Raw genomic sequence first — 144,179 nt, forward strand, 5'->3', positions numbered from 1 at the left:
ATGCTACATCTTCTTATGCTGCTAAGATCAGCAGATGCTCCCTTCTAAGATCTAGGGCATGTCACTTTTTGTAATCCCAAATGGAAGGAACATTGCAAAAAGTCATATGAAGATCTTTAGTGTATGGAGGTCTTTAGACCCATGTTTTATGCATGGGGAAGGAGAAGACAGGAGAATGGGAGTCATGCACCATCTCCCCTGGGAACCAGTGGTAAATCTGACAAACACTTAATGCAGTCAGGGAGAGATTGACTCTTAGGGGCAGTAATTGACAGGCAGGGGAAGCACTGGCAAATTTATCTGTGAAGAAGCCAGATAATGTGAATTGGCAAAAGCTCAAGATACACAAAGTTCTCATGGAATGCATGGTGGGGCTTGGTGGTCCTAACCACTATCCAATCCAAAGTAGTGGGCAGGGGAACCTCCACCAATAATGTAAGAACCTCTAGAGTTCTCTCTCTACTGCCAGGTCCCACAAGGGTTTTCCAAGGAAGAAAGCAACAACCCTTCCAGATCTTGTGGCTTTGCATGCTGCCTCACGCTGATGCCACCATTGACCTCAGTGCTGTGGGCACACCCCAGTGATAGGAAGAGCTCTGTCTGCATGTTGGTTCATGCAGGAGTCTCTCTTGCAAAGATAGATAGAGAGAGAGAGAGAGAGAGAGAGTGCTCATTGACGTTTTTATTTGTTTTCTCCTCTGCAAGCTGTTCATTTTCTGGTTGGTTTGCAACAATGCTTGAGTCCAAACCACTTGCCGCTGATAACAGCTGGTTAACCCTAATACACAATGTTAATATAACAGCAAGGCCAACCCACTGTGGGTGATATATCAATATCTTAAAAATCAGATCTGATCATTTTTTGAAGAATATTATTTTTCATCCAAAAATGCTAGGATCTTTTAATTGTTTCAAATTTTTTCATGAATTTTCTTACATGTTAATCATCAATATTTGGAATCAAATTTTAATTGAAAAAAGATTGACTTTTTCCAACCATAATTTTTCATCTTTGAAACGAGAAATTTTCAATAGAGATTTGTTTTTTTTTTAAATGCCAATACATGCTAAGGGGACAAAAAAATTAAAATTATTTTTAAAACAGGTATCAATAAATGGTGAATCAACAATGGAGAAAATCAATTGAAATATCAATTTTTAAAAATCCCAAATAAAATCTCAACCCCCAAAATAACTAAAAGCAATTTCAAAAAATTTGGAAGCATTTGTGATTTTTCTTTTTTCAATTTTCAAATCATTTCTACTTAAAATATTATCCTCAATCAATCTGTTTTTGTCAGATGAACTGAAGCAAGAAAAAGTTTATACTTAAGATGACCTGGAGATATGATGCTTGGAAGCAGACCAAAACCAGATTCTTTACCTCTGAAAGAGCTAGATTGAGGTGGGGGGTGTTTTTAGACTATGGTAGGCATGGAGCCATCTACAAAGCTCTTTTCTCAATTTCATTGGTGTTTGGGACCAAGGGTTTAGGTTCAGGCTAGTAGCCATCTTCTCAAACTTTTTCTATATAGTGTGTTGCCTCCTAATATAGAGAGGTTGTCCCAGGCACAGCTTTTCTCCCATTCACAATATCATGGCACACCTCCCTTCCTGTTAGTGATCAGAATACATCCTTGTGCCAGTGCAGCAATTGTTTACTTGGAAAAATATTAGGAAAGCACATTATATATTTTAATAGTGTTGTTTGAAATCCCAGCACCACCTCCAATGTCGATGAAAGAAAATTTGTCAAAAATGCTTTTTATCAAAAATCCAGAAGCTCCAAATTCTGCAAAAAATATTTTAGACCAATTTTTTAAAGATTTTCAACAAAAACCTAATTTTTTTGTCAAATGACATTTTCCACAGAAATGTCTTGTCTAACCAAGAAACAAATATTCCACACACACAAATATTATTTTAGACCAAAAAATGTTCAGCCAGATCTAATTTTAAGCTTTCTTATTGATATTGAAGAGGTAGAAACAGAGTTAGAATCATGTGACGGGCCAGATCTCAGTGGATCCCCAAGACATGCTTTCTTGTCTACAAGTGGGCCACAAAACCCTAAAATAGGCAGCGCTAATGGCTGGTGACTGAGCTGGTTTGGTGGTCTGGTTCAGTCTGGATCAGCACCCAAAAGTTTAGTTCCCTAACTAAGCAACCTTATTCAATCATGTTTGGGTTGCAAATCTCATGGGAGCTCTCCTTTGCTATTATCCTGATTGCTTCCAAATTGCACGTAGTCTGCCTAGGGTTACCAACTTTCTAATCACACAAAACCGAACACCCTTTCCTCACCCCTTCCCTGAGGCCCTGCCCCCAGTTACTCCATCCCCCACCCCCACCCCCTGTCACTCACTCTCCCCCACCCTCATTCACTTTCACTAGACTTGGTGAGGACTCTGGCTGAGGGTGCAGGCTCTGGGGTGGAGCTAGCCAGAGGGCTGGGAGGCAGGAGGTGCTGGAAAGCGGCTCTGCATTGCACTGAAGAAGGCACAGTGAGGGACTGTGAGGGTGTGCTGCAGCCCATGAAGGCTTTATGGTATCCCTCCCCCAGGGTTTAAATTCTCATAGAGTATTTCCCGGAGTCCCCATATCCTCCTCCAACATGCTATGAAAACTCCAGGGAGGTTGAAAATATTTACCAGAGCTCTGCTCTGGACAACTCTGGCTGAATGTAAGCCCTGCCCCCCTGACTTATTGCCTCTGCTGCCAGAATTCACAGTACAACCTTTAAATTGTGTCCCCACTTCACTATCAACAGTTATGCAATAACTTCTGTCCAGTCGTCATGACGCCAGAAGTCCAGGTAGGCCAAATATGAGTGAGTGGCACTGCGTCTTCATGAGCTGGGTCACAGCTCCACTCACATAAATTTGGTCCAGTCTGGGGCAGGCCAAGGCCAAACCTAAGCAGAGCTGTAACCACAGAGGTGCAACACCTGGAGTGGAGAGCCAAGCCCAGCTAGCTTCACAGCACAGGAGCCGCCTTCCCACGGGGGCAGGATCTGACCAAAACCACCCCAGGGCCTCCACCCCAGGGCCTCTATCCCAGACTTACTGGGTCATGACAGGCCATAAACATTTACAAATGGGTCCTGAGCCCAAAAAGGTTGAGACCCCCTGGCTTAGATGATGAAGAACCTTCTATCTTCCTGTATTTAGCATGACCTCAGACTCACTCACTACCCACCTCCTCTCTGTTCCCTGAGATCAGGTCTGTCTACCTAAGTTATATGAAAAGGTGAAACTTCCACACTGGCAGAGAAAGAGTTAACTGGAGCCAGGGAGTAATTAGTGCACTTGGTTGCACCTGGAGGTTGAGCCAGGGCCAATGTCGGAGCGGGGACTGAAGTAAGACTGAGCCCCAGCTGAGAGAAGTTGGGTGACCTTAAAAAAAAGAGAGAGAAAATGAAGGATTTCAGCATTGTAGAAGGGAGTCAGGAGGGAAAAGAGACCCTCAGGATCTTCTTCTGAGGAGGGTGCTCTGGCAAAGGACTATCAGAGACACAGGGATGGAGTGAGTTACTGCGATGAGCCATGACAAAGAAGGTGCCAGGAGTTGGGTGTCTGGAGGAAAGAGACTCAAGCATATAGAAAGCCTCAGAAGAGGCAGAGAAGGAGCTGGACCTTGAGGAAGAAAGCCCTGGGGAGTATTATTTGGTACAGGCAATGGGAAGAACTCTGAAGAGGTGGGGAAGGGGTGAAGATTCTGCAGAGCAGTGAGCCAGCATGGGGCTGGGGAAAAGGGCTTACAGACAGGCTGAGATAGGAATGAGTACAGGGATGCAGCAAGGCGCCTGAGGGAACAAAACTAAGCAGCTTACTACAGGGTCCCTGGACTGGAAACTGAAGTAGAGGAAGAACTGAGGTTCCCTGACTGGACACCAAGGAAGGTGGTGTGAAAGCCCCAGATATAAGGGATATAAGGACTCATGGGCCATAGACTTCATGTAAATTCATGGGATTATTGTTTTGTGAGACTCTGATACCCTGGAAGGAATGGAACTGAATGTGACCTCGTTGGAGGTTCGACTCACCAGGAGATTCTGACTATTGCAGGGCTGGAGTGACGTTGGCAGGGCCTGGACACTTGCCCAGCCACAAGGGCGTGTGCCAGCTGGTGAGTTACTTTTTAACAGTTCTTATACTGTACCCATCCTGTAGTATAGAAAATGAACTGCAATACCTGTTAACCTGCCAGTACTTTGGCAGGTCTCTATAAGAAGCAAATATTTTCACTCTCTCTGCTCAGGGTGTAACTTGCTCTCTGGTGGTGATGCTCTTTATGATTAACTGAAAAGCATTTTCTCATAGCAAACAAGAGACTTACGGTGGGTCTGGCCATGTTGTGAACACCAAACGTGTTATAAGCAAGCCGATCTGCCGTTTTCATTGCCACTGATGTTGAACAGCGGTAAATTGTGAGAGACATACAAAAGGGTTAGTCAGCTCTATAAATCCATGGTACGCCCACATCTTGAATACTGTGTACAGATGTGGTCTCCTCACCTCAAAAAAGATATTCTAGCACTAGAAAAGGTTCAGAAAAGGGCAACTAAAATGATTAGGGGTTTGGAGAGGGTCCCATACGAGAAAAGATTAAAGGGGCTAGACCTCTTCAGCTTGGAAAAGAGGAGACTAAGGGGGGATATGATAGAGGTATATAAAATCATGAGTGATGTAGAGAAAGTGGATAAGGAAAAGTTATTTACTTATTCCCATAATACAAGAACTAGGGGTCACCAAATGAAATTAATAGGTAGCAGGTTTAGAACAAATAAAAGGAAGTTCTTCTTTACACAGCGCGGTCAACTTGTGGAACTCCTTGCCCGAGGAGGTTGTGAAGGCTGGGATTATAACAATGTTTAAGAGGGAACTGGATAAATTCATGGTGGCTAAGTCCATAAATGGCTATTATCCAGGAAGGATAAAGAATGGTGTCCCTATCCTCTGTTCTTCAGAGGATGGAGATGGATGGCAGGAGAGAGATCACTTGATCATTGCCTGTTAGGTTCACTCCTCTGGGGCACCTGGCAGTGGCCACTGTCGGTAGATGGATACTAGGCTAGATGGACCTTTGGTCTGACCCGGTACGGCCGTTCTTATGTTCTTATGTTTATGTTCTCTCAGACTCTGCTATGGAGGTGACCCGCTGTCAGGATTACTGCACAGCTAATAAACTTTACCAGATGATATTGCCCTTCAGTCATGTGTTCTGTAGAATTCTGAGAACACTGCCAGAGCTGGCTCACTAGCCTGTTTGTATTAATTGAAATTACTTTAACAAAACAGTTGTTTGTTCCAATTTGTCTTCAGACTTCTCACTAGCCATACATCAACCACACTAACATGACAAATGGCACCTCAATTCCACACAGCTGTTTAAAAAAAAAAAAGTGCTGCTAATAGTGTTCCCATCCCACACCGTATATTTCTGTTTTCTCTACATCAGATGCAAATGTAGAAAACCAAGCTGGTTAGAACACTTGTTTTTTTTGTTGTGTATTTGGTTGTCATGGTTTTTGTTCCTATGGCAACTGAGTTAGATTATTAGGGGATAGCCCAGCCAGCTTCGGCCGGTTAGGGGAGCTCTGTGTGTGTGTAAATAAATGGTAGTTTTGTTAGCTGTCTGCTGTCTGGCCTCAAGTGATTTCTTCCTAAACCAGCTGTCCCCAAGGATATAACAAGTGGCGACGAGGGTGGGATTCTGGTGCTGCTCCAGTAATAGAAGGAAGTAGAAGTCAAGGTAAAGAACAAACAAACAGAAAAACTGCTTGTTTGCACTGACTGTGAAAGTGAAACTAAAAATCATGGCTACTCTGACTGGGCCACTGGAACCTTTTAATGAGAATATAGAGCAGTGGCATATGTATGCTGAGCGTTTTGAGCTTTTTGTTATTGCAAATGACACTACAGAAGCGAAGAAGGTGCCAATATTCTTAAGCATTGTAGGGGCTAAAACCTACTCCCTGCTACGCAGCTTACTACACCCTGTTAAGTCTGAGACTAAATCTTACAGTGACATCGTGGAAATCCTGGGGTCCCATTTTTCCCCAAAACCACTGGTAGTTGCTGAAAGATATTGGTTCCACAAAAGAGATCAAAAAGAAGATGAAACAGTTGTACAATTTGTAGCAATTTTAAAAAAGCTAGCAGAACACTGTGAATTTAAAGAGATGTTAAATGATGCCCTGCGTGACAGGTTAGTGTGTGACCTCTCCAGTGAAGCTATACAGAAGCGCCTACTGACAGAGGCTCAGCTTACATTACAGAAGGCTGTTGATATTGCTGTCTCCATTGAACTGGCTACAAGGGAGGCGCAATACATCGGTGCATCCCCTAGGGTGCAAAAAGTGTCACAAGAACCTACCCACAAAACTGTGCAAAGTCAAGAATGTTGCCACTGTGGTAAGCCAGGTCACCAAGCATCAGAATGCTGGGGTAAGGATCTGGTGTGTCGACACTGTGGCAAAAAGGGACACATTGAGTGTGCCTGTAAACAAAAGAAAAAGAGGCCTGTTGTCTGGCCGACAAAAAGAGGAATCTTGCATACCCTAGAGCAGACCAAGGATGATCAAGGTGACACCTCATCACAAGAGGAAGTGCCACTGCATGTTTTGTCTTTGGCGGTGGGCTCACATGAATACTGGGTAACCCCGTTGTTGGATGGCAAACCTATACGCATGGAACTGGACACCGGTGCAGCCGTCTCGCTGGTCTCCGAGACTGTGTATAAAGAAAAGCTACAGCATCTTCCGCTTAAGGTAACAAAAACTGTTCTGAAGACGTATACGGGAGAAGCTGTGCTCATGTTGGGCACTATTGACGTTAAGGTGGAGCTCAATGGACAGGCTGCTAAATTGCCACTGTTTGTGGTGAGAGGTAACTACCCAGCCTTAATGGATAGGTCTTGGCTTGGGAAGATTCAGCTGAACTGGGCAGAAGTGCACCGGATGACTGAAGAAGAAACCAATCTAACCCCTATACTAAGGAAACATGCTGCTGTTTTTGGAGAGAATCTGGGAAGTATGAAGGGAATCACTGTGACATTGAACATTAAACCTGACAGTCCACCAAAATATATGAAAGCCCGAACTGTGCCATATGCCATCAGGCCAAAAGTTGAAGCAGACCTGGAGTGCCTGGTCACCAATGGAGTCCTAATGCCAGTTACCCATAGCTCATGGGCCACTCCTATCGTTCCAATAGTGAAGCAAGATGGCTCTCTCCGGATTTGCGGTGATTTTAAAGTCACTGTCAACCCAATGTTGTGTGCAGCGCAATACCCACTTCCCCACATCGATGACCTCTTCGCAGGCCTGGCTGGGGGACAAAAGTTCAGTAAGATTGATCTGAGTCAAGCATATTTACAGATGCACGTCGATGAAAAGTCCCAAGAGCTGTTGACTATTGTGACTCATAAGGGGCTTTATTGACACTGTCACCTACCCTTCGGAATAACATCTGCTCCTGCCCTGTTCTAGAGGGCTATGGACCAGATCTTGTGTGGCTTGTCAGGAGTTCAGTGCTATCTGGATGATATCCTGGTCACTGGAAGGAATGAAGAGGATCACTTAAATAATTTAGAGGCTACCCTACAAAGACTGGAAGAGTATGGCCTACGACTTCGCAAAGACAAGTGTGAATTCTTCAAGCTCTCTGTTGAATATTTGGGACACATCATTGATTCTGCAGGTCTTCATAAGGCCCTTGCAAAAGTTAAAGCTATTGTGGAGGCTCCCCCACCTCGAAATGTAAGCTAGCTGCGCTCGTTTCTAGGACTACTGAACTATTATGGAAAGTTCATCTCACAGTTAGCCACACTGCTAAAACCACTTCATGAGCTCCTGGATCAGAACAAGGCCTGGAAGTGGACTGAAGCCTGTGATGTTGCATTTAACAAAGCTAAGGATGCATTGCTAAATTCTGAAGTTCTAATGCACTTTGATCCATCCTTACCCCTACAATTGGCCTGCGATGCCTCCCCTTATGGAGTGGGAGCAGTCGTGTCACACATTATGCCTTCGGGAGAAGAGAGACCAATTGCTTTTGCTTCATGCACACTAAGCAAAGCAGAAACTAACTACGCCCAAATTGAATGTGAGGCATTAGGAATTGTTTTTGGAATTCGGAAGTTTCATCAGTACCTGTCTGGGCGAAAGTTTACTCTTCCCATAGACCATCGACCTCTGACGTCAATTTTTGGACTCTACACAGGCATTCCCCCATTAGCTGCTAGTCGTATGCAACGCTGGATTGTTGCTTTCAGCACACACATAAAAAATCAAATATCAGAAATCCACTCTGCACGGCAATGCAGATGGCCTCTCAAGATTGCCTTTGCCAGTCAAACATCAAGACAGTGCCCAAAAGGAAATCTTCTACTTTGAACAGGTAGGGAATACACCCATCACTGCGTCTCAGATAAAGAAGGCAACTCGCGTTGACCCAATATTGTCCCAAGTTATGGACATGGTGATGCATGGAAAATCTCGACAAACCTCTCCGGTCTCACCCGACCTTGTTACCTACATGTCCAGGAGGACGGAGTTATCGGTCCAATCTGGTTGTTTGTTGTGGGGGAGACGTGTCATTATCCCACCACCACTGAGATCACAGATGTTAGAACAGTTACATTCCGGTCACTGTGGAATAGTGCGCATGAAGGAAATTGCACAAAGCTATTTTTGGTGGCCTGGCTTGGACAGCGCTATTGAAGAGAAGGCAAAAGCTTGTATGTCATGTCAGGGTGTGAGGAATGCACACCAGTGAGCACCTCTACACCCATGGGACTGGCCTGAAAACCCATGGCAACATATTCACATTGACTTCGCTGGCCCCCTTGAAGGAAGGTGGCAGTGGATGCCCATTCTAAATGGCCAGAAGGCTCTATAATGCAGTCCACTACTGCAGAGAATACTATCCAAAAACTACGGGGACTCTTTAGTCATTTCGGTCTGCCAGAACAATTTGTGAGTGACAACAGACTGCAGTTCGTCTCTCAGGAGTTTCAAAATTTTATGAAGGCAAATGGGATACACCACATCACGTCAGCACCATATTATCCATCCACCAGTGGATTAGCTGAAAGATTTGTGCAGACAATGAAACATGCTTTGAAATCAGCAAGGGGACAACACTCCATTCAAAAGCGTCTGGACACCTTCTTACTTTCCTACAGAAACACACCTCATGCTACGACCCAGGCATCCCTGGCCTTTCTAATGATGGGACGACAGCTGTGCTCTTGCTTTGATCTGCTGAAACCTTCTGAACCCCGACAAATTGTGCAACATCAGCAGCAATATCAAGTCATCAGATGGGCACCCAGAGCAAAAGACCAAACCTTTAGCCCGGGACAGCCAGTTTTGGCTCGGAATTATACTTCCAGAGCTAAATGGGTCCCTGCCACGATCATCACTCAAACAGGACCTGTTTCCTACACAGTCCGGACTGCAGAGAATCTTACCTGGCGGCGACATGTAGATCAGCTGTTGCCAAGTCATGCCAGTCCTCAGGACACATCTGCAGTTGAGTGGTCTGACTTCACCTCTTCTGGTGAGACACCGAATCACAAATCACCTGTTCCTAACTGTTCTCCTCCGTTACTGCTGGCGGCTGAGATACTCCTTTGCCCAGCATGAGCTGATAACACCCCCTCACCCGTTCGTGCTGCGGACCTTAAGCCCATGGTACTTTCGGGTGCAACAACACCAGAAGTTCACCGTAATCCGCCTAGAGACAGAAGGCCTCCTCATCTGCTGGATCTTTAGCTAGGGCGAACCCACGTTTATGGGGCAAAATAATCACCAGGGTTTAGCCAGGAATGGAGGCAGTCCACCCTCCTTCTCTAGTCTAGTGTGTGTTTTATTTAGGCAATGTTCTTATTAGGGGGGGAGGAATATGATGTGTATTTGATTGTCATGGTTTTTGTTCCTATGGCAACTGAGTTAGATTATTAGGGGATAGCCCAGCCAGCTTCGGCTGGTTAGGTGAGCTCTGTGTCTGTAAACAAATGGTAGTTTTGTTAGCTGTCTGCTGTCTGGCCTCAAGTGATTTCTTCCTAAACCGGCTGCTCCCAAGGATATAACATTTTTGCTGGGGAAAATTTTGACATTTTATTGAAAAACTGAAAATCAAATGAAAAATGTTGGCCAAAAACTGCTGCAAATGAAAATTTGTCAGCTTGGGGGTTTTCCATTGTCAGAAAAAGTTTTCAACTCTCCCTTGTAGAAAGTTCTATTTACCCTGGTTACATTCCGTTCTCATTTTCCCTGGTACAAATTGAGAGTAAAACCAATGACACCAATAGAATTGCTTTGGATTCAAGCCAGTATGAATGAAAGTAGGATTTGGTCCAAAATCTAGAAAATGTAGCTGCAGGTGGAGTATACCTTCCAAATAAGGACACACTAATCAGTGGGAAAGGAGGTGGTAAATATCCTGTGCTAGTTCCTAGGAAAATACTCCAACCAGTAATCTGTTAAATTTTCCTTTGGCCAAGTTATTAAAAAAAACATTATATACAGCCCAAAGGTACTCAGCTGGTTAGTAAAAAACTGGGTAACTCATGGAAAAACCACAGCATGAAATTATAACACTTGCTTGGACTCAGAAGAAATGTTAATCATTGCCTTACAATCTTGCACAGATGAGGTTGTTGGCTTCATACTATTTTTAATTTGTTTTATCCCTCAGTGTCTCCTGTTATCTGGAGTTCTACTGAAGGTACACGGGTACAAAGCACACAGTCAGTTTACCATAGCAAAATGAGGGTAGTGTAACCAGTTCTCTAGTTGATACTGTTCTCTAGCAGCCACATTTTCAGATAGGGGAAAACTTCGTGGGCACTAGGGGCAGGTTTTCAAAAGAGCTCAGCACCTAACAACTCCCACTCAAAACAATGAAGATTCCACTTACCTTCCCTCTCTTCTTCACCTCCACCCCCTGATTATCCACTGGGAACAATGGTAAGTGTTTGGTATTGTTGAAAATCTAGCCACTTCAGTGAGGTGCCTAAATGGGAACTGAACTCTTGTGAGATTTGGTCACAGAGCTTGCTGAATTATTTAGTTGCAAATTATTACCCTGTATGTATAGGGTGGTAGTATATATGGTATACCTATATATAGCTTAAAGGGCTGTTCCTAGTACAGTAGGTAAGAGGAGAGAAGTGAAGGATCCTGGAAAAAATGGGTGACTGTAGCCTGTACAAGAGTAGTTTACAAGAAGTGGAAGATCGGACAAATGACCAGGAATTTTGTGATTTAGTTGGGGATTGGTTCTGCTTTGAGCAGGGAGTTGGACTAGATGACCTCCTGAGGTCCCTTCAACCCTGATATTCTATGATTCTATGGCTGGAATCCTGTTTTCTAAGGCACTAGACAGAGCTGATAATTAAAAGAGGCCAAACTGACTGAGTCTAATTCCTATATGAGTACTTGATAGGGAGGGGAGTGGTTGGAGCTTTCCACCCCCATGTGCCCAGCCCAGATAAAGGCCAGCTACAGTTAGGTTCCATACAACTTCAGGGCTTCTCCAATATATTCTGCTTTCATTGGCCCCTATGGGTCCTGGGAACCAGAGAATAGCCATGGAGCAGTGCACCTTAGTCATGCCCCTGATGCTCTCTGTAAAGGGGCATACCAGTTCCATGCTATGACAGACAAGGGTAATGAGGGCCTGTGGGCCCAACTGGCCCTGTCCTACTACACCTTGAGTAGATGTCTGGTGTGGAGAGGAGGGTTAAAAGGAGAAGGCCCTTGGGACTGACCAAGAAGAACAGAGCTTTGCTTCTCTCTTGGTGAGGGAAGCCTGGCTTCACCCAAGAGTCTGAGACAGCTGTCTGCTTGGACAAGTCTCTGGGTAGATGGGACAAGAGGGCCCAAGTAGACCAACCAAAGGAGGGGCTGCATGTGGACAAGCCCAGAGTAGGAGTGTGGGGTCCTGCTGAAGACTCACTGGATGGCCCTGTTTTAAGTTCTTAGCATTCTTTTATTTTTGGACTTTAATACCCTGGAATTGATGGAACTTCAGCGTTCCTTAGTCAGAGGGCTAAAGCAGCACTGCACCAGACCCCTCAAAGGCAGCAACTGAAGACTGGAGACCCTGTGATGGGGTAAGCAGTGCCCTGTTGCCCCACAAGGGGGAAACCTGGAGGGGTGGATGCACTGATAGCATGGCGGAGGTAGAACTTTTCTGCTAGCTTAATGCTGGCAGGGAGGCTCCAGCATGGGGGATATTCTCAGGGGATGACTACTGCCCATTTTAAAGCCCTCCTACATTGCCAGAGCAGCATACAACAGCCTTGCTATTACTAAGAATCAGGCCCAGTATCTTTTAGATGAAGGAACTGAAGAGCTGGTGCAGTCACAGAACAGCACTGAAGGCTTTTTCTCTCTCTCGATCAAAGTTAATCTGGAAGCACAATGGTCAATAGAAAGCATTTGCAAAGATCTGGCACAAAAATGGTTCGTTTTGCAGGGGTATGTGTGTGTGTGCGTGCGTGCACGCGCATGAGTTGTAGAGGTAATTGAATACTTTCAAGCTGTTGGTTGTGTGACAGTTTACATTGCACAGTGTGCTGGTGGAGTGTTTCATTAAGTGATTTATAGTCAGATGCAAGGCCAACAGAAATAAACTGAGGGCACTGAAAATAATAGCATGCGTTGCAGATGTACAAAGCAGTACTTGAGTTTACACAGCAGCTGACTGGAGACTGGTGCTCCTAGAAACCAGAAAGCGACACTGTCTCATTGTACTCTGGTAATGCACATAGGACACGCTTACCTTTCACATAGCTTTCTGAATTATTCTTCCTCTGTTCATTATCAAAAATGTGTTTATGCACAGAGGTGCTAAGCCACACCTCTCTAATCCTCCTGCTCTATCTTGCACAGAGCAGTGCAAACAAACTAGTACTACACGTGAAACCAGTCATAATGGTGTCTGTAGCTGTGTAAGTGGTATGACTTTGATTTCAATATACTACAGCTTTAAATGTCTAAATATCTGCTGTCTGGGGGCCCCAGCGGCCCTTCTGGTGTACAATTCAGAAGCGGAGAAGGGGCAGACACAGTCCCTGCACTGTCTCATGGCCACTTCTGTTCCTGTTATGTGGTTTGCCGTAGTCACAGCCAGTCTCAAAGACTTTCTAATGTGGCTGCTCTTTGTGGCAAAGTGTAACAGCAAAATTCATTCTGTAAGCACAGAGTGGTTAGGGTGGGGAAGAAGGTCCCTAAAAAATTACTTCTGGAATGCCCAGTCCAAAAGGGACCCTGGTGGCTCTGGTCAGCACTACTGATTAGGCTGCTAAAAGTCCAGTTGGCGGTGCAGCAGGGCGAAGGAAGGCTTCCTGCCTGCCCTGGCTCTGCATGGCTCCTAATCGCAGGGGCGGCCACAGGGGCTCCACACGCTGCCCCTGCCCCAAGTGCTGGCTCTTCAGCTCCCATTGGTCAGGAACCACCGCCAATGAGAGCTGTGGGGATGGCGCCTGTGAGTGCAGGCAGCAGGGCCAGTGCAACTATTTAGGTGACCTAGGTGGTCGCCTAAGGCACTAGCATTTGGGGGGCGGCATTTTCTTTGGCAGCGACAGCATCGGCTGGATCTTCGGCCGCCCTGGTCGCCACTGGCATTTAGTCGCAGGGTGCTGGGGCAGGGAGGTGCAGGGAGGGCCGCCCACAGCAAGTAAGGGAGGGGCAGCACGCAGGGGAACTCCCCACCCCAGCTCACCCCTGCTCCACCTCCTCCCCGAGCAGGCCGTGGCTACTTCACTTCTCTCGCCTCCCAGGCTTGCAGCGCCAATCAGCTTAGGAGCCGCAAGCCTGGGAGGTGGGAGAAGTGAAGCAGCCACGGCGTGCTCGGCGCGGAGGCGGAGCAGGGGTGAGCTGGGGCAGGGGGGGTGCCTCAGGGCGGAGGGTGGGGGGTGGGGAGCTGCCACGGGAGGGGGGCGTCTCAGGGCAGGGACTCGGGGATGGGAGAGGGCGCAAGGTGGAAGTTTCGCCTAGGAGATGAAACATCCTTGCACCGGCCCTGGCAGGCAGTGCGCAGAACCCCCGGCCCCTCTGCCTAGGAGCTAAACATGCTGGTCTCTTCTGGGAGCTGCCTGAGGTAAGCGCCACCCGGCTGGAGCCCAAACCCCTCCCACACCCCAAACCCCTCCCCCAGGTCAGGACCCCCTCTTGCACCCTAATTCCCTCCCAGACCCCACACCCCTCACCCTCTCCTGCCCCCAACCTGCTGCCCCAGCCCTGAGCCCCAACTTGCACCCAAACTCCCTCCTAGAGCCTGCATTCATCCTACACCCCGGCCTTGCCCCCAAACCCCTCGCCCAGGGGCACGTGCAGGAGGCTGCCCGACCTGGCTGCTGCTGCTCCCTGTGCCCAGGGTAGGCAATGTCAGGAGGTACCTCTGGCCCTGGGAAGGAGCCAGGCTGCACTGGACCCCTCATTGCACTGTCTGTGGGCTGGGGTTCAGTGTCACCTCCTCCTCTCTGTCATATCCCAGCCACCCCTGCAAGTTCCCAGGGACCCCAGTGCACACTGCCTTTTTAACCCCTTCCTGCCTGTGCTGCAGCTGGGGCACAGGAGGTGTCTGGGATATGCTGGTGGCCAGCAGCAGCTGGAGGTGTTGGCTGCTTTTTGGGGCAGTGCAGGTGGGACGGGATGGGAGCTGCTTCCAGCCACAGAGAGGAGGAGGGGGAAGGGATGAGCTCCGCAAAGACATGGGCTGGGGCAGCTCGTGGGCAAGGCAAAGGGAAGGAGGGCAGTTCTGGTGTGAACCCTGGCAGAAATCTTGGTGGAAGGGGAGGGGATGTGTTTTCAAATGCCTCCCTGCACGTCACTTCTGTGGCTGGGCTGAAACTGAGCGGCACTGTTGTAGTGCTGGGAGCAGGGGGTGAGTCCAGCCAGCCCCACGAGACATGAGCCACTTGACCCTTTGAAACATTCTGGTAATCCAGTTTTGTCAAGTTTTTTGTTTCATGCAGGTTAGGCGATGCAGAAGCAACCTAGCTACAGGCAAACTGGAGAAACTCCTCTTCTGAGTCTGAGATCGGTCACCTAAGTGTTTTTAGTTATCAGTGTGTTGTGGTAATTATGTAAACCACAGTCTGATGCATGTAATCCACTTGTGTGCAGCATGGGAACAGGAATCTATAGGCTCTAACTAGCAGTGAGCAAATCCTCACAAACTCGGCAAGTTTGTTTACATCAGCCATCCAGAAGCTCAGCTGCTCTTCTAAAGCACAGCCCTTTCCACCTAGGAGTCAGGGTGGGAATGCTGCAGAGTCAGTCTGTTTCCTGAGGATCTCATCAGGATTTCCTTGTTCAAGCTGGAGAGGAAATACCATCTGAATATTTTATTTTGATTTACACAAGTGCTAGAGGTATCTATCCATTGTGCTGGATGCCTTTGATGTTTATACTCAGGATCTGCAGGGCTTCTGTTGCTGGTGTGACAAAGTTCCCCCTCTACCTTGGTGGGTCCTGGGCTTATTTGGCAGATTTGTTCACCTCAGTGATCTTCCCCAGTCAGGATCAACTCCTCCTGTGTCTGATCAGGAGTTGGGAGGTTTGAGGGGAACCTGAGCCCGCCCTCTACTCCGAGTTCCAGTTCAGGGTCCTGTGGATTGCAGCTGTCTATAGCACCTCCTGTAACAGCTGCATGACAGGTACAACTCCCTGGGCTAATTCCTCAAGGCCTCCTCCAAACACCTTCTTTATCCTCACCACAGGACCTTCTTCCTAGTGTGTGGTAACGCTTGTACTCCTTAGTCCTCCAGCAGCACACCCTCTCACTCTCAGCTCCTTGTGCCTCTTGCCCCCAGCTCCTCACACGCACTTCCTCTCCTCTGGCTCCTCCTCGCCTGACTGGAGTGAGCTCCTTTTTAAACCCAGGTGCCGTGATTAGCCTTCCTTGATTGGCTGCAGGTGATCTAATCAGCCTGTCTGCCTTAATTGGTTCTAGCAAGTTCCTGACTACTCTAGTGCAGCCCCTGCTCTGGTCACTCAGGGAACAGAAAACTACTCAGCCAGTGACCAGTATATTTGCTCTCTACCAGACTCCTGTACCCCACTGGCCTGGGTCTGTCACACTGGCCAGCCTGAAAGTACGTAGTGTGGGGACACGTGTGGATGGAAATAATGCCTAGCATTTTACAGATGGGGAAACTGAGGCATGGGAGGGAAAGTGACTTGCCCAAAGTCACCCAGCAGGACAGTGGTCGAGCCAAGATTAGAAGCTGGGTCTCCTGAGTCCCAGTCTCATGTTAAATCCACTTTGGGGAAGGACTTGGGCTGATTCATCTTCTGTCTGAACGGTTTCATCCATCGCTATTTCACTTCAGCCAAGGTTTTGAAAACAGGTACCTAATGCTGGACTCCTCTGTCCCTAGCTAGGCACTCTTCCTGCAGACACTTCAGTACTCCCTTGGGTGCTGTGTCTCAGGAGTTTCACTGAAGTTAATGAGTGCATAAGTCTTTGCAAGAGTGGTTCTTTAAACACCTAAATAATTGGCCTGAGTTTCAAAAATACTGAGTCCCCAGCAGTTCCCATTCATTTTAATAGGGCACTTTTTAGGGGGCAAAGCTTGTCCCCCCAAATACTCTCTCCACACAACAGGCTCTTTTGTACTAGTCAAGCAACACAGAGGAGCCAGAATGCTCCCGGGAAGAGTTGGGATTCTCAAGCCTTGTCTTCACTAGAAAGAAAGCTGAGTTCTCACCATTGGTTATTAACATGTGGATAACCAGTATGAGGGAAAATCAGATTTTATACCAAGAGCCTCTTGGTATAGGGGACAATTCGGGCAGAGAAGGGGAACTGAACACAGCTGGAGGCACTATCATTGGAGATCATAACCAGCTGGCTTAAATCAGGGCATCCTTGATTCTCCCCAACAATGTTGCTTCATACAGACGTAGTCCATTCATTACCTTATACATGGCATTTCTGGGTAGACCTTACCCAATCAATTCTATATTAAAATACAGCAAAATACTAAGCAAAATATCTGATTTACTAGCATCTACACATTAGGCCTAAAGCCATAATTAGCATTCTCTACTGATTTAACTCTATTTGATGATTCCAAATCTCAGGTGAACCTGAGTGTAATTTTTTTTAGCAGAACATGTAACTTGATCTTACACACATGTGCCATCTCCCATAACATCACAGTAAGCCTGGAACCCATTCATCGAATCCAGTGGAACTAAGTTACACACCTCCCTTCCTCTGGCTACACCCCTTACAGCAAGAATCCTGAGCTTGCCAATTTTGCTGTTCTTTATCATCAACTGGAACTGTGCAAAGGGGCCTTATTGGGGTTAAGGATTCTGGCTTATTATTTTTAACTTTTAAAATTGTTATTTATCACTTTTATTATTGTAGTGCCTTGAAGGCTCAGTCATGGACCAGGACCCTTTTGTGCTAGGAGCTGTACAAACACAGAACAAAACAAAGAGTCCCCAAAGGGGTCCCTAGGGAGGTGGTGGAATCTCCTTCCTTTGAGGTTTTTAAGGTCAGGCTTGACAAAGCCCTGGCTGGGATGATTTAGTTGTGGTTGGTCCTGCTTTGAGCAGGGGGTTGGACTAGATGTCCTCCTGAGGTCCCTTCCAACCCTGAGATTCTATGATTCTATACCTTTAATTCTGTATTTGTGACTTTTTGAAACTGAGCTGGGGAAAGATGTTAAGTCATAACTTTAGATTTAATCCTATCGTCTGAGTGAAAAAGTTCGCAGAAGCCATCTACTTGCATATAATTAAAAACAGATTCCTCTGGTACAAAACAGACAGGATCAACTTCAGTAGCCATGCCAGTCATTGTTTTATCATCACCTGTTGCACCAGCATAAGTAAAAATGAGCACAGAGTTTATCAATACAGTCTTCTCAAATGATTCAATCACTGAGAAGAAAAAAAAAGTCCAACCCTTCAATTTCCAGATAGCAAAATAGTCTAAAAATAAAACCTTAATTAAAAGTTTCTTTGAAAACAGCACAGAATGTTACAGAACTGAAGATCACCCGGCTTCTTAAATCATTGCAATAATTCACATGGTAGTTTGTTGTCACTTGTACAGATCATCAGAGTGGATGCAACCTCAAGACGTCATCCAGCCCATCCCTCCTCACTTAAGCAGGATTAAATACGGTCTGTCTACACCTAGACTGTCAATCTTTTCTGAAATACCTCCAATTATGGGGATTGCACAACATCCCTTCGTAACCTGGTGCAAGTAGATATATGGAGCTCTCTTTTCACAAGTTAATATGCAAATAATTTCCCCCAGGCATGATGAGCAGTGAACTCCATTACCTGTAGCTGAGAACAACTGCTTAAGAGACTAAGAGTGCTGGGGGACTTGTAGAGCATAGCAGCAGGTTCAATGCAGCCAGTTGGTGTGCAGCATGCTAGGGTGTAACTACACTGCAACTAAAGGCCTGTGGCTGGCCTGTGGCAGCAGACTCGGAGATGTTCAGGCTCAGACTGGAGGCCAGGCTCTGAAATCCTCCCCTCAGGCTCCAGCCCCAGCCCAAACATTTACACTGCAACTTTACAGCCCCATGCTAGGTTCTGAAGACAGGGATGTGGTATGTGTCTGAACCTATTTGCAGCCACTTTTATGCTTGCAGTCACAGATCTTGCAAGATTTGCCAAGTATGTCAAGTCAGTCATTTCTAGTTGCACGTTCTTTCAGTGGTCATTCACACATTCCTTCATGGAGAGGTTAACAATATACATAAACCTTACTTTTTTCTGATTTTCGCTCTGTGTTTATTAAACTAAAGGACTTTATAAAACAATCTTTAATATTAACCATAGTTCATTATAATATATATTAATCACGCAGTTGTGATTAAATTATATCATTTCTATCTGAATCTTGACATTTCTTTCTGGCTAGCTGATTTTAAGGCTCTTGATGCTGTATCCCAAATACGGCATTCTGTATCTCCTATGTCTTGTATTATAAGGACAAACCATTCTGCACTCTTTACATTGTCTTTCCTTTAGTGTTTGAGCTACGTTTACCTGCTATTCATATGATGTCCACTTGGTATTACAGTAATACCTAACTGGGAAGCCATAGTGCTAGATGCTTTACAAGAACTGAATAAAAGACTGTTCTTGTCCCAAAGAGATTACAGTTCAGTTTAGACTAGATATTTTCACCTGTCTTGGTCCATCTATAACTATCTAGATTTATTGTATATTTATGTCTAGCCAAGCTAGTTGGGAAGTTTTTGAAGACTATCATTTCCCTCCTCAGTCTTCTGATTGCCAGACAAAACAACACCCCTTTTTTATTTTTCAATCTTTCCTGACAGGTCATGTTTTCTAGAACTTTAATAATTTTTGTTGCTCTCTTCTGAACTTTCTCCAGTTTGTCCACATTTTCCCCAAAGTGAGGTTCACAGAACTGGACACAGGACTCCAGCTGAGGCATTATTACACTGAGTAGTATGAAACAAAACATTTCTTGTATCATGCCAATGCATCCCAGAATGTCTTGCTAATATAGATTCCTCCTCCTAAGACATCCCAGAATGATGTTTGCTTTTTTTGTAATATTATAACATTATTGACTCCTGTTTAGTTTATGATCTGCTTCTTCCTAGGCAGTCATTTCCCATTTTGTATTTGTGCAATTGATTATTCCTTCCCAAGTGTAGTACTTTGCATTTGTCCTTATTGAATTTCATCCTGTTTGTTTCAGACCAGTTCTCCAGTTTATCAAGATCATTTTGAATTCTAACCCTGTCCACCAAAGAGCTTGCAACCCCTCCCATCTTGGTGTCATCTGTACAGTTTAGAAGTGTACGCTCTATTCCACTATATAAATCATTTATGGAGATATTGAATGCAACTGGATCAAAGACTGATCCCTGCTGGGCCCCACTCAATATGCCCTTCCAGCTTGATTGTGAACCATAGATAACTACTTTCTAGGCTATAGTTCCCTAAGCTTATGAGAAAGACACGTTATATGGTATACAAAGCCTTACTAAAGTTGAGATTATCACATCTACTGTTTCCCCCCACTCCATAAAGCTTGTTACTCTGTCAAAGAAAGATATTAGGTTGGTTTGACAGGATTTTTTCTCAACAAATCCATGTCAATTGTTACTTATCATATTATTATCTTCTAGGTGCTTGCAAACTGATTGATTATTTACTGCATTATCTTTCTGGGTACTGAAATTAAACTGACTTGTCTATAATTCCCTGGGTTGTCCTTATTCCTCATTTTATAGATAGATACTATATTTTCCCTTTTCAAGTCCTCTGGGATCTCTCCCATGCTTCATGAGTTCTCAGAAATAATTGCTAATGGCTCTTCACTAATTCCTTAAGTATTCTCGGATGCATTTCATCAGTCCATGTTGACTTGAAGACATCCAACTTGTCTAAGTAATTCTTAACTTGTGCTTTCCCAATTTTAGTCCCAGATCCTGCCCCATTTACACCAATGTTCATTGTGCTAGTTGTCTGATCGCTACTAATCTTTTTTGGTCATTGCTGCATTTTCTGTTAGTCTTTTCCTTCTCATCGAGTAATGGTCTTACCCTGTCCTTGGTCTTTCTCTTGCTTCTGATATATTGTAAAATGTTTTTTAGTTGTGCTTTATGTCCCTAGGTAATAAAATCTTGTTTTGTGCCTTAGCCTTTCTAATGTTGTCCCTACATGGTTGTGTTGTTGTTGTTGTTTTTTAATATTCATTCTTCAAAATTTGTATAAATCTTTTTTGAGTTTCAGGTAGTTGAAGATCTCCTCATTAAGCCAGGTGGTTTCTTACCACATGGATGTAGAGAGGCTGAAGGTGGTTTAAAGGAAAGGTGTATGCAAAAAACCCTCAAACACTTCTTCAGGAGACATTACTTTTTTGTGAATGTTTTTTATGCATCTCAAAACAGGCAAATCCCATCTGAAACCCCCCCCCCACATTTTGCTGTGTTGCATCGAACTCTACTTTTAAGGCTCAATTCTCCACTACCATGCAGCGTGTGTAGGCATGTACACCCATGCAAGGGGAGTGTAAAAAGTTACCAATCAGAATATTATCGTTTGTATTCTATAGAGCCTAGAGGCCCCAACTGATACTGAGGTCCCAGTGTGCTAGGCACTGTACAAACATGTAAGAGACAGACCCTACTTCAGAAAGATTACGATCTAGATAGACAAGGGGAGGATTGGAAATAGGAACACAGAGAGGTGAAGTGACTTGCCCAAAGTCACAGAACAGGTCAGTGGCAGATCCATGAATAAAACCTAGGGTTCTACAGAGCCCTACCCACTAGACCACATTGCCTTCCTAAAACAGACTGATAATGACTGACACTTATTTGGACAAGTATCAGTAACTGCCTATGGGACCAGGCAATGAGGAATCAGGTCCTTATGTGTTTTTTTAGTTTTTTTCCAACTATGATGAACCAGGAGGTTGTATCCCTTGCTCTCTGTAGCAGATAGCACCACATTTATCCATACCTTTTTCCTCGCCAAGCAGGACTTCAGCAATGCACTCAAGACTATTTGTGATGACTACTTAGGGGTTTCTAGAGATGAATCCTGTGATCCTCCCACCTCCTGAGCATTGTATGCCAATATGAGCACACGCTACAGTTGCTCTGTGCTCTGCACTGGCTACCTGTTCATTTCTGAGCGTAACCAAGGTGTCAGTTATTAGCTCTACAAGTCAATAGTAGGCAAATAGAGTCGTCTGCCCCATTTCTGGGCTGAATTAGGGCAGCATTGTCCTCCACTCTCCATATCCATGTGCCCTAAAGCTATCTTAACCAGCCACAGAAGGATCCATGGCGTGCATATAATGACTATAAAGTCTCTTATGCTCTTCCTCCAGCTCCCTTGTTTCTGGTGCAGCAAGTGTAGCTGAAGGATAGGGGACATGGCTCGGAGAGCCCTATACCCTTATAATTCCCCTTTGCTGTATCAGCCCTTTGAGGCCACAGTCAGCTGGCTCAATTTACAGCCACATTCAGGCTGCTTTAATCTATGCCAGAGAATTGTCTAGGGCTTAGCCTACCTAGGACAGGAAGGGGGCAGAAATGCAATGTTTGCACACAACCTTCCTGAGCTGTACTGTTCGGTTCTTGCACATAGCTGAGGACTGTCCCCTCTTTCTGCCCTCCCCATCAGTATCAGCTGGGGAACCCATGCTGATGGTTCCTGTAACAGATCTTTCCAGTGGTATCAGGCGTTGGTTCTCACTTGCAGAACTTGATTTCCCTTTGTTCTGCTAGACCCTAACTTTGGCAGCCTCCAATGCATGAGGTGAGACAAAACTACGCAGTCAGGCTTGTGGCTGATGCCCATCAGCATGGATGGGTGTGGGCTTATTTCAGTTTAGCTTCCACCTACCTGTTCCTAATCCATTTAAACTAAACCAGAATCAACTTAGTTTCAATGGAAATAAAAATGTTCACGCAGCCTTTTGCACTGGCTTAACTGAATCAGTTTGAAATTACAACCTAAATTAAATCAGGTTAGCCATGCATGGAGACCAGCCCACACATAGAACTCCAAAACCCCTGTGCTAAGAGTCATCATCAGAGTTATTTCTTTCTCTCTCTGGAATGTCTCTGCCATGTTAGAACATGATCTGAAAGCATATCCTCTGACTCTATTTTACCAATTTCACTCTGTTCCTTTGCCATGTGTCTCAGTCCCTCATTTATTACTTAGGAAATCAGCAGCTGCTGGCCAGATGCCAAACTTGCTTATTATTAATTGTGGGCAAACTGCTCACTCAGAGATCTTATCTGTTCATTTTCTACTCCTTACAGCAATTGGCACTCTTGATTGGTGATAAGGAGAATAATTAGATACATGTGGAGCATGGATGGGAATCTACTTGGCAAATACCAGTACCACAGAAATCACAACTCCTCCTATAGCAGACGGACCCTGTGTACAGTATTTAGAGAGCTAGGTTGAGTCTTTGAACTACTCTTACACCTGGCTGGATTCTAAATTAGCTATAGGAACCCAGGGGGAAATAAATGCTAAGGAAAGGGTGACAATGAAACTAGGGTTTGAGGACAATGGGAATCAACAATGCTCTTTTTTTATCCTGACCAGCTCCTTCCCTCAAAGGTCTGAGCCCTTAAAGGGGAGCACAGTAATCTTAGTCTTTGCCGATTAGCCAAAATAACACTCGAGGACCCTACATTTGGGGCAAACAGGCACTAAAGCTGCATACCACAATGCCACAGCCGAAACATGTGTAAAAGTACAGTCCCACCACCTCACTGTGAAAGGGAAAATCCTGATAGTTTTAGTTCAATGAGTGTTATTCTGTCCAGATTATAAATGTGTGCGTGTGTGCATATTCATACTTGAAGACAGGCATGTGTGTGTTTCCAGACTCTGTCCACATTTCCGTCCACATAGATTTCCCAGGGTGGAGAGTATGTGTGATAATCCATCGTGCAAGCAACGACACTTGTCTTTTGGCACATAAAGGTCATAGAGAAGCCCTACCAGTCAGAACAATTGAAAACGAACAACAGATGGGGCTGTTCAAGGGAAGGAACATTCTTCAAACACAGAGTTCCTGTTAAAAGTTCAACAAGAGCCTTCAGAAATATTTATTTTATGAACGAAGATTAATAGCCTTCAATTTGCAGAAAAAAATGAGAAATTATCACATTGGGAGAGTGTTCCAGTCTTGTCTGCTATGATAAATGCCTAATAAATACAGATTTGGAATTAGACGTGGGCAGATATGGAAAGCCTCTAAAACACTGACCATGAATTTTTTAAAAAAGGATAGTGGTGTATATTTGAAGTGCGTTTCATCTCTATTCTTTCTCTCCATATCAAAGGAATATTGGATTGGTATTACCTCACAGACATTCCAAAGTTAGAGCTCTCTCCTGGAATGCTTGGTTCTGGGAATACTGTACCAAAATTCTGGTAAGTCTTCATTCACACTTTTAAATGAGTTTGCTCTGAAAGTGTGTATGCCCCTTTTGTACTGGTTCCCTGGCTATTTACTCACAAGAATGTTTACCCCGGTGACCAGTTCAAAGACAATAGTGCTAAATATTGAAGGAAAACTGAGTTCCAAATTTATATCCCTGAATATTCTATGAGGAAAGCTGATTCTAAGAGTCATACTGATCTTATCTGTAAGCAGAAATGTGATCTACCCTTCCTGTGTAAACAGCTCACATGTTAAACATCAAATATATGTCAGGACCAGGTCACAAACAATCTACAAAGCAAAACATATTTGTTGTTATTACAAAGCCAATAACTTTTAAAAACAAATAAAAGGATGGGATTTATATTGTGAATCATTTGGCCAGCTCTGCATGGGGATGATGAAGGCCAGTCTAGAAAGTGGGATTTAGGAACTCCTCAATAAAATCATTATTCTTCTGGTGCTACACTTGATATCAGGATCATGTCCCACTTCAGCCCCCGGGTGGACAAGCAAATGCCCAGGTTAATAAGTAAGTAGACATGCCCTCTGCCAAAATGAGCCAGCTACATATCGACAGGCTGCTATGCTCAACTACAGCCAGCATGTCACATGTTTTCTTGCAACTACTTGGAACCTGACAGTGAGAATTTCCCTCTTCCGTTCCCCCAGGCCCAGTTATTTTTGAGTCCTACTTTTGTATTTATTTTTCTTTTTTCATTGAATGCCACACTAACTAAAGGGAGAAAGAAACACAAGCTACTGACAATGTTCTCTGACTAGAATGTATCCTAGTCTACAGATTCCCTTCTCACTGGTTCAACCTCTGAACCACCTAAGGATAAAATTGTGCCAGGTCCACCCGGCAGGTACTCAGCAGGTTTTTATATGTGTGTGTGTGTTTAGCAGGCTATTCACTTCCATATAGCCAACTCAGGATGCATCTACTTCCGAGCCTCTTCCATGTAGCCCCCCTCCCTGACCCCACAGCATGGCTATAAATAGCAGTGTAGATGGTGAGGCCTGGCTTAGGCAAGACACACCTTATGTACCAGGTACATACCCTAGGGGACTCTCTACTTGCTCAAGCAGGGCCTCGCCTTCTTGGCTATTTTTAACCGTGTAGTGTCCCACTGACTCCTTGCTGCTGCAGCCCTTCCCCGCTGCCTCCCCTCTGCTAGACGTGTGTAGTTACATACCACAGGATGGACACGGTGGGCTTTTCACTGTGCCTGTAGCTTCATGTAAATGACATGCTGTACCCAGTGGTGTGTAATGGAGACGTAGCTTAATGGAAAGCCTTGAGGTCAGGCGGCCTTGTTTCAGGGAACAGGGCTGAGTGGGCTCACAAGCCAGAGGTGTGTGAATGTATGTATAATACATCACATCTTTCAGCCCAAAGGATCCCAAAGCAATTTATAAATCAACGGGCCTGACTTGGCTCTCAAATCCATTGTACAGCAATGGGGAATTGACACTCAGCACTCCTCGGTGGTACTCAGCGTCATGCACGATCACTTCCTATCTATGGCTCTCGAGTTTCGGGATAGAACAGCCTGCTTTTTTTCCCTACCACCGAGCTTGTAGCTGTTTGTAGATAAAGGACTTTACTCCCTAGCCCTGTCAGTGGAGACATAAAACTGCCCTAAAGGAGCAACAGAGTCCCCAGTTCTACAGGAGAACCCCAGAGATGTAAAGCCAGCTCTCCACCACTCAAATCTCTTCTTCTAGCACAGGACCATTCTGCAGGGGGTGGCTGGAGTAATCTGCACTTCAATATGTGTGGTTGGTTGAATAACCCGTAGCGGTCTGTTTCAGTTGCTGAAAGTTAGAGCAACCACTGAGATGCTCTAACTTGTGCCCACGGGACGGAGGCTGCGTCGAGCAGAGCTCTGATCTGAAGCTGCTGAGAATCTGGCAGTGATGGGGTATACCTGGCCCTTTGAGGCCCCTTCTGGAAGTCCCATGGTCACTTATACCACACCCTGCCCCAGAAAAGAGCAGTAAAGATGTGTCCTCCAGGGCTGCCTAGAAAGGCTACACACAAAAACCCAGTCAGTGCCCAGCAAGCTCAGATGAAAGGGGCTGCAGGGGCTGCATGGGTCAGTTCCTGGCTGGGACCAGAAGCTGGAGGAAGGCTTGGAAGATGGTGAAACTCTCCAGGTAAGGCCATCTGGGAGAGACCCTGCTCGAGCAGGGAACAGATGGAGTGAACCCAAGGGCTGGAACCCTACAGTAACTGGTGGAAGTGACAGAACTGAGTGGAATGCAGCCCAGGGAATACAGCAGCAACTATTAAGGAAAGCAGTACATGGATGCAGCTTACTGGGTCCCTGGTTGGGATTCAGAATAGAGGCTTGGCTGGGTACTCCCCCCACCCACTGAACCGGTGGGGAAGTAGCCTAAGTCCCAAAGAGGAGACAGGACTCTTTACTAAAAGCCTGAGGAAGGGCCTGGAATTTGAACAGGCCCAGAGATGGGGCTGAAGACCCTGGTGAGGGCTGGCCGTTTGTTGAACTTTGTTACCCTGGAAGGGGATCATCCAATCATCTGTTGACTGTGTGACTTAGCTGAAGGGCTCAGCCACTGAAGACCCACCTGGTGAGATCAACAACCTACAGGGGGTCCCAGGAGCAGGGAAAAGAGACTGCAACTTCAAACCAAGCCGACTCTGGAGAGGCGAGTGTCCTCCTTTTACTCAGGCCTTTGATAAGTTGCATGGACTTAACTCTGAAAGAAGGTCTTGAGTACGCTGAAAGTAAGCATTGCAGTGAAGCAGCCAGATACATGCTGTGTGAGTACACTGAGCAGTAACACCACTGTGCTTTTAAATACAACTCTGAATATGGCGATGCTAAAACTGACTGCACATCAGCATTTCATGCTCACTGCTATTATGGGGCAACAGATTTTCTGTCTGTGGCACCATCTCCCCTTCAGTTGCATGGTGGAAATTAATGCTTATTCACCCATCAGTATAGAACAGGTCCCCCACCATGATATCAGGGTCACTACATCACATGGGAGCAGACTTCCTTCAGGAGACAGGATGGGATCTGGCCAGGCAGTGTGGATACATGGTTTGCAAGGCCAATCCCCATGTCTTGTTACAAGTGTATTTATAGGGGGCTAAGGATGAATATTAGTGAGGAAGCAGAGCCTATTTTTAGTGAAATGCTTTTATTTACTATCACCTCCACTGAACCTAGAGTCAGTGTCTTGGAGAATTACCAAACGCTTGCTGTGACGTTACACTCCATATTCTTTATAGAACTATGCTCATGATATGGTGGATATGACCTAACTAGAGAGAGCAACGCATGGCACTTGCTCTCTCCATGTGTCTCTACGTAGGGTACCCAGGTGTCCGGTGTTCAACTGGAACACCGGCTTGAAAAGGAATCCTGGTGGCTCCAGTCAGCACCGCTGCGTAGGCCATTGACTGTCTGGTTGGTGGCAGCGTGCACCAGGGATGGCAGGCTCCCTGCTAGCCTCTGTGCTGTGCGGCTCCCAGGAAGCAGCCGGCATGTCCCTCCTCCTGCTGCAGTGCCTGGAGAAACAATTGGAAATCCAGTTTATTCTTGGCATTTCTTGTGCCCTCTTTAAGAAAAAGCCATATAGCAGATTGTTAGGGCCAAAGTCAGGGTTATATCTGATGAACCCATCCAAAAAGGCTACAGAGCAGGAGCAAAGCAGTGCAGTCCAGTGGGTTGGCTGGGACTCAGAAGACTTGAGTGCTGTAGACTTGAGCTTCTGTGTGACCGTAGACTGGTTCTCTCCCCTCCCTGATTTCCTTCCCACTCTGCCTTGTCTATTTAGATCACCAACATGTCAGGACAAAGACTGTCTTTGTATGTGTGTGTCCAGCAACAAACATAACGGAGCCCCAATTTCATTGAAGGCCTGTAGGTACTACCATAGCCCCAATCATAACCACAGTGCTCTGCCCCAGGCTCTCCAGCAGAGAAGCTGGGATTTGCCCCCGTACTTCCTGGCTACTGAAGACTTGTGCTTTGTTTTTTTCCAAGTTCAGGTTTTCCTTGAAACAGCATTTTAGAAGTGCCTGGACCCTTGCCTAATGCCAACAGAGGGGGAACAAAGAGACGGAGGGTGATTTGTATGTTGGATTCTTAGTCAGATGTGGTTGCTCTGTTTTTAGTTTATCTGTACTTTCACAACAGAGAAAGTGGGGTGGGAACAATTTCACACCAAAGGCCACTGGTTTGTTAAGCTGAAAGGTTTTTTTTCCATAATTTCATTCAAATATTAAAAGCTTTTGCCAGCCAATGTAACATCAATCAGCTCTGCCTGCCTGGTGCACTGCTGGGGTAGGCCAGTGCAGGCTTTAGCTGTCAGTTTCCCCCTCCAGGTTTCTTTGATTGTAATAGATGGGTTCAGATTACCAACACACTGGCACTCACATTCCTCGCTGGGAAGTCCCCCTTTCTGCATGACTCATGGATTCTCAAACACATGCTAAATGGACACGTGAAGAATACCCTCCCCACACACACACACACTCTGCAGTCTTCCTCTTAGTCATGAGCTAAGTGTGTTTCACTCTGGGACTCTGCCAAGTTACGACTTTCTGAGGGAAAAGAGTGGCTTGCAGGGGAATAGGGACATCGAAACACTGACTCACAGATTCGACCTCCCTTCCTGTCAAGCCCTGACAAAAACTCAGATGTTTAAAAGTGGAAAAGTAGTGCAGTTTCCCCATGGTCATAAGCTGCCAGATGCTATTCTTTAGAGGAAGGATGGCCTGCTGTGAAGATGCTGCTCTGAGACTCAGGAAATCTGTACTCAGTCTCCAGCTGTGACCTACACTACCTGTGTGACGTTGGAGCAAGTCACTGACGCTCAGTGCCTCAGTTTCCCCCCCTGTAAAATGGGAATAATAGTAGCTCCCTACTTCCTAGAGAGACTTTGATGACAAAATATTAATGTCTGAGCTGCCATCCTACTACAGGAATGGAAGCTATAGCTATATAGCTAGTGATCTTCTGATTCCTTTGGGGATTAAAACAAAGAAGTGGTCAAATGTAACTGAAGATGGACAAATCTTGGAAGCATCCAGTTATCCAAACTTGGCTGAACTGCTTTGGTCAAAAAATCCTACAAGAACAGGCTTTTTTACAGCATTTCCAGTACTTCCAGATGGATCAGGAATATTGCAGGAATAGCTTCTCTTGTGGTATTTTGGCTGACTGTCCTTTTCAGCTAATCATTGCTGTTGTTTGTTGTGCTATAATGTACTTGGTGCTTTGTTTCAACTGTCCCAAGAAGTTGAGAGAGAAATGAAGATGTAAATAAAGAACAAGAAGAAGTTTGGCTGACTAAAAACGGTTGCATTTGGGTTTGGGGGAGAACACTTGTGTTAGTTATTTTATACAAATAACAACCTTGTTCTCTAATACAGCAATCTTCATCAGTAGATCCCCACGCACTTTACAAAGGCAGTCCGTATAGTTATCCTCATTCGTCTCATTCTATCATGCAGCTCTAACTTAAACCATAGAACTGGGGGTAAAATCTGGAGAATAACTTACCCTGTAGCACTGTTGCTAACACACTGTATTGTCCCAGCCACACTAACTATAAAACAACATAACCCTGCTAATGTTTTGAGGTCTAGCTGAGCCCCCTCTTGCAGAAAAATCTAAATACAAATTTTTTTGTATCAAACCTGTGCCACTTCATACATTAAGTATGAGTTCAATCTTTCCACGTTGGTTTTATTATCCCACCTGTTGTGTTTTTTGTGTAGTGAAACAAGTCACTAAAAAATAATCGGCTCAGCTAGATTCCTTAATGCAATCAGTGGGGAAAATGGAAGTACTGTACTTTCAAGGTCTTTGGGGTCTCTTGGATCCCGAACACACACCAAAATTTAAATAGAACATGATAGGCAAACCACTGCCTCTCCTCTCTTCAAGTATTCTCAAATTATCATAAGAACAACCTCTTAGCATTGTTTTTTTCTGCATACCTGTTGTGGTTTTAGTGTAGCAAAAAAGTTATTCAAAAGGTACTGGGGTTAGCTAGACCCCAGATTAATTATGCAGGTATTCTAGCATCAGCTTGTTTTTATTTTGAGGCAGCAGTCATGATACAAATCTTTCAGCATTGTTTTTAACATATCAGAGGGGTAGCCGTGTTAGTCTGGATCTGTAAAAGCAGCAAAGAGTCCTGTGGCACCTTATAGACTAACAGACGTTTTGGAGCATGAGCTTTCGTGGGTGAATACCCACTTCGTCAGATGCATGTAGTGGAAATTTCCAGGGGCAGGTATATATATGCAGGCAAGCTAGAGATAATGAGGTAGTTCAATCAGGGAGGATGAGGCCCTGTTCTAGCAGTTGAGGTGTGAAAACCAAGGGAGGAGAAACTGGTTCTGTAATTGGCAAGCCATTCACAGTCTTTGTTTAATCCTGAGCTGATGGTGTCAAATTTGCAGATGAACTGAAGCTCAGCAGTTTCTCTTTGAAGTCTGGTCCTGAAGTTTTTTTGCTGCAGGATGGCCACCTTAAGGTCTGCTATAGTGTGACCAGGGAGGTTGAAGTGTTCTCCTACAGGTTTTTGTATATTGCCATTCCTAATATCTGATTTGTGTCCATTTATCCTTTTCCGTAGTGACTGTCCAGTTTGGCCGATGTACATAGCAGAGGGGCATTGCTGGCATATGATGGCGTATATTGCATTGGTGGATGTGCAGGTGAATGAACCGGTGATGGTGTGGCTGATCTGGTTAGGTCCTGTGATGGTGTCGCTGGTGTAGATATGTGGGCAGAATTGGCATCGAGGTTTGTTGCATGGATTGGTTCCTGAGCTAGAGTTCCTCTGGTGCGGTGTGCAGTTACTGGTGAGAATATGATTCAGGTTGGCAGGTTGCCTGTGGGCGAGGACTGGCCTGCCACCCAAGGCCTGTGAAAGTGTGGGATCATTGTCCAGGATGAGTTGTAGGTCCCTGATGATGCGTTGGAGGGGTTTTAGCTGGGGACTGTATGTGATGGCCAGTGGAGTCCTGTTGGTTTCTTTCTTGGGTTTGTCTTGCAGTAGGAGGCTTCTGGGTACACGTCTGGCTCTGTTGATCTGTTTCCTTATTTTCTCCTGCGGGTCTTGTAGTTTTGAGAATGCAACAAACCTCAATGCCAACTCTGCCCACATATCCTCTTGAGATATTGCCTCATGTATCATCACAACCATCCAGCGAATTGATTTCTTTGAAGATAGCACTTTCAATTAGATTTTTCTTCAAAGCCTACACTTGCTAGGAAGATTTTCTGGAGTCACAACAGTCAGATACATTTTTTGGCAAGCCCATACTTGACAGATACGGTTGCTGGGGCAAAGACCCATTGTTGCATGGCACATGTACACTGCATGTCTGAATGCATATATTATTTGGATTTTGTTGACTCACACATGGCATAATAAATCTGAGTAAGAGATGGATGTTTCTCAGGGACCTGAATACAGAAATGGTGAAACTTCTGGTGCAGGAAAGGAATATTGCAGCCTTTCCTCGGGCTTCTAGGGAACCAATGTCTAGTGCTCTGATTCAGAGCCTAAGAAAAGGAGAAGACGTGCACATTTTGTCCAGAGAACAAGACAAAAACACATCAAATGTGCCAAGGGTAAAAACTTTGTATGTTCAGAACTTGTCACCAAAGTAATAGGCCATTTACTACCACATTGCTGTGTTTCTTCCCTTGCTGGTGTTGCTGTAGCTATCTATTCATTGTTTAAGTAGGGGCAGTTAGACCTCGACACCTGTCTAATAGAAGCTTTTTAAAAATGTGTTTGATCATGGGGTCACTTAGACCCCAATGTAAGTACTGTGTAGTGTGCTTCTGAATCTAGGAAAGTTTTAACTTGTTCATAGTTTCATAGTTCACTGGTTACAATACAAGCAGTTGTAAATGCAGCCTATGTTTTTCCCAATCTAGTTTCAAATTAATATTTCAGTATTTTGAAAAGCTGAAAATGCCAACATATGAAAATGAAACACTTTGTTTCAAAGGAATGACAGTTATTATTTGGACATTTCCAGATCAAAAATGTGGGGAACAGTTCATTCTATGGAAAATTATCTTTCCATTTTTTGTTCTGTTTTGGGATGAAAACAAAGCGATGGGTTTTCCAGCAAAAGGGAAGTTCCATTTCCTAAACCTCTCTAGTCACTCTCTGCAAGACTCACAGATTGCGACCGCCAGTGCAAAGTGACAGCAAAGTGCATGTAAAATGCTGTACAAACACAGAACAGAGGAACTTACAGTCGAAGTATGATTGACACCTGTGTTGCAATGTTGTACCTCACTGCACAAGGTGAAGGGCAATGGAAAATCTGATACAGAGTTTTTCAGATTTTCTTTCCTTGCACATTCACACCAAAAACCTAATTCTCTGAGTTAAGCTTACTCCACTGTGGAGAAAAGTGATGCCACGTGATTTATGTGACCAATTACAACAAAGAACTGCAGCTCCTATTTCAGATTGTGAATGGAGTTTGTGAAAAATGTTGCTGAATAATAACAGATTAAGGACAATGGTGATCTGCTCATGCACATTCCACAAACAGAAAATGAAGTGAAATTCCTCTGATAAATTATTGATTTATTCAGTTCTACCAGTCATGCTGCACGAACAAACCTACAGTAATCTGGGAACTCTTTAACGCTGTGAATAGAAATGTAAAGCTGTAGAGGAAGCTGGCAGTATCAGCTCATTGTCAGAACAGCTGCACTCAATGGTCTCCAAGGGGATGGATTTCCTTTCTTAGCCATAGCTAGACCTAAGGCTCAAACCCAAAATTCAGAGTTATGAAGTGGGAAAGGGAAGACATAAAAAGGCTTTGGGAATTCCTCCTCTTTAGCCTCACAGGTAAGGAATCCAATGCTCGGAATGGATGTGCACTAAGAATTGAAAGCGTCTGTGCATACAATAGTGCACACGCTATTTGACTCTGAAAAGTAAGGAAAACCAATTATGATCTATAAGAAACCTAAAAGTAATGGGTAGCATTCTGTCCTGATTTACTCAGTGCAAATCTCATTTACCAAAATGGAACTGATTTGAATATAAATTACAGCAAAACATAGCCCTCTGAATCCATTGTATATTAAGTTTAATCCACTTTTTGTACATATCTATCTTCCTACATTTCAATATTCAATATTTCAGATCTTTGCTTTCAAGTGTAAGTTCTGTTCGGATGAAACATAGGCAGAGTTGTTCAAACCTTTCCCATCAAAACCTGCAGTTAGAGTTTTGTTGAGTTATTCATTGTGAAAAATATTCTTTGCAAATTTGGAGAGTTATCCTAGTCATGAATGCTTCATGAGCTGACCCTGGTTTCTGTAAGTCAGTGGTTCTCAACTCTTTCTATACAGTGACTCCATGTTACAATGCAAAAGGTTTGGGGATCTCTCTCCCATCAAGAAAGGGGGCAGATGGCTATTTCTTCCTGCTCCCCTGGCCTATTTATGATCTTCCTGGAGGGCTTGATCCCCAGGTTGAAAACAATAATTTGGTAATATCCCTTTAAATAGTTTGGGAGTCCTCTAGTGGACTCCCTGGTCATCTATTGCAGAAGCCACAGGAACCTAAGAGAGTGGCAGTATGTGTATATAGTCATAGAAGGCCTTGCAACATACAGTTAGTAAACATAATTATTCGGAACTCAGCTGTGTCCCTGCGTTTCCTCATTCTTAATGTTGTATAAAGAGCAAAGACACAACAAGAATCCCTATACTAATCTCGTTGTTATGCTCAAGTATTCACTGGAGAATTTTGATGAACGACTTTCAGCTTAGGAATAGTTTGTGAACCCTGCACTTTGCCTATTCGCTATTTTTTACTCCCGCTCTGCAGCTGGTTATTTTGTAGTGTTGTTTTCCTCCCTGACTGGATGACTTAACTTTTTTAATGAGAGGAAAGTGGATGCCAATGGCATGTAATGAATTGTGCTAAAATTTGAGAAGCTGCTGGGACTTTTGGATCTGTTCAGGAACACCCAATAATTGCCCAAACAACTGACCATAAAGGATAGCATGATGCCACAGTTAATAGCAAACCAAACTGGGGCCTTTATTATGAAAATAGTCACACATAGGTTACTTTCTATAATCAGCCAGCTCTGTCAGAAGCCATGTGAAACTTAGCTTGTTTGGGAACTGAGTATAAAAACCCAGTTCATATTTTGTGAGGAATTGTGAGCCCTTTCATCAGGAACCCAACTGAAAGATCTCCCTTGAGCCTGACACTCCCTGTTCAGCAAGAAACTCCTGTTGGTTTCACTGAGAGTTAGTTTGATCCCAGGCTACGGAGAGAAAGGAAGGAGGAAGAATTTTGTCTCTATATTTCCCGTTTCCTGCCAGTGGTGCCAATTCAAATATTTCTTGGGATCCTCGGTCTCCCTCAGCCTGGGAATCTCCCCTCTCCCTTACCCACACAGTACATGACCCGCTGCTGACAGGAGTCAAGCACTTAGCAGCCTCCCCTGCACTCTGCCATCCAGAACTCCCCTCACAGACCCGCCGTGTGCCAGATCACAACACTGTTCGGTTCAACTGCATGGAGGCATGGGCAGGTCAAATTTCAGTGGTGTTGCAACCATGCAGCCAGAGTAGTGCTTTGGAGAGCTCTGGAAGCAGCTATACTGATTTGGTACAGGACCACGGCTTAAAGGTGATCTAGCCATGGTCCCTGGCTCCATGGACTACGGAACTTTAAGTAAGTGCAAAAACCTGGAGTGCAGAGGATTCAACTCCAGCCCTGACTCGCCCTAATTGGTACACTGTTGACTGCTCTGACCAGAACCAGAAAGTGTAGAAGTTCATAAAGTGAAAGAGTGACAAAATAAGTGAACTAATGATGCTCCCAAGGGTGCTTTGAAATCTTCTAGCTCTCTCACTTGGATTCTCCATGTTACATGGCAAACTACGTACTCTTCAGTGGGGTCTGGTTGGTTCTGTGATTCCCAAAGTGCATCATACTTGGCCAATTCTTGGAAGTATCTGTTGATTACAAACTCTACATGCTAAAATATGCAAAGAGGAGATTTAAAATGAAAGGATAAGCAATTGAAGCTTACGAAAAAGAAAACACATTTGTTGGCAAAGACTAACTGGCTGCTGCATAGGAATGGAATGAAGCATTCTGGCTATCCCATTTTTGTGCTGTGTTTACTACACTGATATTCTCAAGATAGACACTCAGCATTATTAAAGAGCTCTGGCATGGTTTAGAGGGTGACCCCAATTTGAGTGATGTGTCTTCTTATTACCGTAGTGACACGCAAATTGGCTATGAATCTTCAATGAGTTGTTATCATATGGGTGGATCATGAAGGTGCCAGAAGATTTCTGCTTTCTACAATGATATTATATTATGATATTATAACAGTCCCAAGCCCCAATTTTGCAAACATTTATGCATGGTGCTTAACTTCAAGCACATTAGTAGTCCTGTTTCAGAGTGGCAAGCCATGTTAGTTTGTATCAGCAAAAACAACGAGGAGTCCTTGTGGCACCTTAGAGACTAACCATTTATTGGCCATAAGCTTTCATGGGCTAAAACCCACTTCATCAGAACCATGGAGTGAAAAATACAGCAAGAGCTATACATATTTTACAGCACATGAAAAGATGGGAGTTGCCTTACCAAGTGGGGGGTCAGTGGTAATGAGGCCAATTCAATTAAGGTGGAAGTGGACTTCAGTAGAAGTGATCACATGCTTAAAGCTAAGCACGGGTGTAAGTGTTGGTAGGATCAGGGCCTGAATCCTTAGTTATTAGAGCTGGTGATAAAATGTTTGGTTTCTTTTCCCAGAAACTTTTGTGGAATTTTTCAATGAAAAATCAATAACCAAAATATTTGGCAAAAACACAAAATATTTCCACTTGGAATGCTACAGTGGTGCCTCATGGGAACTGTAGTTCAGAGAGTCCAAGGCCAGAAGGGACCATTGTGAGTATCCAGTCTGACACTCTGTGTAACACGTGCATACAACTTTCCCAAAACAAGTCAAGTGTCTCCTACTCTCATTGTTCACTATAGGCCAGGCTATCTGTCAGACTACATCTTCCACAGTGCTCCTTAGTTTCCCTCTCTTGGTAAGGGGAGGCAATGCATCACGACAGGCCCATTGCCACAGTGCATCATGGGCACAAAGTCCAGCTGGGAACTCTGGCGCAAAGAGGAGAATGCAGACATGAGTCAGCCAAACCACAACTCCATGAGGCAGCAGCAGCATTTCAGAATAAAAATATTTCCATTTTCAGCCAAAAAATTGGAATGTTTTCCATTTTCAGGCATTCCATTTATGACAAATCAAAAAATTCAGCTGATTGCAGATACTTTTCTTGAAATAATTGTTTCGTCAAAACCCAATTTTCTGTCTTATTAGTCACTATTCTTAATGCTTTTTACGGGATTTGTTATACATAGTAAATATCTAATCATAATATTTCACAATACTAATAAATGAGCCCCACCTAATACAGAAAGGTGATGCCACTATCGAATTCAGTAATCTCAGGCAGCCATCTGCAATCGGTTGCATAATGCAATCATAATTACTATTATTCCGTCAACTACACTTATGCAACACCTAGAATAGTTACTGGGGAAGCAGCATCTGTGTCTAGGAGGAAGCTGGAAGTTTTGATTTGGTTTTGGATCCTGGAAAAGCTTCAGAGGCATTCCAGGACTAACACATGATTCTGCAGAAATGATCAGCAGCAAAATAACGATATTGAAACTCAATTTGTTATATTTAACTATTAGACCTAAAGTGCAAATGAGGCAGTTCACGCCTCTTAGAGCTATTGTTTCAGGCTGGCTGCAGATTCAAGAAGTCAATACTGCCTCAATTTACACTTGGTTGATATCTTTAAGGTTTTCTTCATAACCATGAGGATTATCACTCTAAAAAAAAAACCTTAGATTCTGCAACACAACTCTGTAGTAAAGTTGAGATCCCACCACCATGAAATTGTGGAATACCAGTGGCCCAGGGCATGCCAAAGACTGCAAATTATGAAGGAATGTGAACATTTTGGTTCAAATTTGTTGATGAGAAAAGGTGGTGGGAAGAGATAGTTTGAACCATTTAGGATGATATGAGGCTAATGACTCAGAGGTACAGAATTACAATAAGAGTAAAGAATGATATATACCATTAATAGGGCAATTTATATCTTCACAGCTCTGTGCAAAATTTAATTGCACTAATCATTTATAGCTAAATGATTTAAATCATTTTAATTATTTGAACCATTTAAATAATTTTTGAATTGTTTAATATATACATAACATCTATCTAATTAATCCTCAGAACATTCCTGTGGGATAGAAAGGTCATTAACCCCACTTCTCAGAAGAGAAAAATGAGAGACGCAAAATTTTCAGTTCTGGTCAGTGCTGGGATAACCGTGGTCCTATTGAAGTGTGGGGTCAGAGTTAGTCCCACGCTTATTGAAACCAGAGTGTCTTGAGATCAGAATTAGCTACACTCAATGCTTAGGCAAATCCCACACAGAGTGATTAAGGGATTTGCCAGCAACACAACGATTTCACGGACGACTCAGAATTAGAATTTAGGAGTTCCTAGTCTTGTGCGCCAATCATTAGACCACATTGCTTTTCATGAAAACTGTCCAGTGATAAGGCATTGAACTGATAGCCAATAAATAAATCCTGGATTTTTATGTTTCAAGCTAGTGGAGTCCAAAAAGTTTCAAAACAGACAAAACTTTTCTTTTTCACAATCAGTTATAAAGTGGAATCAGATTCTCCATTCCACAAGATTTCATAGTACTGCCCATCATGCTATGTGCTATAGGAAATGATAGCAGCCCATTGTTAACTCGAGGTTAGAGCATATCAGGTATGTTTCTGTGCACTAAAGCCCTTATTTGGCAAAGTGTAGTTAAGGGTGTGCCTGACCATTTTCACGTGATTAGTCCCAATGAAGAACAGCACAGGTAGGGGAATAATCAGGTCACTTGTACATTCCTTAGGTTTTGTAAGATGCTATGTGGAGCATTCCTGCAGGCTCTTGCCCAGCTGGTCTTTTAAGGGGAGTCCGGCTCAGTTGTACCCGTGATGCAGTAACTGTCTCCCTACTAGTTTTGACTGGGTGGCTTAATTGCAGTGATTGAACCCAGCTGGGCAAGGGTCAGGAAGGCCTACAAAGACCAAGAACTCAGTTGAGTGAGAGATAGGGAAGAAGTTTGGTTGAGATACCTGTTCTTGTGGTAGGGTCTGCTAGGAGTCAGATGGAAGGAAAAGCAGGGAAAGCGGCTCCTGAGGGGAGCCTTGAAACAGAGGCAAGACTCCAGGCAAGGCAGCCCTGAGCGTTGATGTTCAACTGAGGAATGGTGCACAGGGGAAACTTAAGATGGATGAAAGTTCAAGCCTGAAGAAGACAGAAGTCATTGAAGTTTGTTTTCACTGTGGATTTGTTGGAGAACTCCAGCAGGGAATCCTGTAAGCCCCTGCACTGAAAGAAGGGTGTACCTTGAGAGAAACATGGAGCCTGGGAAGACAGAGAAGTCATGAAGCCATGAGACAATGGGTGTAAGGACCACTACAGCCTAAGACCTGATGCAAGGTCATTGAACTATTTGTTGCTAGGACTTTGTTACTCAGAAGGTGTCTGGAGGACTATAAATGTTCTGAACAGAGGTCTGAGTCACAAGAAGAAGCAGACCATTGCAGGTACAAAGGATTGTTGGCAGGCATACTAGGAGAGGAGAGTCATCTATGCTACTCTGAGCCATGATGGGTGATGTTGGTATCAAGCAGAGTGCCCCAGGGATTGGTCCTGGGGCCAGTTTTGTTCAATATCTTCATTAATTATCTGGATGATGGGATGGATTGCACCCTCAGCAAGTTGGCAGATGACACTAAGATGCGGAGAGAGGTAGATATGCTGGAGGGTAGGGATAGGGTCAGAGTGACCTAGACAAATTGGAGGATTGGGCCAAAAGAATGAGGGTCAACAAGGATAAGTGCAGAGTTCTGCACTTAGGTAGGAAGAATCCCATGAACTGCTACAGACTAGTGACCAACTGACTAAGTGGCAGTGCTGCAGAAAAGGACCTAGGGATTACAGTGGACGAGAACCTGGATATGAGTCAGCAGTGTGCCCTTGTTGCCGAGAAGTCTAACAGCATATTGGGCTGCATTAACAGGAGCACTGCCAGCAGATCGAGGGAAGTGATTATTCCCCTCTATTCGGTACTGGTGAGGCCACATCTGAAGTATTGTGTCCAGTTTTGGGCCCCCCAATATAGAAAGGATGTTGACAAACTGGAGAGAGTCCAGCTGAGGAGAATGAAAATGATTAGGGGGCTGGGGCATATGACATGAAAAGAGGCTAAGGAAACTGGGGTTATTTAGTCTGCAGAACAGAAGAGTGTGGGGGAGATTCGTAGCAGCTTTCAACTACCTGAAGGGGGGTTCCAAAGAGGATGGAGCTTAGCGGTTCTCAGTGGTGGCAGATGACAGAACAAGGAGTAATGGTCTCAAGTTGCAATGGGGAAGGTCTAGACTGGATATCAGGAAACGCTATTTCATTAGAAGAGTGGTGAAGCACTGGAATGGGTTCCCTAGGGAGGTGGTGGAATCTCCTTCCTTAGAGGTTTTTAAGGCCTGGCTTGACAAAGCCATGGCTGGGATAATTTAGTTGGGGTTGGTCCTGCTTTGAGCAGGGGGTTGGACTAGATCACCTCCCGAGGTCTCTTCCAACCTTGATCTTCTATGATTCTATGCTGGCTGGGGAGTCTGTCTTCTACAGGGACAGTGTAAATTAATCTGGTTTACAATGCTGTATTTGTTCCAGTGTGTCTTTTATTGGGTTAGCTTGTGTAGAAATATGTTTAATTGGCATGTGCTGAGCCCTTTTGAAAGCTTGGCCTCAAATGTCAAAGTGCAAGTTCTTGGGAGCTGAGTTCTTCTGGAAACCTGGCGCTGACTGTGGATGCTGAGCACTTGAAAGTTTTGTATCGGGGTCTTTTAGGGGAAAACCAAAAACTGCTCCCATTCAACTGATGGGCCTTTCCCAGGAAAGTTACCCCAGCTACAAAAATCTTGCGGGGAGGCTGAGACCATTGTTTCCTCTTGGTCTGTCTGTACCGTATTGATCAGTTTTCTCTTGTCTTATACTTAGATTGTAAGTGGTGTGGGGCAGGGACCATCGTTTTGTTCTGTGTTTGTACATTATGTACCACAGTGCGGATTATGGTCATTATCTGGGGCTCCTAGACTTTACGATAATACTAAAAATTAATAATAATAATACTATCCAACTAATGAAACAGAATCAAGCCGTGTTGTCTATTTGTTATAATTATTTCACTGTTCCTACAGATAGCTTCCGTGTATGACAAACTACTTACTTATATGCACAGGTGCTGCTTTATTCTCAAAAATGTTCTTCTGTTCAGTTGAGCTAAGAATCCACAAGTTCAGATGCTTCTTCACAGCTTATCAGCCATTTTTAGGCTGTGTAGCTTTCCAGCTGCTCCATTTGCACCGTGTAACTATTGGTGGAAACAATAATATATGGCTGCAGATTTATGCAGAAACGCAGCTACAATATGTGGGTCTAAGTCATCTGACATTGTCTAGTGTAATTCCACTGACTTCAATAGAGTGACTCTCAATTTACACAGCTGTAATTCAGAGGAGAATCAAGCTCTGTCTCCTAGGTTATGAATATACACTGTAAATTGATATTTATTTTCTTAGAACAAATGCTCATGTGAATGGAATAGTGTGCAAGACAACTGTATGTAAAACAACACTAGGAAAGTTTTGGGCTAATAAGTAGTACAGTAATGCTTTTATATATCCTCTCTCTGTAAGGATGCTGTACATAATACAAGGATAAAGAGGGGCTGATCCAAGAGGAATCTTTTCATTGACTCCAAGGGGCTTTGACGCAGGCCTAGAAACAAAGAATAAAATGTCAGGACGGTTACTGACAAGTGACATGCAGAGAGAACAATCGCAATGCATTCCAAAAACAGGAACACAGGGGCTTGCTGTTGTTGGATTTGGGAGGAAACCCCACTAAAACATTATTTGGGCATGGTGAGCACTCAGTCACCTGAATTTTAAAGACAGCAGTCAATAGGATATGTAATTTCAAAAGCTAAACTTTCAGGGTCAAATTTTTCAAGAGTGCTCAGTTCCCATCTAGGTACCTCAATAAATTGTCAGATTTTTCCAATCAAGCTCCTGCTACGGCACCTCGGTCCAACTTTTCAGAGGTGCTGGGCACTCAGAAGCTCTGACTTTTTTCAGTGAGAGCTGCTGGGTGTTCAGCAATCTTGAGAATCAGATCCTGAAGTCTTACTCATTTACATATCACCCCCATCTCTTCCCGTGCAATAACCCTTTAATAAAGAGGGTATTTTTCAGCCATAAGTGTGTTCAGTGCAGTAACGCTGACACAGACAGATGTTTTTTATCATCTTCTCTCTGGCAAAGCCTTCCACATTAGGGATTTTATCTCATGCACTGTGAGCAGTGTCATGCACATCTTAAAATACCCCTGTGGATTGGTTTATGTGGGTATCACCAGCTGCCAACTCAAACAATGTATGACTGAAATGGAGAGGTCTTTTCATGCGATGATAAAGAATATCCTGTGGCAGCTCATTTGAATGTACTCCACCAAGATGTTTCCACTCTCCAAGTTAACTGGAAATGAAAAAGTCAGATTATCATACAGAGCAGGGATGGTTCCGACACAGGCTTTCTTTAAAAAAAAGCTTGGATGCGGGATCTCTGCCTGCTCAGTTTATTTTTACTTTGTCTGATTTTTCCAAATGGTGTGAAAGAGGAAGGGGAATTCTGCCCTCCTTCTTTCTTTCAGAATTTCTTTTCCTGGTAGTTTTCCTCTTTAAAGGGCCAGATTCTGATCTGCCCCAAGGTAAGTATGCAAGTAACCTCCTCCTCCATTCCCCTGTGCAGTAGGAGGTTCAGAATAGCAGTTTTGGGGGCAGATCCCTAGCTGCTGTCATGTTGAATTGATCTATTCTACTCCAAGAGCATCAACCAGCTCCAGCAGTGGTCGTGCTCCTTGATGTGTTCCAGGGCCACCCAGAGGATTCAGGGGGCCTGGGGTCTTCTGCGGTGGGTCCCAGAGTGGAAGGACCCCCTGCTGCCGAATTGCTGCTGAAGACCCGGAGCAGAAGAAGCTCCGGGGGCCCGGGCTCTGTGAGATTTTCTTGGGGCCCCCGGAGCGAGTGAAGGACCCTGCTCCAGGGCCCCCCAAAAACTCTCATGGGGTCCCCTGATGTGTTCTGTCCCAGGTCACTCCTCAAGACTCCATACCACTCCCTGCACAGAGCTGTGTGTAGATTACATGACTTGTCCCTAAATACTGTGATGTCTCTATTACAATATTGATTGGCTCTGGCACTGTATGAGTACAGCTGGGTGGCTTGGATTAGGGCTTAGTGGATCACTTTGCCAAAGAATAGGAATAAACTCAAATTTTCTCCCAAACGAAAAACAAACAAAAACATTTTTAGTTTTAATTTTAATGTATTTAATTGTTTGCTTCATCTTTCCTTGTCTCTTCACTTCTTCGCTCTGTTTGGAAGCAGACTTAGCAAAACTAGGGATGGGTTTGAACTGAACTCTAACTACAAAAGGTTTTCCTAAACCTAGCTGGGAGAAATTCAGTGGCTTTGATTTGCTGGGGGTTCTGTGACTATTTCCTTTGGTTTCAAGCCGCATGAGTCTGCATCCCCAGAATTACACGTTCTATAGTGAGAGATATTGGTTATACAAATAAAAAGTCTGAAGCTGAAGCTCAGTTGCCTCTCGGAGTTTCACTTAATTTTGCACAATGCCATGCAAACCACACTCCCTGCAAGAAGTAGATGCAAAACCATCATTCGTCTTGGGTTCCCTCCAAACTTATCCAAGGTTTGCCGAAAACATCCTCAAGGATTCATGAACCCCAGTGACCCTCTCAACAAACCTTTCTGAGTTACAAGTTTTTAACAAAACTCCAAACCAGGTGAATTTTTTTTAGTGTTTGGGGCTTTTCTGAGAACATGTTTTCATAGCTCTAAAAAGCTGAATGAGAAGCTGTTTTGACAGATTTTGTAACAGAGTATATGCAGAGGTGTCGTGCTGGAACTCCTGTGAGATTTGCAAACTAGTTTAAGAACCCCAGAGGACTGGATTAGATTCAGTTAGACATCTGAACTTTTGGATAATCATTCAGAATGAATTGCCAAACATTTGAGGCACATCCATCTCTAATCAGATTCAATCTATTTTTAATCGATTGAGTGATAGATTTGCTATTAATAATAATGAATCGCAACACTATACACTCTTCCTTATTCTGCTTTGAGAATAGCTACCAAGAAGGATGAATTATTAGAGATGGAAATTCAGCTAACTTTAACTTTCTGCCCTTGGTTTGCTTCTCTAACAATGCTGAACTTTAAAATATCTCAAATAAAACTAAGGGTGGGATTTTTTAAGGCATTTGATGTTGACCTAACATTGGCTCCCACCAAAAGCAACGAAATCCCAGATTACCTCAACAGACACAGTTAGGCCAATGCTGAGCACTTCTGAAAATCCCTCTCAAAGCCAACATTATTGTCATTTATTTGTATTGTTGTAGCACCTAGCAGTCCTCATCAGGGACCAGGACCCCACTGTGATACGCTCTGTACAAACACAGAACAAAAAGATGGTCCCTATGCCAAGGAGCTTAAGACAAGACATAGATACAGACCAACTGAGGAATACAAGGGAACAATAACCTAATACTGATCAGCTTGATAGACTGTGGTCTCAACGGCCTAACTCATGGGTAGGCAACCTATGGCAGGGGTGCCGAAGGCGGCATGCAAACTGATTTTCAGTGGCACTCACACTGCCTGAGTCCTGGCCACCGGTCCAGGGGGCTCTACATTTTAATTTAATTTTAAATGAAGCTTCTTAAACATTTTAAAAACCTTATTTACTTTACATACAACAATAGTTTAGTTATATATTATAGACTTATAGAAGACCTTCTAAAAATGTTAAAATGTATTACTGGCACTTGAAACCTTAAATTAGAGTGAATAAATGAAGACTCGGCACACCACTTCTGAAAGGTTGCCGACCCCTGGCCTAACTGTTCAGTTTTTTCTAGGCTTCATGGCAAAGGAGAGTTGTTCACGTGAAAGTGTACGTGACCCCTCATAAAACTGATGCTTCTGGGTATTTTCCATATTTTGGGAATGATCCACTAATTTTTTGCACAATAATTTCTTGGCTCCAAAACCTGGCCCTTTCTAAGAGGGATTGCTTGTTTACATTTACAGCTTTCTCTTTAATTATTCCTTACTTAATTATATCCTTGAAAGATTTGCAGATTTTTAGTTTTTTCCATCCTGCCAACCTGGACAAAATTATTAATTTATTTCCCCATGTCTAATGCGGGCTGATACTCACTGCTCAGTGGTGCCTCCTAATGACTCATCTGTGGAATTAGTCACCACTCACTGGTCATGATGCCCTATGCTGCAGTCGCTCTGTCCATTGCCTCAGATATTCACTGTGTGGCCCTTGCTCGCTGGTCAGGAACTGCAGAGCCTCTCCTTCATGGCTTAGCTCTCCATCCAAGCCACGATCGTCCTCCCCTTACAGGGTCTCAGAGTCTCTTTCCACAAAGTCGAAAGCAGTCTCCATAGCCACTCCTGCAGTGGCTGGCAGGGGAACCCAGCCCACCTTCTACTCCAGGTTCCACTCCAGTGGTTCAGGTCTATGCTCTCAGACTTGCTAGCACCTTCTCTGGACTGCTGCCTATACACTGCGTTTTTCAGGCTCCTATTTCCCCCTTGTATTGGGAACTGTGACTACAGCTTTAACTCACTCTCAGTTAGTATCATTGCCCCTTAGCTCATCAGCAGGGCAGCCTAATGCTAACTGGCCTCTCTTGCCACCTTAACCCTTTCAGTGCTGGTGTGGGGATGAACACCCATCACCTCCCCTATAAAAATAAGATTTGTCTTAGCCCACTTCCACACCCATTGGAAATGTGAAATATACATAAAGGAAAAATGAAGCAAAGAATTCTCATAAAATTAAAATATTCTATCAGAATTTTTTTAACGTGAATAGAGTATAAGTAGGTAGCTGGAGAACAAAGGAAGGTTTTAATAGACTCTAAAGAGTCTTTTGTAGGCTGCTTAACAAAGGTTGTTTGCAAGATTAATACTGTCTGATAAAGTACAGAATATAATAAAAAAATCAAAATATGAGGACTGCATACAGGGGTCACTGGAGGAAAAGTAGAATGTGGCGTCTCTTTAAGAATAACATAGGGGAATAGGAAGAAAATATAACAGGAGTTAAATCTCAACTCTCAGAAAAGACATAGCTTATCTGTTAAGGACTAAATCCCGAAAGGCGTTCCTAAGCAAACCCACCCCACAAAATCATGGAACTAACATGACATTTGTTGCCTTCACATATTTGTATGTGTGTGTGTGTAATAAACACAATCAGTGATTAGAGGACAACCCTGCACTTCGAAGAGTTAATAGGGACAAGATAGCCAGAAGAGATGGTGCTCCTGGAAAAAGGACTGCTGTTTTGTTGTACACACTATTTGGAAAAGGAAATGATTCTGAGCACCATTGTAAATGTTTATTAGCACCATCCTTAATGTTGGGTGTTGTCAGAACTGAAAGCAAAAGAACAATCACAGTCATGTGGATTATAGAAGGAGAGGCATGTGTAAGAGAGAAAGCAAGCAGATGAAACTAATTAAGAAACGATGTTCCATGGAGAAACACATGAAGCAGCAAACAGCTTTTAAAGGTTACATGCTGAATCAAAGCTAAAGCACCTGATCATACTTGATGCTATTTATCTGCTGTTGTACTGCAAAGATGGGAACATAATTCCTATTGTGTGATATGACATTGAGAGGATATTTTCTGAGAACTATCTACAATATGCAGCAGCAGTCAAAAAAGCGAACAGATTGTTAGGACCCATTAGGAAATGGACAGATACTAAGATGCTAAATATTATAATGCCACTATATAATTCCCTGGTATGCCCATAGCTTGAATACTGTGTGCAGTTCTGGTTGCCCCATCTCAGAAACAATATATTGGAATTGGAAAAGTACAGAGAAGGGCAAAAATGATTAAGGGTGTGGAACAGGAGAAGAGATTAAAAAGACTGGATCTTTCAGCTTGGAAAAGAGATGACTAAGGAGGGATATGAGAGACCTCTATAAAATCATGAATGGTGTGGAAAAAGTGAAAAAGTGTTATTTACTCCTTTCCATAACACAGGGACCAGCAATCATCCAATGAAATTAATAAGCAGCAGGTTTGAAATAAACAAAAGGAAGCATTTCTTCACACAATGCATAGTCATCCTGTGGAACTCCTTGCCAGGGGCTCTTGTGAAGGCCAAAACTATAAGAGGAGTGAAAAAAAACTAGGTAAGTTTGTGGAGGAAGGTCCAACTTTGGCTATCATCCAAGATAGCCAGGGATAAAACCCTGTGCTCTGGGTGTCCCTACCCTCTCGCTGTCAGAAGCTTGGCATGGACAACCAATCATTGCCTGTTCTTTTCATTTCCTTTGAAGTACCTGGCAATGGCTACTGTCAGAACACTGGATACTGGGATAGCTGGACCACTGGTGTGACCCAGTATGACCATTATTATGATAAAAGCAGATTAAACAAGCCATTGCAGAAAAAATATATATATATATATATTTTTTTTTTGCCTCTTGAAAATAGTTTGAGGTTGTTACCCACTCTGTGAATTATCATTGACTTCACTGTAATGTCCTGGGAATTTCTTCTCTGGACTCCTGGCCAGAACTTTGGAATCACAAAGAAGAGTTTGTTTCAAAAAAAAAAATTCATTCCAGGTTTTTGTACACTGGGCTTTGAAGCCAATTTTTTTCAAAGTGACTAGTGATTTGGGGTGCCTAACCTGAGATACCATAAGGGAATGTTATTTTCAAACAGATGAGGGCTCAGCACTTCCTGAAAATCAAGCCTCTTTATGATTAATTAAGATGGGAACCCAAAATCACTTCCAAAAACTTGGGCCTGGACCACAGCAGCCACTTTTGAAAAACTGGAGAATTTAGTGACTGCTATGGTACAGGCATGCTCCTATAAAGATAATAACTGTCAAAGTGCTGGAATAATATGATAATTTAAAGTAACATGAACCATGCTGGTATCATTGCTAGGTGGATACAGAGAGTCAGGTTTGGAAGAGGCCTCTGCTGTCAAGATTAAGATTGGTTGAAAACACATTTTCTTAAATAAAAACTACAGTGTGGTTTGTCATTATTTGTCATGTCAAATGATTTGTTCTCACATTTGTTGTTCCTTACTATTTCATCAACCTGGTCAAATTTCTTCCATTAAACCACTTTTTGATGGAACAGGACTTTTACAACACATCAACATTTGGAAACAAAAAAAAAAAAACCATCAAAACCCTGTGTTTTGGTGGGAGCAGGGGAGGCAGAGTGGTTGTTCAAAACAAAGCCCAAAAATCAAATTTTATTTTTGGGGGGTTTGTTTTTATGAAACATTACAAAAAAATTTGACAATATGAAATTTATTTCTTAACAAGATCTACCAATTAGAACATCACTGTGAATTTGTGAAAATGTTTGTGTCTCTTGAATGTTTCACAAATGAATATTCATCTAAAAGTTTATTCACCTGTCCTTTATAAGTTGCTTTAAATCATTTGTTATTCTTTAGTTTTAAAAGTTGCAGCGGTCATCCAATCAGACAGTAGACACCATATCACACAGCTTGGGTGGCAAATCACATTCCACACATAATAGGAGGTAATATGGTCCTGTGCTTTATGTACTGGCCTGGGAATTAGAAGCAGTGAGTGCTATTCTTGCCTCTATTATTGGACAACTTTGAGCAAGTCACATCACCTCTTTGCACCTCAGTTTCCCACAGTGGGAATAATGATGCTGAGCTCCCTTGTGAAGTGTTTTGAGAACTACAGGTGAAAACTGCTGTTTAAGAGCTATTCATATTATCACGAACAGTTCACAGACAACCCACAGGATGAAAACTGTTTCCCCAGACTAGCCAGTGAATAAGTAATAGACTAATAGAAAAGATCACTTTGTGCAGGAGTCATGAATAGAAATAGGAGCTAACTTCATAACAAATATTATTCACGAGTGATTCAATCATTGAAGAGAAGACTGTGGCCACTAAATCTATTGGGTGCTGGAAGCATCATGCAAGAGAAACTAGCTGTTGTATGGAGAATATTTGCCTTCTTACCAACCTGACATACTCTGTTGTTATTGCAGCCACTGCAGTATGGACTGAAGTGAGGTCTGGAAGATAGATTGGATATAGTGTGTAAAAGGAAAAAGACACCCACACTGACTGGCTTTATCTTGGTACTCCCTTCAGGAGATGAGTCGTTTGATGTGTGCTTTTTCTTGGTTTGGTGGGTTGAAAAAACCTTGGGCCAGAGCCTCAGCCATGTAAATTGGTTTCAGCTGATTCATAGCAGCTGAGGATGTGGCCCATTCTTTGGAAGCCACATAACTAAATACAGAATATAATTCTACCAAAAAATAATGGGCTTGCCTGGCTTTGACACACACAGTATATTGTCTGCATCTGATTCTAATGTTGTGCTGTCGCTATAATTTTACACACCTGAAGAACGCTGAAATACACTCAAGCATCCCTGTTTGGCAAACATCTCCTATCATCCTTTAAGGGTTAGCTTCAGCAGGCTGTTTTGAGTGGCAATCGCTGAAGAGAGACAATGGGCTGGAGAGTGTGAAAACACAAATATTTAGCTCTTTGACACTTCTGTGCACACACAGAGAAGCTGTCATTTGACTTTCATCAAACCGGTATAGATTTCAATGGGAGGGATATTGGGACTCTAAATATATAGTTCAGTAAAATCAACATTCTGTATCATAAAGAAGTAAAGCTAGAAAGGACCTTGAGAGATCATCTAGCCCAGCCCGCTGAGCTGAAGCAGAACCAAATAAACCTAGATCATCCTTGATAGGTATTTGTCCAACCTGTTATCAGAAACCTCCATTGATGGGTATTCCACAATCTCCCTTGGAAGCCTATGCCAGTTCTTTTATTGTTGGAAAGTTTTTCCTAATCTCTAACCTTGCTGAAGATTAAGCCTGTTACTACTTGTCCTCCATTCAATGGACATGGAGAATGGTTGGTCACTGTCCTCCTTATAACAGCCCTTAACATATTTGAAGGTTATCAGTCATCTTTTCTCAAGACTAGACATTCCCAGATTCTTTAATCTTTCCTCAGAGGAGAGCAACAAAAATGATAGAAGGTTTAGAGAACCAGATCTATGGAATCTGTCCAATTTTTCCACATCTTTCTTAAAGTGTGTCACCCAGAACTTGACACAGTACCCCAGGTGATGCCTCACCAGGGCCGAGTACAGCCGGATAATTACCTCCCATGTCTTACATATGACATTCCTTTGAATATACCCCAGAATATTAGTCATTTTCACATCTGCATCACATTGTTGACTCGTATTTAATTTCTGATCCACTAAACCCCCTGATCCTTTTCTGCAGAACTACCACCTAGCCAGTTATTCCCATTTTGTAGTTTGTGTGTTTGATTTTCCTTCTTAAATTCAGTGCTTTACATTTGTCTTTATTGAATTTCATATTGCCAGTTTCAGACCAACTCTCCAGTTGGTTACAGTAATTTTTAATTGTGATCCTGTCCTCCACAGTGCTTGTAACCCCTTACATCTTGGTGTCATTCGCAAGTTGTATAAAGTATAAGCGTACTGTTCACTCCATTATCCAGGGTGATATGTGATTTCATGATTTAAATCACTAGTCAGGAAGGCTCAGTTTAATCATGGATTTCTACATAAAAGTACATTCTTGTTGGTTGTTATAACCTTAATGCATATTCTTCACAACTCAGAGATAGATGTAGGTTTCATTTTTAGAAGGTACACACTATACATTTGTTAAGTGATTTATTCTGAAAAGTTTTCAGAGTAGTTTTACATCTATATTAGAAAATGAATGATTGTTTGGTTATTTCATTTACCAAAGGTAATTGAGGCAGATATTTGAGAAGTCATTGCGAGGTGAACTATCTCCAATTCAACAGATTGATCATTAATATTTGGAGGATTTTCTTGCCAGGATGTATTAGGAGGAGAACATCACCAGGGAGACATTTAAATTGTTTTATTTAACTAAAACAACAATGTTATGTATTCTGGATTTTTTTCTTCAACAGCAAACATATAATATTTTAACAAAACAAGCATATGAATTTTTGAATTTAGTTAAGTATCAGAGGGGTAGCAGTGTTAGTCTGGATCTGTAAAAAGTAACAATGAGTCCTGTGGCACCTTAAAGATTAACAGATGTATCGGAGCATGGGCTTTCGTCGGTGAATACCCACTTCGTCAGACGTCTAAAGGCTACACTCAGAAAGACCTCAAGACTTCTGGAATATGCTGCTCAAACAGTTTCACTTTTGTTTCTACTGCCCATCCCTCCCTTTTCACATTGCTCTCCAGACTTCTTCTCCTTGTCCAGATCTATTCCGCCCCCAGCAATCTTCTATTCATTGAACTTTTTGAAACTTTGCACTTTTAGAGAGAGGTAAGGGATCGACTCTGTACACAAATTTGCAGAGGGAAAATAGAGTTGAGGTTTGTTATTTCTCACCTCGTTATATTATTCTTTATTTTAAAACATTTTTGCTGTTAACAAGCATGTTATCTCTGGAGACACAAATCCACAGTTTGAGAACTGCAAAACTAAGCATCTCTGATAGTGCTTAGTCTACAAGATACCGAGTCCCATTGGGTAGATAGAAAGATTAACCTAAATAAATTATACAGAAGCCCCTGGAACCCCACAAGTTTGGGTCCCTAATCCATGAACTATTGGAACTCATTTACAAAACTTTTTTATGAATATATTGTCTCATACGATAGAATTAGACTTAGACTTTATAACCCCTATTCCATGATGAGATATCTTTGAGCTATAATGTATCTTAATTAAAATTATCTTCAGATAGTTTTTTTTCTCCAAAAGCATTTTATCAAAAAAATCTTATTTAAATAAAAAAAATCAAATGTTTTGATTTTTTTTAAATCATTGATTTTATCCACCCTGCATTATCCAAGTCATAAATGAAAATGTTGAATAGATTCTTCCTTTTTGAAATGGAAACATTTTGAATAGAGCGGGGCTTATTGTTAGTTCATTTTGCTACTTTTATGGGAGGTGGTTCTATAGAATCATAGGGTGAGAATGGACCACAAGGGTCATCTAGTCTAACCCCCTGCCAAGATGCAGGATTTGTTGTGTCTAAGCCATCCAAGACAGATGGCTCTGTCCAGTCTCCTTTTGAAAAGCTCCAGTGAAGGCACTTCCACAACCTCCCTAGGCCTCTTTTCCATGATGAACAGTGATATGGATGGTGATAAGGACATCTTGAAAGCAGTGCCAGACGTTAGAAGCACTGTGTAGACATTTAGCTGACATTGTCAGAAGTAGTATTGTTCTGTTAGCCCTTTCAACCTTAGTAGTCGTTTTACATCAGTGTTTTCAAGGGTCTGAGCAAGGAAAAGGGACATTTCTCTCTCTCAGTCTAAGGTACTGATCACCATAGTCTCCACCTGATTATTTTTAAATGAAGGCTGAGAGAGAACATCTGCATTTCTAGTTATCCCCAAACAGGGGGAACTAGAGGGGAAATTAGCAGGGTGTGGAGGACCCAGAGGAGATCTGTGTTCAGTGTGGGCCCAGCAGATCTATGCTGATTTATGCCAGCTGAAGATCTGGTATTTTCTACATTTTCTTTAAATGTAGTTCAGCCTGGTGAGAGACATCCAGCACAATACTGAGGTACTATTAAAATACCAGGCCTCTTATTTTTTCTTGTGATGTCAACAGAACTCTATTACATTATTGCCACAGGCTGATCTGGCACAAACAGCAACCGCATCTTACTAGCATGTGGCACCGCTGGGAAGAACATTATTGTATATTCTGCCCTTTGGGGCCCCATTCAGGCCAAAGGAACAAAGGCAGTGCTTGTTAGGAGGCATAAATAGCCTAAGTAGATGGTTCAGGCTGTCCCACATTTGCTATCTAAAGCACGTGCTCTTTGAGAAAGTATGCACTAGCTAACACACAGACAGCACAGAGCATCTGTCATGAGCTGTAGAGCAGTGCATCACTGGGAGGATTTGAAATAAAATTGGTGTAAATCTCAAACCATAAATTAACCTCTTACTGTATAGCTGGGGAGATCAGTGTTTTCTGCAAGCACCCACTTCTCCACCCCTGACATTGGTGTAAACCAGCAGCAACTCTCTTAAAGTCAGTGGAATTACACTAGTGTAGAGCTAGGGTAAGAGAAAGCCAGAACTTCCACTGCTCAGAGATCCCAAAGGCATGTATTGCAAGGATCTAGAGAGCCAGCTTCGCAGATAGTGTAGCTCCACTGAATGCAGTGGTAGGGTGTTGATTTAGAGACCAGTGGGGTTCTGGTCAAGAGAATTTAAAAAAAAAAAGTGAAACTTTTTTGAAAAAAATCAATTTAACTTTTCCCCTCCTTTTGCCACTGAAAGCAATACAATGATGGATGCCCCAGGTGTCTTTCCTCCACTTTTTCCTTTGCCCACTGTAGCTTTTCAGCACTTCCTCAGCTTTGGAAAAGTTGCAAAATGACAAAGTTCAGAGTGAAATCCAAGGCCTACTGGAGTCAATGGGAATTTTGTCATTGACTTCAGCGGGGTCAGGATTTCATCCACAGTGGTTTGTTTTTCCCTTTACCACTCTGGAACTTTTCCAACATTGCAGAAATTTAAAATATGTGCGGAGCAACAAAACTAAACTCTAGAATGAAAGAAAAATTCCCAGCGTCATTCACTTCTATTTCATTGTGGTAAAATGAGGGCTGGGGTGGAGAGAAGGCATGGAGTGAGAAACAAAAATAAAGTTTCCAGTTTTAAAAAACTTTGAAAGAAAAACTTCATCCAGATCTATTTATACTTGTTTTACACTGTGATTCACTACTGACTTCGGTGAAACTATTCCTGCCTTACACTGGCATAAGTGAGGTGTGAAACAAGCCCACTGTACATTCAATGGGTCTGATTCTCCTTTGCCTTCCATTTTGGGTTATCATTAGGGCTGGTTAGAAAAACTTTGATGCAACGGTTTTCTACAGGAAAACGCAGTTCCACTGAAATCAAAGGTTTCAGAGTAGCAGTTGTGTTAGTCTGTATCCTCAAAAAGAACAGGAGTACTTGTGGCACCTTAGAGACTAACACATTTATTTGAGCATAAGCTTTTGTGGGCTACAGCCCACTTCATTGGATGCATGCAGTGGAAAATACAGTAGGAAGATACATATATACTGTGATAGACCCAGGCCAGTTGGGAACAGCAGAGTAGTAGAAGGCAGATATACTGGCCACTGGATAAGCAGTTTTCTGTTCCCTGAGTGCCCAGAGCAGGGGCTGCTCCAGGCTGATGAGAACACCTGACTCCAATTAACCTGTTAAGAGTCAGGTGAGGCAGTTAAGCACCTGACTCTAATTAAGGCCCCTCTGATGCTATAAAAGGTCTCACTCCAGTCAGGCCAGAGGAGTGGAAGTGTGTGCAAGGCCATGGGGGCCAAGGAGCCAGAGGAGAGGAAGTGCATGCGAGGAACTGGGAGCAAGAGGCGCAAGGAGCTGAGAGTGAGAGAGTGTACTGCTGGAGGACTAAGGAGTACAAGCGTTATCAGACACTAGGAGGAAGGTCCTCTGGTGAGGACAAAGAAGGTGTTGGGAGGAGGCCATGGAAAAGTAGCCCAGGGAGTTGTAGCTGTCATGCAGCTGTTGCAAGAGGCACTATAGACAGCTGCAATCCACAGGGCCCTGGGCTGGAACCCAGAGTAGAGGGCGGGCCTGGGTTCCCCTCAAACCTCCCAACTCCTGATCAAACACAGGAGAAATTGACCTGGACTGTGGCTTCCTGCAATGCCCCTCATCCATGTACATTGGCCAAACTGGACAGACTTTACTTAAAAGAATAAATGGACACAAATCAGACATCAAGAATTATAACATTCAAAAACCAGTTGGAGAACACTTCAAGCTCCCTGGTCACTCGATAACGACTTAAAAGTCGCAATATTACAACAACAAAAAAACTTCAAAACCAGACTCCAACGAGAGACTACTGAATTGGAATTAATTTGCAAATTGTACGCCATCAAATTAGGCTTGAATAAAGACTGGAAGTGGATGGGCCATTATACAAAGTAAAACTATTTCCCCATGTTTATTTCCCTCCCCGCCTTAGTTCCTCACATCTTCTTGGCAATAAGTATAAGGTGGGTGCATAACTGGCTGGATAACCTTACTCAGAGAGTAGTTTTATTAATGGTTCCCAATCCTGCTGGAAAGGTATAACAAGTGGGGCTCCGCAGGGGTCTGTTTTGGGACCGGCTCTGTTAATATCTTCATCAATGACTTAGATATTGGCATAGAAAGTAAGCTTATTAAGTTTGCAGATGACACCAAACTGGGAGGAAATGCAACTGCTTTGTAGGACAGGGTCATAATTCAAAATGATCTGGACAAATTGGAGAAATGGTCTGAGGTAAACAGGATGAAGTTTAACAAAGACAAATGCAAAGTGCTCCACTTAGGAAGGAACTATCAGTTTCACACATACAGAATGGGAAGAGACTGTCTAGGAAGGAGTATGGCAGAAAGGGATCTAGCGGTTATAGTGGACCACAAGCTAAATATGAGTCAACAGGGTGATGCTGTTGCAAAAAAAGCAAATGTGATTCTGGGATGCATTAACAGGTGTGTTGTGAGCAAGACACGAGAAGTCATTCTTCCGCTCTACTCTGCGCTGGCTAGGCCTCAACTGGAGTATTGTGTCCAGTTCTGGGCATTGCATTTCAAGAAAGATGTGGAGAATCTGGAGAGGGTCCAGAGAAGAGCAACAAGAATGACTAAAGGTCTAGAGAACATGACTATGAAGGAAGGCTGAAAGAACTGGATTTGTTTAGTTTGGAAAAGAGAAGACCGAGAGGGGACATGATAGCAGTTTTCAGGTGTCTAAAAGGGTGTCACCAGGAGGAGAGAGAAAACTTGTTCACGATAGCCTCTAAGGATAGAACAAGAAGCAATGGGCTTAAACTGCAGCAAGGGAGGTTTAGGTTGGACATCAGGAAAAAGTTCCTAACTGTCAGGGTGGTTAAACACTGGAACAAATTGCCTAGGGAGGTTGTGGAATCTCCATCTCTGGAGATATTTAAGAGTAGGTTAGATAAATGTCTATCCGAGATGGTCTAGACAGTATTTGGTCCTGCCATGAGGACAGGGGACTGGACTCGATGACCTCTCAAGGTCCCTTCCAGTCCTAGAATCTATGAATCTATGAATTGCTGGAAATGGGCCATTTTCATTACCATTTCAAGCAGTTCTTTTCCTCTCCTGCTGATAATAGCTCACCTAAACTGATCACTCCCCTTATAATGTGTATGGTAACACCCATTGTTTTATGTTCTCTGCGTATATATATCTATATATCTATATATCTTCCTACTGTATCTTCCACTGCATGCATCCGATGAAGTGGGCTGTAGCCCAGGAAAGCTTATGCTCAAATGAATTTGTTAGTCTCTAAGGTGCCACAAGTACGCCTGTTCTTTGTACTGAAATCAAAGTGTTTTGTGAAATTGGCAGTTTTGCAGAAAAACTAAAAATAGTTCCCACTTTTGGAACAAAATGTTTCAATTTTTCATTTTGAAACTACTTTTTCATTTCATTTTTAAAAAAATGTATTGTATTATTATTTTTTTTAAGTCAAGATGTTCTGATTTGTCAAAACCAAATTTCAATTGATCCAAAATTAATTTGAGGGGGGGGGAGTTTCATTGCAAGTTGGAACAAAGCCAAACTTCAAATACTCAAAATATTTTGCAGAACAGAATTTCTATCATTTAGAGCTGTGCAACTGAACGTCTTACTTTGAGGCATTTTACTCCCATTTTGCACAAGTATATTTGACTGCACACGATATAAGGCTGCGACAAATCAGACCCACTGAATTTCTGTCCCTGCTCCAAAAGCTGTTTTACTTCAGTAAAATGTTGATACCTCTTCAAAAGTAATTCATAGTAACGGGAATAAATCCCCATCTTTGAATAAGCAAATATTTAAAAATATGGATCTAGTTCTTAGCCCCAGTATAAAACAAGGATTGCACCACTGAAGTCAATGAAATTTCACTAGTGTAAGATTGATGTATGTGGGGTCAGATTAAGAAATGATAATATACCAGCAATAACAGAATTTGATACTTGGATGCAGTAGATTCAATTCCTAATCATAAAGAAATCTGGGATCAGAACAACCACTCTCCTCCCTAGGCAGGGCCGGTGCAAGGAGGTTTCGTGCCTTAGGCGAAACTTCCACCATGTGCCCTCCCCCATCCCTGAGCCCCCGCCCTGAGGCGCCCCCCTCACGGCAACTCCCCCCCTCCACCCTGAGGCACCCCCCCCGGGGCAGCTCATCACCCCCCTCCGCCCTGAGGCGCCCCCCCGCGCCCCATCTCACCCCTGCTCTGCCTCCACTGCAAGCACGCCATCGCTGCTTCACTACTCCTGCCTCCCAGGCTTGCGGCTCCAATCAGCTTAGACACCACAAGCCTGGGAGGCAGGAGAAGTGAAGCAGCCACAGCATGCTCGGGGAGGAGGCGGGGCAGAGCTGAGCCGGGGCGGGGAGTTCCCTTGCATGCCGTCCCCCCTTACTTGCTGCAGGCGGCCCTCCTCGCGCTCCCCTGCCCCAGCTCCCTCTGCCTAAACGCCAGTGGCGACCGAGGCAGCCGAAGGTCCGGCCGCCACAGTCGTTGCCAAAGAAAATGCAGCCCCCCAAATCTTAGCACTGGTCGCCTAAATGGGTGCACTCTCCCTGTTCCTAGGAAGGCTTCTAGCAGAAATTATTCTAATTGGTCCCTCAGAAATCTGGATGATGGTTCAAGCCATTCAAAGCAAATAGCCCATCACCATTAGAAATGCAAATAAGTATAACAATGGTTCATCAATAATTTCCCAACATATTATGAAACAGTTTTTTGGGGGGATTTATTCAAACTGAGCCTCACTTTAATTACATATTAAAATGTGCAAGAATGATGCCAAACTTCTGATCTAATTTAATTTTCCAGAGTCTGGTTGGAGTATCTTGTTCCCCCAGTGATGAAAAGAAACTGAGTAAAAAGTAACCCTTTTCTTTTGCCGGTTGCCAATCAATGTTCTGAATGTCTCTCTTATTTTCAGAAATCACAAAAAAAAAAAAAGTGACAGAACACAGAAAGGCATTTGACACAAGCCAAGTGAAGAACTGAGAAATAACCAGAGTCAGTGTTAGTCAGCTACTGGGTTTATATGCTGCTTTCACGTGCTGCCTGTATCTGCCTTTGGAGGGTTTATTTTTTCCTTTGAAGGCTTTTTTCTCCCCTCCCTGCTACATCCTCTATAAGTGTGTGACTGGGGTCCCAGTAGGGACCAGCTGTGGTCACTCAATTAGGGTGAACCGCAAAGAATGGGGCAGAGAATCCCCATAAAACTGGTGGATATTCCAATACTTGGATTTACCAGGCCAGCATAAGACAGCTTCTTTGTTATCTTACTGGTTACTCAGAAGTCCAAACAGCACAGTTCCCTTAAAGTGATTCAGCCTCAGGCCTCTATCCAGGTATCTACATCAAACATGACGATTTCTGTAAATCTTATTTCATCATCTAAAAGAAAAAGGTTCTACCAATCCCAAAGGATTGGACACATGCCTCCCAGGTTACTGAATATTCCAGATCTTACCCAAATACACGCTACAGCCAGTTCTTATTAACTAAACTAAACGTTATTAAAAACAAAAGAGAGAGAGTATGGTTAAAGGATCAATATACATACAGATGTGAGTTCAATTCACTGAGGTGCAGATTCACAGCAGAGATGGTGAGCTTTGTACTTGCAAAGAGTTCTTTCAGAAATAGTTCATAAGTCATAGTCCAACGTCCAAATATCATATTCAGGGCATCCCAGCATAACTGGGACCTCAGTGTTGCAACTCAAACTTCCTCTGATGAAGCCTAAGCAGATATGAGATGAGAGAATCAGGACCCAAGGATCTTTTGTATAATTTCATGTCCTCTTTGACAAGTTGGGAATTCCTCCAGGAACAAAACATAATTAGAATGACTTTGAAGGAGGTACTTAGCTATAGAATTAACATAAAGCTATATGCTTGTTCCTCCACTATTCACAGATTATTTGCTATACATTTGAAAGAGAGATGAATACGGAGATAACCCGTGTTTACAATTCATTTAAATGCAAAAATGCTCTTTTGACCTCTGAATTATCAGACTACAGCACAGAAAGGGACAGTTGATTACATTGTCGATCCTACTCATACATATGCAAATACACAAAAATACAAACATTATCTCCTCACATGTCTTTTGAGGGTTATTTATTTTGCAGGATGTTTGACCCTTTCTGGTCATGCATCACAAAGGGTCTATCAGTATAGTTTCAATGTTTGTAAAATGTACAAGTAAAATCTAATGTACCAAATGACCACCAGACAATACGTAATGATCATTAAGAAAAATCAAAAATTTTAGAAGAAAATGGTAAGAAGAGGAAAAGGTCATCTGGCCCCATCTGCCTCCTCCATTCCTTTGGTTGACTATAATCCCAGCTTCCTGTTTTTCCACCATGACCTTCGGTCTCTTTCTTCTCAAGAAACAAATCTAGATGCCTCTTGAACTTATTTATACTCTAGGCTTTAATCACCTTCCTAAGTAATTCATTCCACATGTTTAACAACTTCTGGGTGAAGCAGATCTGCCCAAGTTTCCAATCAGCTCTTATTGTGGAGTCCAAATTTTTAGAGCTGGTTGAACTTTTCAGAATTTTGAGTTTATGATGAAAATTAGATTTTCAAGTAGGTTTTATAATTTTGGGGCCAGATTCTGACACCCTTACTCAGGATGAGATCGATGGAGCCATTGGTGGAGGAAGGTGGGCTGACTTGCTGAGAATATTACAGGGTAGGAGGAAACTGTGAAGCCTGGAAATATTCCAGTCAGGAGGGAAAGAGTCATGGGCCTCTACCCAAGACAGGTGATGTCTGAGGAGCATGGGCCCTAGAGTGGGTGCCCTTGGTGGGCCACAAAGGGAGAAAACAGGTGTAGTTGCCCTGAATTGTGACAATCGTCTCACATGGTTCTGAGCTGACCTCAGGGATCAAACCTGGCTGCACTCACAATTGTTCCTGTTCTTGAGTTGGGCTAAAACAAATTCAATACTGCATTTAGAAACAAATCAGAAAACCAATCATTTGCAAGAGAATAAGACAAATATTGGGGATCAGAGGCAGTCTGCAATAACTAGGCGAGATGCACATTTAAACATACATACTGTGCCACTACATACAGGTAATAGGATGGGCACTTGACTGCAGAAAGTGCTATTCTTCTCTGAAAACTGACTGTGTAAAACTGTTCTGTGTGTATTCAGATTTGTATGTTAAGTGACTCATAAGAACAGCCATACTAGGTCAAACCGAAGGTCCACCTAGCCCAGTATCCTGTCTTCTGACTTAGTTACTTTGTCCTCATCCACAACTATTTCACATTTGGGAACAATATATACCTTCAATTCAGTGGCACTGCTATGGGTACCCGCAACGTCCCACAGTGTGCCCACATTTTTATGGCTGACTTAGAACAACGCTTCCTTAGCTCTCGTCCCCTAAGACTCCTACTCTACTTGCGCTACATTGATGACATCGTCATCATCTGGATCAGTAGGAGAACACTTCAACCTCTCTGGTCACTCAGTAACAGACTTAAAGGTGGAAATTTTGCAACAGAAAAGCTTCAAACACAGACTCTGATGAGAAACTGCTGAACTTGATTTAATATGCAAACTAGGTACCATTTATTTAGGCTTGAATAGAGACTGGGAATGGCTGAGTCATTGAGCAGATTGACTCTATTTCCCCATGTTAAGTATCCTCACACCTCTTCTCAACTCTCTGAAATGGGTCATCTTGATTATCACTACAAAAGTTTTTTTTCTCCTGCTGACAATAGCTCATCTTAATTAATTAGCCTCTTAGAGTTGATATGGCTACGTCCACCTTTTCATGTTCTGTATGTATATACATCTCCCTACTATATGTTCCATTCTATGCATTTGAAGAATGGACGCAGGGCCAGCTCCAGGCACCAGCGGAGGAAACACGTGTCTGGAGAGGCACACGCTAAGCGGCGGCATTCCAGCCATTCTTTGGGCAGCTTTTTTTTTTCTGCTTTGGCAGTTTGAGTGGCAGTCCGAGCTTGGGCCAGCAAAAATGGTAGAGCTGGTCCTGAATGGACGGAATGCCACCCCTTGGTATGTGCCGCCCCAGGCATGTGCTTCCTCCACTGGTGCCTGGAGCAGGCCCTGGTTAGTCTCTAAGGGTCTGTCTATACTACCCACTGGATCGGTGGGTAGTTTGATGTATCAGGGATCGATTTATCGTATCTCATCTGGACGCAATAAATCAATCCCTGAATCGACGCGCGTACTTCACCTCGGCAGGAGGAGTAAGGGGAGTCGACAGGGGAGCCGCGGCAGTCAACTCGCTGCCATGAGGACAGCCAGGTAGGTTGAACTAAGAAACTTTGACTTCAGCTAGTTGTGTATGTTAGTTCGAACCCCTCTGCTAGTGTAGCCCAGGCCCAAGGTGACACAAGTACTCCTGTTCTTTTTGTGGATACAGACTAACACGGCTGCTATTCTGAAACCTGTCCTCTGACAGTGGCCAGTACCAGGTGCCCAGAGGGAATGAACAGAATAGGTGATCATCAAGTGAACCATCCCCTGTTGCCCATTCCCAGTTTCTGGCAAACAGAGGCTGGGGCACCCACTCTGCCCATCCTGGCTAATAGCCATTGATGGACCTTTCCTATCTATCTAGTTCTTTTTTTAACCCTATTATCGTCTTGGCCTTCACAACATCCATTGGCAAAGAGTTCCACAGGTTAATTGTGCGTAGTTTTCTTTCCTATTAGTCCGGCAGAGTCCACACAGCTCAGAGAGAGCTGACTTTTTATTCCAGCACATGCATTTTATCCAATCTCCTACACTTATGCACACCGAGCCATGTCAGTGACGTTGCACAAGTGTTGAAAAGGGCACAATTTGAGAACAATGAGGATACACAGGTGTAACTGAGAGGCAGGACATTTATTGCTGCAGACAATGTGCCATGTAAGATGTAAAATGCCTAGGGTTACTATTCGAACCTAAACTGTGCTTGAAGGAAGGAATCTTTCCGCTTGCCCAACTGAGCACATTTTCTACTGTGATCTCAGGGAGACAACAAACAGTGGATCTTTCCCGAGTAGCTCTGTTCTTTAAGGAGGTCACAAGCCTTGCTGATAGAGGGAAGCATTGGGCAGTTAGGCACAACCAGTGTAGGCTGCCCAGGCCCCTCTGCGGGCTGCTGCACAGGGGACAGCACAGGGTCGCGAACACGCAGCCCGCGGGGTCACTTTCTGCTGTCCGCAAGCTCCTCACCCCCCCGCAGCGTTTAGCTAGCGCGGCTCCGGCCTGACGCGCACCAGGGGCAGGGCAGGCTCCGAGCCAGGCTCCCTGCTGCCCAGCCCAGCCCCGCGCCGCGGACAGAACCCGCGGCAGGAGGGGTGCAGGGGGGGTGCGGCTGTTGCTTCAGGCACCGCCCCCAGCAGCTCCCATTGGCCGGGAACTGGGAGCCTGCCCTGCCCCTGGTGTGTGTCGTGCTGGAGCCCGCGCCCCGAACCCCTCCTGCACCTCAACCCCCTGCTCTGAGACCCTTGACACATCCCATACCCTTCCTGCACCCCAACCTACTTCCCTGAGCCCCCTGCCAGATCCCATACCCTTTCTGCACCCCGACCTGCTGCTGCACCCCTCCTGCACCTCAACCCACTGCCCTGAGCCCCCTACTGCATCCCTCCTGACCCCCTGCCCTGAGCCCCCTGCCACATCCCATACCCTTCCTGCACCCTGACCTGCTGCTGCACCCCTCCTGCACCTCTCCTGTACCTCAACCCACTGCTCTGAGCCCCCTACTGCACCCCGACCCCCTGCCCTGAGCCCCCTGCTGCACCCAGACCCCTGCCCTGATCCCCTTCCCTGAGCCCCCTGCTGCACCCCTCCTGCACCCTGACCCCCTACACTGAGCCCCCTGCTGCACCCCAACCCCCTGCCCTGAGCCCCTTCCCTGAGCCCCCTGCTGCACCCCTCCTGCACCCTGACCCCCTGCTGCACCCTGCACCCCTCCTTCACCCCAACCCACTGCCCTGAGCCACCTGCTGCACCCCTCCTGCACCCCGACCCCCTGCCCTGAGCCCCCTGCTGCACCCCTCCTGCACCCTGACTCCCTGCTGCACCCTGCATCCTTCCTTCACCCCAACCCACTGACCTGAGCCCCTTGCTGCACCCCAACCCCCTGCCCTGAACCCCTGCCCTGAGCCCCCTGCTGCACCCCTCCTGCACCCTGGCCCCCTGCTGCACCCTGCATCCCTCCTGCACCCCAACCCACTACCCTAAACCCCTGCTGCACCCCGACCCCATGCCCTGAGCCCCCTGCTGTGCCCCTCCTGCACCCCACCTCACTGCCCTGAACTCCCAGATGCACCCCTCCTGCACCCTAATCCCCTACCCTGAGCACTCTGCTGCACCCCGACCCCCTGCCCTGAGCCCCTTCCCTGAGCCCCCTGCTGCACCCCTCCTGCACCCCGACCCCCTGCTGCACCCTGCACCCGTCCTGCACCCCAACCCACTACCCTGAACCCCTGCCCTGAGCCCCCTGCTGCACCCCAACCCCCTGCCCTGAGCCCCTTGCTGCACCCTCACCCCTTGCCCTGAGCCCCTGCCCTGAGCCCCCTGCTGCACCTCGACCCCCTGCCCTGAGCCCCCTTGCTGCACCCTGAGCCCTTGCCCTGAACCCCTGCCCTGAGCCCCCTGCTGCACCCTGCACACGTTGACCCCCTGCCACACCCCTCACCCCTCCTGTACCCCACGCCCAACTCCCTGCTCTGAGCCCCTGTCACACCCCACACCCCTCCTGCACCCCCTGGGGGCAGGGAGGGGGCAGAGTTGGGGTGGGGATTTCAGGGAAGGGGTTGGAATGGGGGCAGGGAAGGGGTGGGGCCTCATGGAAGGGGTGGAGTGGGGGCGGGGCCGAGGGTGGCAGGGGGAGGTGTCAGTAGTATGGCCCTCGGGCCAATGCACTAGTCCTCATGGGGCCCTCATGGTGATTTGAGTTTGAGACCCTTGAGACAGAACCCCCACCTGGCTGTTTCTCTCTGTCCCCGGTTGAGGCTCTGTGTGCTTCCAGGAGAGTGGAGCAGAAACAGCCTGCTCAGTTTCCAGGCCACAGGGGCTGTAATTCTGGATGGCGCAAAGCCAAGGGCATTCACACCCACTGTGAACCCACCTACTTAGCACACTCAAACTGGCCCAAAGCTTGTAAATGCCACACAATGAAGAGCTGTCCAGGTGTTTGGCTTGTGGAGGTTGTGGGGCTTCTACTGGCATTGCCATTTCCCCCTCATCTACTCCCTGTTTTGGCTCTGTTTGGGGTTTAGGGAGAGCACTGAGTGACGACACCCTCTGGTGTAAATTGGCATAGCTCTATTGAAGTCGATGGAACCATTGCCGATTTGCACCAGCTGAGCCTACTTCGTTTAGCTTGAGACGGAGGAAGGATTTGGACTAAGACTGTTCTCTCAGCATGGCTGCAGCTGGTGCTGTAAATCTCCAGGTTAGAGACACCTCTTTGCATCAGGTATTTTCCATTCACTTATTCTGACAGTGAAATACAGGGAAGTAACAACTATTTTCTTAACATTTTAAGAGTTTCCCTACTTAGCTTAGCAACAGGACACATACACACACAGGGTGAATTGTCCACATCAGCCCCTTGACACCTCCTCCTGCAAATGACACTGTTTGCTTTGGGAAAAAAATTAACAGCAGGGAATGAAATTTGCTCTCGTTAATCTGTATAGTGATGAAAGCTCTCCTGCTGCATGCTTGTATTTTTGGAACCATTCAATCCTGCCACTAATCCTCTGTTAAAGAATGTTCATTGATTTAACCATCATAAGATGTAATTATATTGTCTGCAGGTATGTTTGTCGCAACCCACGCTGCCATACCTTCAAGGCCATTGAGTAACTACTCCACAACATGGAAGGATTTGCGTGAGCATTTAAAGCTGTATTGCTGCTGGTTTTCAGATGCCCTCTTGCTTTCTTCTCTTCATCACAAAGGAGACAGTTCAGCAAGAATGTCCCTTACAGAACTCAGACCACACATGCACTTTGAACCCCAGAAATTTGGATCTCAAAGGTTTGGATATTGGAATCCTGATCAGAATTTTGCAACCTAAAGCTGAAAAGAGCCGTCTCCCATTTGCACTTCCTATATGTTTAAAACTTTAAAATTCATCACGGCACTGTACCCAGCTTCTGGCTTCCTGTGCTCATGCATGAATGATGTAAAGATCTTCTCTGCCTACCCAGACAGGTAGATGTGCTTCTCTTGGCATCGTTTACTGGATTGAATCCTGAAGCTCTGGATGTTGGTAATGAAAACCTTTGCTTAAAAATGCCCTAGGTCCTGCTCCATAGTGGTTGACTTTGTTTGCATCAGCAGATAGTATGAATGCCTTTCTCTCCTAAGCTCTCCGCTCTCTTTCATACACACACATATAGAGCATCACTGTTAATTTCCAGAGAGAAACATCTAGATAAGGAGCAGATCCTTGCAGGGGTAGGAGGGCAAAAGTAATGCTTCCTCCCTCCCTGCCCCCCATGCACCTCTGGAATCTCTGGCTTTCTGGAATCCAATGGATTGCAGCTCCTTGCTGGTGGGGTGATGCTGGGGCTGTAGCTCCAACGTTCACACCCCAGGAGAATTCAGGAGGAGTTTGGGCTGAATCCTAGGGCTTCAACTACTGCGTGGCTTCTCCTCAACCCCTGCAGTGCACAGGCCACAAGCTGGCCCCACATCAGGCTCTGACTATAGACTACCATGTATTCACCCTTCCGTTAATAGCTGAGATCATCTATATACTGATTGAGTCAAAATATACCGGGGCGGGGGCGGGATTATGGCGTGAAGGGGTGACCGTTGTGGCCCCAGCAGTAAGAGTTTCCTTTCTTCCGATCCCAGCAGAGGAGGTGTGGTTCTTCCCAACACAGAGTTCCACACCATTCAGCAGCTTTAGCACCTCATTCTACAACCCTGACTAGCACTTACTCATGTGAATGGTGCCGCTGAAGTCCGTGGAGTTCCTGGTTTACACTTGTATAACAGAGTGAGGAATTTCACCCAGTAGGGCTGCCTGTGTATGCCATCCAAGCTCACAGCACATCTCACCTCCATCCACAAACAATCCTGTTGGTTTCTATGGGGTTATTCTGCAGCACAAGGCCCAACTCAGCATGAGTAAGGGTTATAGAATCAAGGCCTTAAGAAGCTAGCTGAGGAAAGCTGCAGCTGTGATCTGAAACTAATCCAATTTCATGTAAGGCCTCTTGTTCTTACAGTTGCTCCCTGAAAGGCAGTGGCAAAGCCTATTGACAGGACAACCTGGATACAAGGACAGCACTGCTCCTTGTATGATGTACCTGTTCTGTGGGCACATGAATGATTCCAGTCTTGAGGGCAGGTGACCCAGCAACTTTGATTAGCATTAAATTAGCATGAAATGTTGTTTTTTAAATGCAGCATTTGTTCAGTAAAAGCTGCAGCTCTTTCTGACAGCACGGATGGGCTAAGGAGATAGCGAATTGAAGAGGGAAGTGGATATCTTATCTAGGGAAGCATATGGCCTTTATCACCGTAGCACATAATCATTAATGGAGTCTCATCTTCACCACACCCTGGTGAGGTAGGAGAGTGCTCTTCTCCCTCCAATAGCACAGAGTAGATGATGTGACTTGCCCAGGGTCACCCAGTAAGTTTGGCCCTGATTCTCATAGATATTTAGGCACCTCTCTGACTCGTTAAGCATCAAGCCCATCACTTAGGAACCAGTGACATTTTGAGAACTGCTGCTCAGTTGTCTCCTAACCCCAAAGGTGCTGAGTTTTCTGCCACTTGGCAGTCATCATGCCACCTAAGCCCTGATGCGTGCACCTAAGCTGTGAGCAGCTCAGCGCCTTAGCTGAGGACAAAGCTCCAGAGGCCCCAAAGCAGGGTTCTCGAACTAGGCAGGAGAATGCCTAGCTGATCAGCAGGGCCCAATCCGGTAGGCGTACTCGGAGCACATTTAAGATCTGCCACCTGTCAGGCCCGCAGCAGGATGGCCAGAGGCAGCCTGTGACAGGAGCAGAGGCAGCAAAGCACCCAGACAAGGAGCACAGGGAAATGTTGGGCGAGAATGAGAGAGGTATCAAGTATGAGCAGGAGATAGAGAGATGATATTGGTCACTAGGGCATGTACTACATTAGTGGCTGACCTAGGTGAGGTACCTAAACGCTGAGGAGCCCCATGGACTGAGCTATCTATCTCTGGCCTCTCAGCCAGGCATAACAAGACAGTAGCTTAGGCCCCCCTCACTTTTTCTGTCCCCTCTCCCAGGTACTTCACTCCTGCCTCGATTTGGTGACTCCCTGCCCAGCTTACTGACTTCTGAGGATCCCTTTCTTAGATGCTTGACTCTCCCCATGCCTTGTATGTTGAGCCTGGGAGTCTGGTGCTGGCTGAGGATTGTGCTGGATGGGAGGCCACATAGAGATTAGGTATTGCAACAGGGAGAGGACAAATGCCTAAGAGATGGAAATTGACCCCAGGCCTCCTGAGGTCTATCCATGCACAATCCTGCCCACTAGACTATCCTTCTCGTCCTAAGCACTGCAATTCTGGATAGATTGTGTGAATGTTTTTAATCAGCACTTCATGCAGCACTGTCTTATTTTAAAGCACACTCACTGAGCCCAGCTGTGCCACCGACACAAATAATTTGAGCTCTTCAAATTGCTGTTTAAATTTGACATAATTTCCCTCCTCCTCCCCCCACCCCATATCTACTAATTTGCAAAATGGTTTAAAGTAAGGTAACGTTTTGTGGTAATGGGAACCAGATGAATTTATAACTGCTGTTTGTAAAAATAGCCGAGATGGCCCATGCGGTCAGGACGAATCTGTGCACATGAAAAATAAGAAATTGCAAAAAAATGAATGGAGTGGAGCCTGCAGATGTTATGGGCTGGGATTTGTCAAAATAACCTAGGGGGGTTAGGTGCAATTGACTAGGGGTTCAGCATCTAACTAGGGAGGAGCTCCCTGTAAGCATCTGCAAAACTACCTCATTATCCTCTTTCCAATCCCTCTACTCCTTTGCCATGATGCCTGCAGAAAACTTGACAGGTCCCTGGTGTACTAAGACCATTACCTAACATTGTGACCTATATTGTCTCATCATTTCTTGGTACTCCTGTTGGTGGCTGGACAGGGCTGTTGTCTCTTGTCAGCTCTCCGGGGCAGGACCATCCTTTTGTTCTGTTTGTACAGCTCCTAGCACAAGGGGATCCTAGCCCAGGGCTGAGGCTTCTCTGCACTTAGATAAAATACATAATAAATTAATAATAATGAGGGTGCTTTGAAAATTGTAGCCATATGGTCTTCTTCTAGTGCCACAATAATTAAACTGCCAAAAAAAGTAAACAGCAATGACATTTGCAAGTCCCAACAGCTTTCTGCAACTCAGTTTACAACATAATAGCAGTGGGGTAATTAAATGATGAAAAAGCTATTCTGGCCCATTGTTAAGAGTTGGTTCATTACTGAAGTGAGATTTTAGAGATCTTTGTCAGAGTTTAGATTATGAAAAAAATAAGTGCTCGGGTAATGATTGCATATAAGCAAAGTAGGGCATGCATCTTAATTGCTGTGATACTATTTCATTGCTATGCTGTTATCAGATCAGCAAATGAATGAATGAATTATAGGCTCACTGTAGCTGACCTCAGGTTTCTGTTAAAATGAACCTGCCTCACACAGCTGAGCATGTCCTTGGGACAGAGCCCTAGCTGTTGTACACTGGCATATCTCCACTGACTTCATGAGAGCAATATCAATTTACAACAGAAAACAAATGTTCTGCTTCAGCTGATTTTGTAGGATGATGAACAACCCGAGGGCCCAGTCTACAGAGGAGAATGAGAGGATGAGGCATACAAACAAAAACTCCCATGAAGTGCCATGGCAAAAGAGCCAAATCAAAAACATTTTTCACTATTCTAATTTTCTCTGAAAAATCTAAAATTGTCATGGGTAAAAAAGAAATCTTATCAGCTCTTGATCTGGCCTATTGGGACTTAAAAGGAAATAGGGCTTGCAGGAGCAGGTATACAGTTTATAACATTTTCTGAAATGCCTGAGGATGCAAGGTGTATTGTAAACCTTGATCATTATTAATTATTCAGATTATCAAGGTAGTGTATGAAAGAATAAATTAAATTAAAATCCTGTGATGTACAGGAGAGGTATAGTTTTCCTGAAGACCTACACTATGAGCAGTTATGCTCAATGATATTTTATACTAGCACAGAGTCTGTTTGTATGGATACCATGGAAAACATAGGGCTAGATTCTTGGCCCTCCCTAAAATCCCTTTGTACCATTCCAGCAGTGGAAAGAGGATTTAATACTGCCCTAAACGGGCCACTGTGGATTCCCCTGCCATGGAACATCTTGGTGGCCTAGCCAGCTTTATCCCACTCTTTCTTATGCCTGCAGGCTGTTCCGGGAAGGAGTGCACTGCATTCCGGGAATCCTGGGATTGTGAAACACTCCATGGGGAACTTCTCTCTGGCTATTCTATCTTGAGTTGAGGGTTGGCCCCCCAGCCAGCTCCAGAATCAGGGGCGTGAGCTGAATACAGCTGAGGATTGAGCCCATAATGCTGAAGAGGAATATTTAGGCAAAGCATATTCAAAACAAAGTCATTATCAAAGTTTCACTCTGGGTATTATGCAATAAAATGAGATCTGTATAACACACAGATAAAACTGAATACCAATAGGATTATAAACCCTTCGCCTTGAAGTACAGCATGTTGGCATGAAGTATGAATGCTATTACTGAAGAGTTATTTCATTGCATGACAATTGAAATAAATGCTGTAGAACCATTTACACATGTACCTTTGGATCTTATAGCCCCCTTACTTTGATGGGAAACAGGCAAAATATTTTTCATAACTTTGAAAATCTCTTTTTTATAAATCTCTTTAAAAATGGAAAGTACAATGTGTTTCCTCACTATAATCAATCTTTCTCTCACTCACACAACACACATTGGTTTGCTGTTGTAGGGTCACACGTGAATGCTAAAATCTTGTCACTTAGTTTTGTTCTGAAAAATAAATGAAATAATTACTCTGAGAACAGCTTAAAGTAAAAGAAATGCAAAACATTTTGTGTGGATTTATACAGGGGTTAATCGCAATGAGAGGATTCCTTAGATTCTGTGTTGTTTGAGGATCAAGACTGTCTTTTGGTTCCGTGTCCATCCAGTGCTTGCACAAGGGGTCATAGTCTGTGATAGGTCTCCTGAGCACTACTGAAATACAAATACATAATAATAACAATAATTAATAATGAGAAAATCTAGAGCATGATATAAGCCAGGGACTGAATACCAGATCTACTCATCTTCCAAGGGGGGTGGATGCAATATTTGACAACACCCCATGAAGTGTTATATTACAGCTAACATCAGTTTACATTTTTCTGTTGATTTTTTTTCTACGGAAATTTTCTTTTGTATAAGGGACATTTTTGTGAAAAAAAGTTTAATTTATGCTGAATTTTTGTGGGGAGGTCAGTTTTTCAACAAAACAAAACATTTTGAAGAAAAATGTTGGTGAAAACATACATTTTTGTTTTCAGCAAAATTTTTCACAGGGAAAAGAAATTTGCAAATTGGCTGCTGCTTTAAATTCATTCTTGAAACCACTATAATACCTTCAAGAATGATTTATTTCACCATGGAATCTTGCATTTGTTCACATAGGATCAACATTTTAAAATGACCTCAGCTTTATCTTCTAATTTTTGAGAATTAAGGTTGGGCACTCAGCTTTAGGTACCAACATTTTGAAACACTCAGAAAAGTATGATTTAAATAGAGAAAAAAATTATGCAAACAAATTGAACTGTTCAATATCTAACTACTTATTTAGAATACACAAATGCTATTTCCGTGCACAATTCAAAGAGTTGAGGGACAGCTCATCAAATCTTTGCAATCAATTTTTTTTCCCCTACAATGACCTTTTTTGAAAGTGAAAATATGAAAATATTTTTCAGTGAAAACAAAACCAAGACATTTTGGCGCTGGTCAGAAAGTTATCAGAAGTTCACAAACAACCACTTTCCTCCAGTTCCCACTTTGGAAAAGCAAAAGTTGAGTACATTCCTACAGAAGCTGAAACACTGTAAGGTTGAATGAACTTTCCGAGTTCAGCTTCTCATTCAGTGCCTGAGAGTTCACCCCTCAAGAATAGCAAGCAGAATACATTTCAAACCCTATCTGAAAAAGGTGCACATTCAAAATGTTAGGTAATGCCTTGTGCCTGAGAGAAAAATGGCTACTTATTCTCTGAAACATCTAGTTCAATTGGATAAAGGAGGAGGAGGAGAATATGCTAAACTGGATTTTTGTACTCATCTGAAATCAAGTTTGTGCACAATTAAACTAGAATTGGAAACAGGTAAATTATTTTCACCCAGTAATTTATTCAATACATTTAGTCTTTTTTTCTCTGTTCAAAATATGTGCAAATGCGTCAGTTTTAACAGATGTGTTAGTTATTCCAGACTGTTGGATGAATATTTTTGGACCATATTTCCAATTATGAGCCACCTGTGAGCTATTCAATTTCACACTGTCTTTCACTATTAGTCATTATTAATGCTGTGTGATTGGTCACATGGTATTACTGTTTCTGACCTTGACTGGATGAGTGAAACTTTTATAACAACAGGTGGAAGATCAAAGATATTCCAAGATGACATAGGGACCATATCCAGCATGAAACACACATTCTATGAACATTCATTTGGAACGAAAAATGACTATGAACAATTCCTTCTGTGAACTGTGGTGTACTGAACATTTCATTGGAATTGCAAGCTATCACTTAAAGAATGGGGGCGTTTCCTGGTTCTGCTCTGTGGTGAGATGTCTGAGAGCAACAGTCACCCTGGAAAGAACTAGTTTAAGGAAAGGTGTGTCTCACTGCTTTAGGGAGCAGACGGCTTTGTGTCTCTCTGTTTTAGGGTTCTTGCATGTAATCGTTCTGAATTTTAAGAAATACAATAGTGACACATTGCAGCATTAGAGCAAGAGTGTTTCTATCTTATCTAACTTCTCTCTGTATGCTGTGACCATAACATGGTTGTTTGTGAAAAATCCCCGGAAAAGTTCACAAATCAGGCTGGTCAAAAATTTTCTGTCAAAACTGCTTTTCAACAGTTTTATTGACTAAACTTTTTTTTTCACAAAAGATGTCTGCTTTCTGCAGACAATTTCAATTTTTTTGTTGAAGAACTGAGTGCCCCAAAGCCTAAATATTTCAATTTAGAAACACTATGGGGCCTCATGGGATTATAGTTCAATTTCTTCATGCCCCCATTCTCCTTTATTAGACAGGCACTACGAAACATCTCCCAGGAGGCAACCTGGCTAGGGATTCCCATGATGAACCTCTTGTTCTGTCAGCTGACTGGGATGGGTGTGGTCTAGCCTAGTGGCCAGGGGTGGCAGAGCCATAGTCAGTCATTGGGAGCCAAAGCCAAGGATAAAACCAGGAGGTAGAAACTGGATACCAGAGCCAAGGGTCGAGCTGGAATCCATAGTCAGGAGCCAGAGTGGAAGGTCAAACTGGAATGCGCAGGCCAGGAGGGATTTGAGGTAGGGGCAGGGCAGAGGCAAGGCTGGATGCCAGGCAGGAGCAGCAGGAAGAAGGTAGCACAGAAGTAGGCACAGTGGTAGGCATGAGCATCGATAAGCCAGCGAGCTGCTGCTGCTACTAGCATAAGAGCCAGCGTGCTGACCTCTGCAGCCAATCAGGATGTGTGGCTAATCAGGCTGTCTGCCTGCCACAGGCTAGATGAACTGAGGAAGCTGCCTGAAGACTAGTTCTGCTGCAGGCCTTGACTGCTGACACTCTTTCCAAGAGAAAAATGATTGTGGTGCACGATGAGAAAGATCCTCCGACCAGGGAGTCTGGCCTAGAGCAGAAAATAGAAGAGTGAGGCAACTGAACTACAGCTCCAAGGAGGAGCTGTGGCAGCATTTCCAAATCAAAATATTTTGATTTTCAGTCAAAATATTTCTGCTTTCGGCTGAAATATTTTGATATTCACATCTCTGCTGACAAATCACATTTTTGTGACATTCTCCTTCCCGCACCGATTTTTTGACCAGCTCTGCTCATAAATACCAAAGGAAATTAACAAGTTTTATTCAAATATATGTTCACAAATAGTTTTGCAGTGTCCATCAAGCTCTATTCAATATCAACTGTATGTGTTCTTCAAAAGAAACGTAAATGCAAAGACACTATCTGAAGCCCATTGAAGTCAATGGAAAGACTATCAACTTCAGTGAATTTTGGATAGGGCCTGTAGGCATCTGGAGTTGGAAAGAGTCATCCTCCCATTTGCCAGTTCTGACAAGACCCATTTAACTCAAACGCTCTTCATCCAAACGGACAGCAAATATCTGATCAGGAAAAAAAAAGTGTGTTTTCATTTAAATTGTATTGCTTAAGTCGTCTCTCTTGATTTACATCATGTTGGGTTGTGCCAAGTTGGTATTTGTATTAGTTCAGCTAGTGAGTGAAACCAGTTGAAAGCTCTGATAGAATTAGAAACAGACTGTGAATTAAAAATATTTGGGAATTTGCAAAGTCAGAGATGTCACTGACCGAACAACCTTTCTCTTTCTTTGTTCTTTCCAATTATTGTAACACTTATTTGATGACGACAATGACAGTGCAATGGCTTCTGCTGTGGCACGTCAGACTGTGGGACTGGATCACAGGGAGACAATGGAAGAACATTAACCAGTCTCCAGTGCATTATTAATTATTATTATTATTATTTGAATTATCATAATGCCTGAAGATATTAGCTTTGTGCTGGAGAAATATCCCAAAGCCTGTGAGAAATATATATCATGCAGCTACTTTTTTTTTTAGGACAGCATTTTGCAGACCAGAAGACCTCAAAAAGGTATTGAAGTTCAACCTGGATAAGAACCCAAAATTTGACATGATGATCCAAGTTTATTGGTGCCTCCTGGGTCTGAAAAACAAAGCTGGAATTCTCATGACTCTCATGAGAATGCAATTACTTCCAGCTTCTGTTTGAGCCAGAAATATTCTGAGAACAGTGTCTCTTGCAGCATATTAGCACTTTTTGCTTTTGATCCAAACATTCAGAGAACTTTTCCAAACCTCTAAACAGGTTTGATGGAAGTTTTGGGCAAAGATCCAGAGAGGCAGAAGGAGAATTTTCACTGATCCAGACTAGCTTGATCATCTTCAGAACTTTGTTTAGGAATTGGTGTCATTTAGAATGTTTAGCTAGGGCTTGGCAGGACAGTAACCCCAGCAGGATTGTAAACCCTGAATTTGTTGCATGACTGCCATAAAACAGGATATCATGCTATAACATGCTGGCAATGTTTTAAAATAAAAGTACAACTTGGGATCATGTTCATACTAGAATTCGGGGATAAATAAATCAAACCAATTATTTCCAGATCCATCTGTTCTTTCAGTGTTAGAGTCATAGGCAGATGTCTTTGGAAGTGGATGCAAAAATCTAGACTGAGATTTGTCATAGCCTGTGATGGTCGTCACTGGTGAAAACTGTCAGACAGAAAGAGGACTCCCTCAGTTTGTTACATCTACTTCAAATAAGGAAAAGACAAAGGGATTTTCAGAAAAAGCCCAGCTTGGGTCTAACTCTCCTCCACTGAAATCAATGGTATTTTACTTTTAACTACTATGGGAGCAGTGTTCAGCCAATGCTGCACACTTTGGACAATCCCACTGTGACTGGTTGGACCCCCCTTTTCGGGGTGCCTCCAGATATGCTGGGGTCCACTGAGCCCATCTGTCCCACCAGCCTGAGGTCCCCTTATTCTGTTCTGACGTGACAGCTCCAAGCCCCTTCCAAGCACACACGCACACAAGTAGGGACACGCCTAACAGTAGAATCACACAGAGTCTATGTGGGAGGACTCATCTAGGGGATTGCCCAGCACTCCTGTTCACACACTTTCCGGAATGTAAACTTAAAATGATATTGTCTTGTGTTGTATAAAGATCTACATAGCGTATACTCATGAAAATCGCCCCCTCCCTCAATGTGGAGGAAGATATGCCCAGCTCTTTGCCCTCCCTCCCCCCATTAGGAATTGCACAAACTGGGTTTTGGAATAAACAAAGAAAAATGGTTATTACCTACAAAGGATGAATGTTAAGTGATTATAAAGAATAGCAAACAGAAGAAAGCAGATTACTGAGCAAAATAAACAAACACGCAACCTAGGCTTAATTCACTAAAAAAACTGCTTACAAGTAGTAATTTTTTACCTTTAATATTGTTTTAGGCAGGTTGCAGAGTTTCTGCAATTTAGAGTTCCAGGTGTTTCTCTTCACAGGCTAGATTCCTGTCTCAGCATGGACTCAGCCCCCAAGCCCCAGCTTAGAATCATAGAATCATAGAAGATTAGGGTTGGAAGAGACCTCGGGGGGTCATCTAGTCCAACCCCCTGCTCAAAAGCTTTGCTAAAGTCAAGATATATCACATCCACCACTTTCCCAATATCCACAGAGCCTGTTATGTCATCATAGAAGGCAATCAATTTGATCAGACATGACTTGCCCTTGATGAATCCATATTGACTGTTCCTGATCACCTTCCTCTCCTCCAAGTGTTTCAAAATGGTTTCCTTGAGGACCTGCTCCATAATTTTGCTGGGGACTGAAGTAAGGCTGGCCGGTCTGTAGTTCCCTGGGTTCTCTTTCTTCCCTTTTAGCTTAGTTCCTTTGTTTCTTCAGGTGTTTTCAGCAGTCTTTCTTCTTGAGTGGGGAGGCAGTGGAGAAGAGCCTAGATTAATTTAGTCCCCAACCTTAAATAGGATTTACATAAGGTGGTAATCTTTTGTTTTCCTGTTTGATCCTCATCTCCCTTCTTTAGTGGAAAAGTACCAGCAGTTTCGTAGAATCATAGAATATCAGGGTTGGAAGAGACCTCAGGAGGTCATCTAGTCCAACCTCCTACTCGAAGCAGGACCAATCCCGAACTAAATCATCCCAGCCAGGGCTTTGTCAAGCCGGGCCTTAAAAACCTCTAAGGATGGAGATTCCACCACCTCCCCAGGTAACCCATTCCAGTGCTTCACCACTCTCCCAGTGAAAAAAGTTTTTCCTAATATCCAACCTAAACCTCCCCCACTGCAACTTGAGACCATTACTCCTTGTTCTGTCACCTGGTACCACTGAGAACATCCTAGATCCATCCTCTTTGGAACCCTCCTTCACGTAGTTGAAGGCTGCTATCAAATCCCCCCCTCACTCTTCTCTTTTGCAGACTAAATGATCCCAGTTCCCTCAGCCTCTCCTCATAAGTCATGTGCTCCAGCCCCCTAATCATTATTGTTGCCCTCCGCTGGACTCCCTCCAATTTCTCTAAATCTTTTCTGTAGTGTGGGGCCCAAAACTGGACACAATACTCCAGATGTGGCCTCACTAGTGCCGATTAGAGGGGAATGATCACGTCCCTCAATCTGCTGAGTATTTCGTACCAGGTGACATCATCACATGATCTTGCAGTGTTAAAGCAACCACGAGACAAGAGTTATTTGTAAAGTCCACAGGAAGGAACTCCAGGAAGATGGGAGATCAGCATCTACAAAGACCCATTATCTTTCCTAATGGCTCATCCAGGCTGGTTGCGTACTGTCTGGTGGGCATTCCCCAAGTAGAAACCCAGTTGCAATTGTTACATAGTCATTATTCCTAATGTCAGATACAGAAATGATACATGCATACAAATTGAATGATTACATTCAGTAAATCATAACCTTTCCAGTGGTACTTCACATGACCCATCTTGTATAAAAATATCTTAGTTATGCCATATTCATATCATAACAATATTTCTATGAAGAATATAGGGGCATAACATTACACCCACTCTAGCAGAACCACCTCAAACTGCACTTCTGTTCATGTGTAACTGGTCTCTCTACACCTTGTCGACAGTCTAGGGAAAAGTCACTGAATCAAAGAACTTGGGGCCAGGATCTGCCACCTTCCAGGATTAAAGGGATCACAAGGATCTACTTGCCACTACATGCATCCAACAAAGTGAGTATTCACCCACGAAAGCTCATGCTCCAAAACATCTCCAAAATATAAGGTGCCACAGGACTCTTTGCTGCTTTTATAGATCCAGACTAACACGGCTACCCCTCTGATACTTGACAAGGATCTCAGTTCTCCCTTACTCTCCTGCAGAAATCCCTCTACTCTGCTGCTCCTGGGGGAGGGGAATTTCAGTTTCCTTGGAGTCCCCCTTCCTGCTTCTCCTTTGGCTGGTGAAATATTGGGCAAGACAAACTGAAGTCATGCAGCAGGTTATGGCCCATCTGTGGATTTTCAAATCTTCCCACCAGTATGAGGCACAGCATGGGTACCTGATGGGAAAAGACAAATCACCAAAGCTGTGATTCCCCTCTCTTCCTGTTTTTTTCTATGATCTGTCCTCTCCTATCTTGTAGTAGGAGAGAGAGGGAAAGAAGCAGGGTCTTTGTGATCTCTAGCTCTGCCACACTTCACAGATCCTACCCTTGGCATCTGGGCCTGAGAATCTGGCCCTATTAAATAACCGACACACCTACATGCCGAGGGATTGGCTTATGTTCTGAGAGCTGTCTTCGAATCTGAGACGTGCAGATAACAGATGCTTGTTTTCTACTAATGTGTGTCTGTCTTATGTACATAAGGCTGTAAGCAATTTGGGACAGGGACTCTCTTTTACTTGATTTTGTGCAACGTCTAGAATTGTGGGGCCCCTATGTGCTACTGTAAAATGAATCATACAAACATAAGAACAGCCATCCTGCGTCAGACCTAAGGTCCATCTAGCTCAGTATCCTGTCTGCAGACAGTGGCAGTGCCAGGTGTCCCAGAGGGAATGAACGGAATAGGTGACCATCAAGTGATCCATCCTCTCACCAACACCCAGCTTCTGGCAAACAGAGGCTAGGGACACCATCCCTGCCCATCCTGGCTAATAGCCATTAATGGATCTATCCTCCATGAACTTCTCTAGTTCTTTTTTGAACCCTGTTATAGACTTGGCCTTCACAACATCCTCTGGCAGAAGGGAAGGGTCTGAGTAATGGAGAGAGAGAGAGCAGGTGTGAAGAAGAGAAGGATGGAGTGGAGTATCATGGTCAGGGCAGGTTTATCAGCAGATGGATTGTGGTGGTGAATCACTGCACACAGTGTAGTTAAATATAATATTGAAATGCCAGGAGTGCCACATGCAGTCCTTGGCAGTAAGTTCTGTCTGGAGAAGGAAAGATGTGACTTTCAGTTGTCATAAAAAGTGAAATCACTTCAGAGCAGATTCAGCCTCACTTCCTCATGCTGAATAGTGCCAGTGCTTGCACAGAGAGGAAGATACTATGGAGCAGGGCAGAATCTGACAACAAACAAGGCATTTTGTGATGAATTGGTGGAAAACAGACATTAAGTGGGATGCTCTGATAAGCAAGCGGAAGAGAGCTGCACCTTCTTTGCACAAGCACAAGAGCGGAGAGTGGTTTATTCGTCTTTGTTACAAAGCCCCAAACTTGTGGCAAACAGCCATGCTGCTTGCTAAGGAGAATTGGCAGCTCAGCTGAGTTTCCTGCTCAAGTTAGTTGGCTGCGTTTTTACACCTCCTGGGTTAAGAAAGCTTTAAAAAAAAGAAAAAGAAAAAAGGGAAGAACCCAGCAATCCTGAGTCATCAGGGCCTGCTAGTTATTTAGCAAATAGCATGAGTCTAATTACTGCACAGGCGTCAGCTGCTGTGAAGCAGCATGAGACAGCACGGCCTTCACGGAGCTCAGCGGGAAGAGCAGTGACGGCTCAATGGGGGAATACACTTATACATTGACCTCCCCCTACCCCATCACCTCATGCTGCAAATGAAGGGAAATGAAGCATCTCCACAGCCTGTGTTTTGAAATGAATGTGAGAACCAGCACTAGCAGAGCTGGCAGCATCAACTCCACTTCCCCCTCTTGCTCTAGCCATTTTGGGGTCTGTGTTTGGCTGCATTTCTGGCAGAGACTGAGTACAATGACAGGCCGAGGAAGTCCCCACTTATTTCAGCTTTGTGTAATAATAAAGAATGAGGCCAGTGCTTTATTTTCCCTCTTTACTTTCTCCTGAACCAATTGTTCCCCTCATCAGAGCAGACTCAGTCTTGTTCTGCAGTCTCCTTGTTCCAGTTCAGTTTCCTTCTGGGATTCCACCAAGCATAGAGAGGGTCCTGCATATCGCACGATGCTGCAGCGTAGCCACATCACTGGTCCTGGCACACTGCAATGCTTCAAAGGCACAGCACGGCAACACAAGCAAACCTTAAACCATGTCTGAAGAACATCTATACGGAACAAAAAACAAACCAAAACCAACAGCTTTTGGCAAAGGCAGCATTAGTTACAGCTGTTGCCTAGAGCCCAGTTTTCAAATAAACACTGGATGTGTTTTCCAAACTGACAATTTCAAGTGAGGCCTTGAGGGACAGCCATTAAACAAGCCTTCTGCACTCACTGGGTCCAACTGCTCTCTCCTTTCCCCATGAGCCTGGCAGCAGAAGCTAAGAAAGTGAACGCTGCCAGGGATTAAAGTAAAGAGGAATGAGGGAAAGGCAACTTGCCTTCTCTGCTAACAGCAGCAGGAAAGCACTCACTCCTCTACTGACTTGAGGTAGCAATAGTTCCCTGCTGCTCCTAAGAAGGCAGTGTTGCCTAGTGGATAGGGCCCAGGAAAGGACTCAGGAAACCTGCAATCAATTCTTGGCTTTACCACTAGTTTGCTAGGTGATGTTGAACAAGTTGCTTCCCTTCCCTATACCTCAGTTTCACTTTGAGATCTACTGATGACAAGCACTCTATAAGAGCTAGGTGGTCTTATTATTACTCCTTTCCTGCTCCAGTGAGATCTCTCTTCCTGTTTGAGCCAAAGCACATACACTTAGAAAATACTTGGTTAAGATGGAGTTATGGTGCTGCCACACAAAGTCCTTCTGCTTCCTATGGCCTTCAAGAACACTGGTACTTGAAGACGCCTCCCAAACATTAGACAACCAGGAAACATTCATACCACACCCACATACCCCTGAAAAGAATGTCAACATCATAAAAAATATTATACAAGATTACAAAACATAGGAATACATAGCGAAGTTGCTGTTTCACACACAAAACCACATCACCTTAACTCAGCCCTTGTAGGAACAGAGAACTCTACCACTTCCTTTTTGTCCATAGTTAGTGTGGCTGATGAGGAAATAGGAAACCTGGCTTCTATTCAGAGCTCTGTCTTACTCAGGGGTGGCTCCAGGCCAAGCACATGCTTGGGGCGGCACGATGCGGGGGGTGCTCTGCCAGTCGCCGGGACAGCGGCAGCCAGGGTGCCTTCGGTGGCATGCCTGCAGAGGGCCTGCTGGTCCCGAGGCTCCACCGAAGCTGCGGGACCAGCCAACCCTCCACAGGCAAGCCTGCGGGAGGTCCACCAGAGCCGCGGGACAGGCGAGCGGCAGAGTGCCCCCCACGGCATGACACCGTGCTTGGGGCAGCTAAATGTCTAGAGCCACCCTCTGTATCACTTTCAGCAAGACACTCCATCTCCCTCATTTTCCCCACCTGTAAAGTGGAGATGAATATTTATCACACAATGGGTTGTGAAGTTGGATTGTTTGGTGCTTGTAAATTGCTTTGAGGTTTGTATTAATACAGAATTAGGAAACCTGAAAAGAGGGAACAAAAAACCATGTTACTCTTGTGAACCAGCACATTATAACAAAAGAATATAAATTTAGAGATTCATAGATTTTTTTCTGGCCAGAAGGGACCAGTATGATCAGCAAGTCTGACTTCCTGTATACACAGATCAGAGAACCTCACCCAATAATTATTTAATATTTTCTACCAAATCATTGATATAGATATTGAACTGGATTGGGCCAACAACAGATCCCTGCAGGACACCATTAAAGACACCTCCATCAGATAACAATTCCCCATTTACAAGTGCTTTTTTTTGAGATCTATCAGTCAGTCAGGTTTTAATCCATTAAATATGCGCTAGATTGACTTTGCATAACAATATTTTTTCATGCGGGACAAAGTCAAATGCCTTACAGAAGTCTATGTATGTTATATTAACACAGTTCCCTGTGTGAACCAAACTTGTGATCTTACCAATACATGGCAGCAAGTTTGTTTGACAAGACCAATTTTCCATAAAACCATGTTGAATGTGACTATCTATCAGAGGCAGGCTAGTCCCTTAAGGGAAGTTGGGCTGAGACATGCCTGTGGTGGAGCAGCTGCCTCTGTAAAAGGGATGGGAGAAGAACTCGGCAGCTCTTATGAGAGGGGGTCCCTCTGGGATGGTGAGTCTGTTTCATATGGTAGAAACAGTGGGCATGATGATAGACCCTGGAGAAGAAGGGGAGAGTGAGACTAGTTGTGAGCTTTTGAGACTCTTTAGTGAGATGGAGCCAAGGTCGTCTTTAGCTGTGATATATTTGACTTCCCAAGCTGGGGGATGAAGGACAAGAAGCAGACCCAGGCTCTTCTGCAACTGCTAGGGGACCTACTGAGGCAGATGGATGCACAGCTGGCTTTGTAGGGGTGATTGGCAGCAGCAACAGCAGCATAGCAGCAATATTTGCTGGAGAGCCTACAGATGAAGGCCAGTGGCCCTGGAATAATGAGGGAATGAGGTATGTGGACTCTAGAAGGCTTAAGGCTTGGTTGCTGGTGTGTCATGTCTGTTGGGGAGCTGGACGTGTAAGTAGTAAAGGTACTCTGAGAATCGAGGCACAAACACAAGTGCAGAGGCCTTTGGTGATTTTCTGCCTAATGCCACAGTATGGGTGGGGTAACAAATTTTGTGGGTTAACAGGGCACTTGAAAAGGCAGTAGTGGCATGCAAAATGGAAGTGGTGATGATCAGTGGCACCGCTATGGGCACCCGCGTGGCCCCACAATATGCCAATATTTTTATGGCCGACCTGGAACAACGCTTCCTCAGCTCTCGTCCACTCACGCCCCTTCTCTACCTATGTTACATTGATGACATCTTCATCATCTGGACCCATTGGAAGGAGTCTCTGGAAAAATTCCACCATGATTTCAACAGCTTCTACCCCACCATCAACCTCAGCCTGGACCAATCTACACAGGAGGTCCACTTCCTAGACATCATGGTGCAAATAAGTGATGGTCACATTAATACCACCCTATACCAAAAACCTACCGACCGCTATGCCTACCTTCATGCCTCCAGCTTCCATCCTGGGCACATCACATGATCCATTGTCTACAGCCAAGCACTGAGGTACAACCGCATCTGCTCTAACCCCTCAGACAGAGATCAACACCTACAAAATCTCCACCAAGCATTCTCAAAACTACAATACCTGCATGAGGAAATAAGGAAACAGATCAACAGGGCCAGACATGTACCCAGAAGCCTCCTACTGCAAGACAAACCCAAGAAAGAAACCAACAGGACTCCACTGGCCATCACATACAGTCCTCAGCTAAAACCCCTCCTACGCATCATCAGGGATCCACAACCCATCCTGGACAATGATCCCACACTTTCACAGGCCTTGGGTGGCAGGCCAGTCCTTGCCCACAGACAACCTGCCAACCTGAAACATATTCTCACCAGTAGAAAAGAAGAAAAGATTCTTTTTCCAAACAGTGTCCAATTTTGCAATTATATGCTCTAACTGCACCAGAGAGAGTTTTGTTTGCTCTAACTTTAACCAGAAGGACAAGGTCGTGCGGTACCTCCAGAATGGGACAATACATGTATGGTACATTTAGTTTAAAAACAGACTTTTTATCTTAGTGGTAGAAAAAAGGCTGCTGCCTAACGTTGGTTGTTACAGTATAAGCTAGAGAGCCTAACCATGACTGGGTCACCCCATTGTGCTAGGTTCTATACAGCTACAACATGAGATGGTTTCTATACTGATGGGCTTGAAGTCTGAAACCATAATAAAAATGGAAGAGGAAATACAGGCATGGGGCAGGAAGTGGCTTGCACAAGGTCACAAAGGAAGTAGTTGTCAGAAATGGAGACAGAACCCAGGTCTCCTGATTTCTAGTCCACCAGATCACACTGAAAAAAATAGCCTGCCTTCGAAACATCCATGATGACTTTGAGGGATCCTGGAAATAAGGCTTGCTTGCTAAATGACACATTCTCCTTTTTAACACTGGAGTGAATTCAGGGGCTCACAAATTAAACCTTATCAATAGCAGAGGATAATGATGTTTTCTGTTTATCTGCAGTGCAGATATAGACTAACTATGTCAATGCAACCTCCCCCCAATTCCCCTGGCAGCAGGAGCTCTCTGCAGTGCCGTGGAGGGACATCCTTTGTATTCAATGGGAAGCTAATTCTTCATATCCATTCAATCATTTCCTAACAATTGTGATGCAGTTCCATGACCACTAGGAACTCGATGGAGACCTCCAAGTCATCATACAATTGCCAACTGACAAACATCAGATGGAAAGCTTTGAAACGGTCCCATAGAGATGTTGGGCTCTGCAGAACAGAACCCGTTTCTCCACCTTTGATACATGTTCCTAATTGTAAATTACCTCATTCAGCAAGCACATAAAGAAAAATACACCTCTACCCTGATATAACGCAATCCGATATAACACGAATTTGGATATAACGCAGTAAAGCAGTGCTTGGGGAGGGGGAGCTGTGCACTCCGGGGGATCAAAGCAAGTTCGATATAATGCAGTTTCACCTATAACGCGGTAAGATTTTTTGGCTCCTGAGGACAGTGTTATATCGGGGTAGAGGTGTACTATGAGTTTTGTAAAATAGCTGGGGATGTTCAAGAGCGAAGAGTTATTGTGACAGACCCAGACCAGTGGGTACAGGAGTCTGGTAGAGGGCAAATATACTGGTCACTGGATGAGTAGTTTTCTGTTTCCTGAGTGACCAGAGCAGGGGCTGCCCTAGAGTAATCAGGAACCTGCTAGAACCAGTTAAGACAGACAGGTGGATTAGATCACCTGCAGCCAATCAAGGCAGGCTAATTAGGGCACCTGGGTTTAAAAAGGAGCTCACTCCAGTCACGCGAGGAGGAGTCAGAGGAGAGGAAGTGTGTGGGAGGGGTTGGGAGCAAGGGGCACAAGGAGCTGAGAGTGAGAGTGAGAGGGAGAGGGAGAGGGAGAGGGAGAGGGTGAGGGTGTGCTGCTGGAGGACTAAGGCGTACAAGCGTTATCAGACACCAGGAGGAACGTCCTGTGGTGAGGACAAAGAAGGTGTTTGAAGGAGGCCATGGGGAAGTAGCCCAGGGAGTTGTAGCTGTCATGCAGCTGTTACAGGAGGCACTATAGACAGCTGCAATCCACAGGGCCCTGGGCTGGAACCCTGAGTAGAGGGTGAGCCCGAGTTCCCCCCAAACCTCCCAACTCCTGATCAGACACAGGAGGAGTTGATCCAGACTGTGGGGAAGATCACTGAGGTGAGCAAATCTGCCAATAAGGGCAGGACCCACCAAGGTAGAGGGGGAACTTTGTCACAATATATAAAATCTGGACATCATATATGAAACTTGAACTCATATGTAATCATAATTAATATTTTATCTTTGTCTAGGGTGCTCAGTATACATTGGAGTTCTGGTTAATTTGACAAGGCTTATATGTCTCCTCTACCCACTGTTCTTGCTTCAGATATTGTAACTCCTGTTTTTTCTTTGCAATTGTATTGTCATAAATTGGGTGAAATAGAAGATAGCTAGCCCATCCTGTTGTGGGATGTATCCATATTTTGTTGCTGGAATGGCACAATGCCTAGCTGTCTAAAAGGTTGCCAGAGAGACAAGGTGGGTGAGGTAATACGTCTTACTGGACCAACATCTGTTGATGAGAGAAACAAGCTTTTGAGCTACACAGAGCTTTTCAGGTCTGAGTAGCTTTCCCAGTGTCACTGTTGCTAAATACAAGATCAAACAGTACATGTTGTAACTGCTTATGCTAAACTAAGGGACCATTCCAGTGGAAGTGGTCTGTTACTACCCCTGTAATCATAGGACAGAAAGGGCAATTAGTCAGGTATAGATTGCTGTAATAAACCATAAATCCACTGTCTCTGTTCAGTCCATGATTGGTTTTAGTGTCTAACAGCATAATAAGAACGAGGAGTACTTGTGGCACCTTAGAAACTAACAAATGTTTTTGGGCATAAGCTTTCATGGACGCAAATAAATGGGGTGCTACAAGGACTCGTTTTTGCTGATACAGACTAACATGGCTACCCTTCTGAAACCTAACAGAGTAATGAATTTAAGCTTCCAGGCTCATCTTTTGAAGGTGGCATGCGGGTTTTCTTTGAGGATGAGGACTGAGAGGTCAGATGTAGAGGTTATTTTAATGGTTAAGTCACCGATTTGCTATGGTCTTTTTCCTTTCAGTAATCAGAAATTTGCCACTCTGGAATTACGTCTCCTGGGCCTCTGCCTGTAAACAGTCATGGGAGTGTGTGTTTGGGAAATAGTGTTCTGTATGTTCAAATCTAGTTCATTTCAGCTAGAGATAATCCATGCAGGGGAGGAGTAAAGCAGCGGATCTCAGAGTTTTGCTTGCAGTAATAACAAGGAAAGCCATCTGTGAGCTAACGCAGCATCATGTTAATTCCAACATGGATTCTGACCCAATCCTGGCTGCTAATAGCTGCAAACGTTTCCTGAAGCAGGAACTCTAGATTCTTGTCACATTGCAGGGAAGATCGTATTTTCCAGCCCTCCCCATATCACTGCCTCATCCACTCTACTCACACATGTGCTATTTGGTCACTTTTTGTTTGAATACTCCTTGTGCATCCACTGCAGCTTTCCCTTTATCTGTTTGGAATAACATTTTGTGCCAATAGGGCATTACAAGAATTATTATTTCTTCCAAAATATGAAAGGCCTGAAGTGACAGAAAAAGCCTTTTGCAGTGAAGGTACAATACAACCCTCCCCCCTACCCCATGGCAATTTGTTATGATTTTTTTATGAAGCAGGATAAAGGTTTTCTTTTTAAACTTACCATTACCTTTGCATTTCTGGAAGTATGATCAACAAGGCTGTGTGAGGACTGAAGCCTCCTTTCACAGCATGTGTAGGTTCACTTCAGAGCTGTTGCCCTTTGTCCTTGATATTCCACAGTTATTAATTCTGAGTTCCTCCACAGAGCTAATTTAAACAATGAATGGTCTGGTCTTGTCCTCTTTTGGGACTCCTATACTGCCTACCGTTCTTCAGGGGCTTGATCGCACCCTCACAGACCATTCCAAAAGGAGGAGTTCCCATGATGAAATTACGATTGATGCTCTTGAGAGGGCAGGCCAGCTGGCTCGGTATCAGAAGAAGAGGAATGACAGACTTGGACAATAGCACGCTGACAGGCAGGCGGAGAGGCTGAGGCTCACTGCCCAGGTGGAGGACAGGGTTTCAGTGAGGGAGATGGCACTTGCAAAGCAGCTCCTGGAACGGTGGCTAAGGGAGGAGGGCAGAGCTCCCCAGAGAACTGTTCCAGCAACCTGTCTCTATCATGGCTGCAAGAGCACCAGCCTCTCCTGCCTCTCGGACACCACGGTATGATGTCCCAACAATGTACCCTCAGCCCAGCAGTAGCTTGGACAACTCCATGTCAGGGAGACTCGTGCATTCCCAACTCCTGAGGGGATGGACAGGGCAAGTAAAGGCTGTGCAGCCTGCCTTCTTCCACCCCGCTCTGGTGGAAACCTTTCCCCGCCCATCACTAAGTAAGGGCTAAAGAAGGGAAAGGAGAACATGGGGACATGCAGTGACAGGAGGATTTTGTTGGGTATTAGAGCAGGAAATAATTTTCTTTTGGGGGAGGTGTGGTTTTGTAAAGGCAGCTGGCTTACCCAAGGCTGAGAGTGGCTTACTGTTTTAAGACCTGCTTACAAATAAAGCATGCTATCTTTTCAAGAAAGCTTAGAGCTATCAGTGCATTGCATCATACAATCCTGATTTGAGGTAATAAAGCTAAAACATGTTAAGGAGTAATTAAGCATTACAAAGCAAACAGCATTCCTCTATTTACCTAGGTACAGCAATTCTACTGCCCCCCAACCACATCAGAATTCACTTTTCCTCATGTCCTCGCTTACCATGCATGCAGATCAAGACCACCCCTCCCAGTACAGCCCCCTCCGAAAATGTTTCCCCCAGCACATTCATACAGCTAGCTACCTTTCCCCCTCTTCCATTGATTCCATGCAAGTCCATAATGTGAGCGAACAAAGCATCCCTTATTTCTGCTGTAACTACCTCCCATGGTGGTAGCTGCACTTTCTGGCTTAGAGTACCGACCTAGCCTCCCCACACTGTCATAGGGCCAGTCAGGGGATAATGACTCTCCTTTGTCTTCACAAAGGGTGTGAAGAGCACAGCAAACCCCAGTAACGGGTTTGTAGACAACAATGTGATTTCAATCTGCCAAAAGCACATTCAACAACCATTCTATACCAGCTGAGAGTGTAATTAAACTTCTTGTTTTTTGCCAGGGCCCTTGAAATCAGAATACAGTTTTATAAGCCAAGGCTCTATGTACCACAGGGTTCCCTAGAATAGCTGGAGACAGTAACACTGTTTATGTCTGTCATTTATTGGGAATAAAGTCCCAGTCTGTACATGAAGGTAGAATGCTGAGTGGTGAAAAACTCTTGCATTGTGAACCTTTCCTGTGCAGCCCACATTAATCTTCATAAATTTGCCTCTGTGATCCCCTAGTGCTTGCACAACAGTGGAGGAGAACCTTTTGCAGTTTATATACCAGTGTGCTCTTGGAGGAGAGTAAACTATGGGCATATGAGTCCCATCAGTAGCACTGCTGCAGTTAGGCAGCCCCATTCTTTTAAAGCCAGCAATCACCTCTGGAATACTTTAAAACCCACCCACAATCCTGATTTTCTTGCTTACCTCTGCTACCCCTCTACACACAGTCAACTTTCCCATCCCAGACTGGCAACAGACCTGTGCCAGTCTGTGGTAATCAAGTCTGACAGTTATAGCAACCAGCTTCTGGATGGGCAAAAGTGACCTCATATGTCTTTATGCTGGAGGGTGGGGGAAAGCTGCTCACAAAGCTCTAAAAATGTTGCTCTCTATATTTGAAAGCTCTGGACCTCCTGCTGGTCACCCCAGGTCTGCGTGGTGATGTGGTCCCACCATTCTGTTTTTGTGGCCCTGTGCCAGGAGTGACAGTCTACCTAGTAGGCATCAGCAGCTATTCCAGCTATACTGAACAGCATCTGCCAGGGAGAATCTGCAATGCCAGAGTATTCAGCCTGAAGAAGAGCTATGTGTAGCTCAAAAACTTACATAAGAACATAAGAACCGCCATACTGGGTCAGACCAATGGTCCATCCTGCCGAGTAACCTGTCTGCCGACAGTGGCCAATGCCAGGTGCCCCAGAGGCACCTGGCCTTGGCCACTGTCTTTCTCACCACAAGAAGTTGGTTCAATAAAAGATATTACCTCACCCACCTTGTCTCTCTAATATCCTGGGACTGACACAACTACACCACCACTGCATAAAAGGCTGCCTGTTTCCTCTGGAGTTTTATGATCCTGGTTAAAGAAAACTAGCACACCATTCAAGGAGGAGAAGACACAATCAAAATCCAAATTGCATCAATACAGTTTAGCATTGGAGTTGCCCATGCATAATACTAATCAAGATGGTGAATGTTGAAAGATCATTGGCAATTGTTCATGTTCATGGTGTGTGAGTCAAAGGATAAGGATTGAACCTCCACATAGTTAATATACAAAGATCCCAGTTTCCTTCTTCTTTCTTACCAGTGAAATGTTGCCTTTGTAGGATAAGAATGTAAGAATTGCCCTGCTGGGTCTGACCAATGATATATTTAGGTCAGTATCTGCCTGCTGACAGTAGCTAGTGTCAGGTGCTTCAGAGGGAATGAACAGAACAGGGCAATTTATCAAAGGATCCATCCCCTGAATAGCAGTCCCAGCTTCTGGCCGTCACAAGTTTAGGGGCACCCAGAGCATGGGGTTGTGTCCCTGTTCATCTTGGCTAATAGCCATGGATGGACCTATCCTCCTTGAACTTATCTCGTTCTTTTTTTAACCCAGTTGTACTTTTGGCTTTTTCAACATCTCCTGGCAATGAGTTCCACAGGTTAACTGTGCATTCATGTGTGTTTTTAAGCTTGCTGCTTATTAATTTCACTGGGTGACCCTTGGTTCTTGTAAAAAGAAAAAGAGTGCTTGTGGCACCTTAGAGACTAACAAATTTATTTGAGCATAAACCTTTGTGGGCTACAGCCCACTTCATCGGATGCAAAGAATGGAACGTATAACAAGAGTTCGTGTGTTATACGAAGGGGTAAAAAACATTTTTTCTTCACACCATTCATGATTTTATAAAACTCCATATCATATCCCCCCTTAGTCATTTCTTTTCTAAGATGAACAGCCCCAGTCTTTTAATCTTTCCTCATATGGAAGCTGTTCCATGCTCCTAATCATTCTTGCTGCCCTTCTGTGTACCTTTTCCAATTCAAATCTATCTTTCTGGAGAAGTGGTGACCAGAACTGCACACAGTATTCAAGGTGTGGTGTCCCATGGATTTATACGGTGGCATTCTGATATTTCCTTCCTTCGCTCTCCCTTTCCTAATTGGTCCTAATGTTGTTAGCTTTATTGACTGCCACTGCACACTGAGCAGATATTGTCAGACAACTATCTATGCTGACTCCAAGATCCTGGGTGGTAACAGCTAATTTTGTAGGTAGAGTTGGGATTTTGGTTTCCAGTGTGCCTTACTTTGCACTTCTGAACATTGAATTTCATCTGCCATTTTGTTGCGCAGGCACCTAGTTTTGTGAGATCCCTTTATAACTCTTCACAGCCTGCTTTGGGCTTAACTATCTTGAGTAATTTTGTATCTTCTGCAAACTTTGCCACCTCACTGTTTACCCCTTTTTCCAGATATTTTATGAATATGTTGAACAGCACTAGTCCCAATGCAGATCCTTGGGAAACCCTGCTATTTACCTCTCTGCTGTGAAAACTGACCATTTCTTCTTACCCTTTATTTCCCAGTTTTTAACCAGTTGCTGATCCATGAGAAGGACCTTTGGTGAGGGACCTTGTCAAAGACTTTCAGAAAAGTCCCAATACACTATATGGACATGATTAATCTTGTCCATATATTTACTTGACCCCATCAAAGAATTAGAAAGAATTTGCTTTACCTCATCAGAGAAAGATTGGCCATGTTGACTCTTCCCCAACAAATTGTGTTCATGTATGTGTCTGATAATTCAGTTCTTTACTATAGTTTCAACCAATTTGCCTGGTACCGAAGTTAGGCTTGGAATCAGCCCATTGGATTGCTCCCAGTAAAATAAATCCAATACTAATATAGCAATACACTTATATCACATCTTGTCTTTCATATAATGAGGCAAATATTGGATTTTTTTGGAAAAAAATGAGCCACAGTCTTCAATTAAAATATAGGTCCTGATCCTAACATCATTATTTTGCAAGGTGTTGTTTTAGTGTATCTATATTAACATATTTGGGAGTAAAGTTAGATGCCTGCAAGTCACAAGGGCCTGATAAAATGCATCCTAGAATACTCAAGGAGCTAATAGAGGAGGTATCTGAGCCTCTAGCTATTATCTTTGGAAAATCATGGGAGACGGGAGATATTCCAGAAGACTGGAAAAGGGCAAATATAGTGCCCATCTATAAAAAGGGAAATAAAAATAACCCAGGAAACTACAGACCAGTTAGTTTAACTTCTGTGCCAAGGAACATAATGGAGCAAGTAATTAAGGAAATCATCTGTAAACACTTGGAAGACGGTAAGGTGATAGGGAATAGCCAGCATGGATTTGTAAAGAACAAATCGTGTCAAACCAATCTGATAGCTTTCTTTGATAGGATAACAAGTCTTGAGGCTAAGGGAGAAGCGGTGGATGTGGTATACCTAGACTTTAGTAAGGCATTTGATACGGTCTCGCATGATATTCTTATCGATAAACTAGGCAAATACAATTTAGGTGGGGCTACTATAAGGTGGATGCATAACTGGCTGGATAACTGTACTCAGAGAGTAGTTATTAATGGTTCCCAATCCTGCTGGAAAGGTATAACAAGTGGGGTTCCACAGGGGTCTGTTTTGGGACTGGATCTGTCCAATATCTTCATCAACAACTTAGATATTGGTATAGAAAGTACGCTTGTTAAGTTTGCAGATGATACCAAACTGGGAGGGATATCAACTGCTTTGGAGGACAGGGTCATAATTCAAAATGATCTGGACAAATTGGAGAAATGGTCTGAGGTAAACAGGATGAAGTTTAACAAAGACAAGTGCAAAGTCCTCCACTTAGGAGGGAACAATCAGTTTCACACATACAAAATGGGAAAAGACTGTCTAGGAAGGAGTTCGGCAGAAAGGGATCTAGGGGCTATAGTGGACCACAAGCTAAATATGAGTCAACAGTGTGATGCTGTTGCAAAAAAAGCAAAAGTGATTCTGAGATGCATTAACAGGTGTGTTGTGAGCAAGACACAAGAAGTCATTCTTCCGCTCTACTCTGCGCTGGCTAGGCCTCAACTGGAGTATTGTGTCCAGATGTGAGCACCGCATTTCAAGAAAGATGTGGATAAATTGGAGAGGGTCAAGAGAAGAGCAACAAGAATGATTAAAGGTCTAGAGAACATGACCTATGAAGGAAGGCTGAAAGAATTGGGTTTGTTTAGTTTGGAAAAGAGAAGACCGAGAGGGGACATGATAGCAGTTTTCAGGTATCTAAAAGGGTGTCATCAGGAACAGGGAGAAAACTTGTTCACGTTAGCCTCTAAGGATAGAACAAGAAGTAATGGGCTTAAACTGCAGCAAGGGAGGTTTAGATTGGACATCAGGAAAAAGTTCCTGTCAGGGTGGTTAAACACTGGAATAAATTGCCTAGGGAGGTTGTGGAATCTCCATCTCTGGAGATATTTAAGGGTAGGTTAGATAAATGTCTATCAGGGATGGTCTAGACAGTATTTGGTCATGCCATGAGGGCAGGGGACTGGACTCGATGACCTCTTGAGGTCCCTTCCAGGCCTAGAGTCTATGAATCTATATGGCAAGTCTTAAAATAAGATGCAGAAATACAGTGTATCATATGCACTGTGAATATCTTAGAAATGACAGCGCAGCTCATGTTTGAGGGAGACCCAGATGAGTGCAGGATTATTGGAACCATGGCACAGATTCTCAAACATATTTATGTGCCTAACTTTCATTGAAAGCAATAGGAGTTAGGTGCCTAAATACCTTCTGAAGATGTAGGCCTGTGTGCCAGTGTTTTCATCCTTCAGATGGATTTTTACAACAGCTGAGTGGCCTGTGACTCCCCAGCAGAGCCCAAGGCTGAATCTAATCTAATGTTGTGTAAAGATTAGTTTAGACACCTTCTCCATCAATAGATGGTCTATATCTTAGACTTCAGTTGTTTCTTGTTTTTTATATTTTGTTGCTGTATCTGATTGGGAGGTGAGGTGGGGAGTTGGAAATTTTAGTCCTGCATATGCTGGAGTTGTTGACTGCAGTGTCCCAATAAATCCTTTGATTTCGATAAGCACGTACTACAGTTTCCCAGGAAGCAAATATCTATGCTTCTTTAAATCGACCTGCTGATTCAAAAATAGCATCAGAAAAAAAACTAGTGTAACTTGGGCGAACACTGACACATCCCCAGAACACTTTTGGGAATGACCTGGGCCCACCCCTGACTGTGTGACCTCCATCCGCTGGAGTGACCCTCCATGCACAGTTTGTGCAAGATCATGTTCCTCAAACTGGCATCCTCCATGCATGATACCAGACAAAGCCATGTTTGGTTTTGTCTCAGTACTGGACAGGGGACAAACCATAAACACAACAGGGTGGTCTGGATTAAAATCAAATGAATAGTCTGCGTAGGTGTAACCCGTGCTCCTCTGCAACTTTCAAGCTGAAAGGATTGAAAAACTATGCAGTTAATCCTACAGCCACTGAAATCAATCCCCAAATGTCCATTATTGTCAGCAGGAAGCAGGGATGAGGCCAAACGCTTGTGCAATCAGCACCCTAGAGAAATGGCTTCTCAATGGCCTATTTGATTTCACACACTCTGGGTGGTTGCACATTACAGGTTCTTAGAAAATACATATTAATGCTAGACTGCTTGAACCTCAGTGGAAATGCCAGTAACTGTTCACTGGTTCCAATGGGCCAACTTTTACTATTGTAAAAATCTAGATAATTAAACACATAAACTAGGCCAGTAGGTCTGTTGGGTGACTACTTCCTTTAGAAGTGGCCAAGAATTTTCCAACATTTTCTTTAAAAAACTCTTATCAGAAGCAATTTCTGGTCAAAAATAGCAGTAGCAATTCTCCCGAATAGCCAACAGAGTGGTGGTTAGAGGACTCACATGGGAAATGCAGGTTCAAGTCCCTGCTTTTTCCTGACGGAGAACTGAGACTGGAACCTGATTTTCCCACATTCCAGGTGAGTGACCTTACCACAGAGATAGAGCTGGTCTACACTACAGGGGGAAATCAATCTTAGATACGCAACTTCAGCTACGTGAATAACGTAGCTGAAGTCGAATATCTAAGATCGGATTACTCACCCGTCCTCACCATGCGGGATCGATGTCCGCGGCTCCCCCTGTCGATTCCGCAACTCCGTTGGGATTGGTGGAGTTCCAGAATCGATATAAGCGCGCTCGGGGATCGATATATCTCATCTAGATGAGACGCCATATATCGATCCCCGAGCAATCGATTTTAACCCGCCGATATGGCGGGTAGTCTAGACATAGCCTTAGTCACATACCCTGAGCTACTAGAAGCCCCAGTGACATCTTTTTCCCGTTCCATCCCTGACATGTCTACTCATTTCATGTGGATCATTTCCTCTCATTCTTACCTAGAATTTATTCTTCAGGCCTAAGCTTTATTATAACATTTGGAAACGTTGTAATAGCCATGTGCTTGTCTGCCTGAGTACAACAGCTCTGTAATGCTGAAGGCCATTTCTTAGTTTCTTGAGATCAGACGTTGAGATTTCAAGCCCATGATCCCCATCCTGTAGTCCGATTGGCAGTGATGGCGCACTGGATGGATCCTGGGGGTGCAGAAATCCTGCATGGAGTCTTGTTGAAACTGACAGAACTTCAGACCAGTAAAGGACTCCGCTTGGGCAGCTCAGATGATAAAACCGAAGCTTCGGCTTTTATCTTTCCAATTGTAGTGGCCAACGTACTGGAGCAGAAATCAGTACCCTCCATCACAGCTGTGAGTCTGAGTGGGTTTCACAAACACTTAGTGCTGTGGATGCTTGTGGTTTCAAACTTTCATTACTCGTTCCATTTCCCACATACATACCCCCAAACTCCCAGTGAAATCAAATAGGCATTTTGCTTGCTAGGGAAAACAGGGTTAAGTCCCAGTTGCTAACATCTATGACTACTATATCATGTGAGACTTATATGGATGTCACTTCCTATGTACATTTTCATTAAGTGAGAGAATGTATTAAGTTCACTGGTTTCCTGGCAAATAGTATGTAAAGTATTTTAAAAGCCTTGTTAATTTTTTTAATCAGGGGAAAACTGAATTATTATTTTAAGAACATTGTTGCCGAGAGCCCCAACTAAATATACAGTTTGATTTGTGTTAGGTGCTGTACAAACACATAATGAAAGAGTCCTCCTCAGTCACTGCCCCTGAAGAGCTTAAAATCTAAATAGACAGCCAGGCACAGAGAGGTGAAGTGACTTAGCCCAGCTCGCATAGCAGGTCGGAGGCAGAGTGAGACGAGAATGCAGGTCTCCTGATTTCCTGTCACATGTCAGCACTGCAGCTGGGAACGAGCCTCCCAGCCCAGGTAGACAGACTTGCACTGGCTCTGCTTGAGCTAGCGCACTAAAAATAGCAGGATGAACATTGCAGCCCTGGTCGTGGCTCATCAAGCCCACCTGACTCTGAGCTCAGGTGCATAGTCCCAATCACCAGCTGTGCTGCAAAGGCCACACTGCTATTGTTAGCATGCTAGCTCCAGCAGAACTAGTGTGACTCTGCTGCCCAATCTGGGCAGCTCACTCCCAGCTGCGGTGTAGACATACCCAAAGAAGCTAAGTGACATGCCCTAGGAAGCAGGACCGGCGCTAGGGGTTTGAACACCCTAGGCAGATGGCAATTTTGCCGCCCCGCGCGCTGGTCCCGCGGCTCCGGTGGAGCTGCCGCAGTCGTGCCTGCGGGAGGTCCACCAGAGCCATGCGAGCAGCTGACCGTCCGCAGGCACGACTGCGGCAGCTCCACCGGAGTCGCCTGCCGCCCCCTCCGGCAAAACGGCACCCACCAATTATTCTGGTGCCCTAGGCGATTGCCTAGGCTGCCTAAATGGCAGCGCCGGCCCTGCTAGGAAGGCTGCAAGGAAGCGAGGACTTGAATCACATTTATCCAAGTCCTAGGGTAGTGCTCTAACCAATGGTTTATTTTTTCTCTTTGCTGGTAGCACACCATGGTTAGAGTCTTTCCGTTCTCCTGTACATATAGAATACAGTGAACTGAGTTCTTATTGAAATAGACACATTCTCAGAAGTCTTTGCATTTCCATTAAAGCTCTTGGGGCCTGATGCAAAGTCCACCAAAGCCAATGGGAATCTTTCCATTGACTTCAGTGTGCTGAGATCAGGCCCTTGAAGGGCGCATGGATGCAAACTTGGGGAAACTTTCTCCTGGAGTTTCCAAGCTAAGAAGAGATTGGAAAAGATTTACAGTCTGTAAGTGAATAAGATAATGTTTTAAAAGCTTAACTGGAGTGCTCCCAAAATGCATGTTAAAAAAATTACAGAAAACATTACTTTTTTCAAGTAACCCTAGAAGTTATGGTGAACCATCTCTCAATGAAGAGCCTTCTACTGCAAAGAGAACCACACAAGATGTCCCCTGCACCTGTGTTGACTTCAGTGGGGCTCCACCCAGGCACAGGATAAAATCTGCTAGTGTTGTTTCCATGAGCATCAGGGATAAAACAACATATTATGTAAAGAGGGGGGTGAGACTTTCAGAACTGACTGAGTTTAGCCACACAAATCCCATTAAAGTGGCTAAATCCACAAGCCAGCTTTGAAAATTTCAGTCAGACCATTGAGGGTCTTTCAGAGGAGAAGGGATACAGGTATTAGAGGAACTTTGGCTGGACTTTAAATCTGACTCACTCTTCCAGGCACAGCAACTTTGTCATTTTCCTGGTTTGAGTTTTTAAACACTCTGAGATTTTTTGCAGAAGGCAACTGAAGCTAACCAAAGCCATTAATTATCATGTAATGTTTTGCTCCAGTCCCACAGCCCTTGCTTGTGTGAGTAGGCCCATCAAGGGCAAGAGGCCATTTGCATGAGTAAGGATTACTCGTGGGAGGAAGAGTTGCAAGCTCAGCGCCTTTATGACTCCAAGCAGAGTCTCATAACCATGGGGGTGGCAGCACTGGAAACCAAGTCAGTGTCTGTGTTTTGTCCTTTACAAAATGTTTTTGAATCCATGTTTTTAAAATATACTCATTTCGAATGAAGATCATCTGAAGATCTCTTTTTAACCTTTTGTGTCTAATTTTAAGTGAATAAACGTTGCTGCACTTACTGCAGTTACTGTGAAAGAAAAGGAAAATAAAAACAATTTAAGTAAAAAAAACACAAAGTAAATAACAGTAAACAATTAAGTTCTAGATCACTTGGGCTCTGTGATTTTGTGTAGACCAAGTTGTTGATGAGCATAGTTTGATGGCTGCCATTTTGGTTGACCCTGGCATTGAACTGATCTCCAGAACTACAATCAAGAGTCTCAACCATTTGAGCTAAAGAATCAGCATCTCATGTTGAGAATTATAATAAACTCAAATCCTCTGTGTCTCAGGCACTGAGGGGGACATATTGGCCCTGACAAGTGGGTTACACATAGCTCACATAACTTGGCCACAGGAAAATGCCTTTATGAATAGTGGGAATCTTGTTAATGAGAATTAATTGGATCAAGATCCTAATCTCATTGAAATAATTGATTTCAATGTGCCTTGGATCAAGCCTTCGGTTCTCTTAGAGAGTGTAAAAATAACTTGACACTACTGCTATGATATAGACTAACCAGCATGCAATTTAAGTGTCATGCAGCAGCAGCAGCAACGTGTCTGCTAGCTGCGACTTTCAGAGTGGATGGGTAAAGACCTGATTTAAATCCCAGTGAAATTAAAGGAGTTGGACCAGGACCTAATAACTTAAACTTGGATCCTGCAAAGACCTATTCACTTGCTTATCTTTGTGTACTGTGAGGAGTTTAAATGCCTTCAAGGGGACTATTTAGTGAGCAAAATTAAGCACATGATTAAGTCTCCACAGGACTGGTTCTTCCAATTGTTAATATACACCTATAGGGCTTGTGGGACAGGAAAAGGTGCATGGGGAGCTAAACGTAAGCAAATCTTGTGCTATCTATTATTATTATTTATTACCACAGCAGGATTAATCACAGATGCCTACTCATGTTCATCATTCTTAACCAGTAAGCTTTATTCATATTTCTTTATCTGCACACAATAATCCCTCCCATCCAGCATTTCATCAACTAGTTTTTACTAAGTTTTACTCAAACAACAATGCCACATAACAGTTGAAATTCATTATCCCTAAAATATCCTGAGGGTTTTCAGTTTCATCTTACAAGATAACACAGTGAGGGAATGATGATAGCACTTCTATAGCTATATTTGTGTGATCTAGCGAGTTATCCGAACAGCCTCCCGCTGTGCAAAAGCTAAGAATGCCTCCCTATCTGTATTAAAGATACATGGACTTATTTTGTGTCATTAGAACATCTTGGCTTTGCGCTTTTCTTGAACTAAAACTTTATTGGGTTTGAGTTCCACTTAGGCAAGACTATTACAAAAGCGGGGCTGAGAAGGTGAGAGAGACAAATTGGCCCTAATCCAGCAAAGCACTTAAGTATGTGTTTAAGCACATGGACAATCCCTCATGAGTTAATGGGGCTTCTCAGGTGCTTAAAGTTAGGCATATGCTTAAATGATTTGCTGAATTGGGGTCATAAACTTACATTATCCATATATCTCAAAACATCTGAATAACCTGAATATTGGAGAACTGAAAATTCGTTTCTATGTGACTTTTGGATGAGAGGAAATGTATCTGAATTTCAGGTAATCTCAAATTTAGTTCTTAGGTCTGAAAGTGTGTGTTTGTCTGTCTATCCATTACATACACTATATGTCTATTACACACTGGTGGCAAAGATTTTTGCTTTTCTTTTGACGTGGAAGACCATCTATCTCTAATGCATAGTACAGGCTCTCTTTCTGCAAGGACAAAAATCCTTTGTTTTTTGATTGGATGAACATTGACAGGATTATTGGCCTATGGATAGGGGGAAGCAGTAGATGTGATATATCTTGAGTTTAGAAAGGCTCTTGACACAGTCCCAGCACATTCTCATAAGCAAATTAGGGAAATGTGGTCTAGATGAAATTACTACAAGTGAGTTCACAACTGGTTGAAAGTCCATACTCAGAAAGTAGTTATCAATGGGAGGGCATATCTAGTGGGGTCCAGCAGGGGACAGCTCTGGGTCTGGTACTAGTCAACATTTTCAATAATGGCTTGAAAAATGGAGTGGAAAATATGTTTAGAAAATTTTCAGCTGACACCAATCTGGGAGGGCTTGCAAGCACTTTAGAAGACAGGATCATCATTCAAAACAACCTTGAAAACTGGAGACATGGTTTAAATTCAACAAGATGACACTCAATAACAAGTAGTGCAAAGTACCTCACTTCCGAAGGAAAAACCAAGTGCACAGCTACTAAATGGAAAACAACTACACCTTTACCCCGATATAATGTGACCCGATATAACGTGGAAAAGCAGCGCTCCGGGGGAGAGGGGCTGCGCAGTCTGGCAGATCAAAGCAAGTTCGATATAACACGGTGTCATAAACAGATAAGAAAAGTTAATAGCACAGAAGTACTTTATATCTCTTTGACTGTAAAGGGTTAACAAGTTCAGTAAGCCTGGCTGTCACCTGACTAGAGGACCAATCAGAGGACAGGATACTTTCAAATCTTGAGGGAGGGAAGTTTTTGTGTGTGCTGTTAGATTTTGGTCGTTGTTCATTCTGGGGGCTCAGAGGGATCAGACGTGCAACCAGGTTTCTCTCCAGTCTCTCCGATACAGGCTCTTATAAGTTCAGACTAGTGAGTACTAGGTAGATAAAGCGAGTTAGGCTTATGATTGCTTTCTTCATTTGCAAATGTGTATTTGGTTGGAAGAAGTTCAAATGTGTATTTGGTTGGAAGAAGTTCAAATGTGTATTTGGCTGAAAGGAGTTCAAATTGGTATTTTGCTGAAAAGATTTTAATTAGTACTTGTATACTTAGGCTGGGAGGGTATTCCCAGTGTCTATAGCTGAAAGACCCTGTACCTATTCCATTTTTTTAAAATTTACAAAGATAATTTTTACTGTTTTTTCTCTCTTTAATTAAAAGCTTTTCTTGTTTGAGAACCTGATTGTTTTTTTATTCTGGTGAGACCCCAGGGGACTGGGTCTGGATTCACCAGGGAACTGGTGGGGAGAAAGGAGGGAAGAGGGAGAGAGAGGCTGATTTCTCTCTGTGCCAGGATTACTTTCTCTCAGGAAGAGTCTGGGAGGGGGAACGAGAAGGAGGGAGGAAGGTGAATTGTCCTCTCTGTTTTGTGATTCAAAGAGTATGAATCACACAGTGATCTTCCAGGGTAACCCAGGGAGGTGAAGCCTGGGAGAGGCAACGGTGAGGGAAAGGGTTTACTTTCCTTGTGTTAAGATCCAGAGGGTCTGGGTCTTGGGGGTCCCCAGGCAAGGTTTTGGGGGGACCAGAGTGTACCAGGCACTGGAATTCCTGGTTGGTGGCAGCGCTACAGGTTCTAAGCTGGTAATTGAGCTTAGAGGAATTCATGCTGGTACCCCATCTTTTGGACGCTAAGGTTCAGAGTGGGGAATTATACCATGACATGGTGTGCAGTGTGTGGGATAGATAGATAGATAGATAAGATAGAATCCAAAAGCCAGTGAGGTTTTTATTTCTCTCCCTGCTAGCTATCTGCAGGCAGACTGAGAGGTTTGGGTTTAGAAGCAAAAGCCAGTAGGATTTTTTCTTTCTCTTTTCTCTCTGCTAGCTGTTTGTAAGCAGGAGAGAGGGTTTTTAAAAATAAATAAACAGCCAGAAATTTTTTTCCTTTTCTCCTTTCTGGTTGTGCAGAGAGACTGCCTGAAGGCAGAGACATTAAGTTTAACAAGGATTTTTGTTAAACAAAGGGACTCCAGCTGCCAGTCACCATACACCAGCAAAACACATTTGCAAATGAAAGGTTTCCTTTTGTTCTAGTTTTATTCGGGAAGGCTTGTTAGAAACACTCTGTTGCTTAGCAATAGAGCAGGCAGCAGAGGAACAGTAATTCATACAGTAAACCAGCAGAGGGCACCCCAACACAAGAAGCAGGAACCATGACTACCAAGGACGCCCTGAAACAGGAGCAAGCGAGACTGCAGGCAGAGGAACAAATCAAAGAGGCAGAGCACAGGCGAGATATGGAAAAAAAATACAAGAACTAGAAATAAAACAAAAAGAGATGGAGCTAAGAGAAAGAGAAAGAGAGGCGGCCCACAAAAGAGAACAAGAAGACAAAGAGGCAGCCCACAGAAGACAGATAGAACTCTAGAGGGAGGCCCAGCAGCAGGCTCTGGAATTAGAAAAGGCTAAGCAACAGAACCCAGCCAATCCTAACAACCCTTTGCCAATAATTGTTCCGCAGCACAAGAAATTTCCCACCTACAAGGCAGGTGATGATACTGAGGCCTTCTTAGAAAATTTTGAAAGAGCCTGCCTTGGGTACAGCATCTCTGAAGACCAGTACATGGTAGAATTGAGGCCACTGCTCAGTGGACCCTTAGCAGAAGTGGCGGCTGAAATGCCTAAGGAGAAAATGAATGACTATAAACTTTTTCAAACCAAGGCCAGATACAGAATGGGGATAACACCTGAACATGCCTGTCGGTGGTTCAGAACCCTAAAATGGAACCCAGATGTGTCATTCCCCCAACACGCCTACCACATTGCAAAAAATTATAATGCCTGGATATCAGGAGCCAATGTTAAATCTCTGGACGACATGCACCTCCTAATACAATTGGAGCAGTTCTTAGAGGGTGTTCCTGAGGAAATAGAAAGGTACATCCTAGATGGGAAGCCCAAAACTGTCACCGAGGCGGGGGAGATTGGAGCCAGATGGGTGGAAGTGGCAGAAAAGAAAAAAGGTACTTTCAAGAGGAGCGAATATCACAGGGGTCACACCGACAATAAACCCTATACCCAAGGACAACCCAGGACCCCACCTACAACCCAAGGAAAGCCGCTGACGCCCTATTCTCTCACCTCACCAATCTCCAGTAACCCACCTCAGCCCAGTGACCAGTCAGCTGGGCAATGCTTCAAGTGTAATGAACTGGGACATATAAAGGCCAACTGTCCCAGGAACCCCAACCAAGTGCAGTTCATTATATCTCCATCACTCCAAAGATCCCCAGGCCCAGATGCCTCTCAAGTACCCTCGGAGCAAAGGGAAATTTTGAGAGTGGGCGGAAAGAAGGTTATCGTGTGGAAAGACACGGGGGCACAAGTGTCTGCTATCCACCAATCCTTGGTGGACCCCAAATTCATCAACCCAAAGGCTCAAGTGGCAATTTTCCCCTTCATGTCCAAAGTTGTAAACTTGCCTACAGCTAAACTGCCAGTCCAGTACAAAGTCTGGTCAGGAATGTGGACATTTGCAGTCTACGACAATTATCACATCCCCATGCTACTGGGGGAAGACTTGGCCAACCAGGTAAAGTGGGCCAAGAGAGTGGGAATGATTACACGTAGCCAAGACAGGCAAGCTTCCAGACCCATCCCTGTTCCTGAGCCGTCCACAGGGGCCCCGTCTGTGTTAGCAGAGACCCAGACAGAGGTAGTGGACCCAGATCCCCTGCCAACCACTGCAACAGCCACAGTACTTCCAGTCCCAGAGCCGGACCTGGAAACGCAACCAGCACCAGAACCGTTGCCAGCACTGATGCCAGCGCTTGCAAACGCATCTTCAACCCCAACACCAGAGGGCGCCAGCGAGTATGAACTGGCAGAAACAGCAGACAACCATACCCAAGAGGCTCAGCCACAGCCTGAAATACCACCTGGTACACCAGCGGAGAGCGGTTCACCAGCCATGAAAACAACCTCATCACCTACATTGCTTCCAGAGGGACCAAGCCCAAGTCCACAGTCTAAGGAAGAACTGGTGTCTCCAGCTTCAAGGGAACAGTTCCAGACTGAGCAGGAAGCAGATGACAGCCATCAGAAAGCTTGGGCGGCGGCACGGAGCACCCCACCGCCTCTCAGCTCTTCTAACTGATCCCGGTTTGTTATAGAACAAGGGCTTTTATATAAGGAGACTCTTTCTGGTGGACACCGGGAAGACTGACATCCACAAAAACAGTTGGTGGTTCCAACCAGGTATCGGGGGAAGCTCTTAAGCTTGGTCCATGATCATCCCAGTGGCCATGCTGGGGTGAACAGAACCAAAGACAGGTTGGGGAAGTCCTTCCACTGGGAGGGGATGGGCAAGGATGTTGCCAAGTATGTCCGGTCTTGTGAGGTGTGCCAAAGAGTGGGAAAGCCCCAAGACTAGGTCAAGGCCCCTCTCCAGCCACTCCCCATAATTGAGGTCCCATTTCAGCGAGTAGCTGTGGATATTCTGGGTCCTTTCCCAAAAAAGAACCCCAGAGGAAAGCAGTACATATTGACTTTCGTGGATTTTGCTACCCGATGGCCGGAAGCAGTAGCTCTAGGCAACACCAGGGCTAAAACTGTGTGCCAGGCCCTAACAGACATTTTTGCCAGGGTAGGTTGGCCCTCCGATATCCTTACGGATTCAGGAACTAATTTTCTGGCAGGGACCATGAAAGAACTGTGGGAAACTCATGGGGTGAATCACTTAGTTGCCACCCCGTACCACCATCAAACCAATGGCCTGGTGGAAAGGTTTAATGGAACTTTGGGGGCCATGATACGTAAATTCGTGATATGAACCTCCAATGACTGGGACCTAGTGTTGCAAGCAGGTTGCTCTTTGCTTACAGGGCTGTATCACATCCCAGTTTAGGGTTCTCACCGTTTGAGCTTGTGTATGGTCACGAGGTTAAGGGGCCATTACAGTTGGTGAAGCAGCAATGAGAGGGGTTTACGCCTTCTCCAGGGACTAATATTCTGGACTTTGTAAGCAACCTACAAAGCACCCTCCGACACTCTTTAGCCGTTGCTAAAGAAAACCTAAAGGATGCTCAAAAGGAGCAAAAGGCCTGGTATGATAAACATACCAGAGAGCGTTCCTTCAAGATAGGAGACCAGGTTATGGTCTTGAAGGCGCAACAGGCCCATAAAATGGAAGCATCATGGGAAGGGCCATTCACAGTCCAAGAGTGCCTAGGAGCTCTTAACTACCTCATAGCATTTCCCATTTCCTCCCTAAAGCCCCGAGTGTACCACGTTAATTCTCTCAAGCCCTTTTATTACAGAGACTTACAGGTTTGTCAGTTCACAGCCCAGGGAGGAGATGACGCTGAGTGGCCTGACGGTGTCTATGATAAAGGGAAAAGTAACGGTGGCGTGGGAGAGGTGACCCTCTCCACAACCGGGAAAGGTCTGCAGTGGCAACAGATCAAGAAGTTGATGCACCTCCTGTGAAAGTTCCCTAAAATCAACTGGTTAAAAATTGTCCTTACAATGTGAAAAATCTTGTAGTTTTACTTAATTAGTGGCATATGTAAGGATGCATGTGTTATTGATCTGCTTATTTTAAAGTTCTAGGGAGAATCACTGCAGTGTACTTCCACACTGTCAGCGATTTGGGGGGCAGGTCATAACAGATAAGAAAGTTAATAGCACAGAAGTACTTTATATCTCTTTGACTGTAAAGGATTAACAAGTTCAATAAGCCTGGCTGTCACCTGACCAGAGGACCAATCAGAGGACAGGATACTTTCAAATCTTGAGGGAGGGAAGTTTTGTGCGTGCTGTTAGATTTTGGTCGTTGTTCACTCTGGGGGCTCAGAGGGATCAGACGTGCAACCAGGTTTCTCTCCAATCTCTCCGATACAGGCTGTTATAAGTTCAGACGAGTGAGTACTAGGTAGATAAAGCGAGTTAGGCTTATGGTTGTTTTCTTTATTTGCAAATGTATATCTGGCTGGAAGGAGTTCAAATTGGTATTTTGCTGAAAAGATTTTAATTTGTACTTGTATACTTAGACTGGGAGGGTGTTCCCAGTGTCTATAGCTGAAAGACCCTATATCTATTCCATTTTTTTAAAATTTACAAAGATAATTTTACTGTTTTTCTTTCTTTAATTAAAAGCTTTCTTGTTTAAGAACCTAATTGTTTTTTTATTCTGGTGAGACCCCAGGGGACTGGGTCTGGATTCACCCAGGGATTGGTGGGGAGAAAGGAGGGAAGAGGGAGAGAGAGGCTGATTTCTCTCTGTGCCAGGATTACTTTCTCTCAGGAAGAGTCTGGGAGGGGAAAGAGAAGGAGGGAGGAAGGGGGAATTGTCCTCTCTGTTTTGTGATTCAAGGAGTTTGAATCACACAGTGATCTTCCAGGGTAACCCAGGGAGGGAAAGCCTGGAGGCGGCAACGGTGAGGAAGGGTTTACTTTCCTTGTGTTAAGATCCAGAGGGGTCTGGGTCTGGGGGTCCCCAGGCAAGGTTTTGGGGGGACCAGAGTGTACCAGGCACTGGTATTCCTGTTGGTGGCAGCACTACAGTTCTAATTGGTAATTGAGCTTAGAGGAATTCATGCTGGTACCCCATCTTTTAGACCCTAAGGTTCAGAGTGGGAAATTATACCATGACACACGGTTTCACCTATAATGCAGTAAGATCTTTTGGCTCCCGAGGACAGTGTTATATTGGGGTAGAGGTGTAGTTGGGTGATGGTATTGCTGAACAGGATCTGGGGGTTATAGTGGGATCACAAATGAATATGAGTCAACAATGTGATGCAGCTATAAAGAATGCTAATATTATTCTAAGGTGTTGTCATAAATATAAGGGAAGGGTAACCACCTTTCTGTATACAGTACTATAAAATCCCTCCTGGCCAGAGGCACAAAATCCTCTTACCTGTAAAGAGTTAAGGAAGCTCAAGTAACCTGGCTGGCACCTGACCATAAGGACCAATAAGGGGACAAGATACTTTCATATCTGGTGAGGGAGAGAGGCTTTCTTCTGTCTGTTCCGTGTGGCAAAGGAGACAGATCAAGAAGCAAGCAAATCCAACTCCTATAGAGTAGTAAGTATTTCGCAGGAAATCGGTTAGATTATCTTTTGTTTGGCTGGTGAATTTCTCTGTGCTGGGGGAATGTGTGTCCCTGTTTTTTTCTTTTTGTAACTTTAAGGTTTTGCCTAGAGGGAAACCCTCTGTGTTTTGAATCTGACTGCCTATGAGATTATCTTCCATTCTAATCTTACAGAAATACTCCTTTTACCTTTTTTCTTTCTAATAAGTTCTGTTTTGGTTTATTTTAAGAATCTAATAGGGTTATTTTTAGTACCCTAAAAACCCAATGCTGGTCTGTGCTCAGCTTTTTTATTCTCAGGCCTCCCCAGGAAAGGGGGTGTAGGGCTTGGGGGGATATTTGGGGAAATAGGACTCAAGTGGTCCTTTCTCCTTGATTCTTGGTTTGAATCACTTGGTGGTGGCAGCGTTTACCTAATCCAAGGTAGAAGGGAGAATTCGTGCCTTGGGAAGTTTTAAGCTAAGTTGGTAGAAATAAGCTGAGGGGGTCTTAGTTCAGGTCCCCATGTCTGTACCTAGAGTTCAGAGTTAGGAGGGAACCCTGACATGGGTGGCAGAGCGGTGGGATCATTTTTAACCAGAAATCATTCTGAACCAAAAAGCACAGACCTGAGGTTTTTCGCTCTCTTGCCTGGAGGCAGAGGTGTTAGCTTAGAGTCGGAAATTCACAAGCCAAAACAAAAGATAATCTAATTCATTTCCTTGCAAAATACTTACTAACTCTATAGGAGTTGGATTGCTTGCTTCTTTGATGTGTCTCCTTTTGCCACACGGAACGACAGAAGAAAGCCTCTCTCCCCACCAGATATGAAAGTATCTTGTCCCCTTATTGGTCCTTTTGGTCAGGTGCCACCAGGTTACTTGAGCTTCTTAACTCTTTACAGGTAAGAGGATTTGTGCCTCTTTTTCCTAGCTCTAAGCAATGTAGGTAGGGTCAACTTCACTTTTAGGTACCTGAGGCGTTAGTTTAATTAATGGTTTTTATGTCACATGACTGGGATTAAACATTTGTAGATTAACAATTTGTTACAGTATCACATTTGGCCTGGAGTTTCCAGTGTGTTGAGATTTTTTTTTTAACCTTCCTTGATTTAAACCCATGATTCTTCATAGACTCAGAAATATCAGGCTAGAAGGAACCTCAAGATGTCATCAAGCTCAGTCTCCTCTGCTGTGTCAAGATTAAGGCCATGTCTACTCTTACAAGCCTACAGCTGTGCCACCGTAAGAGCACTTGTGTGGCTGTGTTATGCTGATGGGAGAGAGATCTCCCATCAAGATAATAAAACCAAGTTAACGAGTGGTGGTAGCTATGTCAGGGAAGAGCATGAGTTTTCAAAGATAATGGCTAATGGCTCTGCAATCATATCCGCCAACTCCTTTAGCACCCTCGAATGCAATTCTTTCTCCACAAAGGTCTGGTCACCTCTTCCCCATGCTGTTCTGCCCAGTACAATAGTCTGGGAGCTGACCTTGTTCGTGAAGACAGAGGCAAAAAAAGTCTTGAGTACATTAGCTTTTTCCACATCCTCTATCACTTGTTTGCCTTTCACATTCAGTAAGGGGCCCACAATTTCCTTGACCTTCTTCTTGTTGGCTAACATACCTGTCAATCCCTTCTGGTTACTCTGAACATCTCTTGCTAGCTGCAACTCCAAGTGTGATTTGGCCTTCCTGATTTCACTCCTGCATGCTTGAGCAATATTTTTATACTCCTCTCTGGTCATTTGTCCAATCTTCCACTTGTTGTAAGCTTCTTTTTTGTGTTTAAGATCACTGTTAAGCCAAGCTGGTCGCCTGCCGTATTTACTATTCTTTCTACACATCGGGATGGTTTGTTCCTGTAACCTCAATAAGGATTCTTTAAAATACAGCCAGCTCTCTTGGACTCCTTTCCCCTTCATGTTATTCTCCCAGGGGATCCTGCCCATTAGTTCCCTGAGGGAGTCAAAGTCTGCTTTTCTGAAGTCCAGGGTCCATATTCTGCTGCTTTCCTTTCTTCCTTCAGTTTTCCACAAAACTGACTGAGAAGTTTCAGTTCACTTGACTTGGGGGATCTTTGAGCTTTGGCTTATTCCACCTCTGACAGCTCTAGCTCCAAACACAAAACTGAACTACGTGGTGGAGGGAAGTCCTGTTGGTTCTGAACAGATGAAATTTGTCCTTACCCTTTTCCACAGAGATCCCCATTCACTACAGTGAATTCCAAGCCTTGCCCCTTCTTACGGAGAGTGAGTCTTCTCTTTCCATTCTCTCCTCAAGTTTGGCCAACTGGTCAACTCTGCCCTGCTTCCTTGGGCAGCCCAACAAGGCCTACATGCCACCATATCCCTGGTAGACAGCCTGCTTGCCACTACTTCTGTCTTTAGCATGGGAACCTAAAAGGCTCTATGGGTCCTGCTGCTGCAATGGCTGTTTCCAGTATTCTGGAACTGATTTGCTCCAAGAACAGATCTTATGGATAATGCACCTCACTGTGTGAAGTGCTGCCACTTAACAGCCTTTCTTGTTTCAATATAAGCAGTGCACATCTCCTGTTTTCTTGTATGTGGTCTCTTGAGACAGTTCAGTAAAAAGAGGACTAGTATCTTACCAATGTACCTCTATAAATCACACTTACTAATCAGTTTAATCCAGCCTTTGGGGTCTGCTCCCCCTTTAAACTATATTGGTATGTTTAAAGCAGTGATATTTTTGTGGGTAGCCAGGGCCTAAATCCCAGATTTTTGCTTTTGCTACCCTGATTTAGCTGAAAGATATCTAAACCTTGTCTGATGGGACGGTTGCTCTCTGTTGGTCACACATCCAATAAATAAAGTTTCCAAGGTCATTGGTAATGATTTATGATTCCTTGACTGGCTGAGTGTTTCACATGGCAACAGAGGCCTGACTTATGGGGCTTGGTTGTTTTGTTCTAAGTGGCATTCAGATGCAAAGGTTTGCAATTTGGATTGGTGGAAGGAACAGGGAGCAGGGGATTGGACTAGATACCTCCTGAGGTCCCTTCCAGCCCTGATATTCTATGATTCTATGATTGAGTGAGCCAAGAGTGCCACTCCCATTCCTCTTCTGCAAAATAAGGATAATGATGCTCACCTACCTATTGCCCAGGTGCCAGTGAGGATTCATGGGTTAATGTGTGTATAGTGCTTTGAAAACAGATAGCCAGATTTTCAAAAGGGCCAAGCACCACCATCAAAGTGGGCTGAGTGGGAACTGAGTAATTTTGAAAACCTATCCCACAAAGCACTATAAAAATGCTCATTTTAATTATTATTGTTTGCTCTTTTTGGACAAAGGCAAGATGTCATCCTGCTGTTACGTAAGTCAGGGGTTTGCAGGAAGTCTCTCAAGTATGAAATGCATGTCTACTAGTAGAGGTGGTAGTGGGCACCTAACAGGAGGAGGAGCCTGTAGGTACCATAGCAAATTACAAAACAAACCCCCAAATTCCCCAGATGTGTTTTCCCCTCCTTCTACCTGTGAAAACGAGGGGAATATAATTAATAATACAATAATGAATTTTACATGTACATAGCACCTTTGATTCCAAAGCGTGTTGCTAATTTTAATGATAGGAGTGCTACAGAAAAGCAGTAACTGCTGGGGAGGAGAGTGGCAGCTACTGAACAGGGGCTGCTAACAGGGAGTTTTGCAAGGGAGTTCTCCAGGTGAAGGAGGAGCAAATACAGCATCTGTGGGGTAAGTGACTGTCTGTAGTGTGTGTGTGTTTGTGTTTGGGGGTTACTTACTGTGTGCTGTGTGCTGAGCTTGTGTTTGTCAGTCTGTTTGTTTGTTTGGTTGTTTGAAGGACCGTGTGCTGTGGCTGGCAGTTGGAGGCCGTGAGTGTCAAAGGAAGGTTTGAAAGCACGAAGCCTCTGGTAATTGGCTGAGCCTTAATCAGTGGGCGGGGCATTCACTCAGGCCAGGGCTTTATAAAGCCGTGCACAAGCGACCAGGGGCTGCTAACAGGGAGTTTTGCAAGGGAGTTGGGAAGGGAGGGGGGGTCCCTTGTCAGTCCTACCTGTTCCCGTGTAGTCCCCTTAAAACCTATAATCCAAACCATATTCCAAAACCCCTTTCTTTAAACCACGCTTTCATTAACTAGGAGACAATGCAGGCAGAAGCCCAGCAGCAGAGTGGGGGCTATCCAGTTTATTGCACTGAGTGTAGCATGTATGATTACCTGCCCTGTGGGCGGGTGGCGTATGTATGCAGTCGGTGCAAGGAGCTCCTGGCCCTCAGAGACCACGTACGGATTTTGGAGGCCAGGGTGGCGGAACTGGAGGAGCTAAGAGAGGCAGAGAGGTATGTTGATGAGGCTTTCCGGGACACTGTAGAATTGTCCCACCTCCGCTCAGACAGCCTCTGTGCTGTTGAGGAGGAAGAAAGGCCCAGGGAAGCAGAGCAGTCAATGGGAGCAGAGGCAAACCTTCCCATAGTTGGGACCCTCCTTCCAGATGGTGCTAGGGTTGTGTCTCGCACTGAGGTTACCTCTCCAGGGGAGGGAACTCCAGTTACTGGGAAAAGGCAGGTGTTAGTAATGGGAGATTTGATCATTAGAAACATAGATAGCTGGGTTTGTGATGACCGGGAGAACCGTATGGTGACTTGCCTGCCTGGTGTGAAGGTTGCGGATCTCTCGAGGCATCTGGATAGACTTATGTGTAGTGCTGGGGAGGAGCCAGTGGTAGTGGTACACGTAGGTACCAATGAAATAGGGAAGGGTAGGAGAGACGTCCTGGAGGCCAAATTTAGGCTGCTAGCGAAGAGACTGAAATCCAGAACCTCTGGTGGCATTCTCAGAAATGTTCCCAGTTCCAGGCTCAGGGCCAGGTAGGCAGGCAGAGCTTCAGAGTCTCAATGTGTGGATGAGACGATGGTGTAGAGAGCAGGAGTTTACTTTCATTAGGAACTGGGGAAACTTTTGGGATGGAAGGAGCCTGTGCAGGAGAGATGGGCTCCACCTAAACCAAAGTGGAACCAGACTGCTAGCACTAAACGTTAAAAAGGTTGTAGACCAGTTTTTAAACTAGGAGATGGGGGAAAGCCGACTGCTGCAGAGGAGCATGTGGATCAGACAGAGACTTCTCTTAGGGGAGAGTCTGATAGGGAATCTCCAGGTTATAGTCAGGAACAGAGGATGGAAGAGGATAATGTAAGGGTCGAATCAGATGATATACAATCACATAAAAAAGAATCTGGCACATCAGACAAGGGCAGGCAAATAAACAAGGACAAGTTTTCAAAGTGCTTGTGCACAAATGCTAGAAGTCTAAATAATAAGATGGGTGAACTACAGTGTCTTGTGATAAAGGAGGATATTGATATAATAGGCATCACAGAAACCTGATGGACTGAGGACAATCAATGGGACACAATCATTCCGGGACACAAAATATATTGGAAGGACAGAACAGGTCATGCAGGGGGAGGAGTGGCACTGTATGTGAAAGAAAATGTAGATTCAAATGAAGTAAAAATCTTAAGCGAATCCACATGTTCCATAGAATCGCTATGGATAGAAATTTCATGCTCTTATAAAAATATAACGTTAGGGATCTATTATCGACCACCTGACCAGGACAGTAATAGTGATGATGAAATGCTAAGGGAAATTAGAGAGGCTATCAAAATTAAGAACCCAACAATAGTGCAGGATTTCAATTATCCCCATATTGACTGGGAACATTTCACTTCCGGACGAAATGCAGAGATAAAATTTCTCGATACTTTAAATGACTGCTTCATGGAGCAGCTGGTACAGGAACCCACAAGGAGAGAGGCAACTCTAGATTTAATCCTGAATGAAGCACAGGAGCTGGTCCAAAAGGTAACTATAGCAGGACTGCTTGGAAATAGTGACCATAATACAATAGCATTCAACATCCCTGTGGTGGGAAGAGCACTTCAACAGCCCAACACTGTGGCATTTAATTTCAAAAGGGGAAACTGTACAAAAATGAGGGGATTAGTTAAACAAAAGTTAAAAGGTACAGTGACTAAAGTGAAATCCCTGCAAGTTGCATGGGCCCTTTTTAAAGACACCATAATAGAGGCCCAACTTCAATGTATACCCCAAATTAAGAAACACAGTAAAAGAACTAAAAAAGAGCCACTGTGGCTTAACAATCATGTAAAAGAAGCAGTGAGAGATAAAAAGACTTCCTTTAAAAAGTGGAAGTCAAATCCTAGTGAGGCAAATAGAAGGGAGCAAAAACGCTGCCAGCTTAAGTGCAAGAGTGTAATAAGAAAAGCCAAAGAGGAGTTTGAAGAACGGCTAGCCAAAAACTCCAAAGGTAATAACAAAATGTTTTTTAAGTACATCAGAAGCAGGAAGCCTGCTAAACAACCAGTGGGGCACCTTGACAATAGAAATACAAAAGGAGAACTTAAAGACAATTAAGTCATTGCAGAGAAACTAAATGGATTCTTTGCTTCAGTCTTCACGGGTGAGGATGTTAGGGAGATTCCCAAACCTGAGTTGGCTTTTGTAGGTGACAAATCTGAGGAACTGTCACAAACTGAAGTATCACTAGAGGAGGTTTTGGAATTAATTGATAAACTCAACATTAAGAAGTCACTGGGACCAGATGACATTCACCCAAGAGTTCTGAAAGAACTCAAATGTGAAGTTGCGGAACTATTAATTAAGGTTTGTAACTTGTCCTTTAAATCGGCTTCGGTACCCAATGACTGGAAGTTACTAATGTAATGCCAATATTTAAAAAGGGCTCTAGAGGTGATCCTGGCAATTACAGACCGGTAAGTCTAACGTCAGTATCGGGCAAATTAGTCGAAACAATAGTTAAGAATAAAATTGTCAAATACATAGAAAAACATAAACTGTTGAGCAATAGTCAACATGGTTTCTGTAAAGGGAAATCGTGTCTTACTAAACTATTAGAGTTCTTTGAAGGGGTCAACAAACATATGGACAAGGGGGATCCAGTGGATATAGTGTACTTAGATTTCCAGAAAGCCTTTGACAAGGTCCATCACCAAAGGCTCTTACGTAAATTAAGCTGTCATGGGATAAAAGGGAAGGTCCTTTCATGGATTGAGAACTGGTTAAAAGACAGGGAACAAAGGGTAGGAATTAATGGTAAATTCTCAGAATGGAGAGGGGTAACTAGTGGTGTTCCCCAAGGGTCAGTCCTAGGACCACTCCTATTCAATTTATTCATAAATGATCCGGAGAAAGGGATAAACAGTGAGGTAGCAAAGTTTGCAGATGATACTAAACTACTCAAGATAGTTAAGACCAAAGCAGATTGTGGAGAACTTCAAAAGGATCTCACAAAAGTAAGTGATTGGGAAACAAAATGGCAAATGAAATTTAATGTGGATAAATGTAAAGTAATGCACATTGGAAAAAATAACCCCAACTATACATGCAATATGATGGGGGCTAATTTAGCTACAACGAGTCAGGAAAAAGATCTTGGAGTCATCGTAGATAGTTCTCTGAAGATGTCCACGCAGTGCGCAGAGGCGGTCAAAAAAGCAAACAGGATGTTAGGAATCATTAAAAAGGGGATAGAAAATAGGACTGAGAATATATTATTGTCCTTATATAAATCCATGGTATGCCCACATCTTGAATACTGCATACAGATGTGGTCACCTCATCTCAAAAAAGATATTCTAGCACTAGAAAAGGTTCAGAAAAGGGCAACTAAAATGATTAGGGTTTTGGAGAGGGTCCCATATGAGGAAAGATTAAAGAGGCTAGGCCTCTTCAGCTTGGAAAAGAGGAAACTAAGGGGGTATATGATACAGGTATATAAAATCATGAGTGATGTAGAGAAAGTGGATAAGGAAAAGTTATTTACTTATTCCCATAATACAAGAACTAGGAGTCACCAAATGAAATTAATAGGCAGCAGGTTTAAAACAAATAAAAAGAAGTTCTTCTTCACACAGCTCACAGTCAACTTGTGGAACTCCTTACCTGAGGAGGTTGTGAAGGCTGGGACTATAACAAATGTTTAAAAGGGAACTGGATAAATTCATGGTGGCTAAGTCCATAAATGGCTATTAGCCAGGATGGGTAAGGAATGGTGTCCCTAGCCTCTGTTCATCAGAGGATGGAGATGGATGGCAGGAGAGAGATCACTTGATCATTGCCCATTAGCTTCACTCCCTCTGGGGCACCTGGCATTGGCCACTTTCGGTAGACAGATACTGGGCTAGATGGACCTTTGGTCTGACCTGGTACGGCCGTTCTTATGTTTTTATGTTCTTATATTACTTGCTGCACAAAAATTGGACTGGGGGGAGAAACTTTGACCAATCACCCTGGGACAACCTTGTTTCTTTATTTAAATAGCATGGGCTTAACTCTCTGCTAGGTATGAGTTCTGCTCAGCAGAGGGATGGTGGAAAGGGTTGGCGGAGAGGGGCATTTGGGAACTGGCTACAGTACCCTGATCCTCTGTTGGCCTGGCATCAGTTAGAACAACGTTGAGATAGATACCTTATGTCAATGGATTATTCTAAGAGAGGAGAATACAAAGGGAATTCATGCTGTTGGAGAATTGGTAGAGCAGAGCAGTGCTCCACCATGCTGCTAGCCCCCATGCTTCCCTTCCCCTGCATAGCCTTTATGATGGGGAAAAAAGGAGTGGCTGAGTCAGGAGACGCTTCTGCTGTGTTTGCATCGGGGGGAGTTGCCTAGTGGATTTCTCTGCTGGCTGAGTGGCAGAAATGAGAATCTGGCTCCCAGGGTTCCTCAGTTTCCCTTTGGAGCAGACAGACACTCAGTTCTTTCAGTTCTCATACACGCAGGTGATGATATTCTCCACAAAGGCTCTCAATCCCAGGGACCACTGAAAATCCAGAGTTACTCTACTTGGCTTCACTATAGAGTAACCTTGCATTTGCAGGCGTGTAACTGAGAGCAGAATTCTATCCCCCTTCTCCCCGCTGCCCCGCCCCTTCTGCTCTCTCACTCTTCCCCTGACCTCCAGTTTCTTCAGGTCAGATCCACACTTAGGCTGCAAAGTGAAAATCTCATGCAAAACTTAGTGAATATATTGATAGTGAGGCTTTTTCATTCTGTTTGGTCTTTTCAGCAGCTGCAGTGTAGGGACCACTAGCAATTATTTACATGGCTTGCTTGTTTAAATAAAAAAGAATCCAGTCCCTCTATCCAATTACAAGGAGGGGGAAAAAAACCACCCAACAAATCATAATAGAGTGTAAGGATGTTTTAAAACCTGTTTGAAAAGAGTGCTAATAGAGACAAATTTAAAATTGTATTGACATCACTCACAGAATTGGAGAGTGGCCCGGAGATTACCAAAGGGACAGCAGCTTGTTCCAATCAAGATTATAACAGCAGTGCAAAAGACAGCCTCCTGCTGTGTGCGTGGACATGTGTGTAAAATACACATACACACACTTGCTCAGGGGCAATAACCACAGTATTAGGAGCATGTTAAATGCAAGACCAACTTCAGTGCAGTGACCCACCTGAATGCAGACAACAGTTCAGAGCAGTATGCTACTTTGAACAACCCTAAATATTCCTGTCTGGTGCCCACTTCCATAAGTGGAACTGAATTGTGTAGCCATGGTTGTCTCTTGACTTATACTTATGTTGGAAGCTCTTAGAGGCAGGGAACATATTTTTGTTGTGTTTGTACAGCGCCTAGCTCAATGGGATCCTGGTCCATGAATAGGTTTCTAGGCGCTGAATGTTTATTAAATGCACATTATATTTGTGATAAATTGCACTTTTCGGTAGGAATAAAAACCAACTGCAATGTTTAATTTTGTTAGATTTAATCAGCTACAGAACTGCTTGCATTTTATTGAAAAATAAAAATACAAAAGTTTGTATTCTGAAAAAAAATTAAACCAATCAAATCTGATTTTGTTTACTTAAAAAAAAAGCAGATGCTCCATTGAGAATGTGCTTATGAGCCCTGCTTAGTCAGGGCTTAAAAAGCACGACAAATTTTTTAGTGCCAAAGCAGTCAGGGAATGAAATTAAGGAGTAATATTCTTCTGCAGAAGAATTCATTTCCTATTTGAGAAATCTTTGCCATTCTGGTTGAGATGGAATTCCACAACAGCTGCTTCCCTCTTGCACTTAACTTAAAAAGAAACTTACCCCAAATGGAGCTTTCAACAACCTAGGTGAGAAGAACAAGATATTCAAAACAGTCCCTGGAGATGTCACTACTGTCCATCCCCATAATGTGGAAATTACTCAGATAGTGGTGGAAGGCAGAACAAAACCTTAAGACAGAATCCTGAGGTCTCCCCACATAGAATCATAGAAGATTAGAGTTGGAAGAGATCTTGGGAGGTCATCTAGTCCAACCCCCTGCTCAAAGCAGGACCAACCCCAACTAAATCATCCTAGCCAGGGCTTTGTCAAGCCTGACCTTAAAAACCTCTAAGGAAGGAGATTCCACCATCTCTCTAGGTAACTCATTCCAGTGCTTCACCACTCTCCTAGTGAAAAAGTTTTTCCTAATATCCAACCTAAACTTCCCTCACTGCAACATGAGACCATTACTCCTTGTTCTGTCATCTGCCACCACTGGGAACAGTCTAGATCCACCTTCTTTGGAACCCCCCTTCAGGTAGTTTTAGGCTGTTAGCAAATCGCCCCTTACTCTTCTCTTCTGCAGACTAAACAAGCCCAGTTCCCTCAGCGTCTCCTCATAACTCTTGTGCCCCAGCTCTCTGATCATTTCCGTTGCCCTCTGCTGGACTCTCTCCAATATGTCCACATCCTATCTGTAGTGCGGAGCCCAAAACTGAATGCAATTCTCCAGATATGGCCTCACCAGTGCCAAATAGAGGGGAGTAATCACTTCCCTCAATCTGCTGGCAATGCTCCTATGAATGCAGCCCATTCTTGGCAACAAGGGCGCACTGTTGACTCATATCCAGCCTCTCATTCACTGTATCCCCAGGTCCTTTGCAGAACTGCTGCCTAGCCAGTCGAGGTCCCCAGCTGTAGCGGTGCATGTGATTCTTCCTTTCTAAGTGCAGGATTCTGCACTTGTCCTTGATGAACCTCATCAGATTTCTTTTGGTCCAATCTTCCAATTTGTCTACGTCACTCTGGACCCTATCGCTACACTCCAGCATATCTACCTCTCCCCCCAGTTTAGTGTTATCTGCAAACTTGCTGAGGGTGCAATCCATCCCATCATCCAGATCATTAATGAAGATGTTGAACAAAACCAGCCCCAGGACTGACCCCTGGGGTACTCCGCTTGATACCAGCTGCCAACTAGGCATCAAGCCATTGATCACTACCTGTTGAGCCCAACAATTTAGCCAGCTTTCTATCTACCTTATATATCTTACCATTCATCCAATCCATACTTCTTTAACTTTCTGGCAAGAATACTGTGGGAGACCGTATCAAAAGCTTTGCTAAAGTCAATATATATCATGTCCCACCGCTTTCCCCCCCATATCCACAGAGCTAGTTATCTCATCATAGAAGGCAATCAGGTTGGTCAGGCATGACTTGCCCTTGATGAGTCCATGTTGACTGTTCCTGATCACCTTCCTCTTGTCTAAGTACTTTAAAATGGTTTCCTTGAGGACCTGCTCCATGATTTTTCCAGGGACCAGGGTGAGGCTGACCAGTCTGTAGTTCCCCAGATTCTCCTTCTTCCGTTTTTTAAAAGTGGGCATTATATTTGCCTTTTTCCAATCATCCTGGACCTCCCCCGGTGGCCACGAGTTTTCAAAGATAATGGCCAATGGCTCTGCAATCACGTCAGCCAATTCCCTCAGCACCCTTGGATGCATTAGATCTGGACCCATGGACTTGTGCATGTCCAGCTTTTCTAACTAGTCCTTAACCTGTTCTTTCACCGCTGAGGGCTGTTCACCTCCTCCCTCTGCTGTGCTGCCCAGTGCAGCAGTCTGGGAACTGACCTTGTTCGTGAAGACAGAGGCAAAAAAAGCGTTGAGTACTTCAGGTTTTTCCACATCCTCTGTCACTAGGTTGCTTCCCCCATTCAGTAAGGGGCCCACACTTTCCCTGACCTTCTTCTTGTTACTAACATACCTGTAGAAACCCTTCCTGTTACCCTTCACATCCCTTGCTAGCTGCAACTCCTGATGACACCCCTGCATGCTCGAGCAATGTGTAGTATCTCGGGGGCGCTCACCCAGGGTTTTAGGACCGGCTTCTCATTTACACTAAGGCTCATTTTTGCCCTTTACCTTATATTTTACATTCTCTGTAAGTCCCCTTCACACTGCCAGGGTGGTGCCCAGAAGCCTTAGTGTTACTGAGACTTAGGGCCCTTAGTCTTTCATAGAGTCTTTAAATTGTAGTCATCTAGGGGACTGGGCTAGTACCAAGAGACCTTAGCTGCAGTCCTGGCAGTGTCACTGACCCGCTGTGATTGACTTATGTAAATCACTTTGCCTTTCTGGACCTCTGATACCACATCTGTAAAACTGAGATGATAATTACCCGCCTTTGTTTGGTGTGTTAAGTTTGTTATCCTTATTATGTGCTACTGTCTTTATAGGGTTCTGCATTCTGGTTAGAAACCTGAAACCCTCATTCAGACTTTGAACTTTGGGAATGTGTTCTGGGGTGTGCACCCTACACAAGCCACGGAAGCGTTAAAGTGGCTAGGCAGGCCAATTAACTGCCCAGGCTGCACCTGAAGAAGGATACAGGGAGCAGGCCACTAAATGGAAATGGTCTTCAGCTGGGTAGGACCAGGAGAGGCTGTATAAAGCCCAGGAGTGGTGAGAAAGAAGGGGCTGTAAGGAAGTAGTTTACAGTAACTCCCTGGGAGGAGGGAGCTTGGTCTGGCAAACCCAGAATGAGGGGGAAGCCAGATAGATAGAAAGAAGCCCAGGGAAACAGCAGGAAGGGGTAGAACCATACAGACCTTGGCTGCTTGTTATACATTCCTTGGACAGAAACACAGTGTAGAGGGTGTTCCTGGGTCCCCCTACTAGCCACTGGGAAGTGGCACAGGGCATTGGAGACTCCAGCTGGATAGCTGGTCCAGGAGGACTTTGACTTCCCTGGAAGAGGAGGATTTTTATGAGCTGGCCAGAGGGCCAAGCCATGATCAGGAAGCTGCAGCTTCAGAAGTGAGAGGAACCAAAGTGTGAAAGATGACCGATAGAGACACTGCCAGAGGAGGGCAGTGCCTGGCAAGATCTAATTCCCAGAGCTGCCAGGAGGAAGTGCCCATGCGGTGAGTGGAGCCAGCGACAGAACCCTTCTCCCCCTCAAACGAGACCCATTGCTTAACCATCTGCCTGATCTGGGTTCTGGAAAATCACGTTTTTTTTCCCCCCTCTGATGGGCTGGTTAGTCATTTTAGACACTGCTTATTGTTTAACTCATTCTCATTATAATCTTTGGAGGATTATATCATCTGTGGAAAAGGTGACAGTGGAACTGAGTTAAAAGGCAGGGATAGTGAAGACAGAAGGGTCAAGATAGATGGAGGATGAGAGGACAATGATGAATGAGAGAAGACAACTGAGGAAGGATCGAAGGGAACATGCATAGACAATAGTGTGAAGAAACAGAATTGCAAAGGCCAAAGGAGAACAGAAGAGAGAAATAGTATAAAGAATTGAATGAATGTGTGAAAGAACAGAAAGAAAAGAAAAAGAGAATGGGATGCTGAATTGTAAATGAGATAGGAAATTGCCTAGCCTTTCTAGTACCCCATAAGCAGATAGCTATATAAATAAGAAAATAAATAGAAATGAATGTGCCTCTGTAATTACTTACTGTTGTCAAATATTGGATGCTGTTCTCTTGTGAGTGATTGACTTGGTCAGGTCATCACAGAGCAAATGGGCTGACTTCAGAGGCGGAAGTGAAACTGAGAGGAACCCACGAGTTTGTGATTGATTGCAGCTACATTCCGTCTTCCATTATAAGAATATTTGGATTGGACATTCTTGATCCTGCACTGACTGGCTGTTTCCTTCAATCTGTCCCTGCTTCCTTCAGTCTCTTCACATTAGCTTCAATCCACAAGTGCCCCTCTTTCTCCCTTCCCTCTTCTCACTTGCCCTGTCCTGCTCACCCCCATGTTCCCTCTCCCTTCCATTGTCTTTTTGTTTAGCTTCTCCCCTCCTAACTATGCCCCTCAAACTGTGGCACCAATGTGTGTTCTATCCCTCTCCTCACCCTGTTCAGACTGTATCCTGGGTTGGTGAGCTGTTTGTGGCAGTGACAGTCTATCGCTCTGTGTTGTACACCACCTACCACAATGGGACTGAGCCATTAAGTTGGTATCTGAGCACTACCATTATACATCTGGCAGGGAAAGCTCCAGGCACCAGCACGCCAAGTGCGTGCCTGAGGCGTCAAGCCATGGGAGGCGCTCTGCCGGTCACCGCGAGGGCAGCAGGCAGGTTGCCTTCAGCGGCATGCCTGTGGAGGGTCCACTGGACCTGCGGCTTCGGTGGACCTCCTGCAGGCGTGCCACCAAATTCGTGGGACCGGGGACCTCCTGCAGGCAGGCCACCTAAGGCAGCCTGCCTGCCGTGCATGGGGCAGAAAAATGCCTAGAGCCGCACCTGACATCTGGATAGAACAAAAGAAACGCACAAAAAGCTGTGGCCTGTTCAAACCACATTAAGATGGTTCCCTATCGAAAACATAAAACCAAAACCAACTGAATCTCACTGAGCAAGCGGGGGTTCCTGGGCCCAAAAAGGGCCTGTGCCAAGTTGTCATAACCTATTCCCAGATTTGGACCTTAGCGTCCAAAATATGGGGGTTAGCATGAAAACCTCCAAGCTTAGTTACCAGCTTGGACCTGGTAAAGCTGCCACCACCCAAAAAATCAGAGTGTTTTGGGGCACTCTGGTCCCCCCCAAAACCTTCCCCGGGGACCCCAAGACCCAAATCCCTTGAGTCTTACAACAAAGGGAAATAAACCTTTTTCCTTCCTGTACTCACAACTTGGAAACAGAAGATTAGAAAGCAGGAAACAGAAATCCTCTCATAGCCGAGAGAGAGACAGGCAGAAGCCCAGAACAAAGGATTCACACACAAACTTCCCTCCACCCAGATTTGAAAAAGTCTTGTTTCCTGATTGGTCCTCTGGTCAGGTGTTTCAGGTTACTTCTTTCCAGGTGAAAGAGACATTAACCCTTAGCTATCTGTTTATGACACAAGTCCACTGGTGCTCTCCCAAGGAAAGAAGCTTTACTCTGCAGTTTGGGAGGCACTGCTGACCAATAAATAAATAAATAACAATAGTATCACAGATCATTTCAAAGTTATTTCCATTTCACAGGGTTCAAAATGGAAGGATTTTTGGGGGAGAAGGGGAGTTCAAAAATATTTGAGATTTTTAGGAAAAAATTTGAATTTTCAAAACTACTAAATTTAATTTGCTTTCTCCCATTTGTTTCCTAATTTTTTTTATGCTGTGGGATGCAATAAAATGAATAATATCCAGGGTTTTCTAGGGGTTTTTTTTCCCCTCCAGTTCCCCCCTCCCACACACACTCAGACTTTTCAAATCACACTCACCTTTGGAAAAATTACAGAGTTGGAAACATGAAAGAAAAAAATAAGCCAGAACATCATTTATTCTATTTCAGTGGTGAAAAACAAAGGGGAGGGGGAGACAAAAACTTGAAATTTTGTAAATATTTCCAAAATCAAAACAATTAATTACATTTTGAAACAAAAACTTTCAGAATTTCCCAAAGAAAACTTTAATGTACGATGAAATTTTCACATGGAAAAATTGCATTTGCCATGAAACTCCAATTTCTGGCAGGGAAATTTTTCAGCTGAAAAATGTTGACAAGCTCTGCTGAGGGGTCCAGTGGAGAAGCTACCAAGGGATGTGTGGAATAACAACATTGCCTGCTGTTCCGGCTGCATTCCCTCTTGCTAGCCAGCGATGCTCACTTTTATAGCAGTAAAAAGTGACAAAGGGTATGGCTACAGTTGCAGCTGTACAGTGCTGGGAGTTAAACCTGTCTTTGTGTAACCCTTCTGCCCCTCTGAGTTGGCAGCAACAAGGGCCGGGTTCAGTATCCAGGGGTTCTGTTTCAGTAACACAATGCATAACCGGCTCGAGCCCCCACCCAGTGACCTGGGACACTCACATACCACACCCCCCTGGGCGCCTCTAGGAGGCAATACTTCCCCTCTCGCAAGCACGGAGTCTGAGTGTAGCAAAATCTTTTTAATAAAGGAAGGAATTAATGCGGCATCCCATTGGAGAAACACCACAAACAGGGCTATAACACAAACCATAAACAAAAACCCACCTCCAAGTACTTTTGGCACTGTTCTTTTTCCCCTTAGGGTTTTAAGTCCAATCACCCCAAAGTCCAACAACCCAAAAGTCTCTGGTCAATGCCACCCCAGAGTTCGAGAGTTTATCTGTAGAGGTCCCTCCCCCCAGCCTGGATAGAAAGGGGCACCTTACGTGGTCCTGGGCCAACTGCCCTGCCTCTCCGTGGGTTCTGCTTCCACCTTCTCCACGAACTGCTCCGCTTTACCAGCCGCTCCACGCTGCTCCTCCAGCCATCCTCAGAAACTGCTCCGCTCCACCAGCTGCTCTGCTCCATGAGCTGCTCTGGTTCGCTCTGCAAACTGCTCGGCTCCGCTCGCTCTGTGGGCCGCTCCACCCGTCCCACAGCTACTCCGCTCTGCCAGCCGCTCTGCTGCCACCAGCTGTCCCGTGATCCGCTCTAGCCATCCCCACAAACTGCTCCACTCCGCCAGCAGCTCTGTTCCACAGTATAGCTTTGGGCTCCCCACTAGTTAGCACCGTAATCAGTGCTCTCAGCTCAGTGATTTTAGCTTTTTAGTGATTTTCAGCTCTTAGTGATTCCAGCTCATAGTAGGGGAGCCCCAGTGCTAGTGCACCATTAGCCCAAAGTGATTTCAGCTCAGTAACCTGTATTTAAATTATTGAGGGAATAAAAAAATCATCTCTGACATTCCACAGTGGAGAGAGGAGGGGGTGCAACTGGTGCTTCTGGCTCCACAAGGAGACTGCACCACCAGGTATAGATAGATAGATAGATAGATAGATAGATAGATAGATAGATAGATAGATAGATGCCTGCCTGCCTGCCTGCCTGCCTGCCTGCCTGCCTGCCTGCCTGCCTGCCTGCCTGCCTGCCTGCCTGCCTGCCTGCCTGCCTGCCTGCCTGCCTGCCTGCCTGCCTGCCTGCCTGCCTGCCTGCCTGCCTGCCTGCCTGCCTGCCTGCCTGCCTGCCTGCCTGCCTGCCTGCCTGCCTGCCTGCCTGCCTGCCTGCCTGCCTGCCTGCCTGCCTGCCTGCCTGCCTGCCTGCCTGCCTGCCTGCCTGCCTGCCTGCCTGCCTGCCTGCCTGCCTGCCTGCCTCTATTCTCTGGGTTTTGGAATCCATGTCCCTTGTCTAGCAAGTACCACCCAACTGAGAGTGAGCAATTTGTCACCAAGCAGTCCCACAGCTTGGCAGTCTGGGATAGGGTGGGCGTGCCTATGCAAATACCTCTCTGAAATTCTTTCCACCAGATGTCAGTGTAGAGCTTATCCTGACTCTGCTTACATCTGTGTAGCTGAGTAGGGAAAGAGCTGTAGTCTAGCCACACTGACAGCTACCAGCACACTGTCGTGGCCACATTTGCAGCATTTGCAGCAGTGTTGGGAGTAGTGCATTATGGGCAGCTATCCCACAGAGCACCTCTTCCCATTCTGGTGCCATGGTTTGTGGGAAGGGGGCGGAGAGGGCTGGTCATTCTGGCTCCTGTCCCAATGCCCCGTGATGCATCGCTTCACATCCCAGCAATCCCTGTTTTTCTGTCCACATTTGGCGCCATCTTTCCACGGTTTCTGTGCAGCGCGATCTGTGTTCCGTTTCGATCTGCGGAAAATGGAGCCTGAACTGCTGAGGAGTATGCTGACGAGTCTCGCCAACACATCACTTTTGGCAGTTGAACTATTCCTTAAGATCCAAAGTGACAGTGAGGAGTCCAACAATGATAGCTAGTCGTGTAAAGCGTATGACATGAAATTGCTTGTGGCTTTCACGGACATACTCAGCACTGTGGAACGCTGCTTTTGGGCTCGGGAAACAAGCACTGAGTGGTGGGATCACATCGTCATGGAAGTCTGGGATGACGAGCAGTGGCTGCAGAACTTTCGGATGAGAAAAGCCACTTTCATGGGACTGTGTGAAGAGCTCGCCCCTACCCTGCAGCGCCAGGACACGAGATTGAGAGCTGACCTGCCAGTGGAGAAGTGGGTGGCTATTGCAATCTGGAAGCTGGCAACTCCAGACAGCTACCGATCGGTCGCGAACCAGTTTGGAGTGGAAAGTTGACCGTTGGAATCGTGTTGATGCAAGTTTGCAGGGCCATTAATCACATCCTGCTAAGAAGAACCGTGACTCTGGGGAACATGCAGGACATTGTGGATGGCTTTGCACAAATGGGTTTCCCCTAACTGTGGAGGGGCGATAGATGGGATGCATATTCCTATTCTGGCACCACCCCACCTAGCATCTGAGTACATTAATTGGAAGGGGTATTTCTCTATGGTTCTCCAGGTGCTTGTGGATCACCATGGGCGTTTCATTGACATTAACGCAGGCTGGCCTGGAAAGGTGCATGATGCACTCATCTTTCAGAACACTAGCCTGTTTAGGAAGCTGCAGGCCAGGATTTTTTCCCCAGAGCAGAAGATCACAGTAGGAGACATTGAAATGCCCATTGTGATCCTTGGAGACCCCACTTACCCATTAATGCCTTGGCTCATTAAACCGTATACAGGGAAGCTTAACAGGAGCAAGGACCCGTTCAGCTACAGGCTGAGACAGTGCCGAATGACTGTGGAGTGTTCTTTTGGCCATTTAAAGGGGCGCTGGTGATCTCTGTATGGGAAGCTGGACTTGGGCGAAAACAGCATCCCCACGGTTATATCCATGTGCTGTACCCTCCATAATATTTGTGAAGGGAAGGGTGAAAGATTCAGTCAGGCATGAACCTCTGAGGTTCAACGCTTGGAGTCTGAATTTGCACAGCCAGAGAGCAGGGCTGTTAGGGATGCCTAGCACATGGCTGCAAGGATTAGGGATGCCTTGAGGGAGGAATTTGAGGCTGAAAACCAACAGTAATGTTTGGTGCCCTGCACGAGAGTGAAGTGCAGTGGTTACAATGTTAGTAGGAATCTGTGTTTGCTAAGCTGATTTGCAGTGCCTATTTCTTTCCTGGGCTAAGGTATCTTTAACTTTATGCAATAATAAAGACTGTTTTCAAAGCCAAAAATTCATTTTTTGAAAAGAAAATTTATTGAAAGAAACACAACCTTTTGGGAATCTGAAAGGGCAAGGGGGTGGGGTGGGTAACTGTGCAATCACAGATTTGCATATGTCCTGTCTGGAGTGCTGTGCAATGACTGCTGCACTTCAGGATGGCTATACTGCATGGTGAAGGGGGTTGAGTGCAGAGGGTAAGGGTCGTAGTTCTCAGGGCTGGTTGGTGAAAATACAGGTGTTGGAGGCAGCTGCTGGTGGTAAGAACCTGGATGTTGGGGAAGGGGGGTGCTGACATGGAGGCACAAGGGAAAGAGCTTTGGGACAAGGGCTGCAGGGGGCGGGGGCAGTAGTGCTCTGCCTGCATGGCTACGAGCGCCTGGATAGAGTTCACTTGGCATTCCAGGATGCTTATCAGCCTCTCTGTGCTTTGCTTCCAGTGCGCTGCATTTTCCTTGCAGATCCTGCTTTTCCTCTCCCTCCACTCCTGCGCTTTTTGATTCTCTGTGTCAGATTGATCCATCACTTCATGCAGCATGTCATCTTTGCTTTTTCGTGGTCTCTTCCAGAGTTTTTACAGTCTCTCAGCTGGTGATAACATGGACGGCTGAGATCTCAAGGTTGCATCTGTAAATGCAAAATGCAACACTTAACAGAGGCAGCATTGCTTACACCAGACAGAGTAATGATTCCCCGCGCTTAAGGAGGGCGCACACAGTCTACACAATAGCATAATTTTCCCATCCCAAAGAGAGCGCACATAACCCACGGGAGCCCCAAAATGGTGAGTAAGGGGGACTGATTGTTTCAGGGCTGTACTGTCCTCTGGGTTTCTGTGCCTTGGGGAGAGTCAACAGCTGCAGGGGGCACCTACACTGAACAGTATCCCAACATTTTCCACAGGAGTTTATCCTGGAAGATATCTCGCTGCTGAGGGTGACCTGAGAAGCAAGGGAGGGTTTTCTACTGCAATGCAGCTTCCGCCCTAGCCCCTGTGCAGCTTGCCTATGTGCAGTAATGGTACCCCCACCCCTCGCAGCACAGTGGCGCGGACACTTTAGTCTGGCTGGGACAAGGACCACGATAGCTCTCCCAATAAAGCTGAGCAAGTGCATTGCCCATGTTCTGGATGAGACTTTTGAAGAGATTACTGAGGCCAATTACCGCAATGTGCTAGACCACATCAATGCTCTATTCTACATCTAGGCATGCATGCAGCCCTAACCCTCCCTCCTCCCCTGAAAAATTTCCATCCTGAAAATAAAAGTTGCCTACCAGAAACCTGCTCCTCTGTTTGTCCTCCACCAAGTACGGGCTACCTTCCTCCTGGCTTGAGAAGAGCTCCTGGCTGCATGCCTCCAGGGACTCCGGGGTGTGTCCCCCCACCCCAGTACTCTCACTCTCGCTTTCCTCCTCCTCCTCCTCCCCCCGCTTTCAAGTGTCCGTGGTGGTCCTCGGAGTGGAGGTGGGGTCACCCCCAAGTATCGTGTGCAGCTCTTTGTAGAAATGGCAGGTCGTGGGGGCAGCACCAGAGCAGTAGTTTCCCTCGTGGGCTTTGCAGTAGGCACTCTGCAGCTCCTTCACTTTAAACCTGCACTGCAGTGCGTCCCGTCCATGGCCCCTTTCCATCATGGACCTTGATATCTGCCCAAAGGTAGCGTAATTTCTATGGCTGGAGCGCAGCTGGGACTGCACAGCTTCCTCCTCCCGAACACTGATGAGGTCCAGCAACTTGCCATTGCTCCATGCTGGGGCTCGTTTGGCACGTGGAGGCATGGTCACCTGGAAGGATTCACTGATTGCACTCCACACCTGGCTGAGCAAACAGGAAGGGGATTTTTAAAATTCCCAGGGCATTTAAAGGGAGGGTCTGACGGTTGGTCACCTGAAGCCAGGGCAGTAGAGTTCGAACTGATGAGCAAAGTGGCTAGAACAGGCATTCTGGAATACTGCCAAATACTTCTTGAGGCCAATCACAGCGCTTTGGGTGGCCACACTGGCGGCGCAGTGCTGCAGCAGCAGCGCTATACTCTTTATTCCTCTCGTGGAAGTGGAGTACAAGCAGTGCTGCAACTGTGGAGATACAGCGCTGTATGTGCCTTGCCAGTGTGGATGGGGAGTGAGTTACAGCACTATAAAGCCACTAACAGCATTGTAACTCTCAAGTGTAGCCAAGGCCAAAGAGTCCTCTGGCACCTTATAGACCAACAGACGTATTGAAGCATGAGCTTTCGTGGGTGAATACCCACTTCGTCAGATGCATGTAGTGGAAATTTCCAGAGGCAGGTATAAATATGCAGGCAAGAATCAGTTTAGAGATAATGAGGTTAGTTCAATCAGGGAGAGTGAGGCCCTCTTCTAGCAGTTGAGGTGAGAGCACCAAGGGAAAAGAAACTGCTTTTGTAGTAGGCAAGCCATTCACAGTCTTTGTTTAATCCTGAGCTGATGGTGTCAAATTTGCAGATGAACTGAAGCTCAGCAATTTCTCTTTGAAGTCTGGTCCTGAAGTTTTTTTGCTGCAGGATGACTACCTTTAAATCTGCTATTGTGTGTCCAGGGAGACTGAAGTGTTCTCCTACAGGTTTTTGTATATTGCCTCTCTGAATATCTGACTTGAGTCCATTTATCCTTTTACATAGAGACCGTCCAGTTTGGCTGATGTATAGCAGTGTCCCTTAAGTCAGCGCAGACCATCATAGATCTGAGGTGAGGCCTTTGTCTATTCTTCCTCCTCTTTCGTTACACAGGACCTAATTAGAGAATCATAGACTATCAGGGTTGGAAGGAACCTCAGGAGGTATCTAGTCCAACCCCCTGCTCAAAGCAGAACCAATCCCCTGATGTCCTTAAGCAATGCTGCAATGATTGAAATCTATAATCCAGCTACTTTTTTAATCCAGGTGATTGAAAACCTGAGCCTGATCTTTTCCCCAAGCCCAGAAGACACACAGTTAAATGCAGCCAGTAGGTCATTGCTCATCCCTTTGAAAAGTGAAGCTGATGCTATTGACTATTTCCCAGGCACTGAGTTTGTTAGCCATGCGGCGCATCCCACTCTTTGTAGTGCTGCTTGTAAGAGTCATTGTGGTTGACTTTAAGGAAACAATCCATGTAGGAAGGTATGAAACAAATGAGGAGAAATGTGCCCTCATTTCTGAAATCATATAGTGCAATTCACTGGGTGAAGGTATGACTGATAAAGAAGGTTGTTGATTGCAGATGTGTGCATTTACTCAACTGGTTCACCTGGCTGGAAGGGGATTTCTCCACCTTTAGAAATAGCTAAATCTCTTCTTTTATTGCTAAAGAATAATTAAAAAAACCTAGTAAAATGTGTGTTTGTATATGTGTGTACATATATATACACACACACATAGCATAGGTTGAGTCATTCAGCTAGCTAGCCAAGAAGACTCACCCCAAAATGAAATGTAGTTACTACTTAGAACACCAGTATTGGCAGACTTCATTGTTCTCAACTAAATCTAAATAGGGGATAAGTTCCGAGAAGTTTGGGGTGAAAGCATAAATTATCTGAGTTTTAGTGTAGGAGCATGTTAGCCTTTGTTGAAACTTGATTGTGTAGGGATGTTTCTACACATACCGTCTGACTATCTAGTGAGGAGCAAGTACCAGAAGTTTGGTAGTTCAATATGGATATGCCTGCAAGGACTGTTAAGTTTGCTTTTTGAGCTGAAGTTTATCCAGACTCATAGGGTTAGCTGGCTGAAAAATGGGAGGAATATTTTTTTGAAAATTTTCCTTCCGTTGTCAAAATTTCAGTCGGCTCTAAATCTAGTCAACAAACAGTGGAAATCTTCACAAATATTTGGTGTAAATTTATCCCCCCCCTTTTTTGTAATTTCAAAATTTTTAATGTTAAATTGACATCAAAATTTAAAAAAAAAAAAAAAAAAGACCAGTTCTACTCAGAGCGAACCTATTGCTCCAGAACAGGAGGGTGAAAATCTCGTGATGTGCTCTTGCTAGATTTTACTACTTCTGCTTCTTGTTCAATCTGAAATCAAGCTGTGGAGAGGCTGAAATAATGGGTGAGGGAGAAGAAAAGTTAATTACAGTGGCTCAAGAAACCAGAATTTTTCCCAGAGAATATCCTGTTAGAAAAAAATTCCCATTCAAAAGTTTTTCATTGGAAAATTTTAGTTTCTGTGAGACATTTCAAAATAAAATGAAAAAAAATCATTTGTCTGAAATGGCAACATGAAATTAATTGATTTTTTTTATTTTCTCCATTTTTTCTCACTTTTTAAACTTTGTCCAACTTATTCCAGCTAGAAAAAGTATGAAAACAAAGAGAAAATGCCCTCCATTTTCCTCACACTTTTGATTATTGATATTTACCTATCTTATAGAACTGGAAGGGACCCTGAAAGGTCATTGAGTCCAGGCTCCTGCCTTCACTAGCAGGACCAAGTACTGATTTTGCCCCAGATCCCTCAGTGGCCCCCTCAAGGATTGAGCTAACAATGCTGGGTTTAGCAGGCCAGTGTTCAAACCACTGAGCTATCCCTCCCCCAACATCTTTTCCACAGGGGGAGAGGGTGGGGAGTAATGGAGCCAATTAAAAAAAATAAAAGGGGGAAAACAACCTGTAAACAACCAAACTGAAATGGAAAAGAAAATGTTACTGTTTCTAAAAACCAAACAGGAATGACATTTTAAGTAAAAACCAAAACATTTTCATTTCATTTTGAAATGCCAGTTCAAAATGAAACATTTCATTTTAAAATGTTGATTCAAAACAAAAGAATGCATTTTGATTTTTCCTGATAAAATAAAATTACTAAATTACCTCAACATCAATGTTTTTGCCATAGAGAATTTTGATTTAGGTAAAAATCACACATTCTGATGGGGAAAATTTTTCAGTTGAAGATAATTGGCCTGCTCTAGAATTAGCTTTTTGAAAGGAAAAGTGTAGAAAGTCAAAGACTGGCTGTTATGGAGTTTGAACTAGTTTTCCCAATGCATACTGATAACTCACATCCCATTATGTCTTATGCTAGTCCGTTGTTTCTTGTTCTCCTTATAAAACAATCTAGTTCACAGCCCCTTCCAGCTGTTGAAGTGCTGATTTGTAAACGTGCAGTGCCACAGGGGCACCAGACTGTGAAGGGGTAGGATGGTAGTGTGGGAAACTCAGACCTAGATGGAGATAGAGAAAACATAAAAGTGCATGAAAAATGCCCTGAGTTGCTCTGTCATTCTCTCAATAGATTGAACAAATACAGGTCTCAATTTTGTTCCCACTGAAGTCCATCGATTTCAGGGGGAACTGTATTTTATATTTGAGAGACTGCGGCTCCTAGGCATTACAGCAATAGTAATAATTAATAAAGCTTTGCAGGTGCATAAAGCACCTCAGCATGGCAGATATTGGCTGCTGGCATATCTATCTTGCCAAGTCATGCAGGGGAGAGTAAACATTCTACTGAGATAGATGCATACATTGGGCATGGTGTGAGTCATAGTACAAAGGTCAAGTTAGATTTTTCTTATTTGACTGATATGATAAAATAATCTAGTGCAACGCAGCTCATGCTTTGTTAATGCGGGGTTAATTTTTTTTGCTGTGTCCTTTTGTTGATGCTGCACACGAACAAGACCCCTCTCACCTTCCCCCCCCCCCCCAAGTACAGACATAAATTGATCATAAAATTAATACTTGCAGTGTTGTAGTAGCTGTGTTGGTCCCAGGATATGAGAGAGACAAGATGGATGCGGTAATATTTTTTATTGGACTGCCTTCTGTTAGTGAAAGAGATGAGCTTTTGACCTCCACTGACTTGAAGAAGAATTTTGTGAAGCTTGAAAGCTTGTCCCTTTCACCAACAGAAGGCAGTCCAATAAAAAATATTACCGCACCCATCTTGTCTCTCTCATAAAAATAATAGACGGAAGTGTGTTGAGCATATAGAAATGAACGGTGATGTCTTTGTTTTCTGTGTATGGCACTTTTCAAGTTGTAAGATCTCTACCAGTCTGCAGAGACAGCAGCCTGTTGTCTTCAAATTGATTTTGAATTTACACAATTTTTTGTAAGGGTAGAGTGCTTTTGTTTTACTCTGTGACAGTTCACTGGGAGTATTTGATATCTGATTATCAAAAGCTGAGGTGATGAGGATTTTTAATTGACCATGTAAGTCACATGGTATTGGACACTGTCCCTATCCCCTGACTGAACACAGACAATCTACTGAGGTCAATGAATGGGCTCCCGTTGGCTTCACTGGGGTCTGGATGAGGCTCATAAGGAAGAGGGCTTGAAGAAACCACTGGGGGTTGAATCTTTAGGGAGGGGGTTGGTAAAGGATGAGCAGGCCTGGGAAACTTCAGAAAATGTTAAACTTGTTCCTTTCTGGGCCACACAGGCCTTTGCCTGAACCATCATTCCTAGAAAAATGATTCGGCTTAAAAATTTATGAGCTGTGTGCTGACTTGAAATTTAATTTTCTTTCATCACATCCACGTAAATGAATTGTGTGTGCGTGTGTGGTCCTGGTGGAGAAAGGTGTGGTCATATCCTCATCTGATTCATCTAATTGCCTCAGCACCAGGGCTTTGATGAGTGGTTGTGGGAAGCTCGCTGTGTCAAGCAGGGTCCCATCCCAGGTAAATCAAACTACATCAGTGTGAATACTTGAGGGGGTAAGTGTGACATTCACTTTCTGCACGCACTGATTTGAGTGAGACTGGATTGCTCAAATGATCACAGGGAGTGAATGCTATTGAGGGCCAAATTCATTTAACATCTGGGCAAATATGCATATGTGTGTACTCATGTGCTGATCACGCAGTCCAGGTCATGTCAGAACATTATTTGCGTTATCGCAGATTAATCTATGATTGTGCTTGCATTTCAAAGAGAAAATATGCTAGAGGTCCTGATTCAGCAAAGCACTTAAGCACGTGCTTAACTTAAAGCTTCTGGCTTTGCTGAATGGAAACCCAAGTCTCTATAAGTATTTTCTATTGAAATAAAAGAGTTCCGTGTGCATCCGTAGAATAAATAGCAAAAAGGAATGTCTTACTGATCTAATAAACTGGTATAATACAGGGAATTAGTGGATTATTCCCAAAATTTGGGAAATACACTACACCTCATACAGTGGATGCTTCCAGGGAACTTTGAAGCTCAGATTCTCAGCTAGTGTTAAAACAGTCACAGCTCCCTTCTCATATCAATTATTTGAATGGAGCAATGTCACTTTACACCAGCTTGGAATCTGAACCAAAATTCAGTAGTGCAGTTCATTGCATTGGGATCTCTTGTAATGAGAGGTTAAAAAACATGGTACTGTCTCCTCCGTGTGGAGATTAAAATCCCATGGAAATTTCAGAACCATGCTGTCCTTATTCCGATGATGTCTATATTGTGTGCTAGAGGACCATATGTCTGATAAATGCAACTGTTTCTGGAACAAAAGTTTAGTGCTGTGTGAAGTGATTCCTGTATACGTATAACGCATTCTGAGATTCTTTACAATGAAAGGTGCTATATAAAAGCAAATTATTATTATTCGGAAGTAGGGTACTGAGTCTCTGATTTGATTCCAAACAACTTGACCTTCAGTGACACAGCACCCCTTTGACACCATGATTTTGATCACTGGTTATTATCTGAGTAATATTAGTTGTGACTAATTTGTCCACTTTCCTTCAGTGGAATTTTTACGTGAGCTGTTCTCCTACAGATTGGCAGATTGCATGACGCTGCATGCCTTGCTCAATGAGGTTAAATAAAGCTTTATGTTATGACTCAAGTGCTTGCAAACCATCTCTGGGACTTAATATTTTAATTACTCCTTTTGATTAGAACTGCTTTTCATAAGCAAATAAGCATGGCAGCGTGACAAGCTGCAGGAATTGTTTTTAGAACCTACCTTACTTGTTAGACTTCAGATTGGGTTGGGAACTGCAATCATCATAATTACAACTGAAGTGAAATTCCAGATCATGATGTACCAGTAGGTAAATGAATAATAGCCATAAACTGCACCCTGTACAGTCTCACTGTGGGTTGTGATGGTAAGAAAACAAAGACAAAGTGGAAGTAAACAAAAGTAGGAGTGTAATTAAAGTCATTACTGAATTTAAATAAGAAATATTTTGTGGGCTTCGGGCCTCATCCAAATTCCAGTGAAGTTAATGGGAGTCTTTCTACTGATCCTAAATCAGTGGATCTTAGAGATTCTGAGCATTGCAGTTATTTTAAAATGAAACAATTTTATTTATTTTTTTTTCAAGAAAAGTGAAAGGCAAGAACTTGAAAACCTAGTGACATGTAATGTTGAATGCTAAATTTTCAAAGGAAATGTTTAGGCCAGATCCTCAGTGGGTGTAATCAGTGCAACTAACTTCAATAGAACTATGCTGAATTTCTCCACTGAGGATCTGGCTGCTGGTGTCTGAGATTGTGTGTTTGTGAGAGCTGTTCACTTTCCTAGCACAAAATGATTCATATGATTCTTTAGTTTTTTCCTGTATGGTGATAGATACCCTGTGACTACTTGGATCCTGGCTTGACTTCACCAGAAATCTGCCCACATGGAATGAATTGCAGGATCCAGGCCATAGTTACGTTCTAGGGACCTTGATATGTCTGGTTATTAATAACTCCTCGCTGTTATCCTTGGGTATCAACATGAAAATAATTTTAAAAAATTACATTTAAAAAGTACATCTACTGAATGAGAGCAGATGCTTCTGGGAACTCCAGGTGCCTCGCCCAAAGCCCACTGAAATCGATGAGATGCTTTCACTGACTTACTTCCCTGGGAGTTGGATCAGGGCCAATGATGAGACCTACAGACTGGAGAAAGAATAAATTCCCAGAGGAGATGCATTTAGCGACTGAGGGCTGGTTCCTATTACCATTGAAGTCTATGGGAGAGCCCCACTTATGCAGAATCAAGTCCAAAAGGGAGAAAGACTAGAACCAGAGGAGGGGGAGTGTTATTTTGTCTCCCTCCCTCAAGGAGTCTTTTGCAGTTTGTTAAGGAAGCTCAAACTTCATGGCAGGGCTCAATATCCTGGTGTTATAAAAACATGATTAGGTTACAGATAATTAAAGCCCACTATTTGCATACACTATAATAAATAGGGTAGCTGAGTGTAGCAAAATCAGACTTTGAAGTCATCTACCCCAGGACCAGGGACTCCAGGGCTCCCAAGATCTGGCTCCAGAGCTGCCCAGGCCCACCCCTGGGGACTGCCCTGCAGTCAGGACCTGAGTTTCCAGGGTCTATCTAATCAGGTCTCTGAGGGCTTGCAGGCTTCCTGCTGCAGAGCCATCTGGGAAACCCTGGGGACTCTTGAGTCTTCCAGACTCCCTGCTGCGTAGCAGGGAGCCTGGAGGTCTTGGGTTGGGTTTCCAGGGGCTACTGTTTCAGGATAGTATGCTCGTGGACTCCACCAGGGAAGGTACCCCATGGCAGCTGGCTCAGGGCTGTCTCTGAGCAGCCCCTGGAGGTCCTGACAGTGGCTGTGTGAAATTGACATGATTCTTGTCAGTTTCAGAATCTTCAGTGTGTGGGAAACTTCAGATAAATTGGTTTAATTACAAATCTGGAAACAAAATGTACAAATTTCCCTCAAAGCAGAAATTCTGAGATTTAGAACATTCTGCCTTTGGGTAGCACTTCCAGTTAAAGTGGGTGGACTGGGTCTATCTGTAATTCCAAGTTGTCCAGTGAGAAAGACGTTACAAATGGAGAGTGATAAAGGTGACTAGAAATTACCACTATTGGGCTATTCCTGTTCACAGTTACAGGAACTGTCTAAAGAAACACTAGCAAAAGGAAACTTTTTTAGTGTCCTGGCAAGAATTAACAGTCAGAAATTGGACTTTACTCCTGTAAAACAGGTTATGTGTAGTCATCTGACTGCTGTGTAGCTTTTCACCCAGTGTGTACAGTAAATCCCTCAGAACACTAAAAGTCAAGCCATAAAGAATAAAACACGTTCATCACTGCTATTTACTCATTGCTGAATGCTGGTGTGCTCTTCCAGCACTGCGCCTGTATATCAGAAGCCTGAGGGGAGTCAGTCTGAGCTGTTCTGGGAGAGTCTCTGGGTCAAAGGAGAACTTCCAAATGTGTGGAAAGCAGAGGAAAGGCTGTCACCTCATTTGACATTGTCTTGAGGTTTGTTTTTAAAGGCCCCTTTTTTAAAAAAAACAAACCCTGTTTTCCTCACACTAATAGATCTTTTCTGTTTGTTTGTCTTACTTTTGTTGCTTTTGGGAGGCTTCTTAGCTCTTAAATTCTGTTATTTGATGGGAAAGCTCGAAACTGAGAATCCAGCTGTCTGCAGTGGCAAAGCAGTGCTAGATCATCGAACTCACTGCAGAGAAGATTGTTCCTTCTCTCTGATAGAAAAGGGTCATTTTTGGATTCCCTTTTCACCCACACACAAACTTTGGGTCTGATTGTATCTTCCTCTGAAATCTACTACTAAAAATCCCCATTATTGTAATCCCCAGTCATTCCTCACACAATGCCATATAACTACTGCAAGCACCACTGCCTGCTTCTCATTACACTCTCATTTCCATGCCCACTTCTAAGGTAGAATTGAGCCAACAGTAATCCATGATATCAAAGGGTAAGAGAAGCCCTCCTGCACTAAACCAATGGTCCATCCAGCCCAGTTTCCAAAGGAATTGTGAGAGTGGGGCAATTATTGAGTGATCTATACCCTGTTGTCCAGTCCCAGCTTCTGGCAGTCAGAGGTTATGGGACACCCAGACAGGGTGACAGGAGAGGACAGAGAGCTGATCTGTTCACTCTAGTTGTGTTCATACATTCCCTTTTGAAAATATGAGCTGATTCTCTTCCCTTGGAATCATTGTGAAATGCCCAGACTCAGTGGTCCTGATTTTCAAAGGTTACTTCTACTCTCATTTCTCATAGGCTCCCATTAGAGGGTAGGATGCCCAAGTTTAGCAGGGGCAGGACACAAGACCTAGGGGGAATCTTTCTAGAAGCACTTACTGAACTCACAGGTTGGGGAACCAATCTCCATGAAGTGCTAGAAAGGCAAGGAGCTATGCAGTGTAAATCTGAACCCTTGCAGTCTTTATCTGGTCATGAGCACTGCTCAGGAAGGTCCTTGTATCCAGGCAGAGCCCTGTTCATGTCACTGGAGTCTATAGAACACTCTCAGAGAAGGCTTTGGGAGCCTGGCCCGAGTAAGGCCTGCAGGATGTCTCGTTTATGTTTTCCTAAAATGTTCACAACTTTTCTTTCCTTGTTGAAGCCGAAAGAGCAAGGAGCCAATCCTGATCATCTCAGTCACAAGTTGTCCCGATGAACCCGACTCTGCATTACTCCAGTGTCACCCGGCACTGTGTAAAGGGTCTATGTTTCACTCAGGTGAAGGACCCTTAAATGTAAATGTAATTCAGGCCCCTTTTAAAGGCCTCTTTGAACTGCCAGAGGATGGGTTGGGTTAGCAGCTCCAGTTAAAGCCTGTCGAGCAGCCTGGGGTTGAACTCAAGCTGCTCACCTGAGTTAAGCCAAGTTGTCATGTCTGCACTGCTGTTTCACCTGAGTTGGATAACCTGGGTTAAGAACACACCTGCCCCCCACTGGCCAGTGGAGACAAATCATCAGGGTAAAAGAGAAGTGGGAGCTACCATTCCAGTGTGGAATTGTCTTACACCCGCTTTGCATTGGTGGTGCCCAGGTAAGGGACAGGGTCACACAGCATAGAGTCCATTAACATTAACAGGACTGCTCTCGTGGCTAAGGGAGGAGGATTTGGCTCAGGGAGTTAAACTAGGTGCAGAAACTCCTAAGTCTGCTTTTTTTCTCTAGCATTAGCTGTGCATTTAAATACAATTTGCTGACATTGTACTGAACCGTACGTACATCAATGCACCTGCTGACTGTTGTGAAACTAATGCTGTGCAACCTTTGTGTGACGCAAATAACCAAAGCAGTATGGAGCCCCGAGGCAGCTTCAGATGGGAAACCCATCACAGCAAATGTAGGAACATGTGGCAAAATTACTGCCTGGTTTTATTTTCTTGTTTATGAAAATCCTTCTCTGAGGATAAAGCTGACCCTTGAAGCATGTATTTCCAGCAATTTGGGGGCTATCTGGAGGTTGAAGAGAGTAAAGTCTCTTTATGTTCAGCCCAAAAGCCAATGGTCTGCTTTGGCCCCAGGGTAACTCTTGTGGTAGGAAGAATGAGTCTTAAAAAATCCCCCCTGCATAATGAAATACTGTCATTCAGACAGGGGTGGCAAGAGAATGAGCTTTAACCCACGCTAAGGAGCAACCTGTCATCAGTAGAATAGCTTTTTAGTGCTGCTATAGCGACTGACCACAGCTCATCACTCAATAAGGAGAGTGCACCAAGTACCTACCACCTTCTCCTAAAGTAATGCTGGAAACGCTCCCCCATCAGCCCCAATGGCGGCCCCTGTTGATGAGCTCAGCAGTGAGTCAGAGGCCGGAACACACTGAGGAAAATGACTGCTCAGCTTGCCCTGGAGTCATGTCTGACAATTCTAAGGAAATCTCTCTCCTGCTTGTCTGCTTATACCAATGTCTTGCTTGTTTTGGAGCTGATCTAGCATCTGGTAAGGTCACTTGAAAACCAGTCATGTTAAAAGATTGAAATCCAAATTATAGCCTGATGGAGAAGGTGCATATGGGGAGAAGTATAGGAAAGTGGTTGTATATAGGAAAATATACTTGAGAATATTTTTCTCTCTGATTTCTATGGGTTTGGTTTTGTACTGGGGCAGGAGGGTGCTATCCCTTGTGGAGAATAACAGTGCGACAGCACTGAGGCCAACAAGGAAATAAAATGAACTGAATGCATCTGCAGCAGGAATTTGCCGGCTATTGCCCTGCCAGTGACCTTATTCCTGACCTGGATTAGATCTCGGTTTTGTCAAGGTTTTTTCCCCACTTTGAACTTTAGCGTCCAAAAAGTGGGGACCTGCATGGATACAAAAACTAAGCTTAATTCCTAGTTTAGATCTGATAACGCTGCCACCAGCCAAAAATATAGTGTTCGGCACACTTCCTGTTCCCCCAAAACCTTCCCTGGGGAACCCAAGACCCAAACCCCTTGGGTCTTAAAACAAGGAGAAATAAACCATCCTCCCTTCTTTCCCCCCCCCCCAGACTTTTCCCTCCCTGGGTTGCCTTGGGAAGCTATACAGATCCAAACTCCTTGGATCTTAAAACCAAAGAGGAATTAACCATTCCCTTCCTCCTTTTCCCCCCACCAGTCCCTGGTGAGTTCAGACCCAATCTCCTTGGGTCTTAAAACAAGGGAAAAACTTACTCAGGTTCTTAAAAAAGAAAGCTTTTAATAAAAGAAAGAAAAAGTAAAAATTATCTCTGTAAAATCAGGATGGTAAATGCTTACAAGGTATTCAGATTCATATAGACTAGAGGGACTTCCCCCCCTCCCAGCCTGAGATTCAAAGTTACAGCAAACAGAGGTAAAAATCCTTCCAGCAAAAGACACATTTACAAGTTAAGAAAACAAACATAAGACTAATCCACCTTTCCTGGCTATACTTACTATTTTGAAACATGAGAGACTGATTCAGAAAGATTGGAGGAAACCTGGGTGTACGTCTGGTCCCTCTTAGCACCAAGAGCAAACAACGAACAAAACAAACAGCACAAACAAAGACTTCCCTCCACCATAATTTGAAAGTATCTTGTCCCCCTATTGGTCCTCTGGTCAGGTGTCAGCCAGGTTCACTGAGCTTCTTAACCCTTTACAGGTAAAAGAGACATTAACCCTTAACCATCTGTTTATGACAAGTCTGCTAACTTCATTTACATCCTCTTCCATGAAGAGTATCAGAGGAGTAGCTGTGTTAGTCTGGATCTGTAAAAGCAACAAAGAGTCATGTGGCACCTTACAGACTAACAGACGAATTGGAGCATGAGCCTTTGTGGGTGAATACCCACTTCGTCGGATGCATGTCATCCATGAAGAGAACGACCATTGTACTGATTTGGGCCATCAACCGGCTCACCAACACGCATTAGTTGTCACTCACATGAGGGGGTTACCTTTAGAGAAGAGCATCCTCACTTATTGAGTGCATCTGGAAGTGATTTTAACAAAGTGCCATTTGTATGCATAGCTGTAGGAATGAATCCAAGGAAAACACCCTAAATAGTTTTCTTTATACACCTGGAGCACAGGTCAGCATTTTCTGGATGCCTGCAGCTCTCATTAGGAGTTGGGGGAATGCAAGCCCAAACATAAACTCATCCTCAGCCTCAGACAGTGTGCGTGGGGTGGGCAGGAGAGAATGGTCTTGTGGCTAAGGCACAGGATGGAGAGGTAGGAGAGTTATGTTCTATTTTCAGTTCTGGCACAAGCTTTAGGTGTAACCTTGGGCAAAACTGGTCCCTTAACTGGAATAAATGAGTCTATGAACAGCTCCGTGCCTCAGTTTCCACATCTGCCACTCAGTGCTTGTACTCAGATCCTGGAGTAAAGGGCTATAGGGAAAGGCACAGTCAAGTTATATGGTAACTACTATGCTTAAACTAACAATACAATTTACCTCTAGCAGAAGAGCTTAATTCTAGAGCTATAAGTTTTGGTGGATGAGGGTATTTGCTAGACAAAATTACTGCCCATGATCCTGCCCATCCTTCTCCTCCCAAACCGTCCTTGCTTGTGTAAGCAGTCTAACTGATTTCACTAGGAAATGCTTGTACAAGGACTAGCAATGCTGGGCTTCTGACTTTGAAATGAAAATAAGAAATGATACTGGGCAATCCCTTTTTCCTAATCAATATGCCAGAAGTGAGGGATGGTTATTTAATAACTGATACAGATCACATACAACATTAGAACCTGACCCTGCAAACCATTCTGCTGAGTTGTATTTACTCACCTGAGTTGTCCTATTGAGATAAATGGTAATACCTGCATGAGTAAAGACTCCTTGTATGCATAAGGGTTTGCAACAACATCTGGGCCCTAGTGAGTAGCACTTCAAGATAACCGTGCTGTGATCTCTGCTTTGCTAAATAAAATTGACATTTATCTTTGCTTACCCGATTTGGAAGGCTAGCTGGATAAACATTAAACTTTATCAAATCTCAAACAGCAGTGACTGCCAAAACAAAGAGGATTGTGTGACTTCATTATTGCTTTTTCCCCCACCATGGAGCATAGGTGGAACAATATATTGTTGGGAATTCTAATAGTAGATAGCTACATTCTACAGCTATTAAATAAAGGCTGGTCCTAACCCTGTAATATTTGCAGGCATCACATACCCACATTCACTCAGTGCTCGGTGGAAAAGGGGGACAGTGTTCAACAAAAATAATGATCTGGGGCTTGTGCCAAACCAATGGGAATTGGCATTTCTTAAAGGGCTCTGCAATTTACTTGAGGAAATCTTGGGAATGAATTGCATTGTAAATGGCTCAAGAGAAAGGCATATCCAGGAAAAAATATATATGGCATTATTTTTCCATTGAATAAGTCCTCTTATAGGCTTTAAAAAAAAAGCACTGTAAAAAATAACTTTATGCACAGTAAGGGAAAAGTTGCTGCTAAATCTAGTGTAAAGTCTAAGACTCCTGGACAAGATCTAAGGAACAGATGGAGAGGAATATTAAATTGCATTTACTAAGGCTCAGACACTCTACTTCCTTACCCAGACCTGAAGAAGTGCTCTGTGTTGTTTACAATCTTCTATCTTTCACCAACAAAAGTTGGTCCAATAAAAGTTATTACCTCACCCACCTTGTCGCTCTCATATCCTGGGAGCAACACAGCTGTACAACAACACTCTGAGCAATTTACTAAGGGCTTGTCTATACTACCCACCGGATCGACGGGCTGCGATCAATCCAGCGGGGGTCGATTTATCATGTCTAGTCTAGACGCAATAAATTGACCCCCGAGCATTCTCCCATTGACTCCTGTACTCCAGCGCTACGAGAGGCACAGGTGGAGTTGATGGGGGAGTGGCAGCAGTCGACTCACTGCAGTGAAGACACCGCAGTGAGTAGATCTAAGTACGTCGACTTCAGCTACGTTATTCACCTCCCCGCCCCCAGTGTGGATCAGGCCTTAGTCCACTGCTTTGATAACTTAGGGCCATATCATCCCCAGCATGGGCTATTCCCATGTAGGGGGAAAGAAACTCATATGTTTCTGCTAGAGGGTTTTGGAGCATTGCATTTATCTCCTGCATCTTCTGTGGAAGTAGAAGGACGTTTGGCCCCCACAAACAAGTAAAGTCTCTAAGCGATATACACGGAGTCAGGCAACCCAGATTCAGTTCCCAACTCTACCCAGCACGTACTGTGTGTAAGTCACTTCATGCCCCTTTTTTCCCTCCAACTAGAGCTGATCAAAATATTCTTTTGGAACTGTTTTCTGCCAGAAAGGGCTGATTTGATAAAACAGAAATGTTTCACAAGACTGTATCTATTTGCTGAAATTTTCAACAGGAAAACATTTAACTTCAGCTTTATCGCTTTGACCTTCTAAAAACTAAATGCTTTGATAAGGTCATCTTGAAGTTTCTCAGATGAAATATTCCTGATTTTGCTGGTCTGGCAGTAAATTTTGATTGTTCATTCCAATTCAGGACAAAAGGAAATTGCAAAATGTCAGAATTACCTCTGGAACAGAAATTCTGTGTCCCACCTGGCTTCTGCCTTCAATCCTTTATCTTGTGCATTAAGCCCTGAGGGAATGCCTCTCATGATGTGGTTGCACCAAAGCTGGTTGCAATCTTTTCATCACAATATACGTATTTAAAGAAAAAAATGGCTTTTCAACTGAAATGAGCATTTTCAAGGAAAATGTTCATTTGTTACAATTTTCCATTTTTTTCAGTGAAAAACTGGAAACCGAAAACTGATTTTTTTTCAGTAAGTCGGATTTTCAGTAAAAATTGTGATTTGGGTAATTCTGTACTGCCCTTCTTAAGCTACCTACAGTCCTTTTAAATAGGATTCAGTAATTTTAAATAGGATTCAGCCTTTCCAGCCCAAGAGCCAAATGTACTATTTCAGAAAAATTACATGTGGCCCCTTGACCTTTTAATTGTTTCCCTTTGTCCAGGCAGAGCCAGCTGGACTTCCATCCTGCTGTCTTGGCGCTCATACAGGAAAACAGCAATGGAGTAGTCAGATCTACTCTCCCCTCCCTTTCTTTTCCTTTCCCCTGCAAGGAAGCTGACTGCTGGTGGTGGGACTGCTGAGGAGTGGCAGTCTCAGGGAAGATAAGGAACATTAGCGGAATAAAGTACTCCCATCACTCACCAGAGCTGCTCCTGGAACTTCAGTTGGAGAAGCTGTGCCTTGTAATAATGGGTATGTCTACACAGCAATTAGGCCCCCGGAGCTGGCCCATGCTAGCTGACTTGCACTTGTGGGGCTCAAGCTAAGGGCTGTTTAATTGCAGTGTAGATATGTGGGCTTGGGCTGCAGCCCAGGCCCAAGGATCCTGCAAGGTAAGTCTTTCAAACAGCCCACGAACCCAAGTCAGCTGTCTCAGGCCGGTGGTGGGTGTCTAACTTCTGGGTAGCCATAGCTAATGAGTCTGTTTCTAACAGTTCCATCACAGGGCTTAGCTCAGGAAACACATTTTCAATTTGTTATCAAATACCAATTTTCTTCTTAAAAGTCATTCCCCTGCCCTCGGGCTACAATTTAGTGCCTTGAAGATGACAAGTGACTTCTGAGCTACTGGTTGTATATCACTGGGATTTAGTATTCTTCACTTCCTGTCCTAAAGAGGTGTGCAGTATTCTTTAACATTGGTGTTTCATCCCAGAAGTGCCTACATTTAAGCAATGGTAAAGTTATCTAGCTAGCTATCCAGAGAGTTAATGTGCCTTAGCTCTAGATGGATATTATCAGCAAAATCACTTGATAAAATGACTTGGGATCCACGAGCTCTATTAATGCAAGTTATCATACGTGCTAGCAGGAACATTCACCAGACCCTAGGAAATGACAGTGTGGTTTTACCTCTAATGAAGAAGTGATTAGCAAATGTCTCATCCTGGTTTATTAATCCACAGAATATTTTTTTCTTAAAAGAAAATGCTGTCGTCATCTCGAACTCAGATCATGTTTCAAAACAGTTCCCTAGTGGGACTGAAAAGCCCCACAGTATGTGTCATCAGTGCAACGCCTGAGTCCTGCCCCCCTCCCCACACCACCTCCCATAACAGACATTCAGTCTATGTTTAGGCTATATGGGGCTTCAGCCTACATGTAAGCAGGAAAACTTCAGAAGATATTTAAAGGCCACTGTAATTTTAATCTCACTGTTTTGGAACAGTGCTATCCCATTAACTTCAGAAGAGTTACTCCTGATTTAAACTGATGTGAGTGATATCAGAATCAAGCTCCCTGAATTGGTCCTGTCCCTGGAGTGATACCAAAATTAAGAAGCCAGCCGTGCTCCTACGTATTCAGAAACCAGAATGCAATTAATCATCCCACACAACCGTCAGTGAGATTTCAGCATTTGCATGCCCTGGGTGCTTGACTTCAGTTTCCCACCCAGCTCAGTCTCGGAGGCAGACTGACCGACATCTGAGATGGAAGGGGTATGGGTGATCCAAAGTCATACCTCCTCAAGCCCACAGGGACTGGGATCTTTGGAAAACATGGTGAGCCACGTCTTCCTTTTATCACACCAGAGTTTCCTGTCTAGTCGTCTACATGTCAGCATGACCCGTGTGTGCATGCCAAGGCCATTTCATACATGCCCTACTGCAGCACAGCAGCTGCCAGCCCCTGGCCCCCCATCACTGGGAGTCGGGGTAGGGAGGAGCAAAAAAGAATAAATGAAGATAATGGGTTGCCCTTAAAGGGAACTAGTTTAAAACTGAATCAAAAGGAGCTATGCTGTGGTGTGCCTGAGGTACAGATGTGGAAGGCATGAAAAGATGACACGATAAGGTAAAGAGAAAAAGAGAATTTGGCAGCAGATTTGCTATCTGCTGCAATCTTTGCAACTATACTGTAAGCAGGCCAGATCCTCAGCTGGTATAAATCACTAGAGCTCCATAAGCTTTAATACATCTACACTAGTTTACACTAGAGGAGGATCTGGTCCTTAAAAAAAAAAGTCAGGGCAGATGAAAGGTGCTGGATTAGCAACCATATTCAGCAGCAGGACAAGCATAGTAGAGAGCACCAGTGTCAATTTTCTCACGCAGCTCCTCCTGCACACTTCGGCTTCGGCCTATCTCCTCTCTGGGTCTCCACAGTCAGTCAGGCCCTGACGTAGTTCTGAAGTCAATGGGACTTTTCATGTGCTAACCGAGTGCTGAAGTAGCTGTGAACTTTGGTGCTTCTCCTTTTTGCTGGCGCAAGGCTGCTAATTAGCTGTGGTTGTGGTGGTAGTTTTGTGATGTGGAATATTTTAGGAACTTACTAAAGTAAGATGATGAACTATTTGCCCAGTAATCAAGCAACCATCAGATTGTAAGAACCTCCTAGCCATCAGAGTCCCTTTGCAAGACTATGTGACAAAATGCTATTCTATGCAAATCAGTAATTATGTACTGCAGCATAGTCTAAGATATTGAGTATCAAGTTCCATTTTTCATGGTCATTTGTTGACCTGGTGTCTTCCAGTTATGGGTGCTGTCTGAAGTCCTAGAACTAATCATTTCCCACTTATGTCTAATCAAGTTTAACTGGTTATTTCACTATCATCCCACACATAACACCCCCCCCCCACCAAATTCATTGTTATTATGGTGCAAATGTTATGCTTGCAGTTTCTTGGAGAATTGAAGCTACTAGTACTAGAGTAAGTCTGAAGGGATAGAAACTTTAAATATATTCCATCCAATGTGTCCTTGGCAAAACTGGTAATAGGCAGCACAATTGCCTTTGGAAGAAAGCTTTAAATACACCTCTAACAGAAACTATAGCGCTAAAGTAAACATCTATTCAACATTACTTCCGT

Source organism: Gopherus evgoodei, chromosome 6 (genome assembly GCF_007399415.2).
Source record: "Gopherus evgoodei ecotype Sinaloan lineage chromosome 6, rGopEvg1_v1.p, whole genome shotgun sequence".
Lineage (NCBI taxonomy): Eukaryota > Metazoa > Chordata > Testudines > Testudinidae > Gopherus > Gopherus evgoodei.